Source organism: Rhinopithecus roxellana, chromosome 6 (assembly GCF_007565055.1).
Source record: "Rhinopithecus roxellana isolate Shanxi Qingling chromosome 6, ASM756505v1, whole genome shotgun sequence".
NCBI classification, from domain to species: Eukaryota; Metazoa; Chordata; class Mammalia; order Primates; family Cercopithecidae; genus Rhinopithecus; species Rhinopithecus roxellana.
The window spans coordinates 53017787-53161965 of record NC_044554.1 but is presented as its reverse complement, the minus strand read 5'-3'; the positions used below and the strand labels follow the sequence as shown (position 1 = coordinate 53161965).

At 46.2% G+C, this 144179-nt stretch overlaps 2 protein-coding genes across 3 annotated transcripts in view; one reads left to right on the top strand and one right to left on the bottom strand.

Annotated features, from left to right (window-relative positions):
• TBXAS1 (thromboxane A synthase 1) overlaps positions 1-77593 on the top strand; it is a 194142-nt gene extending 116549 nt beyond the window's left edge. Inside the window, exons 6-14 of one of the 2 annotated variants that reach the window (XM_030932329.1) lie at positions 8739-8827; positions 10850-10998; positions 13025-13155; positions 17259-17573; positions 27423-27509; positions 64451-64542; positions 73389-73526; positions 74992-75154; positions 77325-77593. In XM_030932329.1, coding sequence (XP_030788189.1) covers positions 8739-8827; positions 10850-10998; positions 13025-13155; positions 17259-17573; positions 27423-27509; positions 64451-64542; positions 73389-73526; positions 74992-75154; positions 77325-77399 — 1239 coding nt within the window. In that variant the 3' untranslated portion in view covers positions 77400-77593. The remainder of the gene's footprint in view (positions 1-8738; positions 8828-10849; positions 10999-13024; positions 13156-17258; positions 17574-27422; positions 27510-64450; positions 64543-73388; positions 73527-74991; positions 75155-77324) is intronic. The other variant, XM_010356280.2, reaches the window with a different exon arrangement.
• Positions 77594-81019: 3426 nt separating this feature from the next.
• Positions 81020-120985, bottom strand: PARP12 (poly(ADP-ribose) polymerase family member 12). Its single transcript, XM_010356278.2, has 12 exons — positions 119814-120985; positions 115304-115439; positions 114254-114551; positions 112060-112161; positions 104291-104414; positions 98821-99016; positions 94925-95066; positions 91555-91651; positions 85936-86011; positions 84558-84688; positions 83484-83635; positions 81020-82160 (listed from the first exon to the last, which is right to left on the bottom strand). Exons 1-12 carry the CDS (start codon positions 120137-120139, stop codon positions 81835-81837), a joined length of 2106 nt encoding a protein of 701 aa, XP_010354580.1. The 5' UTR covers positions 120140-120985; the 3' UTR covers positions 81020-81834.
• Positions 120986-144179: the final 23194 nt, after the last annotated feature.

Here is a 144179-nt window from a genome sequence, read left to right as displayed (position 1 = left end):
AACACAGAGTACATGTAAGGGATTAGTGAGAGAGAAAGCTGAAAAAGTAGGTTGAGGCACGTAGAGTTCACTGTCCTGTGCCGAGGGAGTGTTTGGTGCGCACTTCACTAGAGCTCGAGGAGCTATTAAATACTTGAAAGTGAGGGAGTAACCTGCTCAGAACTCTGTGTTAGGAAAAAGGGTTCCATTTCAGCTGTTTAGCCCCCAAGCCAGCCATTTCCCAGACCCATGGGGCAAATCTTTCTGGTGCAGATGAGGGGAACTGCGAATTGTCTGGAGGAGTCTCCTCTTTGCAGTAGTCCCAAGTAGGGGCAGGCTCCCAGGGGCCATGTTATGACATCAAGGCAGCAGTGCCCCCTGTGGCTCTTCTGAGTCCTTCTTCGTGTGTGGATCAACAAGTCACCCAAGCTACACACCATCAATATTTGGGGATCATCTCTGTTTAGATGAACAGGGTTATGCAAAAGAGACCCTCTCCTTCCCGATCTCTGTGTAGGAAATATATTTTCCCTAACGCTCAGCATTGTCCAAACTTTCAGGAACTCCAAAGGCTTAAAGATGGTGGGTTTTCTCTTTCTCAAGTTTATGACATAAGATCTGCATAGACTGACCTAGAAGTGAATAAACTAAGGGGCAAAGGAAATGTGGATTCTGATTTTGGTGGGACAGCAACAAGCCAGCAGTCAGGAGATCTGGGCACAATTTGAGCACAAAAATAACCAGATTCTGCCCTTTAGGTCCCTATGTGTTCTGAAGTTGATGTGCCAAAGAGATGACAAAAGGTTTTCTTAGGAATGGGATGTGTTGCTGAAAGTACATGGACCAATGATCTGACACTTTCCTGCGCTGAGCTAGGAATTTGGCTGCTGTCTCCACGGCCTCAAGCAACTGTCTCAACCTGATGCTTTGTGACCTCCTTGGAATCCAGTGGAAAGGGACATTATGGCTCATTACGATCAGTCTTTCATTTAGGGGTGAGGACCCACGTTCAGAGAGATTCAAATGCCAGGCCCAGAGTAACACATAGGACCAGCATGAGTCTCAGCTTTCTCCTTCAGAGCCAGTTTTCAGCAAACCACATGGTGTTCATGCTAAGAGACAGTGCCTCAATCTGTTATGTTTCTTGGATACCTTCTATGTCAAGGCTCTCTAGGAACATTTGGTCAATCAGTCATCACACAGTTATTTCTAGAAAATCAACAGAATGGGGTGCACTATGCTCATTCCTGATATAACAAATACCAAAAACTTCATTAATCCGTGACAACATACAATAGTTACCACAAAAGAGTAATATTGAGAGTGTATTAGTTATCTATTGCTGTGTAACAAAATTACCCCAAAACTTAGTGGCTTAAAACAAACCTTTGTTAGCTCATTGTTTCTGTGGGTCAGGAATCCTGGCATGGCTTAGCTGAGTGCAGAGGCTGAGTCCAGAGGGACTGAGAGCTGAGTCCAGAGGGATCAAGGTGTCTTGGAGTAGTAGTCAAACTGCTGGCCTGATCTGTGGTCTCATCTGAGTGGGGGAAGATCTGCTTCTAAGCCTTGTCACATGGTTATTAGCAGAATTCAATTCTTAATGGACTTTGGAAGATAAGATAAGAATCTTGTACTGTGTCCTTCAGTCAGTGGGGATCTATGAAGGTTTCAGCAAAGCATCACTGAAATAACAAGTATTTTTGGAAGATCTGACCAGGCATGATGGCTCATGCCTGTAATTCCAGAACTTCAAGAGGCCAGGGTGAGAGGATAGCTTGATTCCAGGAGTTCAAGACTGACTTGAGCACCACAGGGAGACCCCATTTCTACAAAACATTTAAAAAATTAGCCAGCTGTGGTTGTGTGTGTCTGTAGTCCCAGCTATTAATACTTGAGGGCCTGAGATGGGAGGATAGCTTGAGCCCAGGAGGGCAAGGATGCAGTGAGATGTTATCATGCCACTGCACTCCAGCCTGGTTGACAGAGTGAGACTCTGTCTCAGAAGAAAAGAAAAGAGGCCAGGAGGCTCTTTCAAAAAACTTTCTTTAGTACACCTGGGTGTCAGGCACTGTCGAAGTCCTAAGACTACAAAGATGCTTAAGCTATAGTCTTTTTTCTCAAGAAGCAAGATGACAACCATATTCCAGGTGACAGGTAGCAACACCTGAACTAGGAGGTGACTGAGGAGATAAAGATGAAGGAACAGATGCAAGAAAAGAAGCAATGTTAACATGATGAGGTGAGAACAGACGGCTCCAATGAGGAGTTGTCCCTGAGGAACAAGAAAAGAGGAGAGAATGATTCTAGTAGTCCAAACCAGTCTGGGAGGATGAATCCCTCCAGAGGACAACTACCATGTTTGCACCACTCCCTGTCTTCTTTGCCAAGTGTTTTACATATTTTGTTTCTAATCTTTGTCACAACTCTGCAAGGGAGGTATTATTTTCATTTTTGCAGATGAGGAACTAGACTCGGTGAGGTTAGGCAACGTACCCAAGATCAGAAAGTGTCAGAGGGAGGAAACCTACTGATTTGCAGTGCCTTTGAGTATTTGCTGTGCTTGGGGCAAGTATTCTCCAACAAGGTCAAAATCTTACACTCAAGGAAGGAAACTCAGTGATGAGATTCTGGGGGTTACCCAAAATGAGAGGAGAAGAAGACCTTTGAGCAGAAGCTCTCAGCCCTTCTTGGTCATTACTCTCTTTGCCCACTCATCAGGCCCTCCCTCCTTTTAGAATTCACTCTATTGCCCTCTGTCTGCACCTTGACTCAAAATTTCACAGACACAGTTGATAGAAAATCCATTAAAAAAAAAACAAAAACTGGTGCCCATCAATGACAGACTGGATAAAGAAAATGTGGTACATATATGGCATGGAATACTATGCAGCCATATAAAGGGACTAGATTATGTCCTTTGCAGGGACATGGATGGAGGTGGAGGCCATTATCCTCAGCAAACTAACACAGAACAGAAAACCGAACACCACATATTCTCACTTACGAGTGGGAGCTGAACAATGAGAACACATGGACATAGGGAGGAGAACAACACACACTGAGGCCTGTTGGGGGGTGGGGGGAGGAAGAGCATCAGGATAAATAGCTAATGCATGTGGGGCTTAATACCCAGGTGATGGGTTGATAGGTGCAGCAAACCACCATGGCACACATTTACCTATGTAACAAACCTGCATGTCCTACACATGTATCCCAGAACTCAAAATAAAATTTTTAAAAACTGAGTACTTTAATTACATAATAATCTCCAGGTTATACAGAACTTTCCTTCCTTCCTTGGGGAATTTACTTCTCAGGATGGGGATGGTGATTTCCCCTGAAAGGATGGTTACCACTGGTTACCAGAGAGCTGCTTGGCCTCACACTGGGCACCACATCTACAGGGACAACCAATGTGAGAGGTGAGAGGAACTAAATGGGAAACTTTCTCCCCTAGCTTGACCGCTGCACTGTGACCCCTGTCTTAGTCAGCTTGGGCTGTCATCACCAAATACCATTGAGTGGGTGGCTTAAACAACAGACTTTTTTTTTTTTTTTTTTTTTTTTTGAGATAGAGTCTTGCTCTGTCACCCAGGCTGGAGTGCAGTGGCGCGATCTTGGCTCACTGCAACCTCCACCTCCCAAGTTCAAGTGATTCTCCTGCCTCAGCCTCCCGAGTAGCTGGGATCACTGGCACGTGCCACCACGTCTGGCTAGTTTTTGTATTTTTAGTAGAGACAGGGTTTCACCATGTTGGCCAGGCTAGTCTTGAACTCCTGACATCAAGTGATCCACCTGCCTTGGCCTCTCAAAGTGCTGGGATTACAGGTGTGTGCCACTGTGCCCAGTCCAGACATGTATTTTCTCACAATTTTGGAGGCTGGGTGCCAGCATTGTTGGTTTCCAGTGAGGCCTCTCTTTCTGGTTTGTAGGTAGCCGCCAGCTTGCTGTGTGCTCACAAGACCTGTTCTTTGTGCATGAGAGAGACAGAGACAGAGGGAGAGAGAACAAGCATGAGTGCTCTGGTGTCTCTTCTTATAAGGACACCAATCCTATTGGATCAGGGCCCCATCCTTATGACTTTATTCAATCTTAATTACTTCCTTAGAAGCCCTAACTCCAAATACAGCTACACTGGGAGTTGGGTCTTCAATGGATGAATTTTGAGGTGACCAAAACATTCATAAATCCCTTTTTAAAAACCTGATAACATTAGTATTTTATCTGATTATAAGGGTAATGCATGTGCATTGTGAAAAATTTGGAATAAAACAAAAAATAAAAATCACTCATTATCCCATGAAGAAGATGAAATGTAACAACCAAATGAGTCTTTTAGTAAGATCTGAGTGATAATAGCATCGTGTATTCATCTGTGCATGTGTGTGTGCACATGCCACGTTTGCCTGCTTGTTCAAAAATCTAGGAGAAGAACTGCAGGGTTTGTGGATTGTATAAAGATTATGCAAGCCCATCAAAGAGAGCTTTTGTTTGTATGCAACTCATGTAAAAGTAAATATTCCGTAACTGCTGTGTAAAATGCAAGGAAGAAAACCTGAAATAATGGCTATTGGCCAACATACAGATTATGCTCCGCTGTCTTATAATATTTTCTCTGCATTGCTTTTTAAAACATTTTTCATATTACATGCCCCATCTCATATCACATTAACCCAAATAAAAATGTCATTATCCATTCAGTTCAACAGACAGCAGGCAGAGCATAGCAGAAAATTACAGTCACGTCAGGCAGCAACAAAGGATTCTAGTCAAAGACACGTAGAAGACCCGATGGTGGGCAGCTGGCCTGGGCTCCCTTTTGCACTGTCCAGGAATATGTTTGGATTCAGAATGGGTGGCCCCCTCTTTATACACAGGGCATGCCTCTGAAGAGTTGTGTGTAAATCACATTTTATGTTCCCTCTCTTTTGTTATGTTAAGAAAGCTTCAAGCTTGATATCTAAAAAGACTTCCTTTCAAACAGTACATATATATATATATATATATATATATATATATTTTTTTTTTTTTTTTTTTACCATGTTACTATTCCTCTGAAATAAATCTAAAAGGTATTTAGGTTTATGGGATTTTATTAAACTAGGGTTCACTTGTACCACTAAACTCATTAAGATAATTGAAGGAAGATAACCAGTAAAGCTAGTCATAAAAATGTGGCTTAGACTGTACTGACTTCTCCAACATTAAGGGTAGACTGAGACTTCTTGGAAGTTGGAGCCCAGAGGCCATTTTAAGTGACCCATTTACACACCCTTTTGTACTGATGGATTATTAAATCGATGGTTTGTGAGAATTTAGAAAAGCATGCAGTAGTCATGAAGCATCAACACAGAGATACTAAGAATAAATCAGGATAGTCATACTTATTTTTCTCTTTTGAGTGGACTTCCAGGTAGGTAGATGAGGTAAATCACATTTGTGTTTCTGCAAATCATTTGACAAAGTCTTCCCCAGCTGACTCATCCGTAAAGTGGTGCCTGGCTGAGTATTTACTTAGGTGCATGCACAGGTAGCCCAAGAGCCAAAAACAGAGATGATGAATGATTCTGTGGCTACCTATAATAGCTGTCCAGTGGAGGGCCACAAGGGTCTGCACCGGGGCCTGTCTACAGACTGACCAACTGAAGAAAGGCTTAGAAGGCACACCTACTAAATTTCAGATAGAATGAAGAAAGAATAGCCAGTGTTGCAGGTGATGGGATTTTTCTTTTCTTTTCTTTTCTTTCTTTCTTTCTTTTTTTTTTTTTTTTTTGAGACGGAGTCTTTCTCTGTCACCCAGGCTGGAATGTAATGATGCAATCTTGGCTCACTGCAACCTCCACCTCCCAGGTTCAAGCGATCCTCCGAGTAACTGGGATTACAGGCACCTGCCACCACACCCAGCTAATTTTTATATTTTTAGTAGAGAGGAGTTTCACTCTGTTGGCCAGGCTGGTTTCGAACTCCTGAATTCAAGTGATCCGCCTGCCTTGGCCTCCGAAAGCGCTGAGATTACAGACATGAGCCACCACGCCTGGCCAGGTAATGGGATTTTAATGAGTGAACACATATTTTGCTCCCCAACAGTGTTCAAACACCCCAGCGCTCCAAGCCTTGTGGCTTTATGAACAGCAACTCCATTTTCCCAAGATGGCCCTCCCTCCATGAACCTTGGCAACAGGGGACTCATGCGTCTCTGATGCTCTGCCGTCTCTCTACTTGGGTGTGTTATGCTCTGAACGTTCTGCTCCTTGAGCTGTTGTTCAGCCGTCTGTAGCACTGTCCAGGCCATTGCCTCTGCCTTAGTTACCGCCTCCATGTGGCAGCCTTAATGCAGCCATTGCAGCTCTGACCTACAGGACCCCCTCACCCGCCATCTACAGGACCCACTCCTTCAACAGAAGAGTTGGGCCCCTGGTGACACAATTCTTTCCTTACACCCAGAGCCTGTGGGACTGACTCGGAGGAAACTACAGAGGAGAGGGGTCCTATAAAATTGCATGTCCTCCCAACATCCCGTCAATAGCTGCCCAGCTCTCCCACTCTACCAGGTGTCTCCAAGAATCTGAATATTCCAGAGAAGTTAAGAGATCGTTCTGCTCAGAACACAAGGCAGGACAACTAATGCCTTTCTAATGAATGGGCCCTAAAAAATCGAAGTAGCAATTGTACATGGTTATCATCCATGGAAAAAGATCTTGTGGTTTTCATTAACCTAAAACTCAATATTTGCCTGCATTGTTTGTCTTCTTAAAAAGTCAACATAAACCTGGCTTTGCAATTGATGTGTAGGGTACAGATCTCAGGAAGTGATTCATTTACCATACACCAGTCCACACTTGAAATACTGTGTTCCACTTATGAGGCCACCTTTAGGAGTGACCCTGATAAAGATGAGAGCAATAAGGTAGGAGAGGTGTGTGCAAGCCATATGGTTCAGCCCCCCATTGAAAGGATGGGGGCAGCCAGGCACAGTGGCTCACGCCTGTAATCCCAGCACTTTGGGAGGCTTAAGTGGGCGGATCACAAGGTCAGGAGGTCGAGATCAGCCCGACCAACATGGTGAAATCCCATCTCTACCAAAAAAAAAAAAAGAAAGAAATACAATTAGCCAGGCGTGGTGGCACACGCCTATAATCCCAGTTACTTGGGAGGCTGAAGCAGGAGAATCGTTTGAACCCAGGAGGCAGAGGTTGCAGTGAGCCGAGGTTACGCCACTGCTCTCCAGCCTGGGCAGCAGAGCAAGAGTCTGTCTGAAGAAAAAAAGAAAGAAAGAAAGAAAGAAAGAAGGAAGGAAGGAAAGAAGGAAGGAAGGAAGGAAGGAAGGAAGGAAGGAAGGAAGGAAGGAAGGAAGGAAGGAAGGAAGGAAGGAAGGAAGGAAGGAAGGAAAGGAAAGAAAGAGTAAGAAAGAAAAGAAAGAAAGGATGGGAACAGTTGTCTAGGAGAAGATGGGGAACAGATAAGACAGGTACCTGCTGTCTGAGCGTTGAGAGCACTGTCACGAAGAAGACAACAGAAACGAAACCAGCAAAAGATTGTTAGACGAAGTCAGATTTTGCCTCAGTACAACAACATACCTTCTGACGAGCAGATTAACTTTATAACTTTTCCCAGTGCCTCAAGACTTTAAGACGAAGGAGTGAGTATTACATAATCAGTATGATTCAATGATTCGTTCATTCACTTAACAAATAATTACTATGTGCCAGGCGCTGTTCTAGGTGCTAGGATGATAAAAATGAAGAAACAGACTAAAATCTCCCTGACCTTGAGAACTTAATATTCTAGTGTCAAAATTATCAAATCTAAACATAGATCACATTTTATGTCTTTCGTGAGAAATGCTCAGAACGATGTATTAGAGCACGTTGCTTTAGCTATGATGCTATTCTACAATGGGCACCGAATAAAATGATGCTGCTTGGTATTTTCAGCTTGGCCTTTTAATCATGCAAGAGAGAATAAAAGGTCACATGGGTGGCCAGCAGGCTCCACAAAGAACTCCACCCACCTGTTTGTTGAAGCTGAGTGGTATCTGTGTGAATCTTCATTATGCCATTCCACCTTTCTGTGTAGGTTAGGAATTTTCTAGCATAAAAGCATTTTCCTATTAAAAAAAAAAAAAAAAAGAAACCTAACAATTGCCCTGTGTGGGCATAGGAGGCATCTTGAAGTCAAGGTTTTCCCAGTATTTGAAAGCTTAGTGGCTCAAGCACAAATGAATAACCGTCCATCAGGAATGCGCTATAAATAATTTCTGTGTTAAATAAGAAGTTGAAATGGATGACCTTAGGTTCCTTTGGATGCTAAGATTCAGTATTCTAGTGAAAGATCTAAAACACAATTGGAACACACAAGCGTAGACTCGGGTAATTCCAGAGATAGTGCATATGGATTAGGCTTTCTTTGCTCGTTAATGCGAACCCAATGTCATGAAACTGAGCACTGATTCTCAGTTTTGTCTAAGCACTTAATAATCGTACTCAAAATTATTTCACCGTATTCACTGTAAATCTGTTCTTCTTTTTTGCTTCCAAAGATAAAAAATGCTTAAGCTAAAATAGACATTTAGAGCTATTGTATTTCATGAATATTTGCAAATTTTAGGATCTTCCTCTTGAATCTTAGTTGTGTGAAAAATATCTTCCAAACAGTGTTCATTTTCCCTGAAAGCACCACATATAACCTCTTCATCTGCAGCCAACTTAGGTGTACTCCCGGCATGGTGCCCTAATTACACCTTTGTTATCCATTATCAGATGACTCCCCTCATCAGCCAAGCCTGCGACCTTCTCCTGGCTCATTTAAAACGCTATGCAGAATCTGGGGACGCATTTGACATCCAGAGGTAAGGCTGCTGCATTACAGATGAGAAATCGAGTTTTTGAATCACTGCTTCTTGTAACTGTCCATAATTGCTGGACAATTACCTTGGGACCAGCAAACTGTGGAAACGCTAGAAGCTCTTAAAAGCATGGATGGACTGATTAATAAAAAGAAAAGAAACTCATTTAACATGGGAAAGAAATGTGAGCAGAGCCAGGGGACGTGCGTCCTGTTGAACCTGTGGATGGATCCACCCTCTGACCTCCACAGACCCAGGAACAGGCAGGACAGGCCTGTGCCAAAGGACAGGGACGCGGGGGTGGGGGAAAGTTCAAGCATTTTCACTTCAAGAAAAACTGTGATGCACCTCAGCCCAGAAGCCATGACTTAGTGGTGGACACCAAATTTAAATAACTGATTATCTGGCTTTTCATCATTTTGTAACTAAAAGATTTTTATTTCAAAAAAACACTTTTAGTCTAAGTTTGTCCAACCCACAGCCCGCGGACCACAAGCAGCCCAGGATGGCACTGAATGTGGCCCAACACAAATTTATAAACTTTCTTAAAATATTGTGAGATTTTTTTGCAGTTTTTTTTTCTCATCAGCTATCGTTAGTGTTACGGTATTTTATGTGTGGCCCAAGACAATTCTCCTTCTTCCAATGTAGCCCAGGCAAGCCAAAAGATTTGGTCACCTTTGCTTTAGTCATTTTATGCCAAATCATGGCTTACAGCAGATAAAGAATAAAGTGGGATGGTGAATCATCCAGAAATTGACTCATTATTATCATTGCTAATCAAATAATAACATAATCATCACCAACACTGGTATTGCACCAGTTTACACGGTCTTTTCATCCACATTCTCTCTGATTATTATAGGATGCATGAGTTGGCTAAAGATAAGGTGGCCTCATCAGCTATAAAAGCAAAGTAAATAACCCTTAAGACCCTTAAATCTTCACCCATCAAGATCAGATGAAATCACATTCAGCAGTCGCATTCTTGTTTTCACTCTAGCAGGGAAACGTATAATCAATTGTAGAAATGTTTTCAATAAAAACAGTGCAAATTTTAAAAGTCATTTGAAAATGTCATGTATTCCTTAATGATAAGTTAGTGGTTATAGAACTTATGTACAAGAGGAGTTAAGTGTGTGCCTACACTGAGAACAAAAATTGGCCTTTTAATTGTAAAAAGATATTAATAACCCAGTTTTTAGCTTTTTGGAGAACTTAATCTGACTACTCCTATAAGATAACAAAAAAGGAATCGTTCGAGTTTAAAATGGCCTTTTAAGGGGGCAGCTTTCCCATAGCCTAAGAGGTTAAATTTTCTGGAGCTCCTGCCAGACACTTTTCCTTCTGTTTGTTTCTAAAGTGCAATGTATGTTTTATGTAATAATATACAGATGTTCATGAAGCCTGCCTTAAAGTTTGCCTTGTATTTATTTGAGTGCTAAGAGCCCTTGCTTTTTGTTTGTTGCTATTAAGAAAACTATAAAATCATTACAAGGAAGAGGGAGACAAAGTTAATAAAGCTAGATAATTAGGTTGTTAATTCATCAATGACAATTGGATGTCTATCAATTAATCATTAGATTCTGGCCTGAGCTGGGCTGTGCAGAGCTTTGAGTACAGCATATAGGCGTTCGGTTACCTGTCTGCTCTCCTTCCTAGGGAGGAAAATGTAAAGTGTCCTTCTTAGTACTTGGCTGTGTTCTGGTTGACCGCGGCTGCCTGAAGCTCAAAGGTGGAAGAGGCGGTGCCCTCCTCCCCTCCTAGGTCTTTGTTTAGATGAGCTGGCTGCCAGGTCTTCCTGTCTCCTCCCGCGCTCTGCTGTCACTGCTCAGAGTGCCCCATCCAGGAGCCCCTCTCCCTCCACCTCACCACAGATCTGCAGAAGCTCCTCTTCCTTCCAGGCACATCTGCAGGGCTGGGCGAGCCAGTGTAGGCAATTCAGGCCCTCCTCCCCTGGAGTGGGGCATTGCAGGTAGCCCCTGTCAGAGTCCTTTCAGATCCCTGTGTTCCCATCTCCCGTAGGTGCTACTGCAATTACACCACAGATGTGGTTGCCAGCGTCGCCTTCGGCACCCCGGTGGACTCCCAGCAGGCCCCTGAGGATCCCTTTGTGAAACACTGCAAGCGTTTCTTCGAATTCTGCATCCCCAGACCTATCCTGGTTTTACTCTGTAAGTGCAGCTGCAGCCCGGGATGCTGCGATGACTCCAGCAAGTTGGGCAGACCCTATGACAGCTGGGGCGGCTTTTGGGGCTCTGTCCTTGCCACTGGGAAAGGGCACTAGGGGTGTTCCCCTGCAGAGGCTTTGTCTTATGGAGCCACCGGGTTCCTCTTGCCACCCGCCCAGAGACACTTATTCCCAATGCCATAGCCCTGGCATTGGTGGTAAGTGGTCCACCGCCATGGTGAGAACAGTGGGGACGCACCGTGTTAGGCACTGGGTGTGCATTGCCTCACTTAGTCCTAATAATCACCCTATGAGAAAAATCTTCTTGTCCCTATTTCTCAGGTGAGAAACAGGCCTAGAAAGGCCGAGCTGAGACTGGAACCCAAAGCCTTTCATTTCCTAGGGCATCTTTCTTTCCTCCAGCAAAATCCTCTTCACAAGACTTCTCCACTTGAAGTCCAACACACAGAAATCCTGCATGGTAGATGAGGAGTAGGTTACCCAATGCACGGGGACTGGTCTATTTATTTTATTTTATTTTTCACTTTTTTTTTTTTTTTTTTAGATGGAGTTTCGCTCTTGTTATCCAGGCTGGAGTGCAGTGGCACGATCTTGGCTCACTGCAACCTCCGCCTCCTGGGTTCAAGCAATTCTCCTGCCTCAGCCTCCTGAGTAGCTAGGATTACAGGCATGCAGCATCACGACTAGCTAATTTTATATTTTTAGTAGAGACGAGGTTTCTCCATGTTGGTCAGGCTGGTCTCAAACTCCCGACCTCAGGTGATCCGTCCACCTTGGCCTCCCAAAGTGCTGGGATTACAAGCGTGAGCCATCGCACTGGGCCTTATTTTATTTTTATTGTAGAAGTGAGATTTTTGCCCTCTGGCCAATTCTAGCGTCTTCTTGCCTTTATAGGAGCATTGACGTGTTATGATTGGTATTGATTATTGCCATGATTTCTAACCATTCTGCTGGGCTGGTAAATTCCGTTCATTTCTTAACCAGTTTCATTCCCATTTCTGAGCCAATGTCCACTGGAGTCCCTGTCATCCCACTGGCTCCACCCTGAAATTGTGGGCAGAGTCACTCTGAGTGTCCAGCAGTCTCTTCCTTCACCCTTTCCACCGCTCCTGGAGGCAGCCCAGGCTGCATCTGCCCCTTGTCCCTCAACCATGGCCCAGGCCCATGGGGCAGATGGCTCGGTTGTGCCATCCTTTCTATTCCTCCTCTCTGCCTCTGCAGGGCCCCCCTGCTGCTGTGTCGCATTGGTTTGGACTCTGGCTCTTGAAAACAGGCCCGTGCATTCTGAGAGCATGTGTGTCTGGAGATGTTCTCCCCAGCCCAGCTCCCATAGAACCCGGTGCAGGGTGAATCCACCATGGAAACTGAGAAGCTGAACCCAGCCAGTTCCCCTCTCCAGGGGAGATGAAGCGTCCCTGACCCTGGCAGCCCAGTCCCCAGCACATGGCAGCAAGGGGGCCCACGCTGCACCCAGGGGCCGGCAAGGGAGGGACCCACCGCAGCAACAGCCAGTATCCTTGTCAGCAGCTGCAGTGGCAGCTCTTGGGAACAGTTCAGGAGGTCGTTCTGAGGACAATTATCCACAAGAAAAAAATTCAAATGACCAGAAAGTTTGTAAAAAGTAAATCAGCTTCTACCACTTGCTAAGGCTTGAAACAGCCTGTAATCCTTTCTCTCTTGATGAAGTACGAAGACTTTAAGCTCCATCCCCGGGACCTGAAACATTAATTTGTAAGGGTGAGCTTGACCGCTTGAGGGCCAGATGGAAGTGCAGACTCGATTAATTGCACAGATGTTTATTGAGTGCTTACTATGTGCCAGGAATGGTGAGGAGTACCGAGAGGGAGTGAGACATCACCCTGCTCTCAGAAGCAGCAGTGTGACGGGGAGGCAGGACTCTAAAACGGCTCCAATTCCAGGCCCGCTTTCTCTTCCCAGGAACAGGCGTCTAATGGCCCTGGTTTATTATCACCCCCTTTTCAATGCCACTTTTGTTTTTCTCTTTCAAGTATCATTTCCATCCATAATGGTCCCACTGGCCCGGATTTTGCCCAATAAGAACCGAGATGAACTGAATGGCTTTTTTAACAAACTCATTAGGAATGTGATTGCCTTGCGGGACCAGCAAGCTGCCGAAGAGGTAACGTATTTTAATAGGACACAGCCTTGAAATGGAATGGAGCTGACTTTGGCATCACTGTCTCTGTTCTTTCCCTTCCCTCTCAGCCCCACACATCACACCGTGCTGTCCTTCAGCAATCCACCACTTACAACTTCCAGGGACAGTGGAGAGAACAGAGGAAGGCTGAGGAAGGTCAGACAAGAAAGGGAGGATGGGACGGCAGAGAGGAGCCTAGAGCAATGTGTACGTCCTTTGACACGGACGGGTAGAATTAAAGCCGCCCCCAAAACTGTCTCTCTAGTGCAAGCATCACCCTAAGCACAGGTTAGAGCAGCCCAGAAGAATTTTCTGGGTAAATGTGCCCACATGCAATTTTCATGAGCACATTCTTTATATTGAAAACCCAGCAAGATGGGTTTTCATGTTCCAGCATGAACAGCATGCTTATTAGAGAGTTCGGCAACTGTCAATCAACCCCACACGATTCATGTGAGACCTAGCATTTTCTTTCCTCCTTGCAGATTTACACTATGCATGGCACATAGTAGGAATCAAGTAAATATTTGTTGATTGAACTTGGTTAAAATAGAAAGAGGAGTTTTCAGTGGGAAGAAAGGCATTTCAATACTGGATATGCGTATGCATGTGTAAATCTGGGCTTTAAAGCCCTTGTCACATTAAAGAAAGTTACTAAAAAGGAAAAACAGGGCTGAAATGGCTTTTCCTTAGCTGACTCGTGCAAGATGCAACTTTAAAAGGGTTGTCTCAAAGACTGGATGGCTCAGAGGAATTGGCGAGGTCCAACTGTGAAGGCATTGGCCTGGAATGAAATCACGGGTCAATTAGTGGCTTGATACACTGGGCAGCCTTGGGCAGCAACCGTGCCCTGTGCAGCTTCACACCCTGAGAACTGTGCAGCAAACGTGTCTAGATCCAGAAGGCATGGGAAGGTAGAGGCAAGCTTGCAGCCCCCTCGGCCCGCACCACTGTGAACTCAACTCACATGTCCTTGGAGGTGTGGGAAGAAGCAGCTTAACTGGTATCCCTGGCCCGGCTCTGAGGCCTAAAAGGACAGAACATTCTGATCCAGGTTCATGCGTCTCCGCAGAGTGAGGTTGAAGCCGGGGGAGGAGGGATAAACAAATAACCATTTTCAACCTTCAACATCACTATGAAGGGCCACCTTTTGAGAGTGTTCACACACACACACACACACACACACACACACGCATCCCTAGCCTGGCTGTGGAATCAGGCTAAAAAATTTAAAACTGTTGCACTGAATGACTTACTAAGAGGTGAGAGGTTATTAAAGATCCAATTACTGGGATTGCCTAGAGCTTTTCCTTTTATAAACTCTAGTGCCATTTGTTTCAAACAATGAGCTGATCTGAGAAAAGCCTCCCAACCACAAATCCAGGACAGCCATGTCAAGACAGAGCTATACGGTTACTAAGAAAACTTGCTTTAAAACCATCTAAAGTCTGTATACATTCCATCAAGCAGATGTGTGTTTGCGCAGTGAAAATGCGGCACAGATGTTAAAAGGTAAATATTTTTCTAAGCTCTAGCCGATGGGTGGATTAGACACCTACATCTATCAGGGTGCGTATTTTCCTTGGATAGGACCATAAACCAGCACCGTTTCAGTCCTCAGTGGGCAGCGTTCAGATAGCCTCCCTGATGCAGTGTGAAGAAAAGAAACTCATCTATACTAATGTTCCTCTCCAGCACACGGGCCCTGGAGAGTGGCCTTTCCTCTGGCCTCTGTAGCTGGAAGTTAAGACAGATTTCTGCAAGACTCTGACAGCCCTTTAGCAGCCTGTCTGGGCTGGGATAAGAGGAAAGGATGCTGGCTGCAGTTTTGCCCATGGAAAAATACCCAGTGCAGAGGTGGCTGTGCCCTCCCTCCCATCATTCCTCCTATACCACCTCAGCAAAGCCACAGCCAACCCTCAGGGACCACAACGGTATCACACCCCGAGGAGTTTCAGAGGGACTGACTAAGAGGTCTGGGGGTCTTTGGGGTCCTGTGCTGGTATCCCAGAGCTAAGGGAGCAGAGGATGCTCACTTCCCCTGCGTGCCATCTTACCTGACCCTGCCCCAGCTCTGCTCCATAGAAGCAGGGCCAGTAGTGGGACCATACCAGCAACCAGACATTGACTAAGCAGCAGAAAGCAAGCTGGAGAAAGCCAGCGCTTGAGGAAGCCGTTTGAAAATCAGAACGAGCAGGGCCAGGGTGGAATGAAGCCACCAACTACCCCTGACCCTTCACCATTTTCTTAGCTACTGCAACCCAGCAAGCTGATGGGAAGCTGAGGCCTTGCTTCCTTAGACTCAAGGTCTGTGGTGCCTGTAGTCTTAACCTTGAACACTGCTAGGATCCCAGTAGGCACCTTCCAAAGTCACAAGGCTGGGGCACAGTAGAGCTGCAAAAGTGTCAGCATCCAAGATCCCTGCTCTAAAGAGCATGCACTTGTCATCAAACTCAACACACCCATCCTCCAAATGCATGTACTGCATTACGTTTTTATCTGTTGAGTCATGGACTGCACATCTAACATGTGCTCAGCACAAAACTAGGCACAGTGTCAGGGGCTGAGGGTGGGGACCTGCCCTGGAATTGCTTATAATCTTATGGAGGAGAAAAAGCAAACACATATGAAACAACAACAATCTTAAAAGATGGAATCATCATGAGGCCAAGGCCAAGATCACCTGAGGTCAGGAGTTCGAGACCAGCCTGACCAACATGGTGAAACCCCGCCTCTACTAAAAATACAAAAATTAGCCGGGGGTGGTGGTGCACGCCTGTAATCCCTGCTATTCGGGAGGCTGAGGCAGGAAGGTCACTTGAACCTGGGAGGCAGAGGTTGCAGTGAGCCAAGATTATCATTGCACTCCAGCCTGGGCGACACAGCAAGACTCAAAAAAAAAAAAAAAAAAAAAAGATGGAATCAGACACTCATGTGTGTGGCATAGATTATTAATGCAATCGAAATTCAGAGGCCAATGAATTGAGAAAATGCTGCAACTAGCACAGTACTTTGAATGAAATTCTAATATTTTTCTGTTGGTGATTCTGATGCTCTCCTTTTGCCATTTTAGTCCCATAAACTTTAGAAAACGGAAATGTGTTGGCTGTCCTTCATGACATTAAAGAGAATTTCAAAGAAGGGATGTTCTAGGAATAGGCTCTGTTAACACAGAGGCAATATAGAAACACTCCTATTGTTACAATGAGTAATAGTGAAAACATGAAGAATATGCAAATGACTGATAAAGAAGGTAGGGAAAATGGAAAGAAAGTTCTAACTACTTAAATGGGGGTAGGGGATAACTGAGAAAAAGAGGGAACCAATGTGAAGATCTGATATGAAGGCTAGGGGATGAAGAAGGCAAAGCCTGGAGACCTTGAAGACAGGCACCGCCAAACTAGTCCCCTCCCCTTGCCCCCACTTCTGTTAACTTTTTACTGTGTGAGTAAAACTGGTGGCTGCCCATCTAAGTTCTAAGCTGCACATAAGTGAGCAGTACAGCACAAGCTTGGTTTTAAATCTATGTGATGTTTTCATTGTTTTATTGTTGGAAAACCAACCACCAACCAACAGTACAAAAATGCATAAAGCAAAAAATAAAAGCCCCCCTCCTGGTTTTCCCACCTCCTCCAGCTCATTATGAACTGTTGGGTGGGGACATTGCTAAAATTCTCTATGCATAGACAGATATAGGTGATGATACATTTAGTACATTTGCTGTTCTTGCAGAAATGAGAGCCACTGTGCATACTGTTCTATGACCTGCTTTGTTTTACTTACCAGAGTGGTTCAATGACTTTCAAATTAGCCCAGATAGAATGGCCTCTGCCTTGCTCAGGGCAGCAGCCCAGGCTGCTCTTCAGTGCCCCAGAACCTGCCTGACCAGTGCTATACTAAGGGACATTCAGGTGGCTTCCAGGTTCTCACCGTCCCAGATAACCCAGCAATGAGGAACCTTGTTCCTACTGAGCTCTTCAAAAGCTACGCCCATGCCCATGTATCTTCCTCCTTTGTTCTCCAAGAAGCCTCACTTTGCATGACTGTAAGGTCAAAATGTGCATTTTCTTCCCTTCGTCCCTTAGAGGCGCAGGGACTTCCTCCAAATGGTCCTGGATGCCCGACATTCTGCAAGTCCCGTGGGCGTGCAAGACTTCGACATCGTCAGAGACGTCTTCTCCTCTACCGGGTGCAAGCCGAACCCTTCCCGGCAACACCGGCCCAGGCCCATGGCCAGGCCTTTGACTGTGGATGAGATTGTGGGCCAGGCCTTCATCTTCCTCATCGCTGGCTATGAAATCGTCACCAACACACTTTCTTTTGCCACCTACCTACTGGCCACCAACCCTGCCTGCCAAGAGAAGCTTCTGAGAGAGGTGGACCTTTTTAAGGAGAAACACGTGAGTACAAGTTGGGTCCAGTTACCCATGGGATATCCATAGGACGATTGATTTTGTGTTTGTGGAAGTGAAACTTACTTTTAATAACTTGCTAATATCACATTCTAAGCCGATAAGATGAAATAGGGTCATTGTTCGGCTTCTCCCGCTCTCCGGGTTAGCAAGTGAAATGGAATGTTGAGAACAACAGTCACAACAAAAAGACAAAGTGTGTGTGCACCTTCGCTGCCTGGGGTAGTCCATGAAGCCAGGCCTGGCTGGAAGAAGCTGTGGAAGCTCAGGAAGGAGTCAGGCCCAAAGGGCAGGGTTCGGGAAGGAGTTATGGCTTCCCAATATCTGACTTGGAGCTGCCAAACAGAGGGAGGCAGGTGTGAGCCAGAAAAGAGAGCTAAGCTGGAAGGCAGGAGTGGACAAAAGGACAGGCCAAGCTGAAGCTGGACTGAAGACTGGAAGCTGAGGAGGAGGCTCACAAATGGAATAAGGGAAGATGGGGCCCATCAGCGCCCAGGCCAGATTCTGGGCATTTCTTCTAGATGAGGCCCCTCTTGATCTCTTGTAGCAGATCTAATGAGGGCGCTGGGCAAGACTACTTTATCACCTCATTTTTTCCTCTGGATGCTTGTGTGTGTATAACTTTGGCTTGTGAGTTGTTAAAGAGATTCATTTTTTAAATCTGTGCTTTAAAAGGAAGACCACCACAATGGAATCCTTTCTATTACATTCTGATATGATTGCTATTACATTCTGATATAACTGCTATTACATTCATAGTTTTGGAAGGTGGTCTGTTCTGTTACTGGAACCATTAAAAAACGTTTCATACAATGAACTGAAAACCACTTCCCAGGAAATTCTACTTTTTTCTTCTACTGGGGAAGTAAAGGCAAAGTCAGTGTCTCTTCTTCACAGCAGTTTTTTAATATTTGAAAACTGCATTCACTGTGTTACTAATTAATTGTCTTAACTTTAGGCTCAACATGAGCTTATGGTCAACTTCAAGTTCTAAGTAGTTATGACAACTGCCACGCTGTGCCTTTCCAAACCCTGCTTACACAATTGATTTATTGAGCCTAGACGTAAGAGTTTGTATTTATCCTTATTACTGTTCAAGTCAGTCAAAATAATTTTGAATCTTGATTCTGCCATCTGTTGTATTAGCAATTCCTCCAGCCTCGTGTCATCTGAGACTTACTAAGCATGTCTCCTATTTCATCCAAGTCATTGATTAAAATGTTGAACAGGACAGGACTTCCCTCCAGATTGACATTGATCCATTAATCAATATACTTTGGGCATGGAATCTCAACAAGCCATGAATTCAAATAACCCTGTAACCCATCTTATTCTGTTTTATGTGCAGTGGTTTGTGTATTTGTTCTTAAATTGAGGAAAGGGGAGAGGGAGGGACCAACGGTGACTGAGGGACATTAGTGCAAAAGAAGTAAAAGGAGCTCAAAGGGAGGCAATCTATTAGGATGCATTTAGTTGCAGATAACAGAACCCCAACCCAACTGATTTAAGCAAAACAAAAACAAAAGTAAAAACAAACAAAAAGACTCATAAATGTGTATTTCTGAGTACATTTAATTGAGCAGCTCAGGAATAGATATGGTTCCAGGCAAATCTCTGTCTAGGTCTCAAACTGGTGCACAGGTCCGTTTCTCTCTCCCCAGTTCTTGGCTGTGCTCTCTTATATTGGCCCCATACTCCATCATGCTGTCCTCTCAAAGCCCCAAGAAGCCTGTCAAGAGTGTCTGGGACTACACACTTCCTTGCTTGTAACCAATGGAGAAGAGAAGGTCTGTGGCTTAAAATTCCCAGACAGAGTCACCCTGATGAGAATGCTTAGGTCACTGCACTTTTTTTTTTTTTCTTGAGATGAAGTTTCACTCTTATTGCCGAGGCTGGAGGGCAATGGCACAATCCGGGCTCACTGTAACCCCCACCTCCCAGGGTTCAAGCAATTCTGCCTCAGCCTCCCGAGTAGCTGGCATTACAGATATGCACCACCGCAACTGGTTAATTTTGTATTTTTAGTAGAGACAGGGTTTCACCATGTTAGTCAGGCTGGTCTCGAACTCCTGACCTCAGGTGATCTGCCTGCCTCGGCCTCCCAAAGTGCTGGGATTACAGGCATGAGCCACCACACCCGGCCCGCTGCCCATTCTTGAATCAACTCCTTTGCAGCAAGGGGAATGGGGTCCCTGATAGGCTTACACCAATCAGACTCCAGCCCTAGGTCAATCATGCTCAAGTCTCATGACTGAGAACTCAGGAAGGTGACTTCTCAAAGGAAGCTTAGCATGCTGTCCCAGGAAGGCATTGGAGGGAAGCCCAGCACTCTGGTCTCAGTAAACCAGAAAACACTTCAAATTAAGGGCTTTGAAGCATCTAATGGGTGTCCAGCAGTGTAGTAGACATGGCAGAGGCTACGAGAGGGGGCAGAAGCTCTAAGAGACAGAAGTCAGATCCTCATCTTGCAGGAATTCAATCACCAATTGAGAAGCAATGTTATGTCTATGAAATAATATCTTCCTTCCAAACACAGGCCTGCAGGGCAGTAGAAGGCAGCAGATAATCAGGTCTAGAATGTGTGGTGTCATTTAGAGAGCCACGGGACCACAGGAGTCGGTCCCACCAGCTATAACCATAGTCACATCCAGTTATGTCAATCTGCCAGGAGGACACAGCAAGTGTTTCCATTCAAAAGCCCTCACGCATGTGCCCTTTACCTCTGGCATGGCCTTCACTGGCCATGACCTCAAGGAGGGTGTTGTCTCACCACACCCTGGCCTCCTTCAATGCCCCCAGCCTAGGAGCAGGGCTTCTCCTCCCAGAGGACCACATGTTAGGCCAGGCGCAGTGGCTCAAGGCTATAATCCCAGCACTTTGGGAGGCCAAGGTGGGTGGATCACCTGAGGTCAGGAATTCGAGACCAGCCTGACCAACATAGTAAAACCCCATCTCTACTAAAAATACAAAATTAGCTGGGCATGGTGGCACATGCCTGTAATCCCAGCTACTCAGGAGGCTGAGGCAGGAGAATCATGTGAACCAAGGAGGCAGAGGTTGCAGTGAGTGAAGATTGTGCCATTGCACTCCAGCCTGGGCAATAAGAAAGAAACTCCGTCTCAAAAAAAAAAAAAAAAAAAAAAAAAGAACCACATGTTATTATGGGGTTGTACAGAATGTTGCAAGGCACTGAGACCCCTTGGTCAAATAAACAGATTACAGCAGGTCAAATTTTTGAGTTTAGTGTGCATAAAACCATAAGGGAAGACTGCTTAGAATGGACGTTCCAGGGTCCTGACCTCGGGGGTTCTAATTCCATAAGTCTGGGCTGGGGCCCAGGAACCCGCATTTTATTTTTATTTTTTTGAGATGGAGTCTCGCTCTCTTGTCCAGGCTGGAGTGCAGTGGTGCAATCCTGGCTCACAGCAACCTCCGCCTCCTGAGGAACCCACGTTTTAAGTAAATGTTTCCAGTGATTCTGATACAGGTGGTCCCTGGTTCCACTTTGAGAAGACAGCCTTAGATTCTCAAGGGCTCAGATCCCTCTTCCAAGAAAAGAAGCAGGGTTCAAAGCCCTCCTAAGCCATGCAAGCCCCAATGTGATTTTCTTCCTGTATGTAATAGCTGGTTGTTGGAGGGGAGTCTCTGAAAAATGGGAATATCTACAGCTGTCTTTTTCAAAACATACATTTGGTAGTCACAATAATGTTGCTTTGCATAGCCTTGCACATGGCACCCACTCAATGAATATTGGTAGGTTTTCTTTTTTTCTTTTCTTTCTTTCCTTCTTTTATTTTTTTAATTTTTTTTTTTTTTTTTTTTTTTTTTTTTTTTTTTTTTTACTATAATCAGAGCTCTGTCAATATGGGCCATCTGTCAGGACATGGAAATGCAGATTAGATGTTCACACATTAGATATTTTCCTGAAAATATTCCTGAACATTTGCATGTAAAGTATGACTTGTTATAATTTTCCTGCTGGTTTCCATTCAACAAATATTTCTTGAGTGCCAGTTAATGCCAGACTCTGGGGCTCCAGCCCTACGCACGAGGGTGTTCTGGTCTAGCTCTTCTGTGACATCCCTGTAGAGCATCCCCATGCCTCATTAGATGGCCTTCCCTTGTATTTGTCAATGAGATTGCTTAATTTGACCTCTAGAGTTTCTTCTCCCCAAGCAATTTCTTTCATAGCAATGCACCATGGGAATCTGATGAGAGCTACATCCCTTCCTCCAAGAAAGAGCAGATATGTGCATGGCATCAGTTCAGACTCTTCTGTGGACAGTGATAAAAAACTCAGCCCTGATTGTCTCAGGGAGCTTATTGACCCCTATAACTGAAAACTCCAGAGGGCAGAGCTGCCTTCAGGTATGGCTTGATTCAGGGGCTCAAGCCCTGTCCCGGTTGTTCTCTCTCCCCATCTCTCAGCTCCAATTTCTCTGGGCATACTCCCTTCTCAGGCAGATCTCCCCTAGGGGTCTCAAGACAGCTGTGTGACCAGTGTTCTGAACAGTCTGAACTCAGTGAGGTACCAACTTAAAACCATTTGGTGTTCTTTTTGTTTTGTTTTGTTTTTTTCATTTTTTTCCTTTAAATGTGCTCTGATGAATCTCCTTTCCCTGTCCATGATGATACCTTGGACAGATCTCAATGATTTCTGGTCATTTTGGGGGGCATTAAAAAGTCCAGGCCAGTCTGGCCCAGATGAAAACTTCAGTCTCAAATCCAACCAGTGCTCTTCTGTTCTCTTAGCTCCAGCTGACCTGTGGCCTGAGGACACCGCCCTGGGGAGGAGTGGTCTGTTTTTTTTTCCCCTTCCTTCTACTCCTCCCCCACCCCTGCTGGTTCTCTTTCTCCTACAGGAGTGGGGCCTGTGAATGGATCCCCAAATCCTGTCTACCTGGGGCTGCCCTCAGTGCCTTCCCCAGGGGACTTCTAATGTGGGGTAGATGGAAGACGTATTCAGAGGGCTCCTAGGTCTGACGTCCTCACTGCATAATTCCCTGCCAGGAAGACAGGCTCCAGCTCCTACCACCAGCTCCTGCCCCAAGGCTGCTTGGTGGGGAATCTTGGGCAGGTTACCAGCTGGATGGCTCCAGCTTCCATGCCTTCCCCAGTGTCCACTCAGCTCATGGGAAACACACAACTGGGCCACACCCACAGTGGCCACCTTCTGCCCTTCTCTTCCTCCCTCCGCCCTGCCATGTCTCTCCAAGTACTTATCCTTTGCTCTAAGAGGTAAAGAGGGCACATCAGCAATTCTGCTGCATGAGCAGATGGCCAAGGAGAATGCCCCACCTCTATGAGTGGCTCTGCTGAAGACCCCCTTCCTTGGCTTGGGAGTGGGGAGGACCCTCTTCCCTAGGCCAATGACTCCTTGCTCTAAGTTTTCTTTGAATCCCTCTAATGTCTTTATAGGCTGAGGATGGGGGTAGGAGAGAGCAGGTTCAAGTTCAACAGGAAGAAGCAAGAGTCTCTTTCCTGGAAGTCTCAGCAAAAGCCTCCTGACATCTCAGTGACCTCAAGAGGGTCATGCACCCACCCCTCAACCAATCCCTGGACCCCAAGGGAATATGATCCCCTGATTGGCTTAGACCTGGGTCATGTGCCCCATCCCTGGAGTTGGTGTCTAGGTGAGGCCTTACCCGAACCACTGAGCTCTAGAGTGGAGGAGAGGTGGGTCCCCAAATCGCTCTTGCTAAAAGTGGGGTAAATGGCTTCTGGGTAGCCAGGAAACAGTGTGTTTGCCCACCCATGTACATAGAATCCGTGGCCCCTAGATTAGAAGCTCTCACTTCTCAATTTCCTGTTACGTGATCATGCTCACTTTCCCTCTGAACTTTTAAAATCCAGTTTGCCAAATTAGAAGGTATAAGTCCGGCAGTGCCTGGAACAGCCTGCTCTTGCCTATTTCTTGCAAATCATGTGGCCACCTCATCCCAAGTTTCCTGTGATTTCTGCAGGGCCAGTCGGTCCATCTCAGCAGTTTTGCCTTATTGCATCCTTCACCATTTGAGAAGTGAAAATGTCAGGCATGAGAGTCAATAATTCAGATTCTCTACTGTTAGCAGTTCTAAACCCCTGGCGCATATAAGGATACTCAAAGGTCTTCTTCACTATTGGGGATTTGCCTCTGCGTATGCTGTCTGGCAACATCCCATCTCTCATCCCATAGAGCCTTGATTGCATTTCTCCTTTCAGGATATAGATTTTGCTTTCAGCTTCTAAAACAGTTACAATCCACTTTTTTGTTTGTTTTTGTTTGGTTTCATCTCTTTTTGTTTTTGAGACAGTCTCGTTCTGTTGCCAGGCTGGAGTACAATGGCACAATCCTGGCTCATTGCAACCTCCACTTCCCGGGTTCAAGTGATTCTCCTGCCTCAGCCTCCTGAGTAGCTGGAATTACAGGTGCGTGCCACCACACCCAGCTAATTTTTGTGTTTTTAGTAGAGATGGGATTTTGCCATGTTGGTCAGTCCGGTCTGGAACTCCTGGTCTTAAGTGATCCACCTGCCTCAGCCTCCCAAAGTGCTGGAATTACAGGCGTGAGCCACCACGCCTGGCTTCAATCCACTTTTTAATTCATGCCCCCAGACTAATTCTTTCTGGGCCACATGTGTTTTCTTTCAAATCATCTTGTTTGGGAATTTTATCTGGCCTCCCCTTCTCTTGTCCCACCATCAAAATTCAGTTTAAAATCTTCTTTCTCAAGTCCCCCAATCTCTTGGAGAAGTCTCTCTTTTCCCATGTTGCCTTGGTCTATGGAAAAGGAGGTGCGTTCAGTAAATTCAACAGTGGAAGAGTGGGAAGAGGTTTGTACCATTTGTACCACTCGTAAAACTGAAAAAACCACACCATTTATTTAAAGAGACCTTTGTTATATGGATGCTTCATTGTGTTCTCATGTAATTTTGGAAAGGATGAGAGAGGAAAAAATGCAACTTCTTTTCATATAAATTGTGTCTTCTATAGCTTTAGTGTTCTATGTTGAAATTACTGACTTTTGATCTGGCCAAACCATTCTCTTTTCTTCTCTTTGGTGCCGGACTGTGCCAGCCAAAATTTATGACCCATTTTCCTTCTGCTTAATTGTTGTTATAAATCTGCTGTGCAGAACCCAGTTGTAAATTTATCACAAACTGGATTGGATTGATATACAGCCTCTCTTTAGGATAATTTGAGCACAGTTACGCCTTAGAAGGAAGGCCAAATTCTTAAAACTTCTCTTGAAGAGCTGCTTTGTAACCATGATAAATATCTAATGAAAATACAACTTACTCTTTCTTTTTCTCTTAAGGATAAAAGAACATTCTGTGCTGGTTATTTCAGCTGATTGGCTCACGCTGCTATGTGAGCAAGGTTGAGGATTGTTTCCTTGAAGCAGTCAGAGGATCTCCAAGAAGAAAAGCATATCATGTGCTTACAAAAAAAAAAAAAAAAAAAATAGCCATTTTACCCCCAACTAGCTTTTTCATGAGTACACATCCTTTGTCACAGAGGAAAGGTTGGACAGGGAAAAAAGTGAATAGCTTAACACAAATGCATCCTCACTATGGAAAAAAAAAAAAAGTCTCCTCATGTGGATCTCACCCAGGGAGTAGGGCATGGTTGACTTTGAGATCAAGTAAAAAACTGGAAATGGGATTTTCCCCATGAGGAAGGTTTCCTCCCCTTTGCCCAAGTCTGTTGGGGTTGGGTTACCCACAGTTGTCGAGGAGTAAGTTCAGGAGTTCCCTATCAATTCAGTCCTCCAGCCACACAGAGGTCAGAGGTGCTGCTGAGTCTCTGCCTTCTGACAGACCCCGTAACAGCACAACAGGACAAGAGAGCACGAAGCCACAGGGACAAGGGAAGAGGCAAAACAGAGAACGCCTTACAGCCCTAATGTTGAAATCTAAAACAAAGAACAGCGACACTTGCAGCGTCAGAAAAATGGCAATGGGCTGCGGCAACGGCCCTTGGTTAGAGCATCACAAAGTTTAACGTGCATGGGAACCACCCGGGAGTCGTTAAATCTGCAGATTTTGATTTAGCAGATCTGGGACGAGCCTGAGGGTCTGCATTTCTTTTTTGTGATTATTATATTTTATTTTTGAGACGGAGTCTCACTGTCTCCCAGGCTGGAGTGCAGTGGCACGATCTTGGCTCACTGCAGCCTCCACCTCCCAGGATTAAGTGATTCTCCTGCCTCAGCCTCCTGAGTAGCTGGGATTACAGGCTCACGCCACCCTGCCCAGCTAATTTTTGTATTTTTAGTAGAGACAGGGTTTCGTCATGTTGGCCAGGCTGGTCTCGAACTCCTGACCTCAGGTTATCTGCCCACCTGGGCCTTCCAAAGTGCTAGGATTACAGGTATAAGCCACAGTGCCCGGCCAAGGGTCTGCATTTCTAACCGGCTCCCAGGTGATGCTGATACCACCAGTCCATGGCCCACACTATGTACAAGGAGCCAGGTTCTGAACCATAAGTACTGTGTCTCTGTCACGGGTGCCGGACGTGGCAAGAATGTATTCCTCATGACACTTAACATGCTCATGTTCTGCAGTGGTTTACCTTCTGCTAATAAATCTCATGGTTTCACGATTATTCCATAATCGTGATGGCACTCACTTTACTGAGTGGGAGATGAAGTGATGCAGGAATGAGCCAATCCTAATACATTTTAGAAGTGTATTAATCCTAAATAAAGCCTAAAATCATCTATTTCCTTCAATAATTGTTTCCATGGTGGGAGGCTAGGGGGAGCTTTTGAGTTGATTTAAAGTCATTTTCAAAGCAGATGAAGGTGGCAACCTGAGCTTTCTGTCAGGACATATGTGTAGACTGGAGACCTATCACATCCAATGGGACCCATCAGGCCAGCCCTTTGAAGCAGGGAGCTCTACCTGCCCCCTTCACTCCCCTACTCCCCTACGCCCCTTGGTTGTAGACAGTAGCTTCCGGTGCCATGTGGGAGGCCATGCCAAAGTACTGTAGCTAAAGAGAATATCCCCTGATGCCATTTCTTTGGTGGCCTAGAACAGAATCTGTGCGATTTTCACTAGAGGAATAGGAGCTTCAGCAGGGGGCCTTGGAAACGTATCCTAGGTACCCACCTCCTGTCCTTTCTGGAAGCATCTGGCCCTGGGAAGTAGCATCCCAACCACTAATATCAGGGTACTAATATCAGGCAAAGGGAGGAAAAGTAGCACGGGCTGGGAAGAGGGGCCTCTCTGGGTGTGTAGCTAGGACTCTATCTTGGAAGTTAAGATTTGTGGTCACTGCTACCAACGCACCAACTCCCAAGACACAGGATACTAGGGACTTCTGTGCCCCATCAGTGGACAACTCAGGAGTTCCCAAAGCAGGGTGACCAGTCAATCTGGATCAGGTGGCAGGGCCTTGGATCTTAGCTATCCATTTCATTATTATGCACACAAAATTATCTTAGAGATTCGGGCCATCTGCCCATTCTTATCCTGGGGATACGTGTGGGGAGGCAGGCTGTGCCTCCCAGGAGTCATCTGGGCCGCGAATGGGTGCCAAGACCTTCCTCTGCCACTACTCAGGACTCCGGACTCCTCCACATTCCCTGGAGATACTCAAAGCCCATGCCCACAGTAACCCGTAGGGAAACTGATCCACTCTGCTTGGGAAGCTGCTCCCAGGAGCCTCAGCGGTGGCAGCCAGGAGCTTAGAGACCTGCTGCGCCTCTCCCTCCCGCTCTCTCCTCCTTCTGCCTCTCATCCCGCCCCATTTCTCTGTTTTCTTTCCCCTTTCCTCTCTTCATTGTTCACAGCACTATTTAGTCTCCTTCCCCTCTTTCTCCCCTTATTCTTGTTCTGACTCTATTCCCAGGTCCAGAGAGGCCCAGAATCTTCCCTGCTTCTGCTCCACCTCCTGACCCACTGCCCCCCTGGGAGCCCCTGGTCATCCCTGAAGCCTGTAAGTGCATGCAGCAGCCAAGACCCACATGCCTGCAATGGGGGTGGCACGATGGCACGGGGGAGGTAGGGTGGAGAGCAGGACGGACTTGCAAGTGTTTTATCTGGGCTGCCTAGCTTAATCAAGTGCAGCACTCCAGAACTTTGAATTTTTAGCAATTAATGCCCCAAGTGCCCCTCCCACTGAGTCCCTGCAGAGCAGAGGGCGGGGCACCTGCAAAGAGAAGTCTCTCCCGGGAATGGGCCGCACCAATCGGCACGTATGTTGTGTCTTTCATGTAGCGAATCAGAGTCTTTCATATTCAATAGCTGGGCCTCTAGAGGGGCCAAGCTTTGCTAAGCAAATAAGCTCGTGGGGTTGGTTCACATCCATCCAGAAAAGCAAAAATGAAAAATAAACTTGGGAAAGTCAGCTCCACAGGTGAAGCTCAACCTTCTGTGCATCCGCTTGGCGTGGAGCTAGATTTGCAACTGAATGGCTCATTTATTTAACTGTTGAGCACATTATGGGCTCTTAAAACATCAAAAGAATGGGTTTGATTCCCAACAATTAGCTCTTGAAATAAAAGAACAAACATACTTTTTTTTAACTTCCCCAGACTCTGTTGACCAAAGTCACTTTGACACCAGTGGAGTGGAAGCTTCAAAATGGTGTCATCTGGTGGGAATTTAAAGACTTCCTGTCCCCCAAAAAACTTTCTCATCACTGGGCTTAAAATTTTCCACTGGGAGGCCCTGGCTTTGTTTTGACACATGATCCGTTATTAACACATCACTTGTCTTGGGAGGGGAATATCATCAAGTCCCAGCTAGGATGTAAGCCGCACGACCAGGAAGCCTCATCTGCTGGGGACCTTGGTAGGTCCTAGGGCCGAGCACACTGCCTGGCATGTGAGAAATAGGGGTTGAGAAAAGTTTGTTCACTCTTTCTTTTCTAGAGACTAACTCCAAGCACAGATTTGAGGGGGGACGAGCAGAGAGTCACAGTAGATAAAGCTTGTGGGTTACTGTGCCCAGCGAGAAAGGGGTCGGTGGAGTCAAGGAGAGAAGGCACTGTGGGGGGAGATGGAGGTAGGTTGAAGGCAACACTTGGAGCCTCTATAGTCCTACAATTGCAGTGCAATTGCCCAGAATATATCATGCCAAGAAAAGGAGGGAGCCTCAGCCCTTGGCCTCCGAGGGGCCCTCTGGGGACATCTAGGGCAGCTTCCCATCCAGGACAGATATCTGAAAGATCATGAGGTTGGGCTTGAATGCTGCTGACAACAAGAAACTTACTACCTATGTGCCCTGCCGCTGCTATGGTCCACCCCCTCCTTCAGCTCATGGTATTTGAGCACCTACTAAATCAGCAAATTAATAGCTTCTGCCTGGGGCTACTTCCACACTCCACTAATAGCCAATCACTGGGCATCTCAGAGCCGAGAGAGGAAAGACAATTGCAAAATCAGTCTAGAATAAGGGACCTTTCCAAAATGTGTGCTTATGCCCAGGCACTCCTTTCACCCTAGGTTTTCTGGAAAGTCTGTTTTGCCCCAGGACTGTGGACAGCGTTAGGTTTTGTTTGGTGAGCTTTCTTTTTTTTTTTTTTTTTTTAGGTTATGTTTTATAACTGAATATGGCATGTGTGAAAATCTCAGCTACCAGACTCTGTTAGTCCAGGCATATGAATATTCCAGATCAGAAGGGATGTTTGACTCCCCCTGTGAATTGCAATGCGGAAGGTTGATAAAGTTAAGCATTTAGAAATCTGTCTTTAAAATTTAAATATTTAGATTGGGTCTCTAGGACACAAAAGGCAATTCCTGTTTCTCACTCACTTAATTTGATTTTTTTTTTCTTTTGGTCGCACAAGTTGTTTTTCAAAGCCTCATTCCTTGAATGTTCCCTATAGGAGGAATGTAATTAAACTCCACTGGCCTCCCCCTGCTGGGACCAAACAGGGGCCAGAGCTGTAGGGAGCATAAAACAGATACCCTGCAAAAGAATCCTTATTATAAAGATGAGAAGAGAATCAGCTTCCCTCTGGTTATGAACAAGAAGCTTTAGAAAGCCACCCAGGCTCTTTTTGCAAGGGGCTTAGTATCCAAGCCATTTTAATTAGTAATTTAAGACTGGAAGGAAGGGGATAAACTCCTCACCTCCCTAGCTATAGGCAAGAACTTCAACTGGGTGAGTAACCAGTTTAAGTGGCTGAGAAAGAGGGAGGTCTGGAGGGAGGGTGATTCCTTAAAATGAATCAACTTTTTCACGAAAATGGCACAGCTAGATATCCTGGCGCCCAATTAGTCACTGTTTTTGCGGTCCCACTTCTTAAGGCAGTTCTCACCCCTCACCAGAGGCAGGCACTGCCTCTCTCTGGGACACTCAGCTGGCACCAGAGAAAGAAGCTTGTGCTGAGGGATGGCTCCCTCACACCTGGCCAACCTAGATTTCTCTCCGACCAAAGAGCGTGCCTCCCACCGAGCGAGAAAGTGGAAAGATCCTGCCAGGGAACCCCGAGACCTGGGTGCTAGCATCACCCCCGCCATGAGAGCCCACGGGGGCCTTGAGCTGACACCCACTGGCAACGTGACGTGAATCACTGACATAATCCCTTCCTTAGTTTTTCCGTCTGTAAAATGGGAATAGTAACATTATGTAGCTCATAAGGTTGTCACCAAGATTAAATGAGTTAAGAATACACGCTTGGCTGGGCGCGGTGGCTCACGCCTGTAATCCCAGCACTTTGGGAGGCCGAGGCGGGCAGATCATGAGGTCAGGAGATTGAGACCATTCTGCCTAACATGGTGAAACCCTGTCTCTACTAAAAATACAAAAAATTAGCCAGGCGTGGTGGCGGACACCTGTAGTCCCAGCTACTTGGGAGGCTGAGGCAGGAGAATGGCATGAACCTGGGAGGCAGAGCTTGCAGTGAGCTGAGATGGTGCCACTGCACTCCAGCTGGGTGACAGAGCAAGACACTATCTCAAAAAAAAAAAAAGAAAGAATACACATGCAATGTTTGAACAGCGCCAGCATTATGTACATGTAGCTACTCTCATTCCCCTCTCTGTGACTCAATTTCCTTATCTGTAAAAGAAAAAGATTGGACTAGACCTCTTCTCTACTATTGTTGATTATGATGATGATAAATGAATGTTTCTACACCAGATCCTAAACTAAACAAATGTTAACTTGATCCTCACAAAGCCTGTGTGAAGTGATAGTTATCACCATCCCCATTTCATCAGTGGGGAAAGAGAGGCTGGATTAGTCAGGGATCTCCAGAGGAACCAAACCAATAGGACAGAGAGAGAATGACATTCATTTTCAGGAATTGGCTCATGTAATTTATGGAGTTTGGCAAGTGTGAAGTCTGCAGGGCAGGCTGGCAGTTTGGATCCCCAGGCAGGAGTCAATGCAACAGTCTAGACACAGAATTCTTTCTTCACCGGAAAACCACAGTTTTTGCTCTTACAGCCTTCAATCGATTGGATGAGGCATGCCCATATTATTGAGGGTAATCTCCTTAAAGTCAGCTGATTTTAAGTGTTAACCATGTCTACAGAAGACCTTCCCAGCAACTCTGGGATTCATGTTTTATTAAATAACTGCACACTATAGCCTAGCCAAGTTGAAACGAAAGACTAACCATGCTAAATAACTTGAGAACATAAGGAAATACCCTAGGACGGGGCCTAAGTCGGATTGGCACTCACGTCTTCCGACTGCTTAGTCTGTGTTCTTTTCAACCTTGTCTCTAATATTCCTGGATTCTGTGGTTCTGATGTCATTCCTCAGCACTCTGCTGTTCTTGCCTGACCACGTGGGTCAATGGTGGCGCTGGCATTTCTATAAAGGGGATTTCAGGGCTGCCTGCTGGGGAGGGAGGCTTGAAGCTGTGCCTGCACTGCACCTTCACAGCACTGAGAAAACGCCTGTCATCCAGGACAGGGCAGCCCTGTCTTCGCCACAGTGCCCGCACCCTCATTGGTCACCTGTGCAGTCATCATCTGTGACCTGTCGTCCAGGCTCTGAGCCCTGAGGAAAATAAGTTTCCCTGGAAGGTCCTTGGTTTGCTAGGGCTTTTTCTCCCTCTTGCCATGTCTTTTTCACGGTCCATCCTCTGAGTTTGTGAATCGTCTTTCTTCGTGGCCCATGTGGCACAAGATGAAGAGTGCATGGGCAGCTTCTCCCCTGACGTCCCTACCTCCCTGACGCTTAACCCACATAGGGAAGAACATTCTTGAAACAGAGACATCACCTCCAGGGTTGCTTTCTACCACAGCAGTCACCCTGCTTGGTGCCTTTCTCACTTCCATTTGTAAGTGATCTTGTCTCCTTCCTTGTAGAAAGTGTTTCAGCCATTCCAGGCTTTCTCCTGGGGTTCCACCCATCCGGGATTTTCCACGAATTGTATTTCCTCGTAGTTCGTTTTCATTGTGTTCCTTGTTAGGGAACATTCAACATCCACCTGACATTGGCGGGCAGCCTGATTGCCCCCGGCCTCCCCTCTGCTCATTGCCAGAGCTACCTCTGCATAGAGGAGTCACTCTGCTCCCACTCTGGGGCCTCTGTCAGGGGCCAGGCTTGATGCTGTCGCCAGCCAGCCCTTCACTGCTACCCAGTGCCATATTCATCTCCATTGAGAAAAGTCCCTGGGAAATGGTTGGGAGCAGGGGGACAGCCCTGCATCCTGAGATCCTAAGATTGGGGAGGCGCTCCCTGCACTCCCAGCTGGAAGGAGACCAGATCAGCCACCCTCACCAAATTCCCAGATTCTCTGACAGAAGCAAGCCAGTCCTTGGTTTGAACGGGGAATCAACTCAGGGTGATAAAATAGATGCCAACTTTCCTATAGGTAGAATCTGACTTCAGACAGCAAAAGAGTCTAAAACAGCTTAAATGCCTGTATATGCCTTCTCCTATGCATGCCGCCAGTCAGACCAAAGGCCGTATGCCAATCAAAGCCCAAGAGCAGCCAGGGGTATTTTCATGTCCTCAAGAACTTTTACAAACTGTAGTTGCTTGGGTTCCACCCCTGGAGATTCTGATTTAGTGGGTCTGGAGTAAGGCCTGGGCTTCTTAAAAGCCCCAGCAGATTCTAAGATGCAGCCAGGAGGAAGAACGGTTGCCAGAATCCCATGAGGCACAGATGCAAATGTGCATAGTGACATTGGGTTGCATTATCAATGGCAGGACTGACTTTAAAACACTCTGCATCCTTACTGGAGCTGCTGTTTGCTTTTCAGAAAAGCCCCTCATCAGATTATCAGGAAGTTGTGGGTTTTCCGTGATCATGCTGTGGTCAGATCCAGCCCAACCAGAGAGCCAAAAACAAAACAAACATACAAAAGAAACAAACAAACAAACCCCAAATCCCTGGCAAGCCCCATGAGATGACTGCTCTGATAACATTCAGCAGACAAGCCTGTTTGAAATCATCTCAGAATCATACCAGACCCAAACCCAAGAGGTCATCTGGTCTGTACATTGACTCTAGGAGGGTGTATTAGTCAGTTTCATGCTGCTGATAAAGACACACCTGAGACTGGGCAATTTACAAAAGAAAGAGATTTAATGGACTTACAGTTCCACATGGTTGGGGAGGCCTCACAATCATGGCGGAAGGCAAAGAGGAGCAAGTCACATCTTACGTGGATGGCGGCAGGCAAAGAGACAGCTTGTGCAGGGAAACTCCCTTTTTTAAAACCATCAGATCTCGTGAGACTTATTCACCATCACGAGAATAGCACGGGAAAGACTTGCCCCCATGATTCAACTACCGCTTACCAGTTTCCTCCCACAACACATGGGAATTGTGGGAGTTAAAATTCAAGATGAGATTTGGGTGGGGACACAGCCAAACCATATCAGAGGGTGAGGGGCTACTTCTCCATGTTATAGACAAGGCAACTGACTAGGGACGCTCCATCACAGGCCCACACCTTATCTCAGAATTAAGAGAAAATGCCTCTGGCTGCCAGGGGTGGGGTGGGGTGGTGTGGGGTGCAGAGTCTCTCCCCCTACCACGACCTCCATCTTTTCCCTTTCTCTGAAAATCTCATTTGATGATTCCCCAGCCTGGCTGCAAATTAAAGATTTATAGACCTGAAAGATGCTAATGATGGGTATCACCACCACCACCACCATCGTATAACAGTAAACATTTATGGAGTGCCATAATTATTCATAATAATTTTTATGTGTTAAATAAATCTGACCTAGCTCTATAAAGAAATAGGCCCTGTTAACCAAAAATATTGGATAAATTAAAAGTCTCCTAGAAGCGTCTGATGAAAGGATCTCAAGTTCCATAACACACGGCCCATTCACTGGTGGTGTTTCTGGGCTTGATTCGCTGTGGGTCACTTAACAATGTTGGGGGTACTTTCCGCCTCCCAGTGCTCAGTCTGCAGCTTGTGGTCAGCTGTTCCTCCGTGGTGTCTGTGTTGGCCGTGTTAAGGCCTGCTGCAGAAACAGCTCATTTCCAACCTGTTTTTCTCAAGCAGTGATCCCGTGGGGTCAAGTTTTCAATATCAAATAATATCGATAATAATTATGATAGAAATAGTAAGAGGCCAGGCACAGTGGCTCATGTCTATAATCCCAGCACTTTAGGAGGCAGAGTTCAGGTGGATCGTTTGAGCCCAGGAGTTCGAGATCAGCCTGGTCAACATGGTGAAACCCTGTCTCTACTAAAAATACAAAAATTAGCCGGGGCGTGGTGGCGCACGCCTGTAATTCCAGCTACTCGGGAGGCTGAGGCAGGAGAATTGCTTGAATCCAGGAGGCAGAGGATGCAGTTAGATGAGATCACACCACTGCACCCCAGCCTGGGTGACAGAGTGAGACTCTGTCTCAAAAAAAAAAAAAAAAAGAAAAGAAAAAAGAAAGAAAGAATAATAAGAAGAATTACCATTCATCGAACACGTGCTCTGTTCTTGGTGCTCTTGGTGCTATTCCAGGAAATTCTAACACCAATTAGATATTTTCCCCCATTTTAAAGATTAAAGCAGCCTGCGCAGTGGGTCACACCTGCAGTCTCAGCACTTTGGGAGGCCAAAGTGCAAGGATCACTTGAGGCAGGGAGTTCAATACCAACTTGGGCAACATAATGAGACCCCTGTCTCTACAAAAAAAAAAAAAAAAATCAAAAAATTAGCTGAGCCTGGTGGTGTGTGCTCGTACTCCCAGCTACTCAGGAGGCTGAGATGGGAGGATCACCTGAGGCCGAGAGTTGGAGGCTGCAGAGAGCTATGATGGTGCTACTGTGCTCTAGCACGGGCAACAAAACAATAGCCTTGTCTCAAAAAAAAAAAAAAAAAAAAAAAGGCTAAAGTGAAATTGAAACTCAGAGAGTAAGTGACTTCAAGGTAGAGGCAGAAACACAGGCTGGATTTGAATTCGATCCTCTGGCTCCAGAGTTCCTGGGAGTTATCTTGGGAATGACTGCAAGGTCCGAGGTAGATTGTTCTAGGAGCAGGTGCTTATCTAAAGTGGAATGGCACACACTGACATACCATTAGGAATTCTATTTTCTTACCACCATGGGAGCCAGGTCTCTGTCAGGGTGATGAGAAGTTCCCAAAGTCATTTCTTTCTCCTCTCTGGGGTGCCCCCTCTCTGTCTGCTTCACTAAATCCCTAACGACATTACAGCAGAATAAGTGGCATTTTTAACTTCAGCTTTAAGCAACAAAGAAACACTAATAAGTTAAGATGTGTCCATCTTTACCATAAAAAAACAAAAAAAAATTGCTTCAATAACCAATAAATAGATCAGGCACCACAAAAATAAATAGCAAAAGACTGCAGGGCTCGATGCCTCATGCCTGTAATCCCAGCACTTTGGGAGGCCGAGGTGGGTGGATCACCTGAGGTCAGGAGTTTGAGACCAGCCTGACCAATACAGTGAAACCCCCCTCTACTAAAAATACAAAAATTAGCTGGGCGTGGTGGCAGGTGCCTGTAATCCCAGCTACTCGGGAGGCTGAGACAGGAGAATTGCTTGAACCCGGGAGGCGGAGGTTGCAGTGAGCCGAGATCACACCACTGCACTCCAGTCTGGGCAAGAGAGCAAGATTCCATCTCAATAATAATAAATAAATAAATAGCAAAAGAAAGAAAAAACCCTCAGCTAAGAAGTATATTGTTGTGTTTTTTGGGTTTTTTTATGTAACATTTGACAAGTTTACATTTTCCTTGTCTGCCCTTGGGTGCCTTAAAATAAAACTCTATCAGTATTTGCATGTAACATTGGGTTTTTTTTTTCCCCCCATGTAAAATCCACATATCAGGAATTTCTCTATTCATTCTGTCCTCTGGGTTTCTTCCCTTGGGAATAATTCATATGTCAAACCTGTCATTTATTGATTTATTGCTGTACCTAGTAGCATTTTTCTCACTGCCCTCAAAATTTAGCTTAAAGACCACTTAATAAGGCATGTGCGGGTCCTCAGACTCCATGAGATTTCTGCTGATACGAGCCATAATTTAGCAAAACAAGTCCTGCTCATTGCGGGCATCTAAATGGCGTCCTGTTCAATTTCCATATGCGCTTTTCTTTTCTAAAGTTACGGCCTACAACTAGAAGAAGGGATGAAACATCACCCACACCTCCACATCTTATTTCCCGTATCACATTTCAAAGCCCTTGGAGATGCAAGGCAGGTTTTTCTGATGAGTTGCGAATCAATGCAAATCGTCTGAAATGAGAGGTGGCCCGTGGGTGTAATCCATCCCTGCTGGTGCCCCATCTTGGCTACACATTTCCAAAAACCAGCACCTCCCTGTTGTCCATGTCTGGTCATCAGAGGCCCCTCTCCTCAGGTGGGAGAACCAGAGACCAAGAAAGAAACAGGTTTCTCTCTCTTGGAATTTCTCTTCCTTAGTCATTTTCAGAAAGTTGGGAGTCAGCAACCTTAAGGAGGAGTTTCATATCATCTCTCCTCCACTTCCTCCCCTCATTTCCTCCGCATCCTCTCCTTGGAGTCTTTCATCAATGTCTCTATTTTCTGTTCGAGATAAACAGAGTCCCTCTTACCTGTCGGGGCCTCACCTGCCTTCCCCACCCCTCTTACCCCCCAACCCGCATCATTTCTGCAGCCAGCCTGTCTCCTGATCCTGGCCTGGCATTCTTCAAAGACTCCTTAAGGCCACCTGTCTTCCAGTCCGCCTCTAGGCTTCACTGTCTGCACCACAGTGGAAGCTGTCATGTGCCTTCAGCAACATTTTACCCCTCCCAGAACAGACACGGGCATTTCTTCCACAAGCAGTATTCCATGGTTAAAAAAAAAAAAAATTATAAAAATGAAACCAAAAATACTGGTAGTGTATTTTTATCCCTTCAAGACAGTGATAATCGTCAGTAAAAACAACAACAACAACTAAGCAAAGCAGCTTGAAGATAGGCTGAAAGCGCGTATCTACGGATGGCTTCTCGTTGTTATTTTGTTTTTGTTTTTGTTATTTTTGAGACACAGTCTTGCTCTGTCACCCAGGCTGGAGTGCAGTGGCACAATCTCGGCTCACTGCAACCCCCGCCTCCTGGGTTCAAGTGATTCTCCTGCCTCAGCCTCCTGAGTAGCTGGGATTACAGGCATGCACCACCATGCCCCATGCCCGGCTAATTTTTGTATTTTTAGTAGAGACTGAGTTTCACCATGTTAGCCAGGCTGGTCTTGAACTCCTGACCTCAGGTGACCCAGCTGCCTCGGCCTCTCAGAGTGCTGGGATTACAGGCATGAGCCACCGTGCCCGGCCAGGATGTTCTGAATATTAAACTAGCTGACTGGTGGACATTAGCTGTGCTGTGGAAAAGTGAGGCAGAATGGTTTTTTCTCCCTTGTGTGTGATTACCAAGACATGGACGGCACAGAGATTCAAAATACAATGCATTCCCCTTGCTTGTCTGGTTAAGCTCACCTTCCTATTGCACAGGGTTGATTGGTTGGAGGCCGCCAACCTCTAGCTGAAAGGCAGAGACAGTCTTCCCTGTTATTTCGGTACCAAGCTGTGTTTCTTAGGCATTAAAATGGAGGGAAAGCAACCACTGGCCCCTCGCTGGGATTGTTCTTGAGGATTCCAGACAGGCCATAAGTAATTCAATGAGTCGCTCACAAAGGACCTGGCCCTGAAGGTTTGTGGCTGCAGCATCCAGGCGAGCCAAAGGTGTCAGTGCCACCAAAATGCAGAGAAAACTCTTATCAGAAAGATGTCATTTTTTTCCCTAAATGTCATATATACAATTTTTATTGGAGCATGATGACAGATAATGAATAACTTAACATAAATTTGCATAATACAATACAGTTGTTAATTTATGATCATATTAAAACACAAAATTTTGTAGTTTGAAGCAGTAAAAAGTCTTAATCTTCTGAAACTTTCCCTCTTGTTTGTTATTTGCTTATGAGTTGCCTAGGGTTGTTAGATAAAATGCAGGTGTCCAGTTAAATTTGAATTTCAGATAAACTGTAAATAATTTTTTAGTGTATCTGGTGCAATATTTGGGACATACTCATACTAAAAAGTTAGTCATTGTATATCTGAAATTCACATTTAACTGAATGGTTATATTAATATTTTTATTTGATAAACCAGGCAACTCTGTACTTCATAAGCAGCTTAACCTCTCTCTACTGGCTCTTCTCTGTCAGGGCAAAGGGAGGCTGTTTTATGGGGAAAGGCACTTACTGCAGAGACCTTGATATCTTTAGACTGTGGGGAAGGCTGGCTGTCCTAGGAACACTAACAGAGTCAAAGAGATCAGACCAGAGAGGTGCCAGTGCAAAGGGGGAAACTGAGGCAGGCAGTACGCCTGGGCTTTCTTGACAGCACTGGGGTATTACAGCCCTGTTTTTCAGATTTTTTGGACTACAACCTCATCATAAGAAATATAATTTATAATTCAACCCAGAACACACACCCCTTGTAAATGGAGCAAAAAGTTTTATGAAACATGTCACCTTCTATGTACAATCTGCTCAACATCCTGTTCTAGTCAATTTCATTTCTTTAAATGCCACTCTTAACCCCCGAAATTGAATTCATGGATTGAATTCATGGTCTCCTAAAGGATCACAGCCCACATGTTGAAAAACACTGGGTTAGAGGGTCACGGTTCAGGAAAATGAATGAGGAGGTTTTTTAAAATCTACTTTACAAATGAGGAAATGTATCAGATCCTTTAAGAGCCTTTCCAGGTCAATTTTTGCTCATTTGTGGCCAAGCTCGAAATAAAACTTAGGTCCCACAACTCCCAAGCCTGCGTTTTCTGGTTTCCTTCCACCACTCTTTCTAGCATCCATTTTCCCGGTCCCACGTTGTAATACACATTCTGGGATCCACATCTACTTGTTTTATTTTACATAATTATATTACTTGTATACTATTTCCTTATCACTTCATAGTCTTCTCAAATTTCCACGTTTTATGTCATTTCTGATCCAAACTGATTACGTCATTGCTTATGGCACATACTTGACCGATATCAACATTTAAACTAAATCATCTTGGTACGCACCCTCCGATCTTCGGCATCTTACTGCCCTGCCCCACCCCCAACCTCGGCTCCCTATTTTGGTGCCTCAGGAAATCTCAGCCGTGAACCTTCCATGTGCTCTCTCTGGGATCGATGCCATCCGTGACATAAGGAAAACATAGAAACATAAAAGCATACGAAAAACTATTATTTGTTGTCATATGTTCTCCCTAATCTGTGAAGTAGGTAGGGTATCTGTTATAAAGATTCCCTTCTAGAGTCGAGAAAACAGAGGCTCAGAGAGGTTAAGTGTTTTTCTCAGGGTCACACAGCAAACACAGAACTCCAGTCTTCTTGCTGTGTCTCTTACCCTCTGTCATCAGGATGCAGGGGCTGCTAAGCTGAGATGCCTGCAGGTGAATAAACTGGCGAGCAGAAAGACATCAACCCAAGAGATCTCCACGTATTTTGTACATTTTTCTCACCTGCTTAGTCTAGATTTTCAAACAACGTACAGAACTTTCTGGGATCTCGTCATCATTCAGTGTACTGTCCTCTGGATCCTCTCCAGGAGCCACCCACTCCACACACATTTTTTTTTCTAGTTGTCATAAACGAATTTCAAAGAAAGCCATTTTCTCCAGAGCCGTTTCTTTTGACTCTACCACAGTTCATCCTAGTTTGCAGAATCCAAACTCAGGGATTCCTTCAATATTTTTATTAGTTTAGCAGTTGATCAGTTTACACAGAGAAGTGGATTGGAGCTCCCCCTTCCTCCTGGGGAACCACATTCCTTTTGTCTATCCTGGTCCTTCAGCTGCAGCCTGAGCTGCCAGTGGAGAAAGTCTTCTCCAACTCTTAGGTTCAGCAGCCCTCAGGGCCAGTGAGATGCATAAACAGCATCTTGCAGGTCCCACAGCGCCTTCATCACTTGTATCTTCCCCCACCCTGTGATGAAGTAGGATGAAGATGGCTGAGGGTATGGACTTTGGGGCCCACCTGCCTGGCTTAAAGCCGCTGGACCCCTTACCCAGCCATGGGGCCCTGGGGTGTGACACAGTTCCCCCAAGCCTCGCTTCTTCACTGTTTAATGGGGATAATAATAGCTTCTGCTCTGTTGGATTGAGGGCTGGTTAAATGGAATAACATACTTAGCACATAGCCTGGTACCCACTTATTTTTTTATTTTGCTACTTTGTTTCAAATCTTCCAATCTTCCTATTATTCCTTTTTTACAGAGCCATCTCAGAAACGTTAGGTTCGTGTCCCTTCCATGTGACCCTTCCACATATCCCTCCGTGCCCTGCCACAGTGCCTCTCCTCCACCATGCAGGAGCCTCAGCCCCTGCCTTCTGCCCCCTCAGTAACCAGGGTCCCTCACCTGCCACTCCTGGGTTGCTCTTTCCTTTTGAACTTAGCAGTTTTTCTACCCTCCTGCCCCTCCAGCCAAAGTTACCTTTTTGACATCCCATTTCCCCAGGACACTATTTTCTCCTAAGGATCAAAAATCAAAAAAGAAAGAAAAGAAAAGAACAGAGAAAAGAAAAGAAAGAAGAAGAAAGAAAGAGAAAGAAGGAAGGAAGGAAAGAAGGAAGGAAGGGAGGGAGGGAAGGAGGGAGGGAGCGAGGGAAAGAAAGAAGAAAAGAGCAAATTACCAGGATCTGAGGAAATTGCTGGTCAGTCCCAGCAACTAAGGCTCAAATGCCCTCCCCGGGGTTCCGCTGGAAATCATCCTGCCAGTCACTCCAGGAGCGAGGGGCTCACCTCTTCCTAAGGCAGGACTTTCCACGAGGCTAGACCAGACCGATGCTGTCCCGTTAATTCATTTCCTTATGGCTTCCATCCATGGTTTCAAACTCTGGGACCCCCAAAGCACAGTAGCCCTTTACAAAGTTGAAGGCTATGTCCCTCTGGCTTCTGCAGCTTTTCCTGGTGTGGCAGGGTTTCAGGTCCCCTGCCCATCCACCCCCGACCCCTCTAATCTGACTGACTGTGTCCCTCTAGAGGGTGACATGCCCTGAATGGCAGCAAACCCTGGTGTGGGCTGATGGTGTGGAGTACAGAGCGGTAGCCGCTGCCCTGTTATCAGCTGCTTCCAAAGGCCAGGGTGGTCGTTAGTGCATCACTAATAACCCATTATCGGGTTGTCATCTCCGAGTTTATCTAAATTTATCTCTATTATTGTAACCCTGTAGACTGATAAGCCCTATAAGTATAAAATACACTGGATGAAAAAGCTACTTCCTATTGTTTGTTCTAAAAAAATTAACTCCTTCAAGTAATCTAGAGTTTGGTGACTAATTTCCTATTTTACCCTCCTCACATCTTCAAAACTCAGCACTGGTAATTTCACGTGTGTTGATGGGATTCATCTGTCCCCCTCCACTAGACTGGAAGCTCCCTGTAGGGTGGGGCTCACCATAGCATCCCCCAATGTCCAGCACGGAACCAGCGCATCACAGGTGCCCTGAGGAATGAATGGCTGGACTGCTCTTACAGACTCAGGTGCCACTTCCTCTTGTCCAGCTCCATGCCCTCCCCCATAGTGTGTGGACCATCAGGGGTCTTAGAACTGAGGTCCCGGTTGGTAGCACCCAGGAGCCTGTTCCCAACATGGCTCCATGGCAGGGCCTGGTCTCCAGGTGTGGCATGAGGTGCTACATGAGCCTTCTGTGAGCATCTTCAGGGAGAAACCAAATCCAAGTGCTGGCCAGGCCCACCGGAGCAGCGGCCCACCTAAACAGGCTGGCGGGCGGAGGAGTGCCACAGAATGGACATGGGGAGGCCTTACAAGGTCTGTAGTAGCAGAGGTAGTGAACGTTCGTTGAGTTCCCTCTATGCGCCACTGTTATTCTAAGTGCGGTCCACGGGCCATGCTTTTTGCTGACTACAACTCTGTGGAGTAGGAGGAGGATCATCCCCATTTTCCTGGGTGAGAAGCTGAGGCTGCCAGAGTTAAGTTGACTAGGGCCACACAGCTGAGAAGTGGTGAAACACAAATTCAAACTTGGGCAGTCTGACTCCCATATGCTTTTTTTAAAAAAAATTGTATTTCCATAGATGATTGGGGAACAGGTGGTATTTGGTTACATGAGTATGTTCTTTAGGGGTGATTTGTGAGATTTTGGTGCACCCATCACCCGAGCAGTATACAATGAACCCAATTTAGTAGTATTTTATCCCTTACCCCCTTCCCACCTTTCCCCCCCAAGTCTCCAAAGTCCATTGTGTCATTCTTATGCCTTTGCATCCTCATAGCTTAGCTCCCACTTATGAGTGAGAACATACCATGTTTGATTTTCCATTCCTGAGTGACTTCACTTAGTATAATCATCTCCAGTTCCATCCAGGTTGCTGCAAATGCCATTAACTCATTCCTTTTTATGGCTGAGTAGTATTCCATCATATATATATACACACCATAGTTTCTTTATCCACTAGTTGATGGGCATTTGGGCTGGTTCCACATTTTTGCAATTGTGAATTTGTGTGCAAGTGTGCTTCTAACCACTATGCGATTTTGGCTCTCAAGGTGGAAGTTTGATGTGGAAAGTGGAGTCAGGCCTTGGAAGAAGCCCCCAGGCTGTCTGTAAGAGCTAAAATCAGTATGATGTTCTAGAAGCCATCGGCCTGGGCAGTGCCCTGAGAGCTTAGCGGCGCAGTCATGAGCCAGCACTCTGCCTGTGTCTCTCACAGGGTTTCTCGTGCGTGGCTGCCGCCTAGAGCCACCTTGGGGTGCTTGATGCCTGGGGCTCCCCACGGATTCCAGTGTCATCAGCCTGGGCATTTGGGATATTCACAAGCTCCTCGGTAACTCCAGGGTGCAGCCGAGGTTGAGAACCATTGGGAATAGAAAAGCAAGAGGAAGCTGTTCTCAACTGCTCTTTCCACACCAGAGCCCCAGAGTCCCCGGGGAGACTAAAGCTGGGGTCTATTTCTACTCCCCCAACCAAGACAGGAGCTTTACATCCCCACACACTGACAGGCCAGAATGGGTCAGACCAGAGTGAGTGTGCTCTGGCTAAGACTGGCCAACAGCTCCGTTCCCCTGGGGCGGGGACTGGACTTGGCCCTTTGGTTTGACTGCATTTTACTCTTTCCAGCCTGTCTGGCCATTATTCTTGCAGGAGCACTCAGGACCAAAGGCCCCCTCCTCAGCACCACGCATGTCCCATCTCACCCTGTGTCTTCCAGGTTTGCTTGCCATAAATCAGTTGTCAGGACCCCCGACCCTAAAACAGTCACCTAATGATAAATCATGTTTGATTCTAATGGAACCCTCCTGCCAAGACTACTCATCAGAGAGGAAGCTAATTCGCAGGGATATGAAGAGCTTTCTGAAATTAGTTCCAGATTTTTTTTGTCTTAAATCTGTATGATGGCTGCCCTATTTTTAATTTACTTTTTTAAAAACTACATTGGGACACTAAGTAATCTGGGGGCCCAAAAGACTTTGGGGGCTATGGGAACCTCCCAGGCCCTGGGGGTCAGTGACACCACCATGCAGGTCACCAGTGCCACAAAATGACGGAACTCCACCACTACCTAGTGCTATTAGTGTAGGTTTTGTGAAAGGTCCTTCTTTTCTTAGCTCATTAGAAAAACAATCACCGCATCCTATGGACTGGGCCAAAGTGGGCAGACATCAGAATAATATTGCAGGGGGCTGTCCAGCCCAAAGAGGCCCGTCCCAGCAGGACTCCAGGGGACAGGGTCAGAAAGAGGCAGCCCACAGGCTGAGCACAGCTGCAGAGGTTTTAGCTCGCTCGCTACATTTGAATTAATTGCCAAAATTTTAAACTCAGGGGAATTCCACAAAAATCTAGGTACCAGCTTTTCTTGAAGACATCGGAAGCTCAGGCCACCCTGAGGCCATCCCCTCTGGTAGTCACCTGCCAAGCACGTGGCTCCAGCTTAGCCCAAGCGCCTCCACCCGCCCTGTCAAGGCCCAGATGCAGTGGCCCTTACCCATCACACTTGCACTCCTGGCCTCACGGGCATTTGGGTTCGTATCGTCATCTAACAACACAGTGAAGCTCCTTGGCCTACCGGTTCCCTTCATGTTTACCTTGACCAGCCCCCAGCTCCTTGCTTCTGCATCTTAACTTCTGCCATGGTCCCACCCAGACCCCCGAGGGCTGTTTCTCTTCGCTACTCCCCGCCCACTTCTCCTTCCTACGTTTCCGTGCTGCAGGATGGGGTACCTCTGCTTGCCTCAGCTGCCTGGCCCCTCCAACGCTTCCTTTGACCCTCAGCCCAGCTTGCATGGATGCCTGGGACACATACAGCACTTTCTTGGTCCTGGTTTATAAAGCAGTCTGCCCCAGTGGTCCCATCACACCTCCAATCAACTCCAGACCCCAGCCCACCACTTGAAAATCTGTAGTCCAGGCCAGAGGGCAAAAGGCACAGTCGAGGGCCGAGCAGGCATTCTGTGTGGCGGGAGCAGGAATGCTCTCGCTCAGGTGCTGTGCGGTGGGCCATTGGTAGGTAGTCTCTGCTGGTCTGGTGCGTGAGGGGAGAGGCAGGTTCACCCAGTGGTCTGTGCCTGGGCAGGGCAACTCCTGAAGTGGGCTGAGGGAGAGCTCTCAGTGATCTCTAAGGAAGGAGGCGGCGCCTTGCAGCGTTAGCAAACCTTTAGAAGATCTTCCTGGTGTTCTTCCTCCTGTCCTAATTTAGGCCCATTTCCTCCTGCCCTACCCTTAACAGAAATGAACAACAGCTGGGCACTGTGCTGTTTTCTAGAAACTTTCCAAAGAGACCTATGGGCCTGCCCAAGACCCTCAGGCGTTGCCGCCATTGGCCTGGGGACAGTCTTTGAGCGATTGCTCTTCGAGAAGAAGTCAGCATCAGTGGGAGTCAGAGAAGAGGGGTAAGCAAACTAGGTTGGGGAACTGCTACCCCCAAATCAGACTGCAAAGACAGGCAGGGGTCATGGCCACCTCTGTGGGCCCAGCGCCAGATAGCTCCACAGAGGCCCAGAGAGGGCTGAAGGACCAAGGCCAAGGAAAATAATGAGGCTAAAACTCCTCATGTCTGATGACATCACGAGCGCGACTGCAGAGCTCCCACACACCCTTCTGAGCCTCAGTGTTCCTGTCTGTAAAATAAAACTCAATGAAATGACACAAGTGAAACCCACCTGGTGCCTGTCCTCTTCTCATAAATGGCCCATTGCTTCTGTTCTCCGCTCCTCCCCAGGCCAGGCCTCCCGTCCCTAGTCCCCATCTTATACCCACACCTCCCTGCTCCTCACTCAGGGCCTTGGCTCTGAAGGGAGACCCTGAGGCCATCTGTAAGGGTGAGCATAGCTGGCGGTGGCAGCTGGCATCCAGGGGGCATGAGGGTGCATTCGCCCCAGCACAGCATTCCTCCTTCCTAAGCTTGCACAGGGCCTGGTACTGAAGGGCAGCAGATTCACGCCAGCATGACTGCTGCAGCCACCTATGTCTCCCGGTGGAAGGGGCAGCCTCAGGAGTGCGGAGTTCGGGGATCCAGCTTTGGCTTGGCCACGCCCAGAGCCAGCCAGCCTTGAGCACCTGTTTCCTGTCTGGGGTCACTGGGAACCCTCTTGTCCTCCAGGGACCCCAGCCTCCTCATCTCTGCTGGGCAGTCATCTACTACCCCTGGTCCTGAGACCTCTTGTCCTGGAGCCTGCAGGGTCCAGTTCAGCTGCGCCCCCTCTCAGGGCCGCTCTGGTGGCTTCTTTGCTGCCACCCTCCCCACCCCCGGCACTGTGCTCTCCCTGCCCCCACTACCACCCCCATCTGGTTGCCTAGTCCATGACTGTGAACTTGACCTCTACCCCGGCTGCCTGGGCCTACAATCCTGCAAAAATCCCTCCAGCCAGCTGACCCCACCCCTCAGGACTTCCCTGGTGTGGCAGAGTCACCTGTGACACCTGGAGGGACTCCAGTCCAGTGTGTCCCCACCTTCAGGCTAACCCCCTTGGAGAAGCCTCCCTATGGTGCAGGCAGAGGGGCACAGAGGCAGCAGGACATTGCAGGGAGCAGAGACACAAAGACAAAAGAAACAAATGATTCCTTAAGATCCACGGCCAAAACAAATTGCCGCAATTAACACGTGCCACTGCCACGATCTATGGGCTGAAACGTGGCTGGAACGACGCAGAAGCAGAAACCACAGAGAGCGTGTGCTCCAATAAAATGGCAATAAATGGCACGGCTGTGATGGAACTCGTTTCGATTTTGTTCCAAAACCTTGTTTAAGTGCTTTTATTGTTTCTGTGTGAAAGAACACAAATGCTTTTTGAAAATTACTTCAGCATAAGTCTCACCTTCTCCAGAAAGTCTTTCTGATCCCTCCCATCCCTACTCCATGCAGGTCTGTGACCCCCACGATGCCCCCTATGTTGCCCCCCATGTTGCCATGGTGCCCACACATCCCTGTCACCACCAGTGTCCACCCGGCTTCTTCACCCCCAGGGACTGTGCATCGCCTGTCTCCACCCCACCCCAGAACAATGCTCTGTACACAGCAGGCAGTAGGTGACATGGGCCCAATGGAATGACTGTCAAGGTTAAGGGAGAGGCCATTTATGAACATCAAGGGAGGCATGCAGGCTGCTGAGGGGACCCTTGCCGAACAGATGAAATTCTTATTAGAAAGAGTCAGTGTTGATTTCTCAAAAAATCTATCAATCAATAAAATAAAAGCATAAAGACATAGAAACACAAAACAGAAAATTGTTTTACATGGGAGATGGGGAGTGGTGACTTGGCCTCATAGAGCCATAATCACCCTTTTGGGGTTTTGTCCCACATTAGAAAAGCAGCCCCATAGCAGAGATACGAAAACCAAAAAAGGGTAACAGAAGTTGGGCACAGAATCAGGACTGGACTGAAGCCCCGGACAGCGCGGGCAGCTCTGTAGCAGGTGGGGCAGGAGGGACTTTAGCTGGGAGCACTTGGCCCCCAGCCTAGGCACCAGAGGTCGAGGGGAGACCTTTCCCATTCCCTGAGAGATGGAGTGTGGGTCTCACTTGCAGGGGAGCCTCCTGGGAACCCCTCACATGGGAAGAAGGATGGCATGGAATGGCCTTTCTCTCCCCCAGTGACCAGCCAAGGGCGGCGAGCCCTCCTTGTCCGCTCTGGCAATATGGCACAAGGGGGGATGATCTGCCAGTTCTCTCTTGAGAGGCTTGGTGGGGAGCAGCTGCAGGCCAGCTGGCAGCCCCCCTTCACCTTCTCACAACTAGCAGGCCAGGGGTGAGGCACGGACCAGCGTCTCCGCTGCTTTGAGCGATCATGCGGACTCCAGGTCCACGAAAGGTAAGAAATTGGCTATCAAGGCTCTGAGGCAGGTGCTATCTGCGATTTAGTAAATCTCTTCCCACCCCCAAATTTAATTTTTTTAAAAACCTCCCTCCTCAGGAACTCCATTCTCATGTATCCGAATCCACTCCTCCAGCTCCCGCAGAGGGGAGGGCCGCTCTTTTGTGTACAAAGGCCCACACTAGCGGGGAAGCTCGCGAAGTCATGTCTCTGGGGGCCGTTTTTACTTTGTTTTGCCACTGTAGAGGCCACTCTTGGCAAGAAGCCCTTTTCAGTAAAAGCCATCAGCTGCAGAAGAAGGCCAAGGGCTGAAATAGCATCAGGTGGAGGAGGCGGCCCTGGAGAGAGGCCTGGTTTCCATCCCAGTTCTCCCACCACCTGCCTGTGGCCTCTGCAAGCCCTGGGGGCTCCATTTCCTCCCTGCAAAGGCAGCTGCCCTCAGAAGCACTCAGCTTGGTTCTTGGCACGGGGAGGGATTAGCTCTGCACAAACCTGCTAGTTTCACGAGAAGCCATGTAAGGTAGAGAAGTTGCTGAAGGCATCTCCCTCTAAGAGTCAAAAGGAAACAGAAAGACAGGATCTTGTGTCTCTTCCTCTTTTAAAAAAGGGAATTAGGCCTGGTGCAGTGGCTCATGCCTATAATCCCAGCACTTTGGGAGGCCGAGGTGGGTGGATCACCTGAGATCAGGAGTTTGAGACCAGCCTGGCTAACATGGGAAAAACCCCATCTCTACTAAAAATAAAAAAATTAAAAACAAACAACACCAAAACACACACACACACACACACACACATTAGCTGGACATGACAGTGCACGCCTGTAGTCCCAGCTACTTGGGAGGCTGAGACAAGAGAATTGCTTGAACCCAGGAGGCAGAGGTGGCAGTGAGCCGATCCAGCCTGGGAGAGAGTGAGACTCGGTCTCGATGAATAAATCAGTGGGAAGTCATATCATCACAAGGTCCCCACTTACCCTCATGACCTCATCTAACCCTAATAACCTTCCAGAGGCCCCATCTCCAAGTATGATCATGTTGGGGAACAGGGTTTCAACACAAAAACCTGGGGGAGGCCGAACTCACGCATTCAGTCCATTGCACAATGTACCAAAAATTCAAATCGTATTGGGCAAGCCTATACTGCCCGATTGTAAGCAAAGTCTCTGAGGCTGGAGAAATCAAGGTACCCATCAGTGAATACAGGGTATTAAGAAATGCCAAAGCTCACTGCTCAAGTTCATCTCCTGCTGGCCCTGTGGCCCTGCTGCCCGGGCCTAGAACAAACCCACGTCTCCGCAAGGCCTTGTCTTCCTTGAGATTCTCACAGTGTGATCCGAGAAGCATGCTCCACAATTTCTTTTCTTTTTTTTTTTTTTTTTTTGAGACAGAGTCTCGCTCTGTCACCCAGGCTGGAGTGCAGTGGCCTGATCTCAGCTCACTGCAAGCTCCGCCTCCTGGGTTGCCCGCCATTCTCCTGCCTCAGCCTCCCGGGTAGCTGGGACTACAGGCGCCGCCACGTCGCCCGGCTAGTTTTTTGTATTTTTTAGTAGAGACGGGGTTTCACTGTGTTAGCCGGGATGGTCTCGATCTCCTGACCTCGTGATCCACCTGTCTCGGCCTCCCAAAGTGCTAGGATTACAGGCTTGAGCCACCGCGCCCGGCCGACACAATTTCTTATCAATTGAACACTAAAACCCCCATCTGGCTACGGGATTCCTAGTTTCTCCTCCTGGATTTTGTGGTTAAACCTTTCTGTCTCCAATGCAATGTAGCAGTGAGCACAGCTCTGGACGCATGTCCCAAGGCCTGAGGTCTAACGCAGCCTCTGCCCCCTCATTTGCTGTGCAGCTTAGGCAAGTCACTTTACCTCTCTGGGCTGGGCTCACCTCATCCATCCAATGGGAGGGTTGAACTGCTTTTTTCTTTTCTTTTTGAGACACAGTCTCACTCTGCCCCCAGGCTGGAGTGCAGTGGCTCACTGCAGCCTTCGCCTCCCAGGTTCAAGTCATTCTCCTGCCTCAGCCTCCCAAGTAGCTGGGATTACAGGTGTGTGCAACCACACCCAGCTAATTTTTTTTTTGTTTTGTTTTTTTCTGAGATGAAGTTTTGCTCTTGTTGCCCAGGCTGGAGTGCAATGGTGTGATCTCAGCTCATTGCAACCTCTGCCTCCCAAGTTCAGGTGATTATCCTGCCTCAGCCTCCCCAGTAGCTGAGATTACAGGCACCCACCACCACCACACTTGGCTAATTTTTTGTATTTTTAGTAGAGACAGGTTTTCACCATGTTGGCCAGGCTGGCCTCAAACTCTGACCTCAAGTGATCTGCCCGCCTTGGCCTCCCAAAGTGCTGGGATTACAGGAGTGAGCCATCGTCCCCAGCTGCTCTTCCCTTTTTACTGTCCTATGACTGGTCTCCCAGTTCCAGCTGAGAGTGTTGGTCCGATCTCTTTTCTTCTAAGCTGGCCACACAAATGCACCTCAGTTACTCAGCAGCCATTAAAATCTGGTACCAGCCACCATTTAGGCCTCTGGACATCATCCTTGGGCAAAGGAGGTTTTCTTTGTTAGCTTGGGCCTAGCCCTCCCCACTTATATCCTGGACTGTGAAAATGGACTGAGCGGGCGTTAGGGAATTCAGGATGAGCTGGAAAAAAAGAAAAAAAAATCCTGCTGCAATAAATTGCATCACAGTGGAGATCTCTTTCTACCCAGAAAATTCTGAGCCCAGACAATGGCTCATTTGTTTCAGACAATATTCAATACAACAGAATTCCAGGTCAATAGAAGGATTTCTGCAGGTTCTTAGAGTTGGTAGCAAAAGGATTTAACCCACAGAGAAAAGAGAGCTGTTCAATTATAGATTCCCAGGCGTGAGGGAGGCGTTATTAATAAGGTGTCTGCTGAAAATGTTGCTCCCTCCGTTGGGAGTATCCCACCTAATGAGAGTGGGGGACTGATGCACCCAGGGCCCTGACCAGGGAGGACATTTGAGTAAATATTTCAGCAGAGATGGCTGCTGCTAGAATGGTAAGCAGAGCCGGGGAGCAGAGGAAACGGCCCCTTTCTCCCAGGCCCTCAGATGATACATTTTTATAAACATCCAGGCAGGCAGCCTCCGAAGACTCCTGGGCTTTACAAACACATCTCGTATTCCATAGTCAGCTGAGACCGTGCTTTGAGCATGGGCGGTAAGAGGAGCAGGAAGCAGGAGGGGCGGGGAGGGGTCTGGCACCAGCTTTCTAAATTTAACATGCAGTTGCTTTTAGGCCAGTGGATAAAAAATAAATTCCAGTGCTTAAAGCTCTTATCTTTGTTTACCATTTCCCCAAACAGCTAGTGACCTGCACTCTGACTCTTCCAGCGAATCAACGAGATGCATACGAAGATGAGGGATGGGAAATGCAGGAGGGGGTGTGGGGAGGGCAAGGTGATGGCTCTCCACCTTCCCGTGATGTTTATTTGGCCTGGCAGAGTGACCAGGATCTGCTAAGGTCATGAGGCTGTCCCTGCGTGGATGGGGGCATGGTCATGCTGCATCAGACCAGCCCAGAGGTGGAGGGCACCTTGGGGTCCCTCGTGTCACTCTCCTGTTGATGAGGGACCTATGGATATCCTACAGCGACCTTTTCAGATGCTCCATAACCTCGTGTGAAAAGCTCCAGTGAACCTGGGCTTACTTATTGCGTTGTGAAGTTGTAGTCATTTGAAAATCCTGCCCCACATGGAGTCAGAATCTTCCTTTCTGGGACTGATGCCATGGGGCCTGGCTCAACCCCCACAACTGCATGGCACAGCACTGCCTTCTTCTTGGCCATGGGCTCGCCCTGCAGACGGCTGACGATGCTCTCCTGCCTCCCTTCAGTTTGCTCCGTTCTCCCAAATTCTTTCAGTGTGCCTGGTAGAAGCAGTCTGCCAGTCTCCCCTCGCTCCCTCTCACTCATCCCCTCTCTAACTGCTCATCCTGCGATCCCACTGACTTGGTTTTGGCCTTGTCTGTGCCCCAGTTGACAAATAGAGTGGCGTGTCTTCTTTTTCTTCTCTATTATTTTCATTATTATTATTGGCAATCATAGTTCACGCTGCCTCAAACTCCTGGGCTCAAGTGATCCTTCCACCTCGGCCTCCCGAGTAGCTGGGATTACAGGTGCATACCACCGTGTCTGGCAATTTTTTTTTTAAAGATTGGGGTTTCACGATGTTGTCCAGGCCGGTCTCGATCTCCTGACCTCAAGCAATCCTGCCACTTCAGCCTTCCAAAGTGCTGGGATTACAGGCATGAGCCACCGTGCCAGCCATCAATGGTCTCTCTTAATCTTGAATCTCCCAGGCACTGTCCAGGACATCTGAGAAGTTGTCCAGGGTCCCTGACTTCCCTGTTGCCCTGCCACCTTCCCCTGGGCAGTAGTTAAGGTTTAATGCTTGGCTCTGTGCTTGTTTTCCTTACCCCCATCCCAGAGGACTCATCCCCCTCTGTGCTGACACCATCTCCCCACTTCTAGGCCAAGCTGCTGACGGTCTCACCCGGGTGAGGTGGTGGTGGGGGCCTCCAACAAAATCCTGCAAAAGCTGATCTCCTTCCCCTGGAATATGCTGCCCCACCCATGTGGTCCTCTTTCTTTCTCTCAGCCCCCCAGGAGTGAAACCAGGGCATCCCTTTCATCTCTCTTCAATCCCTGACCCATAAAATCCCAAGACCCTCACCTCCCCTGGTAGAGCTTTCTTATGACAGTGATTCTGAAATCCAGGCTGCATGTAATAATCCTTTGGGGGACTTTTAAAATAATACCAATTCCTGCACCCCAATCCAGACCAATTAAGTGGACATGTTTTGGGATGGGCCCCAGCATCAATAGGGAACAGCCAAGATAGAGAGTCACTGCTGATACGGCTTCTCTCTTTCAGCCCCTTTTCCTGTTCTGACTACTGGCCTTGTGATTGGAGCGCCTCACTTTTGCCTGGACTGTTGCGAGAACCTCCTGTCTTATTGACCTATTTCCCAACTCTTTCTACCCCAACCATCCTACATGTCATTGTCAGATCACACAAAGCCATTTTCAGTATGTTACCTTGACTCATCAAAAACCTTCAGTGGCTCCCTATTACCATAAAAATAAATCTGGGAATGAACAAATAAATGGTTTCCCAAATACAGAGTAAGTTCTATATGGCATGGAACCGTATCTTATCCCCTATCTTTCCCTGCCCTCACCCCACACACTCTGCTAAGCAGAGTAAATAGAGGGAGCCAGGATCTGTGGGGTGAGCGAACAAAAGCATTTTCTCTGCAAATTAAATGCAGTCCACTCACTTCCCAGCGCAGAGAAAGTGGGCTAGGTGATTTAACTGTCACTTACTTAGGGGCTTCTTTCTTTCAACATCATATACAATCAGCTGTGAATGTTCCAAACTAATGGAAAAAACAGAATCCTAAATGTTACCAAACAGGAGCTAATTCAAAGACTCGAATCTAGTTGATGTTGGAATGCGTTTTTGCTTACGAGTGCTGAGTGCTTGTGTCTGATAATTGGGGCAATTTTTAAAAATTAGGTAATTAGATGTGTTTTATTTGTTCCTATTTCCCCTCCCCCCATTACACACACACACACACACACACACACACACATACTATATGAATAAATAACTCAGCTCCCAAAACAATGCCCTATTTCTTTCTCTCAGTCCTTTCCTGGAATAGAGATAGTGGTTAGATTTCAGAATATTAGCAAGGGAGGGAGAAGAAATTGGGGAGGAGCCTGCAGTTAGAGTAAATAGAAGAAACTAGGATATCAACAGGCTGCTTTTCAACTGATGCACTGTTAAAATTTTAGGCAGTGTGAACAATGTATCTGTCAAACTGTTCGCAATCTCTACTAAAGCTGAACATACACCTCCCTCAGGACCCGGCAGTCCCCCTCGCAGATGTACACCCAACAGAAACTGGTACTCTGTTCACCAAAAGCTATAAACAAGAATGTTCATAAGGCTTTATTCCTAATGGCCCCCAACCTGGGAACAACGCAAATGTCCATTGACAAGGAAAAGGATGGATAACCCGGGCAGCTCACCCAGTGGAGCACTAAATCATGAGGATGAACATACCACAACCACACAACACAGGTGATTGTCACAGACAAGCAACTGAGCAAAAGAAGGCAGACCAAAGAGCCTGCCTGGAAATATTTCATTTATAGGAAGTTCAAGACAAAGAGGCAAAAGTAATCTCCCGTGTTGGAAGTCAAGACAGTGGTTATTCTTGAGGGGCATGTGACTTGAGGGGCATGTGCTTCCAAGTGCTGGAAGGTTCTACCTTGATCTAGGTGCTGGTCACACAGGAATGCTTATGGTATGAAAATTCACTGAGCTCTACTTTTGTGTTTGTGTCATATTTTTCCATATGCATGTTATTCTTCCATAAAATGTACAAGAGGAAAGGAAGGGAGGGAAGGCTGGAGGGAGGGAAGGTAAGCCCAGGTAGGCCCAGGTAATGGAAAAGGCTTGGAATTTGAAGACCTGGATTCAGTTCCAACTCTACCATTAACTGGCCGCGCGATCTGGGACAAGTCACCTCGCCTCTCCAAATCTCTGGGGTTTTTTTTTCATCTATAAAATAGACAATAAAAGCTGCCCTACCTACCTCACAGTGGACCAAATGGTATAATGGATGTAAAAATCCATTGCTGAGCAATAAAGTGCTTCACAAGGCAAAACACTATTATTATTCTAGATCTCTGCAGACAGCAATTTCTGCAGCGGGTCAGCACTGTCAGTGAAGCTAGGCCCAGAGCCATCATGGAGAGGACTGACACCCCGTAGGGTGTGTGTTTTTGCGTGCACGCAGCCTGGTTTATGTTTTTCATTACATCTCTGCACCTAATCCCTTAATGGCCTGGGCCTCAGAATACAAAGACACCTGGAATAATCCCTGTGTTTTTACGAGATGGGTTCTGTCTCCTTCTAAAGCAGGTATAAAGAGATGCCATGTACACTCTCCTAATTACTTTTTCTCGAGTATGGATGAATTTCAACATCTAAATCTGCCAAATTATTGAAGCTAGCACGGAGGACTTTCTGGGCATGACCAGGGAAGCCAGCAATGTGGTTGGAAAGATTTATCACCCCCTCTCGTAACCAAAACTCCATCGTATCTCCCTGCAAGCCTTGAAACTGCTCACTGGACCCACTGAACTCAGACAACAGAGCTATGGGATCTAGAAGGTGAAATGTCAGAGCTCAGAGAATCTTAGCACCCTCCCAGCCTTGCCGTAAGAACTCAGGGCTGGCTGGGCGCCATGGCTCACGCCTATAATCCCAGCACTTTGGGAGGCCAAGGTGGGTGAATCACCTGAGGTCAGGAGTTCAAGACCAGCCTGGCCAACACTGGTAAAACCCTGTCTCTACTAAAAATTAGCTGGGCATGGTGGTAGGCGCCTGTAATCGCAACTACTTGGGAGGCTCAGGCATGAGACTCGCTTGAACCCGGGAGGTGGAGGTTGCAGTGAGCCAAGATCGCACCACTGCACTCCAGCCTGGGGGATAAAGCAAGACTGCCTCAAAAAAAAACAAAAACAAAAACAAAAACAAAAAACTCAGGGCTTCTCTTGGAAACCAGTTGCAAAGGTGAGGGGCTTTGCCTCTGGTTTATGGTCAGAAGGGCAAAGCGAAGGTCACCCCATTTTCCACGGCTTGGTTTCATATTAGAATCCCACAGTGCCTGGAGAATCAGCGAATGGAAATTTTCATTCTTCTTTTAGCTGTATTGCCCCAAGTTGTCCCTGTGCTTAAGGGATTTCCACCTCCCACTTCTAGAGGGCAAGGGCCAGCATCACTTGGCCCACTTCTTAGCATAAGACCATGTCTAGTGACGGCTGGGTAGGTATAACCACTACAGATGCTGCTGTTCCTATCGCTCTGAAGAACAAAACTAAAGCCACCTTCTCTCCTGTTTCCTTTAACAAAATAGAAAAATGGTAATTTTTCTATTAGGTCCGTGAATCTCCAGGAAAAATCTTTGTGAAGCAATGACATTTTTATTTTCTTTTTCTCATTTATACTGCAGATGACATCTGCACACACACCCGGTGTGTGCAGTATGTGTAGGTGTGTGACTGTGTGTGTGTCTAGCTTTCAGAGAAAATGATATACAAAATGATAAATATAGAAAAGAGATTAATAGGAGAGGGCAATACTAAATGTTATTTCCTACATAAAAGGATTTATCAATAGATTTCCCATAGAGTTAGTTTCCTAAACCACCAGGTTAATCTACTGTATTTAAATGTATTTAAATATTGGGCCAGGCACAGTGGCTCATCATGCCTGTGATCCCAGTACTTTAGGAGGCTGAGGCTGGAGGATCACTGGAGTCCAGGAACTAAAGACCAGCCTGGGTAACATAGTGAGACGTCCCCGCATCTCTACAAACAAACAAACAACAATTAGACAGGCATGGTGGCTTGCACCTGTAGTCCCAGCTACTCTGGAGGCTGAGGCAGAAGGATCGCTTGAGCCCAGGAGTTCAAGGGTGCAGTGAGCTATGACGGCACCACTGCACTGTAGCCTGGGCCACAGAGCAAGAAAATAAATAAACACATATTGGTTTCCAGATCCTAAACTATATGATGGAAAGACTAAGAGACCAAGAATCTTAGAAATAAAATTACAAGTTACTGCCCATTGAAAATCAAATATATATGAAAAAGTCTCCCCCAAAATGAAGAAACACTGGTTGGAGAATGTAAACCACTAGGTAAATATTCTATTTATTTGCTTCATTTCCATGTTTCCCAATATTTAGTTTTCAATCTTCTAAGAGCGGTTATTTTATAAAATAAGTCCCAGCTGAAATGAATTTGACAGGATTTTAGAATTTCTTTCTCCCTTAACACCTCCTATCAGCGTAGTTCAGTACAGAGAGCAGAGCGCCTCATGTTGGAACGAGCTTTTCCACCACGGAATGTCTTCAAACAGAAATATCACCTGCTTATGAGGTACCTTCCAGTTGCCAAAGACCTTTGTCTTCTTGTTCACCCTACTCTGCAAGATGGCTGGGACAGCATTACAGAGGAGGGGGCCTGTTGATAGTGCCCTGATGACTGGCCCAAGGCTATGGCTAAGGGTTACAGACCTGGAACAGAACCCTGCCGTTTGCCTCCCTTGTGGGACCCAAGGCCAGGCTAAGGTCAGGGGGAGCGGCTGTGGGGTGGGGGGCTTCCTCGTTGGGTGTGGACAGCACAGGTTGATTTTGAGATCTCCCCCCAACTTATTCTCAGTAGTTTGGCCTTTGAAACAGGAAGCAGAGAGAACCCTGGGGGACGGCTTTTCATGTTATCTTTTGGAAACACAGAAGCTTCAGGTGCGTCCTGGCTTGAAATAAGAGAATATTCTGCTCAGTCCCCCACATTTTCGCGACACCCCAGGCCCAGCAGACCCACTGCGCCCTCACCAGCTGTCGGTAATGTTGGTGCCTGGAGGTGCTGACAGAGGACCGGGTATGTCAAGCACCTGTCCCCCAGGCTGGAGTGCAGTGGCGCTAATTCAACTCACCGCAAGCTCCACCTCCCAGGTTCAAGCCATTCTCCTGCCTCAGCCTCCCAAGTAGCTGGGATTACAGGCATCTGCCACCACACCTGGCTATTTTTCTGTTTTGAGTAGAGATGGGATTTCACCATGTTGCCCAGGCTGGTCTTGAACTCCAGGCCTCAAGTGACATACTTACCTTGGCCTCCCAAAGTGCTGAGATGACAGGCGTGAGTCACTGTGCCTGGCCGATAAGAACTCTTTTCTAAACGTGACCACAATACCATTATCAACTAAGACCAAAATGAACGTTCATTCCTTGAGAGGATCAAATATCCTGCTGGATTCACAGTTCCCTGATTGATTCATATTTGTTTCAGGTTGGTTGCAGCAGCCTCTGAACAAGCCCATCCACTTTTCACTGGTTTATTCTCACTCATACTAAAAATGTCAGCCTGGACGTTGTCACTTGCCCCTGGCAGAGTCCCTGATCCCAGATGTTGGCGATGTGTGTCCCTCGTCTGTTCTCTCATCTCACCCTTATCCACTTGTTTGCATCCTGATAGACTGGAAGCTCCAAGAGGCTGGGACATGTCCATGCATTTTAAAGTTACGTCTCCTGGGCCTAGCACAGTGCCCGGTGAATCATGCTCGCCAATTCCATACGTATTCCCTAAGTATGTAAATGAAGGATCTCATAAACAGAACTGGTTTTCCACTCCTCATAAGCCCATTCGATAACACTTTACACATCCATGTAATGATTTGTTTAGGAATCTGTTTCCTCAATGGGCAGGGCCTTCTTGGAACTCCGGCACCTGGTCCCACACCTGACCCATCCAAGGTGCCCATTGAGGGACTGCGGAATGAACGAGGACACTTAGAGTAAGTTCTATGTTGAGACGTTGGGTTCACAGGCCTTCCTCTCTGGGCCTCATTTTTCTAGTCTCTGTCATGACGGATGGCTGCGAGGATTTCCAAGATCCTTTCCCGGGACGGGGAGTCCTCATTTAGCGTGCGCTTGCTGCCCTCTGCTGGCAGAATTTGCTCAGGACCGCTCTGTCCCTGCTATTCCTGAAAGCTCCAGGCAAAGCCAGCAACTATGGGTGGACCAGCCAGTGAGACGGATAGGGACCTGAGTTTTGTTGTCTCGCTGGTTCGACTAAGACACGGAGGTGTGTGCGTCCCTCCGCCTCATCCGTTCGCTCCTCAGGTGTGGAGAAGCGCTAGGGCAGGTCTCAGACAGACAGAAAGACCTATGCCCCTGCGTGCACATCAGGACAGCCAGGGGCTATAAAAGGAGAGCTGGTGCCCAGGCCCCACCTCAGACCAACACTGGGGAGTAGGGCCCAAGCATCCATCTATGATAAAAATATATAAAAATCTGGCTGTTTCTGGCCGGGCGCTGTGGCTCACGCCTGTAATCCCAGCACTTTGGAAGGCTGAGGCAGGCAGATTGCCTGAGGTCAGGAGTTCAAGACCAGCCTGACCAACATGGTGAAACCTCATCTCTACTAAAAATACAAAAACTAGCCAGGCATGGCGGTGGGCACCTGTAATCCCAGCTACTTGGGAGGCTGAGGCAGGAGAATTGCTTGAATCCAGGAGGTGGAGGTTGCGGTGAGCCAAGACCTGGCCATTCCACTCCAGCCTGGGCAACACGAGCGAAACTCCGTCTCAAAAAAAAAAATCTGGCTGTTTCTTTTTTATTATTATTATTACACTTTAAGTTCTAGGGTACATGTGCACAATGTGCAGGTTTGTTACATATGAATACATGTTCCATGTTGGTGTGCTGCACCCATTAACTCGTCATTTACATTAGGTATATCTCCTAATACTATCCCTTCCCCCTTCCCCCTTCCCCACCCCATGACAGGCCCCGGTGTGAGATGTTCCCCATCCTGTGTCCAAGTGTTCTCATTGTTCAATTCCCACCTATGAGAACATGCAGCGTTTGGTTTTCTGTCCTTGCGATAGTTTGCTGAGAATGATGGTTTCCAGCTTCATCCATGTCCCTACAAAGGACCTAACTCATCCCTTTTTATGGCTGCATAGTATTCCGTGGTGTATATGTGCCACATTTTCTTAATCCGGTCTATCATTGATGGACATTTGGGTTGGTTCCAAGTCTTTGCTATTGTGAATAGTGCCACAATAAACATATGTGTGCATGTGTCTTTATAGCAGCATGATTTATAATCCTTTATGTATATACCCAGTAATGGGATGGCTGGGTCAAATAGTATTTCTAGTTCTGGATCCTTGAGGAATCGCCACACTGTCTTCCACAATGGTTGAACTAGTTTACGGTCCCACCAACAGTGTAAAGCGTTCCTATTTCTCCACATCCTCTCCAGCACCTGTTGTTTCCTGACTTTTTAATGATTGCCATTCTAACTGGTGTGAGATGGTATCTCATTGTGGTTTTGATTTGCATTTCTCTGATGGCCAGTGATGATGAGCATTTTTTCATGTGTCTGTTGGCTGCATAAATGTCTTCTTTTGAAAAGTGTCTGTTCATATACTTCGCGCACTTTTTGATGGGGTTGTTTGATTTTTTCTTGTAAATTTGTTTGAGTTCTTTGTAGATTCTGGTTTTTAGCCCTTTGTCATATGGGTAGATTGCAAAAATTTTCTCCCATTCTGTAGGTTGCCTGTTCCCTCTGATGGTAGTTTCTTTTGCTGTGCAGAAGCTCTTTAGTTCAATTAGATCCCATTTGTCAATTTTGGCTTTTGTTGCCATTGCTTTTGGTGTTTTAGACATGAAGTCCTTGCCCATGCCTATGTCCTGAATGGTATTGCCTAGGTCTGCTTCTAGGGTTTTTATGGTTTTAGATCTAACATTTAAGTCTTTAATCTATCTTGAATTAATTTTAGTATATGTAAGGAAGGGATCCAGTTTCAGTTTTCTACATATGGCTAGCCAGTTTTCCCAGCACCATTTATGAAATAGGGAATCCCTTCCCCATTTCTTGTTTTTGTCAGGTTTGTCAAAGATCAGATGGTTGTAGATGTGTGGTATTATTTTTGAGGGCTCTGTTCTGTTCCGTTGGTCTATATATCTGTTTTGGTACCAGTACCATGCTGTTTTGGTTACTGTAGCCTTGTAGTATAGTTTGAAGTCAGGTAGGGTGATGCCTCCAGCTTTGTTCTTTTGGCTTAGGAATGTCTTGGCAATGCAGGCTCTTTTTTGGTACCATATGAACTTTAAAGTAGTTTTTTCCAATTCTGTGAAGAAAGTCATTTGTAGCTTGATGGGGATGGCATTGAATCTATAAATTACCTTGGGCAGTATGGCCATTTTCACGATATTGATTCTTCCTATCCGTGAGCATAGAATGTTCTTCCATTTGTTTGTGTCCTTCATTTTGTTGAGCAGTGGTTTGTAGTTCTCCTAGAAGAGGTCCTTCACATCCCTTGTAAGTTGGGTTCCTAGATATTTTATTATTTTTGAGGCAATTGTGAATGGGAGTTCACTCATGATTTGGCTCTCTGTTTGTCTGTTATTGGTATATAGGAATGCTTGTAATTTTTGCACATTGATTTTGTATCCTGAGACTTTGCTGAAGTTGCTTATTAGCTTAAGGAGATTTGGGCTGAGACGATGGGGTTTTCCAAATATACAATCATGTCATCTGCAAACAGGGACAATTTGACTTCCTCTTTTCCTAATTGAATATCCTTTATTTCTTTCTCCTGATTGCCCTGACCAGAACTTCCAACACTATGTTGAATAGGAGTGGTGAGAGAGGGCATCTCAGCCGGGCGCGGTGGCTCAAGCCTGTAATCCCAGCACTTTGGGAGGCCGAGTCGGGCGGATCACGAGGTCAGGAGATCGAGACCATCCTGGCTAACACGGTGAAACCCCGTCTCTACTAAAAACTACAAAAAACTAGCCGGGCGACGTGGCGGCGCCTGTAGTCCCAGCTACCCGGGAGGCTGAGACAGGAGAATGGCGTGAACCCAGGAGGCGGAGCTTGCAGTGAGCTGAGATCCGGCCACAGCACTCCAGCCTGGGTGACAGAGCGAGACTCCGTCTCAAAAAAAAAAAAAAAAAAAAAAAAGAGAGAGGGCATCTCTGTCTTGTGCCAGTTTTCAAAGGATATGCTTCCAGTTTTTGCTCATTCAGTATGATATTGGCTGTGGGTTTGTCATAAATAGCTCTTATTATTTTGAGATACATCCCATCAATACCTAATTTATTGAGAGTTTTTAGCATGAAGGGCTGTTGAATTTTGTGAAAGGCCTTTTCTGCATCTATTGAGATAATCATGTGGTTTTTGTCTTTGGTTCTGTTTATATGATGGATTACATTTATTGATTTGTGTATGTTGAACCAAAGCTGGCTGTTTCTAACATGCAGCCACACGGAGAACTGCTGAACTAAGACGATCTTTACATATGTATCTTTTTTTTTTTTTTTTTTTGAGATGGAGTTTTCTCTTGTTGCCTAGGCTGTGATCTCAGCTCACTGCAACCTCCACCTCCTGATTCAAGCGATTCTCCTGCCTCAGTCTCCAGGGTGGCTGGGATTACAGGCACTCACCACCATGCCCAGCTAATTTTTTGCACTTTTAGTAGAGACGGGGTTTCACCATGTTGGCCAGGCTGATCTTGAACTCCTCACCTCGGGTGATCCACCCACCTCGGCCTCCCAAAGTGCTGGGATTACAGGCATGAGCCACCGCACGTGGCGTATATGTATATCTTGATCTAAAAGCCTAGAAGCACAGTAAAAAAAAAAAAAAAAAAAAAAAAAAAAAAGCCCATCTGGGGAAAGAGTAAAGAGTAAATAAAGACTTTGATTTTCTTTTTTTTATTTATTTTATTTTTTTATTATTATACTTTAAGTTCTAGGGTACATGTGCATAACGTGCAGGTTTGTTACATATGTATACTTGTGCCATGTTGGTGTGCTGCACCCATCAACTCGTCAGTACCCATCAATTCATCATTTATATCGGGTATAACTCCCAGTGCAATCCCTTCCCCCTCACCCCTCCCCATGATAGGCCCCATTTTGTGATGTTCCCCTTCCCGAGTCCAAGTGATCTCATTGTTCAGTTCCCACCTATGAGTGAGAATATGCGGTGTTTGGTTTTCTGTTCTTGTGATAGTTTGCTAAGAATGATGGTTTCCAGCTGCATCCATGTCCCTACAAAGGACGCAAACTCATCCTTTTTTATGGCAATTACAAAATTCCCTTAGCCTATCTTAAAAAGTTTTCTTTCTTTGACAAACCATGACAGCTTACAAACCATATAGTTTTCTTTGGGAAACCAACACCGTTTACCCATTAGGGATGCTCCTCCCAGATCCAGTTTTTCTTTTTGAGATATAGTCCCTATTTTTGTGTACTGCACCTCTGTTTCTTGTTTGATGCATGTATATTCCTGCATTTGTTAAGATTCATTTGGTTGCAGACAATGGAATTCAGAATGTCGCTAACTTTAGCCACAAGTGAGAACTTGTTGGAAGGTACCAAGATGCCACCCACAGGACTACCTGCCAGGAGGAGCAGATGGCAAACAGGAACTGGAACTCTATGGGGCACCAAGAAATGGTCTCTCCGTCCTTTGCTTCTGCTTTGTTGTGTATATCTGATTCATTTCTTCTTTCCTGAGGCCAACTGCTGTTTTCTGCTCATTAATCCACGAGGCCAAATGTGGCCAACAATGGGTCTCCACTTCCCTGTGTTCAATTGCCACCTGCTGGAGAAAAACTTTTTTTTTTTGTCCCAGATCCAAATTTCCAGACTGGTCCCTTTGGGCCAGTCAGTCTTGGCCTGCAGGGCTGGTTACAGGATCTGTGAGGCCCAATGAGAAATAAAAGTGTGGTAGCCTTTATTCCCAGAGCGGGGGGAAGTGTCCATCGTAGTACTCAGCGAGCTTCTTCATTTCTTCTGTAGTCTCTTTTTCAACTTGTCATGGTGCTTTTTATTTTCCATTTACTGTCGTTCTAAGTAAAAAAAACTCTAAATTTTAAATTATTAGCAAGCATTTTACCATTCATCTTTATACCAAGCAATGCCAGTTTTAAATGTAAATTTCAGAGCATTTAACTCATATGCAGAACCACTGAAATTACACAATTGGTGTTTTGTGACTTGTTGGCCAGAAGAGACAAACACAAACCAAACTCAGGAAGACTGAAAGCAGGAAGAGAGGATGCCTCCAGGTTTGCCCAAGGGGGATGCTCTTTCAGGCCTGGACATACTGGATGAGCTGGGGGAGTCCAGACCCTTCCAGGCATCCAAGAGCCCTATCAGTCACCAGCCACATGCACTGAGACCCAGTCAGGGAGGCAGGGTCTAGGGAAATTAGTCCAGATGTCTCCCCTTTCCACAGTCTTCCCCAGCCAGCCACAGCAGACTAACCTCCAACGATCTCTAAACCTCTGTGCTATGACACACTCAGCACCTGGGCTGGGGGTGGGCAGAGGTTTGCCCCCATCAAGACAGTTCTAACAGGTTCCCCGGTGATGCTGCTGCTGCTGACCCTTGCCCATCCTGGAACTCACTTTGAGAGCTGGCTGAGATCCCAGGCAGGGCAGCCAGTGGCTGCTCCAGGGCTGTGAAGGGCTCCCTCTGCAGATGGAGGAACTAGGCCTCCCAGCGCCTGTCCCTGGAACGTTGGCGGCTTCAGAATGGACTTGCCCTGGAGGCCGGCCTCCTGCTGCTCTGGGAAAAAGAGGGAACAGAAGAAAGCAATCCCTCACCTCGGGGACTCCTCCTGGATTAGCATTATCTAGGTGAGGAAAGTGAGACCATCACCTACCAACCAGATAACTCACTCCACCTCTGTGGGGAAACTGGCAGAGCAGCAAATAAGCTTCTTTAACCCCGGTGCGCCCTCACCCTGCTCGAGAGCTCATGGGCACATGTGTTCATCTTCAGGCCAAAGAGGGGGAGCCAGGGAGTGACAAGAGTGTCACTCCAAGAGAGTCACCCACAGGGTGTTAGATCCCCACATCTGCACCCCCTGAAATATAATCAATATTTTCCAACTGGTCCTAATCTGACCTGTGCAAATGGAATCTCATTCGAACTTGCATTTCTCGTCATAGTAACTCATATTGCTTCTGTGTTTTGCCTTTTCATATCCTTTGACCGTTTTTCTAGCTAGTTGTCTTTCCTACTGATTGACAGTAGCTCTTTGGTTTTTTGTTACTTCTAATCCCTTATACATGTTGCAAAATTTTTTATTTGCTATTTCACTATTTGTCTTTTAACTTCATAATGTGCCATGACTACCCATGTGACAGGCTCTTTGAGCCTGTTTTCTCATCTGAAAGATGGGGAAGTAGCCGCCACACTGGCTTAGTGGAGGATCCAATGAGGGAACATCTATGCTGCACTTGGTCGGCCACATCATCAGCTCCCAATAAATGCTGGCAGCTGTGGCTGCCGCTGCAGTTTTATAACCAAACTTCTCTGTATTACAAAGACCCCTGAGCCCCAGGCTAGCACCGTGAAATATAAGCACAACAGAACACACTGAATGCCAATCAGATGCAATTTGGGTCATATCGACTTTTCATTTTGTGGGGTTGCTGTTTAAATGTTTGCCAAAGTTGGAAACAAGATTGAAATTTAAGGAAAAGACAAAATGCCATGAGAGTCGGGCTAACACGAACTTCTCCCTTTGTCACAACCCCTCCATCAGGTGGTCCCTGAGTTCTGCAGCCTCGAGGAAGGCCTGCCCTATCTGGACATGGTGATTGCAGAGACGCTGAGGATGTACCCACCGGCTTTCAGGTGTGTAGCAGCCCCCTCCCCTGCCCCAATCCCTATCCCCTAACCCTACTCCATGCCCCATCCTGCAGGTCAGGGCCCTCCTCCATCAGTTACCACATGTGTTTCTGGAGGGCAACGCCTGAGTCCTGGGTTCCTTTGTATCCCCCAGGACACCTCAGATATCTGGCCCACTTTCCTATAGCTTAACAACCTTCTCAAAGCTTCACTGGCCTTTTCTTAACACTGCCTTCCTCCCCACCCCAAGCCAGCCCTTTGGTCTCCTAGCCTTTGTTGGCTTTTGCCATTTCCCCTGCCTGTTCATTCATTATTCATTCATTCAGCAATTGTTTACTGAGCATCTACTCTGTGCCAAGCACTGGGAAATCAGCTGTATATAAAACAGATAAAAGTCCCTGACCAGTCTTGGAGCTGGCATTCCAGTAGGGGACTGTCTGAGTCCTGGGAGCTCCTTCCTGCCATCCAACACCCCCAGCTGTTCAATCCTGGAGCTCCAACATGACTCACCCTCCAAAACGTCTCACCACCCCTCAGGACGTCTGTGTTGGGCTTGCCTCACCTGGTCCTCCCTGCCCTTCCTCCCCAGCACTTTGAGCTGTAACTATACTTCATGTTATATTCTTGGAAGCATGTCTGCCACTGCATGGCATTTCACTAATGTACACACCAACCAGCCGATCACACCAAGCTGTGGGTATCTTGTGAGTAAAACCAACTATTGTGCTTCGTTCAAACTCTCCCAAACAAGGCACTCCATAGAGAAAGGCATCTTAATTCATGTCCCCAGATCCTTACAGAGAGTGAAATAACAGCCAGATTTCAAGCTCTAGAAACAAAAGCAGCACAAAGCATTGTGCTAAATTCCACTCAACACTCTTATGAATTACTAGATCACATAAACCATATGGAGATACCTTTCACCATTTTTAAAGAGAATGTGTGGATGATTTGAGGGTATCTCAAAATGATATTTCAACACAAAAGCATTACAAATAATGCAATTGTAGATATTGTCCAAATACGCAAGTCCAGAAGCAAATACAGAAAATTCCAGTGGTGTGATTGGAATTGCATTGTCCTCAAGCACGCAGGGTTTTGGGTTTTGGTGCAGAAGCAGGCCAGTCACTCAGGGGCTCTGTGCACCCTCTCCCCATGCCAGCATTAAGACCTGATGTGCAGCCCTTCCCTGATCTCCTTGAGAGTCTCTTGCAAACTGTCATCCAATTCTTTTATTTATTTATTTATTTATTTATTTATTTATTTATTTATTTTTGAGATGGAGTCTTGCCCTGTCCCCCAGGCTGGAGTGCAATGGTGTGATCTTGGCTCACTGAAACTTCCGTCTCCTGAGTTCAAGCAATCCTCGTGTCTCAGCCTCCCAAGTAACTGGGATTACAGGTGTCCACCACCGTGCCTGGCTAATTTTTTGTATATTTAGTAGAGATGGGTTTTACCATGTTGGCCAGGCTGGTCTCAAACTCCTAACCTCAGCTGATCTGCCGGTCTTGGCCTCCCAAAGTGCTGGGATTACAGGCCTGAGCCACCATTCCCAGCCTTATTTTTTTCATAATTGATATCCAGCTTTCTTCCAAGGGGATTGTGGGCAGCTGGTGTACATGTTAAAATAAAGTTGAAGATAAAGCATTCAGTGATCAAACAGAACAAAGGCCGTTTAAAGGAAAGAAGGCCTTACAGGGCCCCGGCTGATAGGTGGGGTCCAGCTTTGGCTTGGTGACTGGGGCTCCTGGCCAAGAGGGAGAGTAGCCAAGCCAAACAGGTGTGTTCTCCAGCAAGAGGACAGCACAGAAACTGATCAATGGATGCAGTACTTCCTGGACCTAAACTCAGCCATGAATCCATCAGACAAGACCTTGTATAGATGTCATGTTGAATAACAAAGGGGTTAGGCTCTTCAACACGAAAATGCGGTGGCCAATTCTCCACTGACCCGTTATAAACAGCAGAGCAGGAAAGGAAGTTGGCACAGGTGGACTAGGAAGCCGGTGATCTCACCTGAAGACCAGACAGAAACTAGAGGACCTGGATGAAGTAGTTAGAATTCATCCAACAGGTCTAGAGGGTGTGTCAGAAGACCATCTCAGCCCTGGCCTTGGTTTACTGTGTGATTGTGAGGCCCATGCTGCTCCATGCCTCTCCTTCCTACAGGTTAAATGGGGACATATGCCTGTTTCATTGGCCCTGCAGAGGTGGGAGAGAGGCAGTGGGTGGCACAGGTGGAACTGCAGTGCCCGCTCAGCTGCATGCAGCATGAGGTGTGCAGGGAGGAGCGCCAGCACTGGTAAGACAGGAGAATGGCCAGCTTCCATCCAGCCTCACTCTCCTGAGCCACCCCTTCCCCACACCTGCCCCAAACCTGCCCTGCACCTGCACACCTGCCCCACACCTTCTCCACACCTGTCCCACACCTCCACACCTGCCCCACACCTCCACACCCACCTCACACCTGTCCCACACCTGCCCCACACCTGCCTCACACCTCCATGCCCGCCCCACACCTGCCTCACACCTCCACACCCACCCACCTGCCCCACACCTCCACACCTGCCCCACACTTGCCCCACACCTCCACACCCACCCCACACCTGCCCCACACCTCCATACCCCCCCCACACCTGCCCCACACCTTCTCCACACCTGCCCCATACCTCCACACCTGCCCCACACCTCCACACCTGCCCCATACCTGCCCCACACCCACTCCACACCCGCCCCACACCTGCCCCACACCTCCACACCTGCCCCACACCTGCCTCACACCCACTCTACACCTGCCCCACACCTCCATGCCAGTCCCATACCTGCTCCACACCTGCCCCACCCCTGCCCCACGCCCACTCCACACCTGTCCCACACCTGCCTCACACCCACCCACACCAGCTCCACACCCACCCCACACCAGCTCCACACCCACCCCACACCTGCTTCACACCTGCCTCATACCTGCCCCACACCCGCCCCACGCTTGCTCCACACCTGCCTCATACCCACTCCACACCCGCCCCACATCTCCACGCCAGCCCCATACCTGCTCCACACCTGCCCCATACCCGACCCACACCTGCCCCACACCTGCCTCACATCCACCCCACACCTGCCTCATGCCCGCCCCACACCTGCCCCACACCCGCTCCACACCTGCCTCACACCTGTTCCACAACCACCCCACACCCCTCACACCCGCCCCACACCCGCGCCACACCCACCCCACACCTGCCCCACACCCACGCCACACCCGCCTCACACCTGCCCCACACCCACCCCACACCTGCCCCACACCCACGCCACACCCGCCTCACACCTGCCCCACACCCACCCCACACCTGCCTCACACCTGCCTCGCAGCTGCTCCACACCTGCTACATTAGCATTTTTCACCCTATCAGCTCTGCTGGCTTTTCTTGTCAATCACCAGATATGAGACAGACAAGGTGTCACAATTCTCACCCAGACCAGAGGACAATCTGCTTCTGCTCAAAGGATTTGGGGGTGAATGTAGGGAGAGTGAGCATTATTATTATTTCATCTCAAAAAGCGTGTTGACCTTTCCCACGTGCTGACACAACTTGAACTTATTCATAAAAGAAAATCAGAATGGCCCTTGTGGGAAAACACAGCAGCCCTGTCTGAGTGCCACTGAGGTGACTGAGTTGCTGTGCGGTGCAGTTCTGAAGCTTCTGCGGGTCTCTTACGTGGCTCAGTCTGCGGGGAAAGGAAGGCTCTCTATTCAGATTCCAGGGTGTCTGCCTCCAGGTCCAGGCTGTTTCCAGAAAAGATGAAAAAGCAGGGTGCCAGAGAACAGCCTCGTCTGACCCCTTTGGAACTGAGGGTACAGACATCACAACCCCCAGCTGCCTGCCCTGGTTTCAGCACTGGTGTTTGCTATTGGCTCCAAGCACATATAATTGTATTAGCAGCTTAGGATCTCAATGGGTTCTCCCAGCCCTGGCCTTTTTCTGTTCCTCTCTGTTACATGAAAGGCTCATAACAGAGAGAGGGAGCGGCAAGAAGCCACAGGCTGCTCTTAATGTCTTATGGGCAGCAACAGGGCATAACAGTAATTACTGTAATCATTGCATTTCCTCTAGGGTATTTAGGGAAGTCTAATCCTACAGCTTGAAGTAAAATCCAGCATAGAATTATTTTTAATTTTTAATTATTTATATTACCAAACTAGCATGCTTATACTTAAAACACACACACACACACACACACACACACACACACACACAGTCCCAGCCGGGTGTGGTGGCTCACACCTGTAATCCCAGCACTTTGGGAGGCAAGGAGGGAGGATCACTTGAGGTCAGGAGTTCAAGACCAGCCTGGCCAACATGGTGAAACTTTGTCTTTATTAAAAATACAAAAATTAGCCGGGCATGGTGGCAGTAATCTGTAATCCCAGCTATTCGGGAGGCTAAGGCAGGAGAATTGCTTGAACCTGGGAGGCAGAGGTTGCAGTGAGCCAAGATAGTGCCACTGCACTCCACCCTGGGCAACAGAGCGAGACTCTGTCTCAAAAAAAAAAAAAAAAAAAAAAACAACCACAGTCCCCTAAACAATGGAGAAGAATAAAAAAAAAAAAAGGCCCCCCCCCCGCCATTCTCCATCCCAGTCCCATCCCCTAGAGAAGAGAAAGAAATTTAAGTATTCTTCTAGAAATGTTATGTTCATATATAAGCATATATAGTCTACCCTTTAAAAGTAAAGCATAAATGAGATTGTGCCATTGCCCTTGGGTAAAATGAACAATCTGATCAAATATTTTCCTCTCTGGGAGAAGCAGCTATCAGTAGAGACATAGACAACAGGGACTCACCAGGACTCACTCAGAGAGGCCAAATTCACAAAGACAGAAAGTAGAACGCTGTCTGCCAGGGACCAGGGAGAGGGGAGGGGAGGGAGTCAGTGTTTAAGGGATCCAGAATTTCAGAGGAGGAAGAGGAAAAAGTTCTGGAGATGGATGGCGGTGCTGGTTGCACAATGAATGTACTAAAACCACACAACTGCACACTGGAAAATGGTTCAAATGGTCCATTTTATGTTCATATATATATATATATATATATATATATATATAGCCACAATGAAATAACAAACAGATAGGTGAGCAGATAAATAACTAAATAAACCCAGCCTCACCAGGACCAATTCTGGTGTTCCAATATTCCAGAATTATCACGGCAGCTGATGGACGGTTTGAGACTGTCCTCATTAGATGTTCTCATGTCCTGTGTTAAGGACTTAAGACTCAGAATCACGGATTCCAGGCGTGTGGGAGTGGTACGGACAGGAGCAGGAGTGGGAGCCTGTGTACAGGATGCGTTAGGGAAACAGAACTTTGCTATGTAGGGAGGGTATCGCGAGGCCAAGCCTTGACAGAGGCTATGACCAGTGTCTCCTCCCAACCCCGTGTTACCTGGGATAGGAAGTGGCCTGAAGTTTGGAAGCTAGGAGGCAGGAAGCGGGGCTTGGTTTTCTTGGGCTTGGTTTTCTTGCTGTGAGCCAGATCTGTTGGAGTGGGATAATGCTGAAGTCAGAGAGAGACTTCTCAATCGAACCCTATAGTCACAGAAGTAGTTGGGGAGGGGGTGGGCTGAGAGGTGCAGGGAGGTGAGGAAGAGAAGCTGGGGCTGTAACTCTGCCCTTGTCCTAAAAGGCTCTATCTCATCCTTTAAAATCCCAAATCAACTGTAACCAGAACTTTTTTTTTTTTTTTGAGATGGAGTCTCGCTCTGTTGCTCAGGTGTGCAGTGGTGCAATCTCAGCTCACTGCAACCTCCGCCTCCTGGGTTCAAGTGATTATCCTGCCTCAGCCTCCCGAGTAGCTGGGACTACAGGCGCATGACACCATGCCTGTATTTTTAGTAGAGATGGGGTTTCACCATGTTGGCCAGGCTGGTCTCCAACTCCTGACCTCAGGTGATCCACCCACCTCCACCTCCCAAAGTGCTGGAATTACAGGCATGAGCCACCGCACCTGGCCATGACCAGAACTCTTCAGAGCATGTGCTGTCAACACTCAAAGTCCAAAAGTCTACCCAAGTTCAGGAAGAGAGTGGTTCTTCAGCTCTCCACCTCAAATTTTGTTTCTAGAAGGTTGCATGTAGGTCTGAAGAGTGACAGCATGTTTGTTTAACAGGCACTCAAAGCCAGCAGATCAGGAAAGGATACTTAAAAGGTTTGGAGTTTGGGCTACAGAGGTTTAAGGTAGGTCTTTCATGGCAAGGAATGTTTGAAATTGGGCAAAATGTATGACATAACAATTTAGGAATGAGTGGATACAGGTAGGCAAGCTGAAGGGAGTTCTGACAGGTAAGACTGTTGTCTGGTAAGTGAACTGTTTGCTCAAGTCAGCAAACCATTGTCCTGATAGGAAAGTGATTTGCTCAGACAAATTAACTTGCATTAATTTCCTGAAGCCAACAGTGAAGTTATTTATTGGTTCAGAGGTTTATTTTCCTTAGCAAGAATTTTCTGGAGCAGAGAGGAAGTCACTGACACAGGTGGTCTCAATGCTCAGTCCAAGAGTTGAGTTGTGTAGCTCCAAGTAGACTCATTTCCCAGGGTCACCTTCTGGGCCATAATCAACAAGGTACAAGCTTAAGAGAGCCATGCCGGGTTTTCAAGTTGCAAGGAAGACAGATTCACTGGTGTTTTCTTGAGTCACGGGTGTTGGTTTTAAGAAACTGATGAAGTAAGGAAGCTAGAACTCTCCCAGGAACCAGGAACAGCTCTCACTGGCAGGCCTCAAGGAGGAGACCCGAGCTGGGGGACTGGAAAGTGGTTCAGATGTTTCAGAAGCTACAGTAGCTCCAGCAGTCAGACTGGGGTGTGATCTCACAGCATCAGGAGCCCTGAACACTGGCCCAAGGCTCAGCTTTGAACACAGCTTGACCAGGTAAACCTGGAGACTGCATCAACACCAGCAGCCTCCAACACCCCTGACCAGCTCATGGCCTTAATTCCAAACCCAGGTCCTAAACTACCTTTCACTGTGCATCACGAGTCACTGCCTGTCTTCCTGGCTTCCGATCTGCTGCCTTCTCCGATTCATGGTCTCACTTCATCCATTGATTGCCCTTGACTTTGAGCTACAGGTTTCACCAGCTAACTGTGACTCTAGCCTCAGCTCTGGGGCCACACAGCCTCAAGCACCTGGGTCTTGCCCCAGCTCCAGATGCCTGTCCTAGGTAGCCCATCCTTGGGAAGAAGCAGACAAAACTGCCTATCAGAGACATAGCTCTGGTTGTCATGAGAAGACTGTATTGGAAAGAGGTCAAGGAGAGACAAGAATCTAAACTAAGGAGATGGCAGTAAAACTGGAGAGATGGCAATGTAAGAAAGACCAGTGATGAATCTGCAGATGGGGAGGGACGAGTCAAGGATGGCTTCCAGTTTCTGGCTTGCTTAAGCCTGTGTGGGAAACAGGAGGAGGAGAAGATTCTGACGATCTGCTGCAGCTCAAGTCGACTTCGAGGATTCTGTGGATCACCCAGGGGAGAGGCTGGGTCTGTGGGTAGAAATAGAAACCTGGGGTTCAGGCTGGGGCTGGGGTAGGAGGCTTAGGAGATAATAGAAATTGAGTCTGGGAGTGCGGATGAAATCCCTGGGAAGCGCCAGGATTTAAGAGGCTGGTGGATGCAGAAGAGCCTGCCAATGAGAAGGAGAAGGAGCGCCAGCGATGGAGGAGGAAACCCACACAAATAATGTCTGAGAGAAACACACACACACACATAATGGTAAAGATGATGGACGATGGACACAGGCAGGGCACGGTGGCTCACGCCTATAATCCCAGCACTTTGGGAGGCCGAGGTGGGCGGATCACTTGAGCTCAGGAGTTCAAGACCAGCCTGACCAACATGGTGAAACTGCCCCCCATCTCTACTAAAAATACAAAAATTAGCCAGGCCTGGTGACACACACCTGTAGTCCCAGCTACTCGGGAGGCTGAGGCAGGAGAATCGCTTGAACCTGGAAGGTGGAGGTTGCAGTGAGCAGAGATCGTGCCACTGCACTCCAGCCTGGGTGACAGAGCGAGACTCTGTCTCTCAAAAAAAAAAAAAAGGAAGAAGAAGAAGAAGAAGAAGATGGACACAGCATGAACAGCAGGTGAATCTGGGTAAGGGATAAGCAGGTATCTTATGTACTACAACTTTTCTGTAAGTTCAGAATTATTTCCAAATGAAAATTAAAACAGAAAAACAAAACAAGGAAATGTACAAGAGGAAGACAGTCAATTACATAGACAGACCAAGTCAGATGAAGACTGAGGAGTATTCATCAGACGTACCCACAAATGTTCTTTGGGGATCTTGGCATGGGTACCATCCATGGGAAGGAGGGGACAGATGCCAGGCAGCAGGGTTAGTCAGTGAAATGGGAGGAGAGGAAGCAAGAAGGTGAGGTAAGAGGCTTGGCTGTGAATGGGAAGATAGGATAGGCTGTGGCCCAGGAATGACCCTCCAAGCCCCCACTATGGAAGCAATCCTTCCAAAGCACTTTGCACCCCAACATGGGGCACAAGAGGGGCCCTTCAGTGCTTGACAAATGGATGCATGAAAAGATGGATGAGTACATTTTCAACAAGGAGCAAGCGAGCCTAGCCTCGGGGCTGCAGGCTCCCGGGCAGTGAGTGTTAATGGGGTGGGGGCTTGGTCACCCTGGGAAGGGGGCTGAGCAGGGAATCCTGTGTCCCCCAGCCTCATTCCACACACCGTGCTGCCTGCCTCTGATCCCCTTCACACTCAGACTCTGCTTGCCCAGGCCGCCCCAAGCTCTGCTCATCTCTACTCTGCACCCACCCCCCAACCTGGTGTTTCCCTCAGGTTCACACGCGAGGCGGCTCAGGACTGCGAGGTGCTGGGGCAGCGCATCCCCGCAGGTGCTGTGCTAGAGATGGCCGTGGGTGCCCTGCACCATGACCCTGAGCACTGGCCAAGCCCGGAGACCTTCAACCCTGAAAGGTGAGTGCTGCCCCTTTTAAAAAGCTCTGAAGGCATGTGTGTGGGATATAAATTTACCAGTGGAGGCAGCAGCCAGGAGGCAGAGACTTAGCAAAAGTGTCCCCAAATAGTCAAAACTTACGGCAATTCAGATAGATGTTTGCAAGGCATAATTTCCAAAGGAAATAATTATACCATTTTTTCAAGGTCCAAACTGAATCCAGACATTTAGCATTTCAGCAGCCCTGCATGCAAGAAACAAGGCAATTTCAAATGATTGTCTTCCATTCATTCAAGCCAGGACATGGGATACAGGATTGTATTTCAGGTCTGCACTGGAAAGTAACAGAACATCATTTCCTTTTTTAAAAACGGGCGTCTATGCCAAAACAACAGCTTCAGCTAATGTCTCCATGACTCTAAATTCATGGGATCTGCTGGTTGACCTGGGTCCCCTCCTTCCACCACCTGGCTTTGGTTCATTGTCTCATTTCTGGACTCTGTGATTGGAAACATCTGAGCAGGCGGCCACACCCTGGTCCTCATCAGAACCACTCAATACCCTCTCTGTGTGCATGGTCTGGCAAGGGAAGGGCTGGCCCGGCACCAGTTGTGTTTTCACCTTTCATGGCTCCAACTGAATTCAGCCCAAGTCTACAACCCAGTCACTGGGAAAGCGTGAGCAATGGGATCTACACAAATATTATTCCACAGACATCAGCTCCTAAACATGCTGCAGCCACAGGGCTTACAACCTCACAATAAAGCCCGGGGTAGTAAAAAGTGAGCTCGCTGTTACAGAAGAGTGCCACCTAGCTTCACTGTCATGGGCTGCACGCTGCAGGCAAATGCACTACTTGGTAGGAGATTCAGCAGTTCTGAGGAAGGGCCTCCAGCTCTCCAGGTACTGCAGCTCCCAATGGTTCAGGTGTCCAGTGCAGGGGCCTGCAAAGCAAGCATGGGCAGGAGAGGTGCTGCCAGTGTGGTTCAAGAGACCTGCAGGGCAAGCCAGTAGGACACACCCCCAGGATGGGCCCAGGAAGTGCTGAGGTGCCTGGTACCCTGCCAAGGAAGTAAGCAGGTGGTGGCTGGGTCATCCTGTGTGAGGGGAGGTGGTGCCATGGGCCCAGGTGAGGACTAGGATCGCCAAGCCCTGGGGTTCAGGGATGCCGTGTTTAGACTCTGATTGTGGGTGGCGGTGAGTCTGTGGGCTTATTAGCCACACACCAAATTCCTAAGGAGAGGCAGGGAGGGCGCTGTGGACATTCCAGGTGATTCTGCGGATTCAGCTCTGCCTCTGGGACTGTGCAGGAAAACAGGAGGCCAGGAGCAGAGAGGGACTGAGGCTCAGGAATGAGCAGCCATAAGCTCCCAGAGCCTTAGGGACATCCTTGTCTCAGATGTAGGGGTGGCTCAGCTGGAGTACAGGGCTGCAGAGGGGAGGGAGAGGGTGTTCTGAGCCAGCCCTGACCACACGGACCTGCAGGTTCACCGCTGAGGCCAAGCAGCAGCACCGGCCCTTCACATACCTGCCCTTCGGGGCCGGCCCACGGAGCTGCCTCGGGGTGCGGCTAGGGCTGCTGGAGGTCAAGATGACACTGCTCCACGTGCTGCACAAGTTCCAGTTCCAAGCCTGCCCTGAGACCCAGGTGAGGCCCCACTGCTCAGAGGCAGGGGCAAGGGCGGGGGTGGGGGGGCCACCTCAGTTCTCTGCATGACAGCGGGCCAGCCTGGGGGCAGCATCAGGCTCTGCCTCCGTGAGCCTGGGCGAGCTCCTTAACCTCTCTTGGCCTCAGTTTCTTGATCCGTAAAGTGGAGATGATAATAACAACACCCTCTACCTCTTAACGTCCTGTGAGGATTCAGTGAGTTCACACAGCACTCAGACAAGCCCTAGCACACTAACCCGAGTACATGTTAAATCATTGTTATTAGTATTGTTCTCTGCACATCAGGGCTGGACCTCACCTTGCTGTAGCTCTTCCCACTTCCACAAAGGGCACAGAGACAATGGCATTTGCAGTTGTGACATGCGCCTGCCTTTGTGGGGTGGGGAGGTGCATGGCTCGTCCTACAGAAGCTGGAGACACTTCCTCTGGCTCCTCCTGACAGAGCAAGGTGCTGTCTGCTTGAAGGGGAAGCTGAGGGGTTTCAACTCCTTGAAGGGTACCCCCAGCTTTGCCTTCCCCTCTTGTGCAGACACTCACATGTCCCCAGGGCCACAGCCTGGTCCCTCTCACAAGTGGTGACTCAGACTCTTCCCAACAACATAGGCCTTCATTCCTGAGGTCCCAGACTGGTGCACAGACCCCGTCCTCACCCAGAGAGCTGGGCTCCCCTGAAATGGGGCCCTACCCACTTTTGCAGCCCTGTTTCCCCCGCACATCACACACTCCAGTTCCAGCAGACCAATTCCTCAACAGGTCAGGGAGCCTATATCACCCCCTTTCACACTCACAGCAATCCCGCAGAGTAGGAGTGACTATTCCCATTCTTTAGATGAGGAACTAAAGCTCAGAGAGGTTAAATAACTTGCCTAAGGCCACACAGTTGGACTGCAGGCTTCGTGATGGCAGGGATCCAGCCTGTCATATTCACTGTTGGACTCTGCAGCATCTAGCTTATTATGTCAGGTGCATGACAGGTACTCACTCATTCATTCAACACGAATGAGCAAATGGATAAACAGCCAGAGATGCAAGAAACGGGGGTCCTCACCCAGATCCTGCTCACTCTCAAGCTCTCCCTCCTTCCTGACATCCGACTGCATCTCTGCACAGCATTGGCTATTCCCTGTCCATTCCGACCACTGCTGTCCCCTGCACCTATCCTCATGCTGGTCCTGCCACCCGGAACCCTCTGTTCAGCTGCAGACCTGGACAGGCAGGCACAGGAAGGCTTAAGGACACAGTGACAGACAGTGACAATTCTAGATTGAAACAGGCAGTGCCTCTGACAGAGAACATGGGACCAGCTGCTGGTCCTGGAGGAATAATGAGCTTGGGTGGGGGACACAGTCTGAGGTACTGAAATTCAGCGCGTCCACACACTCTAGGCTGGAGAGAGGGAGGGGCAGATCGACAGCGCAGAGCCAAACCAAGCGAGGTCAAGTGGCAGACAGAGGAGCAGCCCCACTGCGTCAGGGCTTCCACGTGTGTGGGGCTTGCCTCACTTCCCCATGATCTCTATGTAACAGCCAGACCAGTCTCCCAAACGCTGCTTATGCCTGGCACTCCCCCAGCTTAAGAACCAGCATGAGTCAAGGGCTCCCCATTCTTCCTTGTCTGCTGACAAGTGCTGGGGCCTGCAGCTTTTTCAGATGTCTTTGAGGGCTGTGGTTCCTACAGGAGACATGTGCAGCCCCAAGCACTAAGACCCTGGTGACTCTTTGCTGTCACATTAGCCACTGGGTTATCATTTTGCCCATAGCTCCAGAGGAAACCCAACTCCTTGAGTAATTCTTTGGCTTTTCTTCAGAGCCCCAAGTCCACCACTGGCTCTGCCTTTTGGACATAGGAAAGCTTTCTGGATGTCAGTGAGGCCAGACCACAGCACATATGAGCAGGAACAGCATGAAGCTGCTCTCCCCAGAGGCCCTCAGCCAGAGGGCATTGCTGTTACTGGCCAGGACTGGGGAGTGAGATGGGGAGGATCGGCAGGGATGGCTGCAGTCACTGAAAGATAGGTTTGGGCCTTTGCTCTCTGCTTTCTTGTGTGACCTTGGACAAGGGACTTGGCCTTCTTGAACCTCCAAGTCTTCCTTTGTACAGTGAGATGCTACTATCTCTTTGACAAATATTTTAATTTTCTCTACTTTAGGTACCGCTGCAGCTAGAATCCAAATCTGCCCTAGGTCCAAAAAACGGTGTCTATATCAAGATTGTATCCCGCTGACACAGAAGGCTGCCGGGTGGAGGGAGGGTACCCCCAAATTCAAAGAAAATCCTGAGTGTGGATATTCAGAATTTTGGAAAAACGTCACTGAAAGGATTGAAAGAGTGCCTGGCATGCAAGGATAAGAGGTTCTTTACATAACATTTCCTAAATGCTTAATAAACGTTTGTTGCACTTTGTTTTGACATTGCCAATGGGGTTTGAACCAGTGCTCTAACTCCCTAAATGAAGGGATTGCTGATAAATAAGCGAAAATGTAGTTTTGACAAAACAACTGAGAATGTGGGGTTTTAAAGGAAGTCCCAGGCTTGTGCTGAAAGGAATCCATGGTGCAGGACACACGAGGACACCCAGGTAAGCCTGTTCTGATGGCACCAGCTCATGGCTCTTTCGGCTTCTCGTGCATTGTGGAGTTGTAGAGAATGACATTTATCAGAAGTTCAACCTCAACAGTGGTTCCAAAGCTTTTTATAATGCTTTGATTTTCCCAGGTAGGGTAGTACCAACTTTATAGTCAAGTTTTAATCGACAGAAAAGTGAGAGTCTGAAAAATGACATACTTCTTCTTTTAAAGAACACTGTATTGGCTGGGCGCAGTGGCTCACGCCTGTAATCCCAGCACTTTGGGAGGCCGAGGCGGGTGGATTGCCTGAGGTCAGGCATTCCAGACCAGTCTGGCCAACATGGTGAAACCTGTATCTATTAAAAATACAAAAAAATTAGCCAGGCGTGGTGGCGGGCACCTGTAATCCCAGCTACTTGGGAGGCTGAGGCAGGGGAATTGCTTGAACCAGGGAGGTGGAGGTTGCAGTGAGCCGAGATCACGCCACTGCACGCCAGCCTGAGTGACAGAGCGAGACTCCATCTCAAAAAAAAACAAAAAAACAAAACAAAAAACCACTATATTAATTTTGATCAAAGAATCAAAACACAGAGGTGATTTTTTTTGTAAAAGTAATTATTGTGCTGCTAAGCAGTTCACATTCAACCAAGCACTTGCAAGGTCAGTCTCAAGGTCAGCCACCAGCAGCTGTGCACTCGTGGCTGCTGGTGAAGAGCAGCATCACCTCCGTGACTCAAGGGCCTCTTCTGTAAAATATGGAGGCTGGCCTCGATCAAAGATCTCTTCCTCCTCTAGTTGACACCTGAGCAGCTTTAAGGGGCTGAATGTTGTACAGAGAACGATCTTGCAGAAATCTGGAGGCCCCTTATGTGACACCCAGATGCTGATGACCCACCTTTAGAAACTTCAGGCCGTTTTGCGAGTGTTGGCAGAACGGGTTTCCACATATTCACTGCTGGAACTGCTGCCTCCAATGTTTGATGGTCCCCCATCCCCTTCAGCCCAGAGCACCCACTGTGTCCCTCAAAGTCCCCCTTGGGGGGGCCCTTTCTCTCACTCTCTGGCCCTCCAGGCAGGAAGAGGACACCCCAGCTGCCCAGCACTGGGCCAGGCCTGTGAGTGACTGTTGCCTCAAGGTGCAGGGCTGTCCTGTGGCCCTCCCCACACCCTTGTTGCCACCACCTGCCCTTCTCCATTACCTGGCCCCTCTGCAATGCCCAGCCTGGGACTCAGACTCACTGAAGAAAACCATTGGCCTCCCTGCCTGTCCCACAATCCCTGACCTCCCCATGGCCACCACCCCATAGAACCTCAGCCTGCAGACAGGCCCAATGGCGCACTCAGCTCCCTGCCTGGAACACAGCCCCACAACCTGAGCCCTCCCTTGGGACCTCTGGACCCCACCCCCCGGCCCGTCAGCTCCATCCAGCTTCTTCACCTTCCCAGTTCAGGTGGTCATCACCTTCAGACACAGTGGTAGAGGCCTCCTCATGTGCTGGGGTCACTGGACTCCAGTCCTTCTACTGTGTGAACCCACCAACCCCACCTCTGCTTAAATCCCACTGTTCACATCCAATACCAGCTATCACAGGGCAGGGAACTGTACCGCCTGGTCCTCCAAAAAACCCTCTTGCTAGATTCCCAACTGGGTCCTCACAAAGATTCTGGCCAATCCCACACACACACCCCCATGTCCCAGATCCTACCACCTCTTGGCACCAAACATCTTGAGAGTCACAGTCATTTCGACCCCTTCCCATCACAATGTCCACCCTTTCTGCACCGGCAGGAACAGCTCCCTCCCCGTCATCAGGCAATCTGGCCACATGGCTCCCACCCTCCCTAGCATTGCTGGTCCAAGGAGTTGCTCTTCCTAACCTGCTTTCTCCCAGGTCACCCAGTCATGGCTGCCGCAGTCTTCACAGCTCAGTGGACTTTTCCGGAGCATTTGAGCACCTCCCACCAGATTCCTCTGGCCGCTCTCCCCATCTACACCCTCAATGAACCAGTTCTGCTCCCCGAATCTCCCCAGCTCCCAGATGATTCAGAAGCATAGGATCAGTTCACTTACTTGTGAGCAACAGACGTGCATCTGATTTAATGGTTTTCTCTGACACCTCTTTGCCCCCTGCCCAACTACACCATAGCAGGACCAATGACTTAATGAAAAAGCAATGAGTGAAATGGCAGGATCAGTCAGGCTGTGAGGGAAATTTGGAGGGGGTTCTGAAAATCATACCACGGATAACCACATGGCTGACCCAGCTGCTGGGTGAAGCTGTGTTGTTCTTGCTGTTTCTCTGGTCATTTACCCTGGCTCTCCTCCAGCTTGATTGTACTTGCCTGTGTTAAGGTTTCAGATCACTCCAAAGATGGAAAAACGGGTTCGTACTCACCTTGGACCTGAGAAATACAGGCAAGACAACTGAAGCCCAAGCAGCAAGTTGCCAGAAGACACATGTCCTCAGGAAGGTGAAGGCTGGGCAAAAAGCAGATAGTGAGGACCGAGCAGGGAGAGCTGACAGCCTGGTGACACCAGTGGCCCTGCCAGCCCCTCTGCCAACAGGACCAGAACCAGCCAATGCCCAGAAGGGAGGCTCCTGTAAACTGCCACATGTCGGGGACACACACAACACACTCTCCACATGCACAGCACATTGCTCAATGGTGAACCTGGGTCTTATGGGGCCTGAAACTTACCTATGAATTGGAGGAAAGAAAAAAAATACGTAACGTTTGCAAATTTCATCAAAACCTATGACCACGTGAGCATATTGCTAGGGCCCTCCTAGGGCCTGGGGAGGGCTCCAGCAAGTGAGGGGCCCTGAACCTTCAGCTTCATTGTCTTCATAATAAATCCACACACAGCTCACCAAGCCATGACATCAGCTCTGTCACAGCCCCGATATGGTCTGAATGTTATGACCCCTAAAATTCCAATGTTGAAATCCTCACCCCTGAGGTGATGGTATTTAAAGTAGAGGTGATTAGACCACCAGGGCGGAGCCCTCATGAATGAGATTCAGTGCCTTATAAAAGAGGCGCTTACACCGTGTGGGGTTACAGTGAGAAGACCGAATCTATGAGGAAGCAGGAGGTTGGACTTTCCAGACTCCAAACCTGGGAAATAAACGTCTGCTGTTTATGAGCCGCTCAGTCGATGGTGTTTCGTTACAGCAGCCCAAATGAACAAAGGCAAACCCTGACTCTCAGAAAAACGCCTGGCACCCAGCAGGTGCTCAATCCATAGACGCAGACAAATGAGCTTCAGTCTTCATCCGCTTCAGATAAATTTTCTTTTATTTCCATACTCTTTTGTGACATGTGTGGCACAGGTATTCAATCTCATGGGGATGTTAAAACCCACATTCGGAGGGTGTCCAGTGTGCTTAGGAAATGTGGGTTTGGGCACTCACAGGCCAAGCCTGGGGTCCTCGGGGAAGCTACTCCTCCAGGTCACCTGCCAAGTGGATGTGCTTCCTTGGGCAATGGGTGACCCTACCAGGACAAGGGGAACCAGCAGGGACTCGATGGCACCACACAGCAGCCACCTGTTCTGACAATGTGACACAGACCAACTAATGCCAGAGCCCAGCAGAAGCCACAGCAGAGCTGCCTGGGTTGGTGTCAGAGCAACAGGTGGAAGTGACTATGCCACCCCTGGGCTGTCCTCCACCAGTGGCTACTGTGTCCTTCTGGTAAAACTATGGTGCCATGAGACTGAGAAACCGAATCACTGCAGAGACAAACTCATAAAAATTAAAACCAATCCATAAAATTGTATCTAGAAACTCTGTCCCTGGTGCCAATAAGCAGCAAAGTCAACAAAGAGTAAAAACTAAAACTTCAACACATTATTAAAAAGCAAAAACTGGACTCAACTACAACCACTTCTGGTTAGTCCACTAGTGAGCCCAAAAGTGACTTAAAAGTAAAAATCATTATTAGCAATAGATTAATAATATAACTTCATTGAGAGGTCAACATTAAATGAATAGTTCATTAAAAGTTTTCTGTTTAAAAAGAAAAGGAAAGGCCCAAATAGCCATTTCAAGGCAGAGCAGGTGAAAGGCCTGGAACACTCCGGTGCACTCACTGTCGGCTGCTGAACAGGGAGCCCAAGGCCAGCAGGATGGAGGGCGTGACCGAGGACTTGGAGGAGGTGGTGTACTGGATGAGATACTCCGGGTAGACCTGGTGTTTCTCAAAGATCACAAAGATGGATGGGTCAGACATGCTGTTCACACAGCTATCATAGAAGGCGTTGTTCCGGCCCTCCTTGGCTGGGGGGCGGACAAAGGAGGCATTGCCCCTGACGAACTCGCCCACCAGCACCCGGGCCAGGAACATTGTGTGGGTCTGCGTGTCAGATTTGCTGTAGTGGTGGGAATACGCAGCATCTCGGGCAAAGTAGCTCCCTGAAATGACACACAAGGGCTCAGTTGGGTGCCCGGTGGAGGGGCCCGCAGCCAGGGTGGGTCAGCCCATTCCGGACAGCGTCCTGGTGATGTGCATAACCAGGGGCCTCCACTCTTCCACCCTGCATCTCCCTCCCTCCCTCCCTCTGTGCCATGTCTCCACTCTCCCTCATGAAGTCATATGCATCAGTGACACCAACACCCTTCTGAGTGGCAGCATCTGAGGAGTTACCAAACTGAGAGAGCAAACTCCTTTCAAGTTCCAGATCTGCCCCACAAAACCTAAAGGCCTCTGGACACATCATTACTTAATCCCCAAAACCTCAGATTCCTCAGGCATAAAATGGGGCTGTTCAGCCCAACCTTACAGGGTTGTCATGGAAAATGAATGAGATCCCATATATGGAAGCAGTCTGAAGACTCCGGCAGCCCAATGCATAGAATTATGAGCCTTGTCAAATGGAAACCTGAGTTGGAAGCTGTCACCTATACATTTTAATTCACAAGTCTACCACTGGCTGCTGTCCATCTTGACCCCATGCCATTGCTACCTCAGACGGGAACTGACTGATGGACCTGGAACATGGACTGCTGGGCAGAAAATGTTCTCAACTTGGTAAGCATACTGTGGTTACAGAAGATAATGTCCTGTTCTTGGGATGTGTTAAAGGGTGAAAGGAGACAATATATGCCACCTACCTGAAAATGGTTCAGAAAGAGAGAGCGGGAGAGAGAAAGAGAGAAGTGGCAACATGTTAAAACCAATGAATCCAGGTAAAATGTACCCAAAGAGTTTTTCTTTACTATTATTATTCTAATTTTCTTGAATTTGGAATTATTTCCAAAGAAATAACATTTTAAAACTTTCTTTGGCAAGTTTAAAAATAACTAAGACGACAAGAAAACACTCAGATAACTCACAGGATAGCTAGAATACATGTTTACGTGAGTATCTCTGAGGGTTTCTGGTATCTGTTCTAAGGAAATCAATAGTACAGGCACAGTCAGGGACTTGATCAGGGCTGGGAAGGTATCCCCTCTCCTCTCCCATCTCTGTCACCATCTTCCAGGGCCTCTGCTCCACAGGGAAGCAACACACCAGCCCAGGCAGGCCACCCTGCCCACAGCTGGGGTCAAATTCCTGGTCATGCCCAGAGAAGCAAGAGCAAGGAGGTGGCTGGTAGCCATGCCCAGGTACCACCACACACAGAGTTTGAACCTGCTCATTGGCTCAGGCTGGTCCCCTCATGCCCTCTCGCAGTCTGTTCCTACGCAGGGGCGAAGCAACACGGGTTCTGCTGGTGGAGACCAGTCATGCCTTACCCTTGCCATAGGAAGTGCCGTGAACACCACAGACCCGCCAGTCAAAGTTCTGCTGGCAGATGGCATCCACGAAAATGGCGCTGGTGCCATGGAACAGCTGCCGCTCGTCCACGGCCTTCCCTCCATTCTGCTTCTGCATCTGTCCTTTTTGCCTAGAATCACAGAAGAACGTGTGCTGGGGCAAGAGTGTGCCGGCCACCAAATACAGCCGGCCTGATACAAAACAACACATTTTTCCAAAATTCCAAAAGTGTCCTGAGACCAGGAGATGCAGGTCACAGGCTACCCAGACTAGGCCTGTGAGGCTCCAGCCACAAGTCAGGGTGTGGGAAAGAAGGGGGATCGTGGGAGCTGGGTGAAAACCCTCCCTCCGCAGCCCCAGACTGCAGCGGCTCCCTGGACTCCAAAAGCAGAGCAGCCCTTGGAAAATGGGTACCATTTTCCCCAACCCCGCCCCCACCTTGCCCCTGGATGGAGTTGAGCCCTGGGATGCTGTAGGAGAGTTTTGAGGCTGCCAGTCAGTGGGTGCCCATCCTTCTCCTCTCTGTTCCCAGACTTCATCATTGTGCACAGAGTACAGATGACACTGCCCCAACCCCATGTGGGGACAGGTCAGCAAGACCCAGGCTGCTATGGTGACCTGTTGTAGGATTCCTCCCCACATAGACAAGTGAGTGGGTGTCCAAGGACAAGCCAGTCCTCATGCATGAACCTAAGACCCCTGCTCTCCAGCCACAGCCTTGTGTTCCTGGGGCTAAGGGTGTGGTGGGCTGTACCGACCCATCCCACTGGTCTCCCGGAAGGCAGAATGGAGAAGTGAGAGTGCTGGCTTTGCCAGTGCTCATGAACAGGATCAGGTGGTATGCTCCGGGAGGCCTCGGTGCCCTCATCTCTACAATGGGATGTGCTACCACACTGCCCTGGGGGAGTGGATGAAGGACAGCAGACACACAGCTCCCAGCACACGGCAGCCCTGTCGCTCTGCTTATCCTGGAAACCCGGGCCACATGCGGCAATCAGCCCGCAGTGTGAAGGGACAAAGCCGCCAGCCACCAACAGCGAGCCCCAACGCACCACTGGTAGACTTCCCAGAGGGCCAGGTTCTGTACTCGCTCAATCTTCTGAACAAAGTAGAAAGGCAGCGTGCGGTTAAAGAGGTTCCAGACCTTCTGATACTCTTCCGAGGAAGAACTAAGGGTGATCTTCTGCAAGGGGTAAATGTTTTTAATGCATTATCGTCAACGTGCAGAATATAAATCAGTCCCTTCCCAAGGCTTCTTGTAAACATTAGAACTGCAGAAGCACAAATGCCCAGACAGCAGCAACCACATTCCCACCTCCCCTGATGACATGATCTCTCCAGGCACAGGAGACAATCAGTCCTCATGAAACTTCATTGATAGGTTCTTGGAAACTGCAATTTTAAAGTAAAACAACAAACTGCATGCCATAGGAACTTAACTCTTATGTCAGTCAGCATAGGGGAAATCGGTTTCATCAGACGGTATGTTGTTTCACTTTGAGTCAGTTTCCAAGAACCTATTGATGATGTTGAGGATTTACTATGTTTGCAAATTGTAGTCACTTTGCTCCTCATCACTGTGAAACCAATCTAAAGGACAGATATGTAATGCTTAAGCCACCATCCTGGGTATCCCCTGGATGTCCCTGCTCTTTTATTTTTTGTCCCACACAGGCCAAAGACACAGGTTGGACTACATGGTCCAAGGACCACAGAGTTGTTGTCTAGACAAATGTGTTGAACCCCTTCAGGTTCTCAGCACTTCCTGCCTGCACTGTTGGCATCTGTATGTGCCTTGTACAAGCTCAGTAAGTCCTCCCAGGACAGGGACCATCATGTTGTAAAGCTGAGTTGCACAGTGCTCCGCAGTCAGCCAGCCGGCAGACGTCACCCCAGGTGCCTCACGCAGACGGGCACCATCAGATGTGAGTCTGCGTACTCTCCTGCACTCAGCACAGCTCCCACTGGTCAGAGCCCCTCAACAAGCTGCCGAACTCACTGTCCATTCTCCTGTCTGCTAGTCGTGAATGTCTTCCCTCCTGACAGTAACCCCCCTCCAAATGTCCATCAGACTCAGGTCCTCCCCAGGCTTCTTTTCCTTTTCTCGCTTAGTAAAATTGGTATTTATTGGTTAAGCCCAGCCCAAAAGCTCCTTATTTCTGCCCTTTCTAGCAAGTTTCACAGCTCATCCTCCTCCTTCCATAAGGCAACCGCTCCCCTCAGAGCCACAACCATCTCTTGGGCAGTGAAAAAACAAAACCCTCTGCAAAAAAAACAAAAACAAAAAGCCCACATCTGTCACTGCCCTCCTGCCCCAATTAGCCCCAGCCTTACAGCTTCTTCAGTGCTGAGGAATAGCAGAGTCTGTTCACACATACCCACCTCTACAGAACACGTTCCTGTTCAACCCCAGGAACATGCGTCCCCTACCTGAAAGCCTGGGTCTGGCAGGGCAGAGGAGTCCCAATAGTCTGGGATGCTCTTCGGGCCTGGAAACTTGGTATTGCTACAAAAATGTAAACAAAAACACGTAGACATTTTATTCTTACACAACACAAATCTACCATAGGTGGTCTCTGCTAGCCAATATCACCAGTCTGGAGTCTCAGCGTATCATATTTTAAGAGCAGGTAGAAGGCAAGGAAGAATGTTAACATAATACTCACAACATGAGAGTACTTTTATCTTTGCCTATGTAGCCAAACAGTCCTGAGAGATCTATTTCTCACCTGTGTCCCAACTACCACACAAAAGGGACAAAAGGGATGGAGTACACCGGTTAAAAGAGTACACACAGGGCCATAAACCTTTATCCACAATTCTGAAATTCTAAGAGCTCTAAAGACATTATTTTAAGCCCTCAATGAGGTATAATTGACATTTTAAAACTTTTTTTATACAGCTCAGGAAAAGCAGGAGAAAAAATGAAATAAAACATTTTTTTAAAAACCTAAGTGACATCAAAACTCATTTGGCAGTAGAAATTTGACTGAAGTTAGTAAGAGGCCATTGTGGTCTGTATCTATCCTTCTTAAACTGACTATGCATATTCTTTACTGCAGAAATACTAATGTGCTAAAATATAAAGTGTCACGTGATACAAGCATCACATTATCTTTCTAAAAATAAATAAATAAAAGCGGTTCAAAAGACATATGGCTCAAGGGTTCAGGAACAAGGACTGTGAAACTATAATTACAAATCATTCCTATTAAATTTCAGAATACACTGTTCTTTCTAAATAGATCTACCTTCTGTTTCTGCTGGCATGAAACATATACCTTCATCCTGAGCCTCAAAGCACTCCCACAAATAACTTTCCTTGGAAAATGGCACAGTTCAAAAATAACTAAGCAAGGTCCTACCAGCAGCAAGAATCAGCCAAAAACAGACCCACAAAGACTTATGATGCTGAAATTATCAGACAGATTACAAAACAATTATTCCTCCTATGTTTAAAGAAAAAAAAAAGACAAACTTTAAAAACATATGTAAGGAACAGGAAACTATAAAAAGACCTGGAAGATCTTAAAAAGAACCAAATAGAACTTACAGAAATGATAAGTACAATCCTTAATAATAAAAGTGCAGTGGACAGGCTTAACAGCAGATTAGACCAGCTGGAGGCAGAATCAGTAAGCTGAAAGATACGTGAAATGCAATTGTCCAGAATGCGACCCACAGCAACAAGGAAATGGAAAATGCAGGAAGGAAGTTAAGACATGGAGAAGAGTGAGAACTGGAATATGATCAGAACCTAAGTGAAGCTCTAGGAGAGGAGAGAGAACACAGTGGAGGTAATTTTCAAAGAGAACTGACGAGACGCACCAATCCGCAGCTTAAGAAGTGCGAAGAATCTCAGCCATGATAAATAAAAAGCACATACCTAGACACACTTTAGTGAGGATGCATAACTCCAAGACAAGCAGAAGTTCTTAAAGGTAGCCAAAGGAAAAAAGAGTGATTACTGCCAAAGCAGCACCTGTTAGATCAACAGGCAATTTCTCAAAAGCAACAATGGAAGCCAGAATACAGCAGAGTGGTCATCACCAATGATCCAAGAGAAAATCCCTACAACCTGAAATTCTATACCCAGTGAAAATTTCCTTCAAGAATGAGAGCAAAATAAATACATACTGGCTGGCCACGGTGGCCCACACCTGTAATCCTAGCACTTTGGGAGGCCAAGGTGGGCACATCACTTGAGATCAGGAGTTCAAGACCAGCCTGACCAACATAATGAAACCCCATCTCCACAAAAAATATAAAAATTAGCCAGGCATGGTGGCGCACACCAGTAGTCCAAGCTACTCAGGAGGCTGAGACAGGAGAATCACTTGAACTCAAGAGGCGGAGGTTGCAGTGAGCCAAGATCATGCCACTGCACTCTGGCCTGGGCGACAGAGTGTAACTCCATCTCAAAATAAATAAATATATACATACATATTCAGACAAACCAAAAACAGAGTTTTCAACAAATCTTCATCGAAGGCAGGCTTGTCCATCTGCAGCCCGCAGGCTGCATGTGACCCAGGACAGCCTTGAATGCGGCCCAACACAAATCTGTAAACTTTCTGAAAATATTATGAGACTTTTTTGTGATTTTTTTTTTTTTTTAGCTCAGCTATCGTTCGTGTTAGTGTATTTTATGTGTGGCCCAATTCTTTTTCTTCTAATGTGGCCCGGGGAAGCCAAAAGATTGGACATCCCTGATCTAAAGTAATCTGAAATCTGAATAATCTAAGGTAAAAATGTGAATACATTTAATGAAACTTTCAGAGTACAAAATAACAGTGCCTCTTGAGGTTTAAAAAAAGTTGAGAGGAAGGCAAAAGGAAGAAAAGACAGGAGGACAAAGACAATGATTTACTTGTATGTAAGTGAAGAACATGTAGTTTCTACCACAGCCTTTAAAATACATATATACACAAAAAAAGGTAAGAAAAGAAAAAATAAGACCCAATCACATGAATGAAACATTTTCATGGAGGACGGGCAACATGGTGAGACCCTGTCTCTACAAAAAATAAAAAACATTAGCTGGGCATGGTGGGGCATGCCTGTGGTCCCAGCTACTTGGGAGGCTGAGGTGGGAGGACTGCTTGAGCCCGGGAGGTGGAAGGTGCAGTGAGCCATGATCACACCACTGCATTCCATCCTGGGTGACAGAGTGAGATCCTGTCTTGTAAGTAAATAAATAAATAAATAAATTTTACATGACATTCCTGTATTATAACTTCCGAATATGGGCATTATGTTTTATGACTCCATTAATTGTGTACATAGAAAAGTTGTTTCTGAAAATGATCTACCCTCAGATTCCCAGTTGGCCATGCAGGCCCAAGCAGACTTGCTGCTGCAGTTAATGACAACCAGCTGCTGGCACATGGGTCAGAGAGAAGAACTGAACTCTTCATCTGTGTGAACAGTGTGTGACACTCCGCTTACAGGAGACCCCAAATCACTCAGATCTTAGTCTGAATCACTTTTAGTTTGGACATTTGGCATCTTCTTCTTCTTGTGGCCCCCTGAAAACTAAATTAGAATGACAACAAGAGAGATCTACTCTCAGAAAGCAGAGAGACTTTTCCAAACCTTGTCTAAAGTAGGCTTTGTATAGGAAAAGAATAAAAAATGACTTCCAGAAACAGAAGGGTCATAATCAACCAAAACTCTAAATCCAGAATCAGAGACTGATACATTTAACTAAAATAGTAAGAAATATATCTTTATGGTAAAATACTTCATAGGCAAAGTCAAAAGGCAAACAACAAACTAAGAGAAAGTATTTGCCATTTATATAACAAAACGAGGGCAAATCTCCCTAATGGATAAAAGGCTCTTGATATTTAAGAAAAATATCAGAAAGTTGATAGAAAAATGAATAAAAGACCAACAGTCCACAGAAAAAGAAGCAAAAATGGCACTTACATGTTAGAAATAATATTCAACCTCACTCCTAAGAGAAAGCAAACTCAAGTCCACTGACCCATCTTTTACCCCTGAGAACTGCAGAAGCTCAAGAGCCTGACAATTCACTCTGAGGCATCTCATGCATCCTAGTGGGTGTGCATAATGATTCAAGCCCATGGAAAGGAACTTGGCTGACTTTCTAGGACTCTGATCTAATAGGATACCTCCAAAATGTGTGGGTTTTTTTAATTAAAAAAAAAAAAAAGAGACAGAGTCTCACTATGTTGCCCAGGTTGGTCTCAAACTCCTGGGCTCAAGTGATCCTTCCATCTTGGCCTCCCAAAGTGCTGGGATAATAGGTGTGCACCACTGCACCAGGCCATACCTCCAAAATTCGAAACAGCACATACATCAAATGGTTCCTCACGGCATTATACTTTGTAATAGCAAAAGACTGAAAACAACACAAACATCCATGAAAAGGGGACATATTAAGTAAACTATGGTACATACATATTAAGGAGAACCAGGAAAGAAGAAACAGATTGAGGAAGTTAATGAACTGAAACAAAGTGATTATCAGGATCTATTTTTAAGTGGAAAAAAAAAGGGTATAGAACGTGGATAGCATGTTCCCTTTCATGCAAGAAGAGAAGAAAATACTTTCATATGTGTGTATGCAAATGCTTATTTTTGCAAAGAGAAACATAAAAAAGAAAAACCAGAAACTAATGTTACCCACAGTGGGAACAGGGCAGAGATAACAGGGAGGACGTTACAGACTACAGAGAATACCATTTTATATAGGTTTGACTTTTAATCACGTAAAAGTTTTTTACACAGTCAAAAACAATAATAATAATTATTTTTGAGACAGGGTCTCACTCTTGTCACCCAGGCTGGAGTGCAGTGGTGGGATCTCGGCACACTACAGCCTCGACCTCCCCGGGCTCAGACGTCCCTCCCATCTCAGCCTCCTGAGTAGCTGGGACTACAGGAGCATAGGCTGGTCTCAAACTCGTGGGCTCAAGCAATCTACCTGCCTCAGCCTCTCGAAGTGTTGGGATTACAGGTGTGAGTCACTGCACCCAACACAAAAATAAATTTTAATTTAAAAAGGAAAAAGTAAGGCACATTCCCAGGAAATTATTTTGTTAGGTCTGACTCACAAGGCAGTTTCGTGGACTGATAATACCTTTCTCCTCTATCTTGTACCAAACTCTTTTAAAAATGACCTTTGCATGCTTCACAAAACAAAAGAACCAAAAGAGACATTGTCAGTTCTCCATGAAATAGACATGAGCCAGACCTCTCCGGCCAACAGCAGGTGCAGCCAGCTACCAGCAACACTGCCTAAAATCCCAGCACTGGCTGTGGCAAGCCCAAACTGTATGGGCACTGTGGTCCCTCTCCACCATGGAGGCCACCTTCCTCCAGTATGTGGCTGTGTGGTTTGGAGAACACTGACCCCTTCCTCTCAGTTCCACTCCCATCCCACCTCCCCAAGCCTAAAATAACACCAGTGGTTGAGATGGGGTCTGATCAGTGCAAAGCACAAGAATTTCCCCTCATCTGGTATAAGAGGTTTCTCTCCTTCCTTCTAGGGGTTCAAAGGCCATAGGCTAACCTGGTGGCTCCTGGTAGCCATCTTGGGACTGAAAGAAACTCACCCTGATGAAGCTCGCCCATTAGTGACTGCAATATCTGTCTTTAGAGTTTTGGTATTCTGTGATATTCAAATACTGAAATACATAGGTTTTTACTGGTGTAATTCCATCATTATTTCATCATTTCAACATTAAAAAAATTCAAGTCTATGACTCAATGATTCCATGGAAAAGACCAACGGATGGGTTGGCTTCAAGTCTAGACTCGCCTTCAGAGTCCGTCTTTTCCAGGGAATCATCACAGATCACAACAGGCAGCCTTCTAATTATGCATCACAAAGCTTCGACCCACAGGATAATTCCCACTCTGGTCCAACTAGTAGAAGACAAACGGTAAGAGTGCGAGAGCACCTCGCTGAACAAGCCAATGAGTGCCCGCATGCTGTCTGAGGCAGGTTTTCTGTCGCTGCGGCAGAGCACACCCCAGCTGATTACATCCTAAGTACCAAGCCCCCCCACTGCAACCTACCAGGTTTGCATGGTCGTCACATCCTGGGGAGACACATATTTGGGTCTGCGGCAAACCTTTTTAGTTGTGCCATAGACCAGGTTTTTCTGAATGAATGCTGGAAAAAAACATAACCAGTGAAAAAATATATATATACATATACATACACACAGGATGGCAATGTTTTATAAACACAAATTAGACAGATTTGAAAGCTTACCCAAATGTGTAAAGCCCAGAATCAGTCTGTTAAAAATAAGGCAATTTTACACATTTCAAATATTCATAAAGAAAACAGGTATCCTTAGGAGACTGGGTTTAATGAATAGAGGAATGATTAGTAATTGACATATCAATTATACATGAGTGCTTTTAAATTGTTCCTTCCAATCTTGTTTAAACCATTATTTTGCTTGGCAATTTTTCCCAGCTTGGATATTAAAAAAAGGCCTCAGCCCAGCCTGAGACCAAACTACCACATCTTGAGTTAGTGGGACTGAGAGTTAATGTAACTTTTATGACTTTGTTTTAGTTAAACTATGGCAGTATTCATCAACCTTTCTAAACCAATAATATCTTTAATAAGCACATTTCTTGCTTCCCCACCCTCAAGAATCCCATATTCATCCTGAGGATTTGGGGTGGGGGAACTGGCCCCTCAAGTGGAAAAATAAATACCTAGAAGGATTTGTCATGTCTCTGCCTGCCAAGAAAACCCTCTCAAGTCTTACTTCCTTTCTTTCTTATTTATTTATTTTATTTTTTTAAGAGATGGGGTCTTGTGCTTTGTTGCCCAAGTAGACCTTGAACTCACCGGCTCAAGTAATCCTCCCACCTCAGCCTCCCAAGTAGCTGGAACTACAGGTGTGTGACACCATGCCCAGCTAATTTTATTTTCACTTACAAAACATTTTAATATTAAAAATTATAGATGTCCAAAATTAGCCTTACTGCACTTGAGCATAAACTGTATGGTTATCCAAGTGTGTGTCTCTTAGGTTGCAGCTGAGATGGTCACCATTCCTGGAGGTCCACCCACATTCTCATTCAGAGCCCAGGATCCAGATGCAGCAACCATGACCCCTTCTGTTACCCACCACTCAGCCGCCCAACAAGACCATTCTCACTGGCATATTTAAATGGGTGTTACTGGCCTACCGGCCCTCTGTGATGAATCTTAAATGGCTTTCACTGGTGAAATTAAAAGTGAGCCAAGATATGTGGACTGGCTAAATGTGTCAGACACATTCCCTACCCTTCTATGGACAGAGTAAAGTGAGGCCTTTTCCCTAACTTACCCTTCCAGAGGATACCCTAGGCTACAGCCTGTCTTTGGGGGATTCTGCCCCGTCTGACACCACCTAACAGGATGCTAGAATTCTGCCTCTGGAATACTGCCATTTGCCTTGAGTGAATCATTTACGACAAGAATCCCTAAAAGGGCAGAACTGAATCATCCCTAAACCTTCAAAACAACTCATTTGGGCTATTTTGTGTGTGTTTTAAGTGCACTTGCTTCCTAATGTGTGTGGCAGTCTGCTTTGAGACTTGCTTTATACTCAGTAGTGAAGTTGTGGGGGAAGAAGCCAATTCATCTCAAGCTTCTTTTGTGGATACTGTTAGAAGAAGAGAGGGGAGGAGAAGAGGAGAAAGGAGGAGAAGGAAGAGGAGGGGGAGAAGGGGAAGGAGGGGGAGAAAGGGGAGGAGAAAGAGGAGGAGGAAGAAGAAGAGGAAGACGATGAATTGTCCCCACTCGAAAGAAGAATTATCCCCACTCAAATGGGCTTCGGTCAGTCTGCAGGAACTATCAACTGCACGTGTGTGCTCTTTCCCATCCCTATCATGAGGTTTTGTTATGTCCCCAGGGTGTGGCCTAGGTTGGGAATGATAAAGGTGGTATCTGACATTTCTGATCTATCTGTTTTGATATTTTCCAGATATTTAAAAGAAATATTCCAGACTGCTGTCAGCAGCAGTTAGATGCGTGCTTTCCACACAGTCCCAACCTCTAGGGCAGTCCTGATTTGATTAACTTCTATGCTCTCACTGTCCCCTTTCATGCACTGGTGTGCGTCAGGCTATGGAAAGCAAACCAGACCACATGTGGCTGGCGCTATGCAGCAGAGCAGAGGCAGTTCGCACTCTAGAGGAGAACTTCTCTGTAAGGGCATGTTAAGGGGGCAGTGATGTACCCTAAGCAAAACCACAAGTGCCACAAAACCAGAAGCAAAACCAAGGCCAGAAACAAACAGCCAAAGTGGTTTCAGGATAATTCACCAGATACTTTGCTATACTCCACATAGAATAAAGGTCTACAAAAATAAACAAAACCATAACCCGTGTTTAAAGGAAGGCCCACTTACTCCCTTATAAAACGCTGAACATTCAGAAGGACTCAGAGTTTAAAATGTGAAATACAGGCAAAACGGAACTGAAAAAAGCGAGACCGATACACTCACATGGAAATGGCTTAAGAGAAACTACAGCAAAATTAAAACTAAAAAAAATTCTCACAAATCAGCTGCTTGGAGGAACTGGCCAAAGGGTGGCCTATTTCTGTCTGTAAGGCAACCAGGAAGAAACATTTCAGCCCCAGCCTCAGGACACCATGAGTGCATGAAAATCTGCTTCCCAGGGACTTTTAATTACTCTGTGTCCTATCATCCATTAAACCCATCAACTCCAAAGTTGCCTACAGAAAAGATGGCAGCAGGCTGGGCGCAGTGGCTCACACCTGAAATCCCAGCACATTGGGAGGCTGAGAGGGGTAGATCAATTGAGGACAGGAATTCAAGACCAGCCTGGCCAACATGATGAAACCCTGTCTCTACTAAAAATACAAAAAATTAGCCAGGTGTGGTGGCTCATGCCTGTAAGTACTCGGGAGGCTGAAGCACGAGAATCACTTGAACCCAGGAGGCAGAGGTTGTAGTAAGCTGAGATCGTGCTATTGCACTCCAGCCTGGGTGACAGAACGAGACTCTGTCTCAAAAAAAAAGATGACAGCAGCACTGCTGCAGCAGGGAGTGAAAAGGCAGACACTGCATGACGGAGCTCCTCGGACACCTGTCAGGGACTCAAGCTAGTCCGTGGGCACAGCAGGACAACCACCCTGCATGCATGCTGACCCTGCTTGTCCTCCACACTTGGGGCTCCTGCCCCTCCTGGGGTCCATTCTCCTCACACTCTCGATGCAGCTCTTCTTCCACTGCACAGGGCCAGTGTCATCTGTCTCCAGGTCTGTCTCCCCTTCTACACAGGCATACCTTGCTTTTCTTTCCTGTACCTACCCGGGCCCTCAGTGTGTGCACATGGCTCCTCCAGGGTTAAGGTGTAGGGACAGAGCCAACACAGGTAGGCTCTGCTGGGCGAGGGCAGGGGCACAGGATACCTTTGAAATCTAACTCGTAGTTGTGCTTTCCGGCCTGGAACTTCAAGGTGGCTGCCTGGCCGTCAGACCCCGGTGTGCAGTAGGCCAAGTAGGCCTTCTCCACGTCGCTACTGCTGACAGTGGTCACAGGGTGCGCTGTGCCCTGCGATGGAAAGCCAGACACTTTATGAAGGCAAGAAACCACGTGATGAGGAAAGACGCTGGTGGCACCCAAGCCACATTTCAGAGATGCTCACGGCGGACAGTCCTGTGGTGGGGAAGAGGGAGACCAGGGAGCATGGTATGGCAGGAGAGGGAGGCACAGAACAGAGGCAACATGACTCTCTCCTGAAGCCGCCCTAGCAAAAACAAGGCAGTAAATATGGGTCCTGCTGGGCAGGATGACAGGGATGGGTGCAACGGAGAGGAGGGCACTCAAGTCACCTAGGACAGAGGACACGACAGTCACTCAAATGCCAGCAGAACAGCAACAGTGACTTCTCAAGTGCTGGTTGACTGGACAGCCCAAGCCAGGCTGCTCTTAGCCGTCTATTCACGTTCCAACCATCCTTTAATCAGAGCTCGGTCCTCTTCCTAGAGGTTTTGTTCTTCTGGTCCCTGGGAGCATTCATCTATTTTTTTAATTATCCATTTCAATCCCTATTCTTCCACAATTACCTACAGGAAATCTCATAGCTTAGGATGGACTGAGTTTGAATTCTGGCTCCCAAACCTGCTGGCTCTATAACTTTGGCCAGTTACTTTAACCTCCCTGAGCCTCCGTTATCTCAAGCTTATAACATGAATAATAGTACTTAGGCCACATTCATCCCTTTACACAACAGGACTATATCATCCTCACAGGGCTGCAGAAACCATTTAAATAAGACATGCAGAGCACTTAGCACAGTGTCCAGAACAAAACATAACAAATGTTACTATTATCCTCACTGTTCTTACTAAATTTGACATTACATTGACAACTAAAATTAAAGTTATTGAACCTATAACCAACTAACTCCCTCTGTCCCTATCAATTTTCCTGCTCCCGCTACTGCTACCATCCTAGTCCTCCTAGGTCACAAGCTTCAGGTGTTACTAACAGAACAATGAGTGAGACAAGATTCATCCATGCCTCTGGGCAACTGAGTCCAGCAATGGAGTAGGGTAACAAAAAGTACGCAGATGTTTCAAAGCCTCAAGCACAAGGTCCCACACAGGTCTCACGGGTGCTCTAGATGCTGACAGGGTTAACGAAGAATGACCAAGGAAGGGTGAGACCCAGCAAAGGTTTCTTGGAAGAAAAAGACACCTGAGTCAGGGCCCAAGCCCGAGGGATGACAATGAGTTGGCCCATGAGAACCACGTGGGGTGGGTGTTACAAGGTATAATGGTTTGCAAAGCAGCCTCCTAGTTTACGGTCTCATAGTGGTGCCTAAGTTTCTCTCTCTGAACTCTGTCCTCCTTCAAAACCAAGCCACTAAGCTAGAGTCAGGGAGGAAGAGGACATGGTATAAAAATCCCTTTCTGACAACAAGGGGAAAGGAAAAGAAAACAATCCCTTCCCTTTGGGCCTGAGAAAATGAAGCTCTGAATCAGGGAAACAGAGAGGAGAAGCAGCAGTCAGATGCAGGCGTCCTGCCCCCACCCCAGGCCTCCAGTCAAAATCCCTGCAGATGGGTGGTCACAGCGGGAGGGAAGATGCAGGTGGATGCGCATAAAGCAAAAAGTAAAGAGTTATTTTGCCCTCAGTGGGAGGTTTGGAAGAAGAAACCAACAATGGCAGCCATATTATGTGTTAAGCTGAAAGGTCTGGGTTTAGCACCTGGAGGCACCAGTGAGATGTGGAACGAATGACAGATTCCCACATGTCCTGTGGCAGGACCAGCAGGTGTCTGATTTTGACATGAAATGTTGGAGTACTTCTTGAGCTCAGACAGAAAAAACTTAGCTTTTCTGGGAATCAAGAGAAAACTGTTTTGAAGTGGCAATTAGCAGAAAACTAAAAAAGAAACCTAAATGTGGGGTTACATCAGAAACGTGTAGGAAAGGGAGGATGAGAAAAACCAGATCATCCTAGGCTGTCCAGCCTGAAGCCACCAAGCCTACACGTGTTTCTACACCCCCACTAGCACGTGGCATAACAATAACATCCACACGGTTCGTCCCCAGAGATTCTCAAACTGCTCGCCATGAGTTTCTGCACTGCCACAAAGGAGGAGGAGCACAGGAGAGAATGGGGCATGCTCTGTGTTGGCTGACTGGAGAACGGCCCCAACCCCCAAAGCTGTGATGAGACACCACCAGGGAACCTTACTTTTGCATAGGTTGCCCATGTGTCATCTCATTCAGCAACCAGGGGTCTCCCCAAGAAGCCGGACAGATCGCCAAACAAAATGAAAGTGATGGTCACATCTGCTAAGTGTGTTGCACCTGCCATCTGTCCCTCCAACTCAAGGAGCCGGGATTCCTGGAGCGTGACTGGGCAGTCATCCTCTCCCCCTCCTCGTCATGCCACCGCCTCTTCCCCTCACACTCCTGACCAAACCTAGAGAGCTTATCTGGATGAGGCCCACAGGGCAGGTCAGAGAGAGTCCCAGGCCGCTCATCATGGGAGGGAGACAGGTGGGAAAGGCAGGCAGGGCAGAGCAGCAAGCAAGGAGAGGCTGGTGCCGGCAAGAGGGGAGGAGGTGAGCAGAGGGGAAGGGAAGGAATGCAAGGCAGCAAGGCCATCGCTGAGAGTGACCATCTCCAGTTGAACAATGAGACACTGTCAGCAACACCCTCCTCCTTCCATCAGCCAATGTCTATTTCCTGAGGACCGGCTATGCATCATTCCACACACAGGACACAAAGGGGCAAAAGAAAGACTAAAGTCCCTGCCCTCATGGAGCTGATATTAGAGGATGACCAGAGGAAAAGGGCATTCTGAGTGCAGTTAAGAATAAGAAATTAAAGCTTCAATATAGCCTCTTAAAACCCAGAAGAGTGCAAAATACCTATCAATTTTCACTTTGGAGGGGATGTTCTTTATCAATGGTGCCTTCCCTAAACTTGTACTTCTTTTGAGATGGAATCTCGCTTTCGCCCGGGCTGGAGTACAGTGGTGCGATCTCTGCTCACTGCAACCTCTGCCTCCCAGGTTCAAGTGATTCTCATTCATATCTCAGTTTCCCAAGTAGCTGGGACCACAGGCGTGTGTCACCACACCTGGCCAATTTTTGTATTTTTAGTAGAGACGGGGTTTTGTCATGTTGGCCAGGTTGGCCAGATCACCACAAGTGATCTGCCCGCCTTGGCCTCCCAAAGTGCTGGGATTATAGGCATGAGCCACCATGCCCGGCCTAAACTTGTACTTCTATAAGTGACCAGGGGACTCCCTTTAATCTGACCCATCAACAGACACCTGCAAATAATTGACAGCAGCTATTTTTTGTTATTTGGCTTGGATTCCAAATCTACACATGGTGTAAATCAATTTTCTTATATTTGCCTACCTTCTGTAAAGTTGCAGAAATGGCAGACAACCGGTTTGAAAAGCCTTTACTTCTATACCACAGCTACACAAACACACTTGCACACATAGGCAGCAGCTCTGGGGTTAAGTTACCTGTTCAACAAGAGAAGCATCTTTCTATCCCATTTAATAAAACCAATGAAGAAACTTGATCTCACTACAAATTTGTCATTCAGTTCTCATGAGCCAACAGATGGAAGCTCTTCAAAGATGAAAGCTCATACAAATAAATTTCAACTTATCTAGTTTTGCCATAACTCTCTCAAAGCAAGTGAGTCACACTGGGACCTGGGGATCCTCAGCTCTCTCAAGAATGCACCTGGCAACAATATGGGGGCTTTTACTTGGCTCCTCTCTTACGGATCCTCAGGACAAAACACCCTCTTTCCATCACACTTACCTGTCTTCCATATTCCTGCCAAGAACCAAACTCATCACTCCAGTACCAAATCCAGTCAGTGGTGAGGATAAAGTGTGGAGGTTTGGTGACAGAGGAGGCTGTGGAGAGGCGGCGAGCCTGGGTAGCACCGTAAGTCATGGCGTTAAAGTTCAGACAATCAGAGTGAAAGGTATTGGCTGACTCAGAGCACAGGATCCTACAAAAGAAAACAGCAGCAGACTGAAAATCCCACCAGCCAAGCAGACACAGGTCCCTCAGCTTGAGAACATACAGCTGGGAGATGCGAATAGTAAATGTGACATGCATATTTTTTAAAAAGTTTCCAGAGGTAGGGGAAACTGCTTTTTCAGATCAGTTTTGAGGAATAAAAATATCAAAATCAAGATAATATGTGAGACTAGTTACGATGAAAACTTCCTCTCAGTACAAAATGCAGAAGATGCTGGTGAAAACATTATTTTTTAAAATGCACTGCTGAGCTGGCAAGAAAGGGAAGTGCTTAGAAGCCAAAAATAACAATAGCTAACACATACTGTTTACTGTGTGAGCCAGACCCTGCATTAAGCACTTTACATGTATTAGGCGATGACATTTTCACAACCCTATGAGGTTGAGTGAGACTATTATCTCCACTTCACAAACGGGAAAACAGAAGCTCAGGAAGGTGAAGAAACCCATTCAAGGACAAATAGCTAGTCAGCAGGTGAGCTGGGCTTTTACGTGGGCTGCACAGCCTGCACCTGAGCCACCAAGACGCGCTCCCTTTCTAAATGCAGTACTGCCTAAAGACCAAAGGAAGGTACGAAACAGGAGAGCGGAGGGGAGGGCAAGAGCCAGCAGCTATCCCAGGGCAGTGTCGATGAGTAATGACAGAGAGCCTAGGCTTTGGCCGCAAAGGGGAAACAGGAAAAAAATGTAGGATCTGAGTAAGGGCTGAATCTCAAGAGATACCTCTGCATAAAACCAGGAACCTAAAAGATGACCCACCTTAGTAAAGGGGGACTGGAGAGGGGACTTGCCTTGCAAAGACATCTGGCAAGGAAACCTGCCTGTATTAATGTTGGTTATAGATAAAGGAGGAAAAAACTCCTCTGAGAACTCATAAACCACTCAAGCCTCACAGAAGTTTTAGGCTGATTCATATTTTGTGAGAATTAGCTGCAAAGAAGATCCAGAGTAGCAGTTCTCAGAGAAGCAAACACAAATCCCCTGTGGAGGAATTCACCTTCAACTCAGGCCTCAAAAGAATTTCCAGGCTGGGCGCGGTGGCTCACGCCTGTAATCCCAGCACTTTGGGAGGCCAAGGTGGGTGGATCACGAGGTCAGGAGATCGAGATCATCCTGGCTAACATGATGAAACTCTCTCTATTAAAAATGCAAAAAATTAGCCTGAGGTGGTGGCACGTGCCTCTAGTCCCAGCTACTCGGGAGGCTGAGGCAGGAAAATGGCATGAACCCAGGAGGCGGAGCCTGCAGTGAGCCAAGACCACACCACTGCGCTCCAGCGTGGGCAACAGAGCGAGACTCCATCTCAAAAAAAAAAAAAAAAAAAAAAATTTTCCAAAGAAATTTCCATCAAACATGAGCTCAAAATCAATCACAAAACATGGAAACAAACACACTTAGCAAAAACAAAATCAGACCACCTTGAACTAAAAACATTAGTATTCTCAGATGCAGATATACATGATGTGTTTTTTAAAAAGGAATTGGGCATCAAAAGTATGAGTTGAGAATCAAGAGACTATAAAAATTGACTGGGTAAATTTAAGAAAAAAAACAGAACTTTCACTATTCATTATTTTTTTCTTTCTCCTCCACTCCCTCCAAAATGTTTTTCTTTTCCTTTTTTATTATTATTTATTTATTTGTCACCCAGGCTGGAGTGCAGTGGCATGATCTCAGCTCACCGTGATCTCTACCTCCCAGATTCAAGCGATTCTCCTGCCTCACCCTCCCAAGGAGTAGCTGGGATTACAGGCATGCACCACCACACTCAGCTAATTTTTGTATTTTTTTAATGCAGGCAGAGTTTCACCATGTTGGCCAGGCTGGTCTCAAACTCCTGGCCTCAAGCCATCCACCCTCCTCAGCCTCCCAAAGTGCTGGGATTACAGGCGTTAGCCACTGCTCCCAGCCTTAGAAATTTTAAACGTAAGTAAATTAATTGAAATTTAAAAATCATACTTCGATGGGACACACTGCATCTCAGAAGAGGCTGAACTAATGAACTGACAGCCTGAGGGGAAGAAATGTGGCAGAATTTAGAAAGAGCATAAAAGAGAAGTTAGAAGACATAAAAGATGAAGTGAGAAGACCTCACCATATATCTAATGAGAATTCCAGAGAAGGAATACTTCAGGAGATCGCGGCTGAAGAAATCAGAAAGCACAGCAAAATATGAGTAGCATAAATTTTTTTAAATCCACATACAGATCTTAGTGAAACTGCACAGCAACAAAGAATGACAAGATATTAAAAGCAGCCAGAAAGAAAAAATAGACTATCTACTATACGGGATTGAATTGTGTCCCCAACAAGGTATGGTAAAGGTCTAACCCCTGGTATCTGTGAATGTGATCGTATTTGGAAATACAGTCTTGGTAGATATAATCAAGTTAAGATGAGGTCATTGCCGGGCGCGGTGGCTCAAGCCTGTAATCCCAGCACTTTGGGAGGCCGAGACGGGCGGATCACAAGGTCAGGAGATCGAGACCATCCTGCCTAACACGGTGAAACCCCGTCTCTACTAAAAAATACAAAAAAACTAGCCAGGCGAGCTGGCGGGCGCCTGTAGTCCCAGCTACTCGGGAGGCTGAGGCAGGAGAACGGCGTAAACCCGGGAGGTGGAGCTTGCAGTGAACTGAGATCCGGCCACTGTACTCCAGCCTGGGCGACAAAGCGAGACTCTGTCTCAAAAAAAAAAAAAAAGATGAGGTCATACTGGATTCGGGTGGGCCCTAATCCAAAACTGACGTCCTTTTAAGACAAGGGAAATTTGAACACAGACACGTGGGAAAAATGCCTGTGACAATGGAGGCCAAGATCAGAGTGATGCGTCTACAAGCCAAGGCATGCCAAGGATTTCTAAGCATCAGAATCCTGGAGGAGGCAAGAAAGGATCCTCCTGTAAAGCCTTCAGACAGAGCAAGGCCCTGCTAACACCTTCAGTTTGGACTTTCAGCTTCCAAAACTGTGAGAAAATAAATTTCTGTTGTTTGAAGACATCAAGTTCATGATAATTTGTTACAGCAGCCCTAAGAAGTGAACTAATACCACCGCGATTTAGGCTGATAGCTAACTTCTATCTAAGTAGAAGCAATGGAATCCAGACAACAATGAAATTGTCTTTGAAGAGCTGAGGGAAAATACCCAGTAAAACTATCTTTCAAAAACGAGAAGGGAATAAAAACTCTTTCAGACTAACAAAATACACAATTACCTCCAGACTCTCACTAAAGCAACCTCCAACAGAAGAACTTAAAGAAGGAAAATGATAAACAAGGAAAAGTGTGAGCAAAGGAATATTGAGTAATAAACAAAATGATCATTGTGTAAACTTAAACAAATACTGACTGCCTAAAACAATATGAATTTCTAACCTCTGGGATTAAAAATATTATAGCAGCAACACATACAGTGCATTTTTTTTTTTTTAAATAGAGACAAGATCTAGCTCTGTCACCCAGACTGCAGTGTTGTGATGCAATCATAGCTCACTGCAGCCTCAAACTCCTGGGCTCAAATGGTGCTCCCTCTGTAGCTTCCTGAGTAGCTGGAACTACAGGCATGCGCCACCAGGCTCAGTCAATTTTTTTAAAAAAATTTTGTAGAGACAGGGTCTCTTTATGTTGCCCAACCTAGTCGTATATTCCTAGCCTCTAGCAATCCTCCCACTTCAGCCTCCCAAAGCACTGGGATAACAGGTGTGAGCTGCTGTGCTCGACCCACAACTTATGTGCCTGACACTGTTCTGAGTGTTTTATGTATATTAACTCATTTAATTCTCAAAATAACCTTACGATGTAGAAACTATTATTTTGTCTACTTAACATATAGTAAAACTAAGGTAAAATGAGATTAAGTAATCTGGCCAAATTTACATAATTAGTAAATAAGTTTGAATGAAACTAGTCAGAATTTCATTCCAAGGTTCTTTCATTGTTTGACAGAATGATAAAAGGCACTGATTGGCTTAAGCTCAGCTAAAAGTCTGTTAACATAAAGAGTCTGTTTAGAGTTCCAGGGCAGCCACTGAAAAAATAAAAATTCAGTCTATAACGTCCAAACTAGTAAAGGTAGAAAACCAAATGAGGAAAACAAATCTAAGAGAAGATCAGAAAGAGAAAAGAAATATACAAAAAGCAGGTCACAGTGACAATTATAATGAGTGGCAGAAATAAATCCAGATCCACATGTAATTGGCCATTTGTGCTTCCTCTGCCAGGAAGTGTCTGACTTTGCAGTCTGCCCATTTGGAGGGTAGAGAATTTGAGTGAAAAAGGCCAGACACAACAGTACATACTGTGCGGTTCTATTTATATGAGGTTCAAGAACAGGCAAGACAGAGATCTGTGGTGACAGAGGTCAGAACAGTGGTGAATGATGGGAGTGGGCACTGACTAGAAGGAGATGGGGTGAGGAAAACGATCCGTATCTCAATCAGAATGCTGGCTACACAAGCGTATGCATTTGTCAAAACTCAATGAACTTTATGCTTAATATCTGGGCTCTTCACTGTGTGTAAACTTTGCCTCAAAAAGAAAGCCTGCGGTGGTACGTGAGCCGTTTAATCCTCCTAACAGGAATAATTGGTTTCACATACTTTCCCAATAGCAATTTGCACATAATTGCACTCTAAGTGGAAATTTATTTTATACACTCAAAAAGTAGGCTCAAATTCTCTTCTTGGCAACATATTTCAGCAAGTTCAATGCAAAATATGTTAAGTATTTGAAAAGAAGCCTATCCAGGAATCCCCTGTTTACTCTGAATTGACTGAGGGAAAATACTAGGACATGCTTGGGGGAAAAAAAGTTAAAGATTAAACCATAAACAGCAGTTCAGCAGTATGGCTGTATAGGCCAAAGGTTAAAATTTCACAAACAGAAATAATCACCTCTCGCTTTTCTGTAATAATGAGTATAGACGTACATGATCAATCCCAGCACCAAATAATTGAGAACTTAATACTTGTCTTGGTAGCATCTCCTTTCCCCACTGCTCCTGTCTGAAAGGAGAGGGAGGTGGGAGAACAAAGCCACTAAACTGCCAGTACGAACGCTGACTTCCAATTCCAGCCCAGCTTCTACCTCCAGACTAGGCTGCTCAGAGAGAGGGAGAGAGTGTGTTTGACAGCCACACATGCGCGCAAGGGTTATCAAAACTAAACACTGCTGTTTAAGCTAAACTTCCTTCACCGCACACAGAAGCCCAGGCACAAAACAGAGATAAGAGACATATTTCCTACCTTTCTATTTTGGGATTGCAATATGCCTCTTCGATATGTTCCATTTTGTCCAAATCCTTCCATTTGCCTCTATCCAAGAATTGCCATCGATACGGCAAATGGAAATGAACTCTATGGCACTTATCTGAAATAAAAACATAAAGGAGTAAGATAGCTTGGCGATACGCAGCATGCCCCAGCCTTGTGGTTGTCAACAGGTGTGATGCTGCCCGCTGAGCTGGGAACATTCTGAAAATGTGTGGTGGAGTCTGTTTTTTCAGTGCAGGCGTGTCTGAGCATTTAGATATGGAAACACTTTTTGTATTTTATTATATACATTATATACATTACTATGATGTATGTAATAGTAATGTCCCTTCTAAAACTCACGTTACAACTTAATCGCCAATGTGATAGTATTGAGCAGTAAGGCCTTTAAGAGGTGACTGGGTCATAGATGAATGGATTAATGGGTGTATGGGTTATCATGAGAGTGGAACTGCTGGCTTTATAAGAGGAAGCGAGACCTGAGCTAGCATGGTCAGCCCCCTTGCCATGTGATGCCCTGCAGCACCTCAGGACTCTGCAGTCCCCACTAGCAAGAAGGCACTCCTCAGATACAGGCCCTTGACCCTGGATTTCTCAGCCTCCATAAAGGTAAGACATAAATTCCTTTTCTTTATAAACTATCCAGTTTCAGGTATTCTGTTATAAGCAACAGAAAATGGACTAAGACATACATCTTCCTTCTTTATGCCTCACTTTTTAACAGGACCTTACTATATTTTTATTTTTGAGACAGGGTCTCACTCTGTCACCCAGGCTGGGGTGCAGTAGCACAATCACAGCTCACTGCAGCCGCAACCTCCCAGGCTCAGGTGATCCTCCCATCTCAGCCTCCTGAGTAACTGAGATTACAGGTGTGTACCACCACACAGCTAATTTTTGTATTTTTTGTAGAGACAAGGTTTCACCATGTTGGCCAGGCTAGTCTCGAACTTCTGGCCTCAAGTGATCCACCCATCTTGGCCTCCCTAAGTATTGGGATTACAAGCGTGAGCCACCACACCTAGCAATTTTTTAGAAATATGTATGTTGATGGTTTATATCATCTATGAATTTTATTTAATGAGAGTAAGAAGCTGATCATGGGAAAGTCAAAGGTCTCATCACTGCAGGGGGCAGTCTGACTCCTCAATATCACTCTCCACGTGGCTTTGGATGGGCAGAGATCACAGCAAAGATGGAGCCAGATTCATCTCTACCAGAAATCCATCCCAACCCAATACGTGCAACTGAAGGGAGGTCAGCAGCATGGTTACAGGCTTCTTGCTTCTTCTGGCTAACAACATGCTCACTCCTTCCTTGACACACTCCCACCAACATCCACACAATGGCCCAGACCTATGGGTTCCAGTGAGCTACTCCCCTCACCAACCTCATGTTTCTCCTGGGCAGCCAGATACTCACTTCTCTCATCACTCCAAGCACACGCTGCCTGTCCTGCCTTTGCTGGTGCCTGCCACCACCTGGAACGCCACCCACACCCCCTCCCTACCTGTCAACAGCCTATGTGAGGTTCAGCTACATCCACCCAGAGGAGCGTCAGGAGAGGAGAGGGAGAAAGGAGAGAAAAAGAATGAGATGCTCTTTGTACTGTGACATGCAGTTGGCTACCTCCAAGATATCTGCTCTAAGGCAGAAAGATAGAGAACAAGGTACAGAATGCCTCTATTTGGGTAAAAAATAGAAAAAAATATGATTAGGGATATTCTCACTAAACACACACATGCACAAATTATTTCTTGCAAAGGGAAGTTGGTAGCTAGAGACAAAGTTATGAGCAAAGACTTCTGTCATTTTATTCCAAAAATTACACATCTAATTAAGTGAAAAAGGTAGAAAGCCATGCTAGTGTGCATGTGTAATAAGGAAACTGAACAGACACATACCCTTGTACATGTATAAAGTCTCGATGGGAGGATATTCAAGGAATGGATAATTACAGCAGTTTCTTGGAGGGGACTTGAGTTCTGGAGAAAACTGGTGTGAGGGGGACTTATTTCTTACTGAGTGTCCTTTGTACATTTTTAATTTGTATTTCAAAATAATAATGAAACTAGCTAATTTGATACTTGAAAAAAATTAAAATTTTCTAAAATCGTGTGCATTCTTTCAGGCACATCTCAATGCCACTTCTTTCCCAGGCTCTGCAAAAGCACCATGGTGGGGGAAGTACCACAGAGGAGGGTGGGAGGGTGCCTGGGCTTGTCACAGACCAGGTATTGGGCGGAGCAGACAGGGCAGAAGAGAGTGCCAGGCTGAGAGGACAGAGGGAACAAGGTAGAGACACCTAAGCAAGGAAACTCTCTAAGTTCAACAAGGCTGGACATAGCCACACCAGTGACTAACTTGTCCAGTTTGAACATGGACAGCTCACTAGGTCAGGGAACCTCTTGGACTCTCTCAACCAGGTGTGTATACAACAGGTAATTAAGGGGCTGGGCCAGGAGAGACAAAAATAGATATGGTCCAAGGTCATGACCAACGAGTTCCTGTCCCCTCCCTGAAAGGCACTAGAGGAAATGATCAGCGATGAGAGCAGAAGGTCTCCCCAGGGCATCCCAGTATTCAAATGCTTTAACTACAAACCCCAGGCACAGGTGTACTATGGACAGCCTGAGACAGGCTCTCCCTGCAAGCAGGCACATTCTGGGGAAGGTGCGCTCCATAGGGCCCTCCAGGCTGATGCTTCCTCGGGAAGGACTTGGGGGCCAGGGGAAGGCACTACAATCAAACAGCAGGCCTGAGACTTCCGTTCTGAATCAAAGTTGAGCTACAGACCACACTGTTCACAGCTGGAAGGTGCCCAGGACAGGAGGCACCACGTAAGGCACTGCAGCCACAGCAGCTGGTGAGAGCCTAGTCCCAACACAGCGGTAGAGACATAAGGTCCCTTCCCTTGTCCTGGTCTTCCTGTCCCCTTTCTCAACTTCTTTTCCCTACTTCTAAAGTTCCCTACCTCACTTTGGCATTCCAGGGGCTTTCTAGGAGGTGAGTCATAGAAATCAAATCAATTTGGCAGACAAAATACCATATCCACCCCAGCAATTCCTCCCTATAGTCCTTGAAATAACAGGCCAGAGAGAAGAATAAATCCAAAAGCACTGGAAAACAATAAAAAATACCATCAAAAGATCAGAATTATTCAAGAATTGCTAGAACTATGGAGCAATGAGAATCAAATAGATAGAAAAAGAAGAGAGAAAAATGCAGACAAAATATGCAGAACACACCACAGAAGTAGAAAATATCTGGGGTCATCACAGATTCAGTCTGATGAAGCCAGGAGCAAGAAAGATACCCAGGCCAATCATAATGAGAACAATGGGAGCCCCTGGCACAGGCACTCCCTTGCCCTAACTTGCTTGCATGAAGGAAGCTTGCTGTGCGCTTCCTAGTTAAACTAAGTGTGAATGTAAGAGTTACAGTGAGAGAAAAGCAAATGAGATGGCCACCAAAGCCCCCATCCCAGTCCTAGGCTGCATGCCAGCCTCCCATTTCACCAAGCAGAACCTTCTGCCTCTTCCCAACCATCACTAGAATGAGGGCCTGGAATGCAAATCAGCCCCATGGAAATCAACCAACAGGCATACGGGATTCTCAAGCACCAACGTGACAAGACAACCAAGAATCACTCAACACATGAAGGAAAATAATTCGAAGAGAGGCAGCAACTCACACAGAAGCAGCGATACCTAAGGAGAATGATCAGAGTTAAAAGAACAAGCATTCACAGCTAGACTTCAACCTAAAAGCCCAGCCTCTGAAACTTCTAGGAAAAAACCATAAAAGAAAACATTTTGTAGGCTTAGAATAGGCAAATATTTTTAGGACACAAAAAACACAAACCATGAAAGAAAAAAATATATTATCTGGACATCACTATTAAAATACCTGTTCTTCAAAATACACTATAAAGGAAGTAAACATGAAAGACTGGGAGGATATACCTTCAGTATAAATCACATACAAAACACAACTCAATAATAAGAGATCAAACAACCCAATAAAAATGGGTATAACAGTCACAAAAGACCAATACTGTATGATTCCATTTATATGAAATATTCAAGCAAATCTATAGAGACGGAACCTTCATCTGTAGTCATTAGGAGCTGGAGGGAGGGAAGAATGGTGGCTGACTGCTAATGAAAACAGGGTTACTTTGAGGGTGTTGAAAATGTTTTCATATTGCCTATGATGATGGCTGCCCAATTCTGTGTTAATATTACATATATAAGTGGACTTCAAAAAGTTCATGGAAAATGGAATTAAAAGATAAAAAATATAAACTTTATTTCTCAAGATAAGTTCCATCAAGTTCAGGACACTTTTGTAAAAGATACCAGCCATTTCATCCACCCATAAAGAACTGAGGGTCCCAGGAATTTAACCATGTCAATCCAGTCTTTTTTTTTACATTATTAACTGAAAAAAAAAAAAATGGGTGCCCTTTAAAGATTTTTTTTTTTTTTTTAGACAGAGTTTCGCTCTTGTTGCCCAGGCTAGAGTGCAATGGCATGGTCTCGGCTCACTACAATCTCCACCTCCCGGGTTCAAGTAACTCTCCTGTCTCATCCTCCCAAGTAGCTGGGATTACAGGTATGTGACACCACGCCCGGCTAATTTTTGTATTTTTAGAAGAGATGGGGTTTCACCATTTTGGCCAGGCTGGTCTCGAACTCCTGATATCAAGTGATCCACCTGCCTCGGCCTCTTGAAGTGCTGAGATTACAGGCATGAGCCACCATGTCCGGCCTAAAGATTTTTTAAGATTAGAAAACAAAAAAGTCCGAAACAGCCAAATCAGGACTGTAAGGTGGATGCCTATAGATTTCCCATTGAAACTCTTGCAAAATTGCCCTTGATTGATGAGGAATGAACAGGAGTCTTGTGGTGGTGGAGAAGGACCCTCTGGTGAAGCTTTCCGGACATTTTTCTGCTAAAGCTTTGGCTTTCTCAAAACACTCTCATAATAAGCAGATGGTATTGCTCTTTGGCCCTCTAGAAAGCCAACAAGCAAAATGTCTTGAGCCACCCAAAAAACTGTTGCTGTGACTTCTGCTCCTGACCACTTCTGCTGTGACTGGGCCACTTTTCCCTTTTAGGATCCATTGCTTTGTCTTCAGGATCCTACTGGTAAAGCCATGTTCCAATCTCCTGTTACAACTCTTCAAAGAAATGCTTCAGGATCTTGATCCCACTTGTTTAAAATTTCCATTCAAAAAAGTTCTGCTCCTGTCTGTAGCTGATCCAGGCAGAATGGTTTTCGCACCCATAGAGTGGAAAGTTTGCTCAAATTTAATTTTTAATTTTTCTGGCAGATTGTATACACTGAACTAATCAAGATGTCTGGTGTCAGCTACTATTTGTGCTGTTAATCACTGGTCTTCAATTAAGGAACAAACAACATTAATTTTTTCCTCACAAATTGATGTGGATAGCTCCATCTTTAACATTCTCTCATCCCTTCTTAAAGTGACTTACTCATTTATAAACTGATTTCTTTGGGACATTGTCCTCATAAACTTTTTTGCAAAGCATCAATGATTTCGTCATTCTGCCACCCAAGAGTCACCATAAATTTGATATTTGTTCTTGCTTCAACTGCAGCAAAACTGATGTTGCTTTGATAGGGGCTCTTTCCAAATTGATGTCTTATCCTTCTTAGTGCCTCAAACTAGATCCTGTTCAGATATGTTATTACAAGTTAGTATGAATTTATTTTGGTGCAAAAGTTTTGAACTCCATCCTTAATTTTTTCATAATATGCATTTTCCATGAACTTTCTGAAGACCGTGTGTGTGTGTGTGTGTGTGTGTGTGTGTGTGTGTGTGTGTAAAGCTGTTATATAAAAAACAGGCAAAAGATTTGAGTAGATACTTCACAGAAAATATACAAATGCCCCAAAAGTACATGTAAATAAAAGTTAAACATCATTAATGATCAGGCAAATGCAAATTAAAACCATGAAACATCATCACTCACTGATTAGAATGGCTAAAATTTAGAAGACAATGCCAAGTGTTAGCAAGAATATACAATAACTGAAACTCTCATACGTTGCTGGTGGGAACATAAAATATCATTATCTATTTTGGAAGACAGTTTGGCAGTTTCTTACAAAGTCAATCACATGACATAACCCAGTAACTATGTCTAGGTCTTTATCCAAGAGAAATGGAAAGATATATCCACATGAAAACGTATACATAAATATTTATAGAAGTTGTATTTGTAAAAGCCAAAAACTGGCAACAACCCAAATGTTCATCAACATATGAACAGATAAACAAATTGTATTCAATCATGCAATGGAATACTACTGCGCAACAAAAAGAAACAAATGATCCATACGCCAGCATGACTGAATCTCAAAAACATGCTAATGAGAGAAGCGAGGCACAAGATAATACACTGTATGATTCCATTTATGTGAAATTCTAGAAAAGGCAAACCTAATCTATAGTGACAAAAAGTAGATCAGGGATTTCCTGGGGGTGACAAACTAGGGGGTGAGGATTCATTATAAAGGGGAACAAAACAATGTTTTTGGAGGGGGTTCTATATCTTGATGGTAGAGATGGTTATATGAGCATATATACTTAGCAAAACTCAGAAGTATACATTTAAAATGGGTACACTTTATCTTGTGAAAACTACAGCTCAATAATATTGCTTTCAGAATACACATATATATGTATATATAGAGCTCATGTTCTTTGACCTATCATTCCATTCCCCAGAATCTATCTATGGAAATACTCACATATATGTACTTGAATGCTCAATGGAACATCATTATAATCAAATACTACACATTTGTTTTTAAAATGAGGTGGACTTTCACATACTGGCATGGAAAAAAATCTCCAAAATACAATGTTCAGATGCAGGTTGAATAATAACATTATCATATGCTCCTATCTGCTTAAAAATAGGTAAAACAAATATCACAACCACACAGGAAGTGTTTACCTTTTGGCAAAGATGATGGAGAACTTCAGGCTTCACTCTGTATTACTGAACTGTTTTACAGAGTGATCTATTCATGAATTGCTTAGCTAGTTTTTAAAAACTGAAAATGAACCAAGAAGTTTTGGTGGTTGTCAAGGGGAGTCACCAAATTTGAGAACAAACCTTTCTTCAGTCAAAGCCCAGGACAGCATTTAAGAAGAAAACAAAGGTTTAGTGAAAATACAGACACACACATGCACACCAGAATTGCTGCTTCTGATAAAAGAGAGATCACTGGATTGCTCACTGGATCAATACAGAAGAAACCCCCAATTTAAACAACTACTCATCCTCCAAGAGCTAACACAAGTGTTTCCTTCACAGTGAAGTCCTTTCCAGTTTCGAAGGGAGCTCTCAGCCTATCATTACCCTTATCTTTGTTCCCACCAGGCTGAGCAGTTCCCTGTCCTGTGCAGGTCTGTGACTTCATGCTAAGCTGACCAAGTCTCAATACTTGACACTCATTTGGTGCATGAACCAGTTATGTTCCCAAAAATGATCCACATTTAATTTCTAAAAACTCAAAGAATTGCTACCATCTTCAACTCCCCAACAAAATACCTTCAGAATTGGTTTGGCCAAAGTGCCAAGCCCTGATCCTCTCTGGATGGGGTAGAGGTTTGGTAGGGGGTGACTTCAGAGCACAGCTCTGGGAATAACAAGCAGTTACCCCTCCCACAAGGGGGATGAAGGAGCCTCCTCCAACTTACCTTGAAAGCTACAACTTTTCCGGATATGGTACAGACAGATCTGATCACCCTCCTCCTGGCTAAGAGTGTTTGGGGACACAGAACCTGAACTGTCTTTTCTTTCTGCAAAGAAACACCACAAACATATGTCAGCTTCTGACATGGGGTACAAAGGAGAGTTAAAGAGGATTCATTCAGCTCTCTGCACAAAAGTGGGCAAGGCAAGCTCACAAAGCCCTATCATGTTTGGGGTGAAAGTGCTCCTACACAGGTGGGTCCTCTACTTTTTAGTGACAGGCTGGCAGCCTGAGGCCACACAGCTAGCTGCTTGCCAGATCCAGGACTCCAGGAAGGGACTCCTTTCTCAACTCTCGCTGTCCACCCAATTCACTAGAAGACCCATTTAAAAACACAAGTGCCTGATTCTGCAATAGACTGACTTCACCCCAGACTTAATCAGAACCTCCAGGGGTGGGGCTTGGGACACTTTTGTAATAAGGGGAGAACCACCGTCTTACATGTTGAGGCATCTTACAATTCCTTCTATGCCTAAAGTTGATGACCCCTGAGGGCAAACAGAGGGCTACTTTTTATAAACTAGATTTGAGGCTATATAGCAAATATTCATTAATGAACTATCAGAACTGGGTACTAATACCAAAAAAAAGAGTAATAAATACAAAGTCCACATTTCAAAATGAAGCCCCTTTAATAAATTTTAGGTTAATTATCAGGATCTTAATATAAAAAGGGCACATAAATCCTTTCTAGTTTATCTCTACTAGCACTATGCCAATGAGTCTTTACCTACGACATTTACTCTCACCCAGCTACCCCCAAATGAACACATAAAATTAATTTGCAATCCCTATTTAGTGTCACCTGTCATTTTGTTATTCATCTTCCCTTTTCTTTTTATAAGCCCCTGAGATACTTCACTCGAAATCCAGGTCTATGGGACCCCGGAGGTCATCTCCCTCTCTCCCCACGATGGTGACTGCCCTTGAAGCTGGTATCACTGGGCAGTGGATCCCTCCTCCCTCTCTGACAAGGCTGTAATCCAACTGTATTCAAGGCTTTAAGATACTCTTAAAGATCTATTTAATACAAAACCTGTCTACTTCTAGGCTTCCTACAACTGAAAGAAATCAACAAAACATAACTGAAGACAATGTAAAGAAAAAACAAATACAATGGACAACTTTTAAATATAAAAGTCAAGTACAATTAGAGTGGTGCATTTGTTTGCAGGCAGTCCTGGCATGCAACTGACATTCTAGGAAGTGCTCTGTTAAAACTGTAGCCACCACTACAGCTAACTGAGCGGGTTGGATTCTGCTCTGAGGGGAGGCATGTCTCAGCTTCGCCAAGGAATAACCAGCACCCAAGACAGTGCCCAGCATGTGGCAAGCACACAAAGGTGCTGAATGAAAGAGTGGATAACAGAACGGCCAGCCAACAGCTGATACTGTGAAATCCAACGGATGCCAGTGTATCATAATCTCCATGACAGACCACATTATTCATCTGCCCAACAACAGGTACTCAAGAAATGCTTATTAAATAAAAATTTCTGCTTGAAATTTGCCTGTCACTAAACCTGACAGTGTTTTTAAAAAAATAAGCATCCTAGCACACTCATTCATTCAACAAACACCAGAGTACCGACTGTGGGCCAGGCACTGTCTAGGTGCTGGAGATGAGCAGGGAACAAAGCAGACGAATTTACAATGACTCAAAAACTCTACTTATTCATGGCAGGAATACAGCCAATGCCATAATTAAGGTATGCTTCTTTCACTCATTTTGTAAAATCAGAATACAACACAAGGGACGCTCCCCAGAGCTGTCAGCACAGCATTCCTAACTCTGGGTTCCTTCCTGAAGGACATGCTCTCGTGGGGGTGAAGAGAGGGGTGACTGCACAGGGGGAGGAGCCAAGTCTCCCATTTCAGTGCAGACTAGGCCTATTCAGAATTCACTCACCATCAATACCAATTCACATTTGTCTAGGATGGCTTGCTTGATCATGTCTATGATTTCACCCCTGCACCCCCTGCCTTGTTAGGAAAGTATCATCAACTCCATTTTACTAAAAGCAGCACCAGACTTGCCCAAAGTCACACACTCCGTGTAATGGCTAGCTGGAATCCGGGAGCCCCCAGTCCAGGACCTCCCATGCTCCCCACCAGCCTTACCTTCCCACCAGCCTTACCAGAAGTCCCCTGTGGGACAAAAGGAGGAGGCACTCTGCTGGGAGCAGAGCTCTGATTCTTGATGTCATGTGCATTTCTATAAATGGAAGGCAGCCTGCTCACCAGGTCTGAGCTCATACCCAACTTCTCCAATTTTTCCAGATTCTCAGAATTAGAGAAATCATGGGATCTCTTACAGCTTGTGCCAAACTTGCATTCCCCCTGTAAAAAATACTGGCAGATATGGAGCTTGATGCACTGTTGTTGAAAGGCACAAGAGCCATGGGGTCCATCTCCTTTGTTGTAATGTTGGCAAATCTGTTGACAGACAGGAAAAAAACCACCAGTTCAGGAAGGTCTCACACGACACCACCTCCCCAGTGGCCAGTCCACTGGAGAGAAAGGGGCTTCACAAGCTGTGATTCCATCATCCACACAGAACACAGCTATAACATCCCTCACTCTAGATGATGGCTGCTAACAAATGCCCTTGGCTAAAATGGGAACCAAGTGGAAAGGAGACTGCACAGAAGCAGCCCCTCCACTGGGAAAATCTAAGAACTTCAAAGTGACTATAGCTGCTCCTTTCACATGAGACGATGCAAATCAAATGGCTACATCCTAAGGACTGCTACAATCTACCTATACTCTTCCCCCACTGACTCATCAATTCTCCCTTCCCCAGGCCCCAGTTTTCTCTGAGTTCTCTATTCTACAATTCAAAGTCAAAGAGGCTCTGAGGGCTTAAAGCATCTTAGAGAAGGCCAAATACCACCCTTTCATTTCTCAATGGAGCACACTGAGAGGCTCAGAGAAGTTAAAGAATCAGCCCTAGTCACACAGCTATCCATGGCATCTGGCACATATGTTTGTGGAACTGGGTTGTTGGTAAAACTGACCCTTGAACTTCAATCAACTGCTCCTTCTGCTCCACATCCCAAATTTCTGCATGTGGGAACCAGACCAGAGACCACTAAGGGCCCACCCATTCCACTCACAGTCATTACATTTCCCAAGATACAGGAACATCCCCAGGGAGCTGTGAAACCCAGACTTCCCCTGGCACTCACTTCTGGCAAAAGCCAGGGGTCGTTCTGAAACAACAGTTGGCATAGCTCGTTATAGCTCAGGTGGTCAACGCCATGAGTTCTCAGCACACTCAGGTTGTGTTCAGTTGTCAAGCTGTGACTATTCCTACAGTTCTTCCTGCAAAGAAGCAGAGCTGGTGTTATATGTTGAATGAGTCTCCTCAAAATTCCTATGTTGGCGTCCTAACTCCCAGGACCTCAGGATATGGCTCTATTTGGAAAGCAGGTATTTAAAGAGGTAATTAAGTTAAAAAGAGGTCAATAGGGTGAGCCCCAATCCCACATAACTACTGTCCTTATAATAAGAGATTGGGGCACAGACACACACAGAGAGAAGACCATGTGAGGACATGGTGAGAAGGTGGCCATCTACAAGCCAAGGAGAGGGGCCTCAGAAGAAATCAACCCTGCCACCTTGATCTCAGACTTCTAGCCTCAAGAACTGTGAGAAAATCGATTTCTGTTGTTTAAGCCTCCTAGGACTTTGTTATGGCAGTGCTGGCAAACTGAAAGCTGCTAAAATCAGTCTTCATGACAATTTTTCAGAAACACTTCCTGATAGTGTTTATAAGCACCAGACCAGCATGTAGGCTGGACACGGTAGCTCACACCTCTAATCCCAGAGCTCTGGGAGGCTGAGGTGGGCATATCACTTGAGGTCAGGAGTTCAAGACGACCAGCCTGACCAATATGGAGAAACCCTGTCTCTACTAAAAATATAAAATTAGCTGGGCGAGGTGGTGCATGCCTGTAATCCCAGCTACTCAGGAGGCTAAGGCAGGAGAATCGCTTGAACCCAGGAGGTGGAGGCTGTGGTGATCCAAGATCACGCCATTGCACTCCAGCCTGGGCAACAAGAGCGAGACTCTGTGAAAGAAAGAAGAAAGAAAAGAAAGAAAGAGAAAGGAAAGGAAAGGAAAGGGAAAGGGAAAGGGAAAGGGAAAGGGAAAGGGAAAGGGAAAGGGAAAGGAAGAAAGGAAGGAAAGAAAGAAGGAAGGAAGGAAGGAAGGAAGGAAGGAAGGAAGGAAGGAAGGAAGGAAGAAGAAAAGAAAAGAAAAGAAAAAGAAAAAAGAGAAAAGAAAAACCAGCATGTCTATACAACAATTTACCAAGGAGGAGATGGGGCCTTGCAAGGTCTAAGGCCCAGGACAGCACCTCTGAGCAAGCATCTGATGAGAATGACAAAGAGGAGTTACTGCACAGCAGTCAGTTGGTAAACAGTTAACCACAGGCTGAATCAACAAGCACGGCATCTTATCATTACAGGTTACATACGTGCATGCATGCAGGCGTATAAACACACACACACACACACACACACACACACACACACACACACACACAGCCCTGAACCCAGTTCTTTTTTTTTGCTCTCTTCCTCCATTCTTTCCATCCACAAGTATCTGATAAGCACCAGGGTGAGCCAGATACTGGCACCATGCCCTGAGAACCCAAAGATAAACCTTTAAATGACTGTCTGAGTCACCAGGACCCAGAAGAGTCAGGCCAAAAGCATTTGTTTGACTCTGGCACTGCCATGCCACCTATGTCACATCTCAGGAGGATGCTAAACCCCAATCCACCCCACACCTGCACCTTTTACGGAATCCCCCAGCTCAGTAAAAGGCAACTTTCCTCTCCCACTGCACAGACCAAAAACCCGGAAGTCATCCTTGCCTGCTCTCTTTCCCTCATCTAGTGGAGATGATAGACATAGAGGGGACTCTGATATGGAGTGGCAAGTGCAATGTCAGCTGTGGTCAGAATCCGTCAGCGCAGAGCGGAAGGGCACCTGAGCCAGTCTGGGCTGGGAGAGAACTGGGGAAGAAATCAGGGGAGCACGCTGGATGGCATAAAGTCTGAGTGGAATACTTAAAGGGTGAGGAGACAGCAAGAGGAGAAAGGAAGAACATTCCAGAAGAGAGGCAAACAATTTGGTGCTGCCAGAGCCAAATATATCTAATAAGTGTAATGATGACTGATGGTGACAATGATAACGACTACTAAAATTTATTGAGCAACTGCCAAGTATCGGGGATTGCCAAAATGTTTTATGAGTTAACTCATTCAGTCCTCAACCAGCCTGTGAGGGGAGTAATATCATTAACTCCACTTTGCAGATGAGGGAACTGAGACCTGGAGGTAAAGTCACTTGCCCAAAGCCACCAGCTAGCAAGGAGCAGTGCCCAGATTGAAACAAGGTGGGCTCGATCTTGGGACTGTGCCCTAGACCACCAAGCTCACTGCCCCCTGAGCTGAGGACCAAGAGCCAGGGACCCAGGACTCCGTACCAGCTCTGCAGCAGGACTGATGACCTTTTTCTAAAAGAACTGACCCTGCAGTTCAGGAAGACAAGCAGAGTCACAGGGGAAGCAGAGAAGTGCAGCCAACCACACCTACTCTCCCTAAAGTGAGTCAGAAATGGAAGGTTCAAGAAATTCACCTGTGTAAACCACAAAGAAAAGAAAAAACTGAAGAATGAAGAAAACTCAAGGTCATCTGAGCCAGTAAATATCACACTCCAGATTTCTGAGACAAGTCAGACCTGAAGCCACATTTTGGTAACTAGCTTAAGAACAGGGCTGCCATCTTTATTTTACCAAATATGAACTTTAAACAGATCCAGCAGTTACCCCTAAGAGTGGCTCCATCCAGCCACTATTTGCTGTGTGCCTTCTTCCTCGTGGGCTGTTGTTCCCTGCCCTCCCCTGGACTGCCTCATCCCTGAAGGCTGATTTCCCCAGAGTTCCACCTTCAGCCTCTTTTCGGGCCTCAGACTCTACCTCAGATCTAATCCACTCCTGGGGCTGCAGCCACAACACACACCACCCAGTATTTCCCAAACCAGCCCAGCGCACTGGAGCCCTGACCTTCCTACCAAGCTTCTGACCTGAACAGCTGCCTCCTGCGCATGCTTCCAAACTAAAACCCTCTCTTGCTCTCTCAGTGAACAACACCCATGCCACAGTAGGAATAGAGACTGAAGAGTCATCACCTCTGTGATATCCTCTCACCACACCGTCACCAACTCACCTCTCCCAAATTTCTCACACACACAGCCCTTGCAAAGTTCTAATCTGGATACTTCCAGACAGCTGCTTCCTAGAGACTACATTTCCCAGCCACCCTGCATCTAGACAGGGTCATGAGACAGCTTCTGGTCAACGGGATGTGGGTGAAAGGAAATCCACCACTTCTAGACCTGGCCCACAAAAACCTCCCATGCAACTCTCTTTTCAATCAGCCCCCTAGAACTGGATACCTAGGCTGACCTCAAGAGCCATGCGCTGAGGGGCACCGAGCGGAGGTCAGTCAGCCTGGATCCCTGAATGACTGTATGGATCAAGGCCCCCCACCCCATGCTCACTGCTGGGCCTGACATGAGCAAGAAATATCTACTCTATTAAGACAGACAGACAGACACACACACACACACACACCAGGGAGCAAGCAAGAAAGGAGGGAGCAGGGGAGGAAGGAATTATCCTACATGACTAGCTTCCCAGTGGTTCCCCACAACATCCTCCCTTAAATTGGCACCCACACCACTACCTAAGACTTCCTAAAATGTAAACCTGATGGTTGCTCTCTCCTGCCATTTTACCTGCCCCATCACCTTCAGGGTGAGGCCCAAATTCTTAGACATAAACCTCAGCAATCCCTTCCACACATCCCACTGACCACGTGTTATGCACAGAACATGGACGCTAAGTGCTGGGGAGACAGCTAGGGCCTCTGCCCTCAGGGAGTTTCCATTCTATTGGCAGGTGGGTGCCATGAGGAAAACAAACAGTTCCCTGTGACCAAGAGTAAGGTGAGGAAAAGTCCTCAAATGGGATGTGATCTTTAGATTCAGGCCTGAAGGATTAACAAACAGGGCCAACCAAGAGCAGGAAGGGCACTCCAGGCAAAGGCTCCCAGAAATGCTCAGGCTCCCAGAAATACGCAGGCTGGGGGGGGGGGGAGGTGTTTCAGGCACAGAAGGGTACCGAGTGGGCAGGGACCAGTGCCCCAGGACATGTGGGCGATGGCAGGGAGCTTGCATTTTCCAGTTTGTAAGCAGATAAATAGGGTTGAACGGGGTTTAAAGATCTCTTCCAGCTGCTGGGCAGAGAAAACCTTCATTGTCTGCTCTCAAAGCTGGCAAGGGGGGACCCGCAGCGTCGTGGACTCCCCTAGGCCACCGCCTCCCTACCTCCCTACCCCACACGGCCACACCCGGGTGGGGAACACCCGGCACTACCGCGCTCTATGTAAATCACTCTCTCTCCCTAGGCGTCTAGAGGACCCCACTCGACCCCGAGTCCCTCGCACTGTGCCAGGTACTCAGCAGGTGCTCAATAAACGCTCCCTTTAGTGTATGACGGGGCGAGGCCAGGGCAGAGCCACCGAATTGTATGCTCAGACTTCAAGTAGGACTCCCAAACGGGCTGGAAGTGCTTGTGGGCGCGAAGGGCCTCCGCCCGCCGTCACTCCCGGCGCGGCGCCTTACCCGGCTCTCAGAAACTTGCAGGCGCCATAGACCATGAACTTGCAGAGGTGCAGCTGCGCGCAGAGCCCCACGCAGCCCGGCTTCGAGCCCTGGTGCGCGCGGCACAGGCGCAGCGGCGACGCGGCCAGCACCACGCGCTCCTGGGCCGCGGCGGCGCTGCCCGCCCGCACCGCCACCACGAAGCGGCCACGCTGCCGCAGCAGCCGCTCCAGCGCGTCGGCACTCAAGCCCATCCGCAAGCGGCGCCGCAGCTCGGGCAGCTCCAGGGCGCCCCCGGCCGCGCACAGCACCTGGGTCACCTCACCGACGACGCCGGCCTGGGCCATGGCCGCTGTGCCTGCGCCCGTCGGACCGCGGGTGGCGCGACGCGGACGGCGGCGGACGCTGGCTGGCGGACGGCTCTCGCAGGGTGGAGGCGCCGGCGGGAAACGAAACCGAAAGCGGCCCCGGGCCGGCGAAAAACAGAACCTGTGCGCCCTCGCCACGCCCCCGGCCCGCAGCTGAGCGGCTGCGCCTTCCGCCTCAGGGCCCCCAGCTGTGAGGCCGCCGCCCGACGGGAGCTCGGCAGCTCGTGAGTTCGGGCGTTCGGCCCGGCTCGCGGCGGCCAGTCCCTAGGCCCTGAAAATGGCTTCCTTGGATGTTTGAGGGACCGACCAGGAGCCCCTAATTCCGCGATGCTCCGAGCGCCTTCAGTCAGAGGGAGCCTCGAGGGCGGCGGCAGCGCTGGCGGAGCCAGCTGGACGCCGCCGGTTAAAGCTGCTCAGCGGTTAAAGCCAAGCCAGGGCTTCGGTAGACGGCCCACAGAAACAGGGACAACTGACGGGAGCCCTCACCCCTCGAACAAGTGACAAAAGCGATCACTCCGCAATGGAAGACGGCCTTAATTAAATGTTCCTTTCGCCTCGGTGCATCAATGAGTTCCTTCGTTTAAATATAAAAGGGTATGTTCTTTAAAAGAACAAATCCGTGAGCCGAGATCGCGCCACTGCACTCCAGCCTGGGCGACAGAGCTAGACTCCCTCTCAAAAAAGAAAAAGAAAAAAATCCGTTACTCCCAGCCCCTGATAAGTAACGATTGAACAAGTATTTTAGAAGACCCGTCAGAGCAAAGGACCCTCTCACACGTGTTGAGAGCAATGCGAGTTGTTAGAACCCTTTGGGGAAGTAATCCAGGAATAGCTATTAAAATTGAAAACGCACGTGACCTTTGACCCAGCGACATTTCCTCTCGGAATCTTCCAGAAGTAAAAGGAACAGTAAATAAGTTATGTGTGAAAGTGTTACTGGGGGAGCCCTACCTGGGAGGTAGGGTTAAGTGGGAACCGTGTGGCTAATCTTTAAAGACTATTATGAAGCCTGTTTAACAAGCATGTGTTAAATCTCCCTGTGCGGATCTAGAGGGACAGACAGCCATGATGTGGTGTTAAATGAGAAAAGATGTCTGTACAGAAATGTCTAAATAATCAAGTTGAATGATCAAGAATTAATTTTTTTAAAAGTCTAATAAAAAGAGAAGCCTGTGTGTGACAGGACATTTTTGAATAAGCACGGGGAAAGATGAAGAAACACACAAGGGTGGTTGAGAGGAGGCAATAAGAGGTACTAGGAAAATGGAAAAGGAAAGATGAGAGGCAGAAGGATTATGGGGGGAGAGTACTTATGGTATAACATTCACTAAAAATGAATATAAAAATCTTAACTATAGGCCAGCCGCAGTGGCTCACGCCTGTAATCCCAGCACTTTGGGAGGTCAAGGCAGGCGGATCACTTGAGGTCAGTAGTTTGGCCTGGCCAACGTGGTGAAACCCCGTCTCTACTAAAAATGTAAAAATTAGCCGGGTGTGGTGGCGGGCGCCTGTAATCCCAGCTATCTGGGAGGCCGAGGCAGAAGAATCGCGTGAATCCGGGAGGCGGAGGTTGCAGTGAGCCGAGATCATGCCACTGCACTCCAGCCTGGGCGACAGAGCGAGACTCTATCTTAAAAAAAAAAAAAAAGGAAATCTTACCTGTAGTATTACTACAAAAATGTAAATAAAAAAAAAGTGTATGGATAAAGACTAGATAGTAACATGGACGAATGAAAATGAATTTAATTAGAAATGGAATGAGGGGTTTTCTCTTTGATTTTAATTGTGATTTTAATGTTTTCATTGTATAAAACGTTAATTTTGTTTTTGTTGTTACTGTTTTAGAGACAGGGTCTTGGTCTGTCACCCAGGCTGTAGTATAACTGTATAATCATAGCTCACTACAACCTGGAACTTCTGGGCTCAAGTGAACCTCCCACCTTAGCCTCCCAAGTAGCTGGGCCTAGAGGCACGTGCCACCATGCCCAGATAATTTTTATATTTGTTTGTAGAGACACTGTCTCATATGTTGCCCAGGCTGGTCTTGAACTCCTGGCCTCAAGCAGTCCTCCCACCTCAGATTCCTAAAGTGCTGGGATTACAGTGAGCCACCACACCAGCCTAATGTTAATTTTTAATTTAAAATATTAGGCCGAGTGCGGTGGCTCACACTTGTAATACCAGCACTTTGGGAGGCCAAGGTGGGTGGATCACTTGAGGTCAGGAGTTCGAGACCAGCATGGCCAACATGGTGAACCCCATCTCTACTAAAAATACAAAAATTAGCCAGGTGTGATGGCGTGTGCCTGTAATCCCAGCTACCCGGGAGGCTGAGGCAGGTGAGTTGTTTGAACCAGGGAGGTGGAGGTCACAGTGAGCCAAGATCGCACCATTGCACTCCAGCCTGGGCAACAGAGCAAGACTCTGTCTCAAAAAAAAGTTAATTTAGTTGTAGTTTCCATATTGTTTTGCAATAAAATAACATTTTTAAAAAAGGAAGAGTGATATCAGTGAAAATGGTGGATTAAGGACCCCAGCAAGTTTGCCTTTCCATAAAGGAAGCAATGAAAGAACTGACAAAAATTGTCAGAATCAACTTTCTTATAGCCCTGGAAATTAGTCAAAGGCTTGCAGCAACCCATCTAGCATTTAGTCAAGAAAAACAGCAAACTCTCAGTAAGAACAGCAATCTTTATAGTATTTTAATTTACCCTAGTCCTATAGCCCGCCCCCGCCACCGCTCCACCATCTCTAGTTCCATGGCAGCCTTGAAAACTTACAGCCCACGTTCCTAGTACCTGTACCAGAGGGAGGAGACAGGAATGGAACTACTTCAAAGTCTCATTCCCAAAGAAGAGTCATTATTTGACCTATCTAGTGGGTCCCTGGAAAAAAACCCAGAAAGGCTTGTCTTTATTAAACCTCATTGGAGCTAGCTCAGTCCTAAAGGTTTTTCCACCTGAAGAGGGAGTTATTTGTCAAATATTTTAACATCGTGACTGGCTGAGGCAATAGGTAACAGTAGGGGCAAACAATAGACTAACCAAGAAATGTAAAATGAAACGTTGAAGGATGAGATGTCCATAAGGGCTTTGAAAAGCTCCAGTATATTTTTAGGAATTTAGAAGGCCATGTGAATGCATAGGTCTGTGCACATGCTCTGTTAACACCTGAGAAGATCCTTACCTCTGACTACTAGCTGACATTGAGGCTCTGTGCTAGCAGGAAATAAAAGCTATGCAGAGTTGAAAACTGCCTAATGAAAATTGGAGACATGCCCCAAAGTGCATACAGAGCCCCTTGGCAAAGACTAGGAGACATATTGGTTCCAGGTGTTTAAGGAAATCTCCATCTAATCATTAGTTGACCAAGTAGAGACTTCAATAGTCACAAACAATGAAGATACACACTTTACAAAATCAGTTCAAAAAAGTTACTAAACAGCAACTATTAGGTTGGTGCAAACCGCAATTACTTTTGCACCAACCTAATACTAAAATAAGCACAATCAAACCCTGAGGAGAGAGAAGTATCTGACTTAGAGAGTTGGCACATTGTTTGAAATGTCCAATTTTCAACTAAAAATTATGTAACTTGCAAAGAAACTAGAAAGTAAGACCCATGCAAAGGAAATAAGAGCAATCAATAAAAACTGTTCCTAAGAAAACCCAGATGTTGAACTTTTTAGACAAAGAGTGTAAATCAGCTATTTTTGATAGGTTCAAAGAGCTAAAGGAAACCATCTCTAAAAACGTAAAAGAAAGCGTGAGAACGATGCCTCGCCAAACAGAATATTAATGAAGACAGAGAAATTATAATAAGGAACCAATAAAGGTTCTGGAGCCAAAAAGTACAATAACTGAAATGCAAAATTCACTAGAAGGGTTCAGCAGCAGATTTGAGCATGCAAAACAAAAAAATCAGTGAACTTGAAGATAGATCAATTGAGATTATTTGGTCTGTGGAACAGAAAGGAAAAAGAAGAATGAAAAGAGCCTCAGAGAACTGTGGGACACCATCAGATATACCAACAACACATAATGGAAGTTTTAGAAGGAGAAGACAGAGAGAGAAAGGAAAGAAAGAATATTTGAAAAATTTTTGGCTAAAATTTCTCAAATTTGATGAAAAAGATTGATCTATACATCCAAGAAGCTTAATGAATTCCAAGTAGGAAAACCTGAAATAGATCTACAACTAGATACATCGTAATCAAACTTTTGAAAGACAAAGAGAATCTTGAAAGCAGCAAGAAAGTAGCAACTCATCATGTGCAAGGAATCATCAATAAAATTAACAGTTAACTTCTCATCAAAAACCATACATGCCTGTAGAAGGTAGTGTGATGATGTATTCAAAATGTGAAAAGAATCAACCAAGAATTTTATACCCAGCAAAACTGTCTTTCAGAAATGAAGGAGAAGGCCAGGCGCAGTGGCTCACACCTGTAGTCCCAGCACTTTGGGAGGCTGAGGTGGGTGGATCACGAGGTCAGGAGTTTGAGATCAGCCTGGCCAACATGGTGAAACCCGTGTCTACCAAAAATACAAAAATTAGCTGGGCCTGGTGGCAGGCACCTGTAATCCCAGCTACTCAGGAGGACAAGAGTGAGACTTCATCTCAAAAAAAAAAAAAAAAAGAAAGTAAAGAAAAGAAATGAAGGAGAAATTAGTTCAACATCTGGGTTTTCTTAGGAACAGTTTTTATTGATTGCTCTTATTTCCTTTGTATGGGTCTTACTTTCTAGTTTCTTTCCAAGTTACATAATTTTTAATTGAAAATTGGACATTTCAAATAATGTGCCAGATAAACAAAAGCTGAGGCTGTCAGTTGCTAGCAAGGAGAAACACCAAAGAGAGTCTTTAGGGCTGAAAGTAAAAGACACTAAAGAGTAACTGGAATTCTCATGAAGAAAGAAAAGCACCAGTAAAGGTAACTACATAGGTAAATGAAAAAGACAGTATAAATGTATTTTTTGTTTGTAACCACCCTCATCTGATTTAAGACAAATACATAATGCAGTAATTACAAATGTAAGTTGATGGACAATGTTTTGAAGATGTAATTTGTGACAATAACGGCAGAAGGAAATGGGGAAGGAAAGTGAAGCCACAGAGAAGCAGTTTTTATATACTGTGGAAATTAAATTGGTATTAATGAAAACTGGATTTTTATAAATTAAGATGTTGCTGGTAATTCCTAGTGCAACCAATAACCAATAAAATAAGTTAGGCCAGGCACGGTGGCTCACGCCTGTAATCCCTGCATTTTGGGAGGCCGAGGCAGATGGATCACCTGAGGTCAGGAGTTCGAGAACAGCCTGTCCAACATGGTGAAATCCATCTCTACTAAAAATACAAAACAATTAGCCAGGTGTGGTGGCAGGCACCTGTAATCCCTACTACTCAGGAGGCTGAGGCAGGAGAATTGCTTGAACCCAGGAGGTGGAGGTTACAGTGAGCCAAGATCGTGTCACTGCACTCCTGCCTGGGCAACAGAGTTAGACTCCATCTCAATAAAAAAAAAAAAAGAAAAGAAAAAAAGAAATGATAAGATAATTTAAATGGCACACTGGCAAATATCTATTTAATACAAAAGAAGGCAGTACTAGAGGAGTTGAAAAACAAAAAAAGACAAAAGACATAGAAAAAATAGAAAAATGGCAGACAAATCCTACCTTATTAGTAATTACATTAAATGTAAATGGATTAAGCTTTCCAATTAAAAAATAGAGATGGGCATAATGGACCAAAACAAACAACAAAAATAGAAAACATGACCTAACTATATGCTGCATTCAAAAGATACATTTTGGATTCAAAGACAAATAGATTGAAAGTAAGAGGTAGTGTGAGGCGGTTCCAAGATGGCCAAATAGGAACAGCTCCAGGCTACAGCTCCCAGTGTGAGCAACACAGAAGACGAGTGATTTCTGCATTTCTAACTAAGGTACTGGGTTCATCTCACTGGTGTATGTCGGACAGTGAGTGCAGCCCACCGAGCAAGAGCTGAGGCAGAGCAAGGCATCGCCTCACCTGGGAAGCACAAGAGGTAAGGGAATTCCTTTTCCTAGCCAAGGGAAACCATGACACAAGCACCTGAAAAATCAGGTCACTCCCACCCTAATACTGCACTTTTCCAAGGGTCTTAGCAAACAGCACACCAGGAGATTATATCCTGTGCCTGGCTCAGAGGGTCCCATGCCCATGGGGCCTCCCTCATTGCTAGCACAGCAGCCTGAGATCTAACTGCAAGGTGGCAGCAAGGCTGGGGGAGGGACACCCACCATTGCTGAGGCTTGAGAAGGTAAACAAAGCGGCTAGGAAGCTCGAACAGAGTGGAGCCTACCGCAGCTCAAGGAGGCCTGCCTGCCTCCATAGACTCCACCTCTGGGGACAGGGCATAGCTAAACGAAAGGTAACAGAAACCTCTGCAGATTTAAATGTTCCTGTCTGACAGCTTTGAAGAGAGTAGTGGTTCTCCCAGCACGGAGTTTGAGATCTGAGAACGGACAGACTGCCTCCTCAAGTGGGTCCCTGACCCCCAAGTAGCCTAACTGGGAGGCACCCCCCAGTAGGGGCAGACTGACACCTCACACGGCCGGGTACCCCTCTGAGACAAAGATTCCAGAGGAACGATCAGGCAGCAACATTTGCTGTTCTGCAGTATTCACTCTTCTGCAGCCTCCACTGCTGATACCCAGGCAAACAGCATCTGGAGTGGACCTCCAGCAAACTCCAACAGACCTGCAGCTGAGGAACCTGACTCTTAGAAGGAAAACTAACAAACAGAAAGGACATCCACACCAAAACACCATCTGTACGTCACCATCATCAAAGACCAAAGGTAGGTAAAACCACAAAGGTGGGGAAAAAACAGAGCAGAAAAGCTGAAAATTCTAAAGATCAAAGCACCTCTCCCCCTCCAAAGGAATGCAGCTTCTCGCCATCAACAGAAGAAAGCTGGACGGAGAATGACTCTCTGACAAGTTGAGAGAAGAAGGCTTCAGACGATCAAACTTCTCCAAGCTAAAGGAGGATGTTCAAACCCATTGCAAAGAAGCTAAAAACCTTGAAAAAAGATTAGATGAATGGCTAACTAGAATAACCAATGTAGAGAAGTCCTTAAATGACCTGATAGAGCTGAAAACCATGGCACAAGAACTACGTGACAAATGCACAAGCTTCAGTAACCAATGTGATCAACTGGAAGAAAGGGTATCAGCGATTGAAGATCAAATGAAGGAAATAAAGTGAAAAGAGAAGTTTAGAGAAAAAAGAGTAAAAAGAAACTAACAAAGCCTCCAAAAAATATGGGACTATGTGAAAAGACTAAATCTACATCTGATTGGTGTACCTGAAAGTGATGGGGAGAATGGAACAAAGTTGGAAAACACTCTTCAGGATATTATCCAGGAGAACTTCCCCAACCTAGCAAGGCAGACCAACATTCAAACTCAGGAAATACAGAGAATGTCACAAAGATACTTCTTGAGAGGAACAACTCCAAGACCATAATTGTCAGATTCTCCAAAGTTGAAATGAAGTAAAAAAGTTAAGAGCAGCTAGAGAGAAAGGTCAGATTAACCACAAAGGGAAGCCCATCAGACTAACAGCAGATCTCTTGGAAGAAACTCTATAAGCCAGAAGAGAGTGGGGGCCAATATTCAACATTCTTAAAGAAAAGATTTTTCAACCCAGAATTTCATATCCAACCAGACTAAGTTTCATAAGTGAAGGAGAAATAAAATCCTTTACAGACAAGCAAATGCTGAGAGATTTTGTCACTACCAGGCCTGCCCTATAAGAGCTCCTGAAGGAAGCACTAAACATGGAAAGGAACAACCAGTACCAGCCATTGCAAAAACATGCCAAAATGTAAAGACCATTGATGCTAGGAAGAAACTGCATCAACTAATGAGCAAAATAACCAGCTAACATCATAATGACAGGATCAAATTCACACATAACAATATTAACCTTAAATATTGTTTAAGCCTAATATTGTAAATAGCCTAAATGCTCCAATTAAAAGACACAGACTGGCAAATTGGATAGAGTCAAGACCCATCAGTGTGCTATATTCAGGAGACCCATCTCACATGCAGAGACACACATAGGCTCAAAATAAAGGGATGGAGGCAGATCTACCAAGCAAATGGAAAACAAAAAAAAAAAAGGCAGGGGTTGCAATCCTACTCTCCAATAAAACAGACTTTAAACCAACAAAGATCAAAAGAGACAAAGAAGGCCATTACATAATGGTAAAGGGATAAATTCAACAAGAAGAGCTAAGTATCCTAAATATATATGCACCCAATACAGGAGCACCCAGATTCATAAAGCAAGTCCTTAGAGACTTACAAAGAGACTTAGACTCCCACACAATAATAATGGGAGACTTTAACACCCCCACTTCAACATTCGATCAACAAGACAGAAAGTTAACAAGGATAACCAGGACTTGAACTCAACTCTGCACCAAGCAGACGTAATAGACATCTACAGAACTCTCTACCCCAAATCAATAGAATATACATTCTTCTCAGCACCACATCACACTTATTCCAATATTGACCACATAGTTGGAAGCAAAGCACTCCCCAGCAAATGTAAAAGAACATAAATTATAACAAACTGTCTCTCAGACAGCAAGTGCAATCAAACTAGAACTCAGGACTAAGAAACTCACTCAGAACCACTCAACTACATGGAAACTGAACAACCTGCTCCTGAATGACTACTGGGTACATAACAAAATGAAGGCAGAAATGTTCTTTGAAACTGATGAGAACAAAGATAATAACATACCAGAATCTCTGGGACACATTTAAAGCAGTGTGTAGAGGGAAATTTATAGCACTAAATGCCCACAAGAGAAAGCAGGAAAGATCTAAAATTGACACCCTAACATCACAATTAAAAGAACTAGAGAAGCAAGAGCAAACACATTCAAAACCTAGCAGAAGGCAAGAAATAACTAAGATCAGAGCAGAACTGAAGGAGATAGGGACACAAAAAAACCCTTCAAAAAATCAATGAATCCAGGAGCTGGTTTTTTGAAAAGATCAACAAAATTGATAGACCGCTAGCAAGACTAATAAAGAAAAAAAGAGAGAAGAATCAAATAGACGCAATAAAAAATGATAAAGGGGATATCACCACAGACCCCACAGAAATACAAACTACCATCAGAGAATACTATAAACACATCTATGCAAATAAACTAGAAAACCTAGAAGAAATGGATAAATTCCTGGACACATACACTCTCCCAAGACTAAATTGGAAGAAGTTGAATCCCTGAATAGACCAATAGCAGGCTCTGAAATTGAGGCAACAATTAATAACCGACCAACCAAAAAAAGTCCAGGACCAGATGGATTCACAGCCGAATTCTACCAGAGGTACGAAGAGGAGCTGCTACTATTCCTTGTGAAACTATTCCAATCAATAGAAAAAGAGGGAATCCTCCCCAACTCATTTTATGAGGCCAACATCATCCTGACACCAAAGCCTGACAGAGACACAACAACAAAAAAAGAGAATTTTAGACCAATATCCCTGATGAACATGGATGCAAAAATCCTCAATAAAATCCTGGCAAACCGAATCCAGCGGTACATCAAAAAACTTATCCACCATGATCAAATGGGCTTCATCCATGATCAAATGGGATACAAGGCTGGTTCGACATACGCAAATCAATAAACATAATCCATCATATAAACAGAACCAAAGACAAAAACCACATGACTATCTCAATAGATGCAGAAAAGGCCTTTCACAAAATTCAACAGCCCTTCATACTAAAAACTCTCAATAAATTCGATATTGATGGAACGTATCTCAAAATAATGAGAGCTATTTATGACAGACCCACAGCCAGTATCATACTGAATATGCAAAAACTGGAAGCATTCCCTTTGAAAACTGGCACAAGACAGGGATGCCCTCTCTCACCACTCCTATTCAACATAGTGTTGGAAGTTCTGGCCAGGGCAATCAGGCAAGAGAAAGAAATAAAGGGTATTCAACTAGGAAAAGAGGAAGTCAAATTGTCCCTGTTTGCAGATGACATGACTGTGTATTTAGAAAACCCCATGGTCTCAGCCCAAAATCTCCTTAAGCTGATAAGCACCTTCAGCAAAGTCTCAGGATACAAAATCAATGTGCAAAAATCACAAGCATTCTTATACACCAATAACAGACAAGCACAGAGCCAAATCATGAGTGAACTCCCATTCACAATTGCTTCAAAGAGAATAAAATACCTAGGAATCCAACTTACAAGGAATGTGAAGGACCTCTTCAAGGAGAACTACAAACCACTGCTCAATGAAATAAAAGAAGACACAAACAAATGGAAGAACATTCCATGCTTTTGGATAGGAAGAATCAATATTGTGAAAATGGCCATACTGCCCAAGGTAATTTATAGATTCAATGCCATCCCCATCAAGCTACCAATGACTTTCCTCACAGAATTGTAAATAACTACTTTAAAGTTCACATGGAACCAAAAAAGAGCCCACATTGCCAAGACATTCCTAAGACAAAAGAACAAAACTGGAGGCATCACCCTACCTGACTTCAAACTATACTACAAGGGCTACAGTAACCAAAACAGCATGGTACTGGTACCAAAACAGAGATATAGACCAATGGAACAGAACAGAGCCCTCAGAAATAATACCACACATCTACAACCATCTGATCTTTGACAAACCTGACAAACATAAGAAACGGGGAAAGGATTCCCTATTTAATAAATGGTGCTGGGGAAAATTGGCTAGCCGTATGTAGAAAGCTGAAACTGGATCGCTTCCTTATACCTTGTACAAAAATTAATTCAAGATGGATTAGAGACTTAAATGCTAGACCTAAAACCATAAAAACCCTAGAAGAAAACCTAGGCAATACCGTTCAGGACATAGGCATGGGCAAGGACTTCCTGACTAAAACACCAAAAGCAATGGCAACAAAAGCCGAAATTGATAAATTAAACTAAAGAGCTTCTGCACAGCAAAAGAAACTACTATCAGAGTGAACAGGCAACCTACAGAATGGGAGAAAATTTTTGCAATCTACTCATCTGACAAAGGGCTAATATCCAGAACCCACAAAGAACTCAGACAAATTTACAAAAGAAAAACAAGCAACCCCATGAATAAGTGGGCAAAGGATATGAACAGACATTTCTCAAAATAAGACATTTATGCAGCCAACAGACACATGAAAAAATGCTCATCATCACTGGTCATCAGAGAAATGCAAATCAAAACCACAATGAGATACCATCTCACACCAGTTAGAATGGCAATCACTAAAAAGTCAGGAAACAACAGGTGCTGGAGAGGATGTGGAGAAATAGGAACACTTTTACACTATTGTTGGGACTGCAAACTCTTTCAACCATTGTGAAAGACAGTGTGGTGATTCCTCAAGGATCTAGAACTAGAAATACCATTTGACCCAGCCATCCCATTACTGGGTATATACCCTAAGGATTATAAATCATGCTGCTATAAAGACACATGCACACATATATTTATTGTGGCACTATTCACAATAGCAAAGATTTGGAAGCAACCCAAATGTCCATCAATTACAGACTGGATTAAGAAAACGTGGCACATGGCCGGGCACGTTGGCTCAAGCCTGTAATCCCAGCACTTTGGGAGGCCGAGATGGGCGGATCACAAGGTCAGGAGATCGAGACCATCCTGGCTAACCTGGTGAAACCCCGTCTCTACTAAAAAATACAAAAAACTAGCCGGGCGAGGTGGCAGGTGCCTGTAGTCCCAGCTACTCGGGAGGCTGAGGCAGGAGAATGGCGTAAACCCGGGAGGCGGAGCTTGCAGTGAACTGAGATCCGGCCACTGCACTCCAGCCTGGGCGACAGAGCAAGACTCCGTCTCAAAAAAAAAAAGAAAAGAAAAGAAAACGTGGCACATATACACCATGGAATACTATGCAGCCATAAAAAAGGATGAGTTCGTGTTCATGTCCTTTGTAGGGACATGGATGCAGCTGGAAACCATCATTCTCAGCAAACTATCACAAGAACAGAAAACCAAACGCCACATGTTCTCACTCATAGGTGGGAATTGAACAATGAGAACACTTGGACACAGGAAGGGGAACATCACACACCGGGGCCTGTCATGGAGTGGGGGCAGGGGGGAGGGATAGCATTAGGAGATATACTTAATGTAAATGATGAGTTAATGGGTGCAGCACACCAACATGAAACATGTATTCATATGTAACAAACCTGCACGTTGTGCACATATACCCTAGAACTTAAAGTATAATTAATTAAACGAAAAAAAAAGAAAGAAAGTAAAAGGATAGAAAAAGTATACCATACAAATGGTAACCAAAAGAGGGCCGGAGTGCTTATACTAATATCAGACAAAATAGACATAAGATAAAAATTCTTACTGGAGATAAAGGATATTTTATAATGATCAAATAATCAGTCTACCAAAAATTCATAATAAATATAAATTATATGCACTTAACAACAGAGTCCCAAAATACATGAAGCAAAAACTGACAGAACTGACGGAAGAAATAGACAATTCAACAATAATAGTTGGAGGCTTTAATATCTACTTTCAATAATGAATAAAAAACTAGACAAAAGATCAGCAAGGATATAGAAGGGCAATACTATAATCCAAGTAGACCTGAAAGACATGTATAGAACTCTTCACCCAATAAGAACAGAATACATATTCTTCTCAAGTGTACATGGAAATTCTCCAGGATATAGGCCATAAAACAAGTCTGAAGAATAGTAAAATAAATTATATGAAGTATATTCTCTTGCTGTAGTGCAATAAAATTAGAAGTCAATAACAGAAATTTGGAAAATTCACAAATATGTAAAATTTAAAAATATACTTCTAAATAATAAGTCAAAGAAGAAATCACAAGGGAAATTAGAAAATACTTTGAGATAGATGAAAATGGAAACAAATTTATGAGATGTAGTGAAAGCAGTGTTTCAAGGGAAATGTGTATCTGTGAATGCCTACATGAAAAAAGATCTCAAATCAATATCCTAAGATTCCATCTTAGAAACTAGAAAAATAAGAGCAAACTAAGCCCAAAAGGAAGCAAATAATAAAGATTAGAGTAGAAATAAATATAATAGAGAATTTAAAAAGAATACAAAGAAGCAATAAAAGCAAAAATTGGCTCTTTGATAAGATAAAAAAATGATAATTCTTTACCTAGAGTGACAAAAAAGAAGAAGGAGAAGGAGGGGAAGGAGAAGGGGAAAGGGAAGGAGAAGAGGAAGGGGAAAGAAAAGGGGGGAAGAAGACTAAAATTACTAACATCAGGAATGAAAGAGAAATCATTACTACTGACTTTACAAAAATAGAAAGGATTATCAAGTGTAATGATCACATTTTCTAGTTTCTATATTTGATGCTTTGACATCGTGGGGCCTTCCTGACACTAGAAGGACTACCTGTCCCAGGGCTAGTTAATTCCAAGCTAATAACTTGCCTCTGAGCTTTCCTTTCATATGCAAACCAACCAACCCAGAGTCCATACCTCCAATCACCTCCTTCATCAGCGTTCTCATGGGGCTCTTATACTTTAGGCCAGGATTCTGTTTTCCTAATTGCCCCAGGTCCATGTACCAAACAACTAGGGACAGCCCCTATAACCCCAGAGTCTACTGAACTAATTAAAACTAGCCTATGCTAAGCTTGCTTACCCTGCCTCACCCCAGGAACGACAACAGAAGCTCTCGTCTATGTTTTCTCCTCACTGTCTCCATCTCCTGACATGTATTGGTGCCTCTCCGTGTGGCCCTGTGTGGCATGCTCTGCCTTCCTGTTTCTAGAGATCTGTGAGTATAAAAACTTATTTCATCATAGTCATTTCTGTGTCTGTGTGTCTTGTTATACCTGATTAAAACAAATCCTAGGGTTGGGTGCGGTGGCTCACGCCTGTAATCCCAACACTTTGGGAGGCCGAGGCAGGTGGATCACTTGAGGCCAGGAGTTCGAGACCAGCTTGGCCAACATAGAGAAACCCCATCTTTACTTAAAAGTAAAAAAATGAGTTGGGCAGGATGGCGTGTGTCTGTAATCCCAGCTACTCGGGAGACTAAGGCATGGGAATCATTTGAACCAGGGAGGCAGAGGTTGCAGTGAGTTGAGATGGTGCCACTGCACTCCAGCCTGGGTGACAGAGCTAGACTATCTCAAAACAAAACAAAAAAAATCCTGGATACCCTTTTAAAGCATAGGTTATAAAGGATTTTAAGGCAGAACGATAGTTTAAAGATACCTATAAAAACATATAAGTGGAAAAATACCTAGCAGACACTGGATCTGTGAGTCTGACATTTATAGAAGAGGTCAGTACTAGAGTTATGAACATGTAGATGATATTTAAACCTATGGAACTGGATGAGATCACCCTAGAAGAGAGAGTAAATGAGAACTCCAAGGACCTGCCCCTCTAAAAGAGAAGGAGGAGACTGATAGAGCTAAGGTTTAAAGAAGAAGGCAGTGGGGTAGGAGGAAAACCAGTAGAATATGGACTCATAAATGCCAGATATTTAAGTTTTTCAATAAGAAGGGATGATCAGCTATATTGAGTGCACTATCAAGAGATTGAGTAAAGATAGAGAAATGTTTTGTCTGTGCTGCGTAACAACCACCCTAAAACTTAGTAACTAAAAATAATAATGATTTATTTTTCATGATTCTGCGTGTTAACTGGGCTCAGCTGGGCAGTTCTTCTGTCTCATGTGGTATAGCAAAAGTCACTCCAGTGGCTACCTTCAACTGGCAACTCAGCTGCAGTTAGAACCTTCAAGATGGTCTCTCATCCTACAATCTCTCTCTGTGTGGTTCTCATTATTCAGTATTCCATCCTGAGCTGCTTTATAGGGTGTTAGGTAGCTCCCAAGAGAACAAGCCCCACTGTGCAAGCATTTATCAAGATTCTCCATTTTTCATGTCAGCTCTTGACTCTCAGAGTCATCTTTTCCTACCAGAAATGGCTCATATTGGCAGCTGAGTAGATTTCTCAGCCTGCTTCCTGCCCATAGAAAATTGGGAGCAAATTTTTCTTTATTTTGGAACTGTCTGTATCCCTTCTTTTCCATGTTGGTACAACTTAGAATGCCATTAAGATTCCTAGAAAAGAAAGTCCTTCAGCTGAAAAGTCTATAAAATACCACCTTAAATCTTTCTGATGTCTTCAAGGGTGTGATAGCTGCACCCTTCATGTGATCTTGAATGTCAGGCCACATTTTACTGGCAGGCCCTGGTCTTCATCTTTTCCGAGGTCACTTCTTATACTTTTTTGCCAGCCAGAGGGGTAGGAATAAAAATAGTTTTATTTTCTAACCTAGCAAGCGCTGGAAGTATTTTTTCTAAATTCTGCTTAAAAACCAAACAGTTCTTTCTGTAACATCTCTTTCTTGCAATACCTTGTTTTACACAGCTAACAGAAGGCAATTGTCTTATTCTGCTTTAAGCCTAAAAATCTTTTTAGCCAGATCCACAGGTTTCTCTGCAACATTTCCATCTTCCAGGTTAACAAAGGTGACAGTCTCTGTAAAAAAGCCGCCCTTTCTCAGCTTGCAATAAAAGGTTCATGACTGCTATTCCAGCTTCCACCGGCAGTTCCCTGGCCACCCTTCAGGTTTCTGCCTACAGCCCAGCCTAAAACCAGTGTCACATGTTGTAGGTTTTTGTTACATCAGCACCTGTCTTCCAGTTGCCAACTTCTGCTTCAGTTAGTAGTAAGTTTTTCTGCAAAGGGAAGCAGGGTAAGGTGGTGGGGATAACTGATGAGAGGGGTATGTGAAGTCAAGGATTTGTTTTTATTTATTTATTTATTTATTTATTTATTTATTTATTTATTTTGAGATGGAGTCTCACTCTGTCACTCAGGCTGGAGTGCAGTTTCACAATCTCGGCTCACTGCAACCTCCACCTCCCAGGTTCAAGCGATTTTCCTGCCTCAGTCTCCCGAGTAGCTCGGATTACAGGTGCCCATCACCACGCCCCACTAATTTTTGCATTTTTAGTAGAGATGGAGTTTTGCCATGTTGGTCAGGCTGGTCTCGAGCTCCTGACCTCAGGTAATCCGTCTGCCTCAACCTCCCAAAGTGCTGAGATTACAAGTGTGAGCCATTGTACCCAGCCTATCTTTTGCCTTAATGCATAGTTTCATTCTGCTGGAAATGATCTAGTGGGGACATTGTTGATGTTAGGTGAGGAGGTAACTGCAGCAACAAAGAGGGAACATACTGCCCATAAATTGGGGGATTCATGTTGATAGGGACAAGGACCTGCCCTCCTGTTGGTAAGGACCGTGTTTTTCATAACTCAGGTAAGACAGAAAGGAAGGGTATAGTATTTGTCAGCAGGTTCGTATCTAGCCTTGGTAAGATGAGGGAGGGCCTTTATATTTGGTTAGTGTTCCCCCCAAAATTCCTCCACCCAAAATTCATGTCTATCCAGAATCTATGAATGACCTTATTTGTAAGTAGAGTCTTTGCAGGTGTAATCAAGTTAAGGCGAGGTCATCCTGTATTAGGGTGAACCCTAATCCAATGATGGATGCCTTAGAAGAAGAAGGAAATTTGAGCACAGAGACAGGCACAAAGGATGAAGGCCAGGTGACAATAGAGGCAGAGATTGGAACGATGCATATAAATCAAGGAACATGACTGATCAATGGTAGTCACCAGAAGCTGGCAGAGGCAAGGAAGGATTCTTCCCTGGAGACTTCAGAGGAAGAATGGCCCTGCTGACACCTTGATTTTGGACTTCTAGCCCGCAAAACTGTGAGAGAATCAATGTCTGTTGTTTCATGCCCAGTGTATGGGAATTTGTTACAGTAGCTGTATTGGTCACAGTTCTCTAGAGTTCTAGTCATATATATGTTAATACTTAATAAAAGTATTATATATAAAAGCTAATACTTTTATATTATATATATAAATATTATATATAAAAGTCACAAGGTCCCACAATAGGCTGTCTGCAAGCTTGAGGAGCAAGGACAGCCAGTTTGAGTCCCAAAACTGAAGAACTTGGAGTCCAATGCTTGAGGGCAGGAAGCATCCAGCATCGGAGAAAAATGTAAGCTGGGAGGCTAGGCTAGTCTTGCCTTTTCACGTTTTTCTGCCTGCTTTATATTCCCTGACAGCTGATTAGATTGTGCCCACCAGATTAAGGGTGGGTCTGCCTTTCCCAGCCCACTGACTCAAATGTTAATCTCCTTTGGCAACACCCTCACAGACACACCCAGGATTAATACTTTGCATCCGTCAATCCAGTCAAGCTGACACTCAGTATTAACCATCATAGCAGCCTTAGGTAACTAATTCAGCTTTCTGTTTTCTCAGTGAGATGTGAAGGAAGATCACCAGCCAGGTGGGGTTGCAGTGAGGGGTAGGAAAGGAGAAGATATGATCCAGTTGTCTCCCATGAAAAGACCAACTCTACCAGCAAAACGTAGGATTACCAGACAATGGTAAGTCCTGTTTAAGTTTGAAGATCATACATTAAAGTCAAAGCAGTCAGTCAATTATGTGATTGGTGTTTTTTCCAGAGGTCAATTGCTTCTGAGTTGCAAAGAAGTTAGGTTCAACATGGATTGGGGTTCTGGCTTTTGCATTCAGTGGAGGGAGACCAAGGCATGTTTTTGAGGGCCTTTGCAAAGGGGCAATTGTTTTAGTAGATTATGGAACCAGTCTGGGCATGGAAGGAAAGAGAAGGCAAAGAAAGTATAAGAGACAGTGTGAAAGGTCAGGGATTGGAAATCTGAAATAAATCAAAACGTGGTTGCTGTGGTACAGAAAAGCTAAGGAAGACACAATACATAATAAATTAATACACAATAAAGACAGATTGTTTATTAAGAAAAGTATACAAATAACAATGAAGACATATAAAGTAAAGGAGTTTGGAGATAGAAGATGGTGATCGGAGTTTATTTGAAATGTGGTACAAGTTTGCTTATGAGGAAATTAAATCATGATTTAAGGAGTGAACCTGTTGTTTCAAAAATGTCCCTGTGCTGTTTATGGAAAGACTGCAGTCACCTTGGGCCGGACCTTATTTGTTCTGGGAGGAATCACTGTGGAACCCCTCTTTACTATGTATTATGTGCATTATGTATTAGTGCATATGCTACTCTTCCAATCTCAGAGACAAGTAGATCATATCTTCTCCTGAATGCTGAATTCGTCTCCTCGGGCCGCCATAACAAATGTGGGAGTCTATTGTCTGAAGGATCACAGAGTAAGACCTTGTTATTTTGTAGCTTGACCATGACTGCCCTCCCAGTACCTCACATTGTACAGGGCTGGTCTCTGAGGAAGAGGAGGGGTCAGTTTTAACAGGGGTAAGGAACTTCCGGGAGCAAAGAGAGAAGCACGCTTCCTTTCTGTTTCGGGTCCAGTTCTCTAAAGCTGACTTTGAGATGTCGATTCTTGTGCAAGTTCTCTATTAAGGAAGTGCTCCCAGGAGAAGCTGGTGTAAGAGTGGGAGAAGCCAGGGAGGTAACGGGGAGAAGACAAGCAACGTCCCAGCCTTAGCCTGAAAACAAAGGGGACTTCTGGAATGTATAGTGTACTCCTGTTCTTTGGTAGCTGCTGTGTTCTGTAAAGTTGCTGTGGACACTTAGTGAAAGTGATCCATTGCTCCTAGGGGAAATACAGGGCTAGGTTCCTGTGAGTGTCTGATCACATACTTGTCAACTGATCAATACACAACCTTGTTTCATGTGTTTTTCTATTTAAAGACACTTTCTTTAATAGATAGTGTTAATTCATTAGCATTGACCTCACGGATGACGGCACTATAACTCATGCCTGAAGAAAGCTTACCCAACACATGTGTTTTCTCTGTGAGGTACCTCATAGCCTTCTCAGACTTAGGAACACCACACAGTACTTCAGCACTACTCTGGGGAGCCATTGTAAACAGCAAAAACATCCACAAAAATCACAACAATGCAAGAAATGCAGCACTAAATAGATCTCAGAAAGGACACTCGTCATGACAGCTGAAACAAGACAAGAAGGTTGCCTTGCTCAACCTCAGCTGGAGTTGTGCACTCAATTTTTTTCACTGCTCTGAGTATGTCCAAAAATGACAGTGAAAACACCATGCGTATTGATTTGGGGGTTACAGATAAATTTTAATGCTTATGCAAATTTGCACATACAGAATCTGCACATAATGGGGATCGACTGTAAATCTCCCCAAGTTTGTCCTTCCTCTAGGCTGTCATATCACTGCACTGGTCATCCATCCAGCATTGGCAAAGGCCTGCAGGGGAGTGTGCATGGGGGCAGAAGTAAAGTCCTAGGTCCTTCTGGCTCTCTGCACCTGCATTTGCACCTGGACAAAGTGGATCCAGTAGCCCAAGGGCAGGTCTCTGAAGAGTTTTTTTTTGTTTTTTTTTTTTTTTTTTTTTTTTTTTTGAGACGGAGTCTTGCTCTGTCGCCCAGGCTGGAGTGCAGTGGTGCGATCTCGGCTCACTGCAAGCTCCGCCTCCCGGGTTCACGCCATTCTCCTGCCTCAGCCTCCTGAGTAGCTGGGACTACAGGCGCCCGCCACCTCGCCCGGCTAGTTTTTTGTATTTTTTAGTAGAGACGGGGTTTCACCATGTTAGTCAGGATGGTCTCGATCTCCTGACCTCGTGATCCGCCTGTCTCAGCCTCCCAAAGTGCTGGGATTACAGGCTTGAGCCACCGCGCCCGGCTTCTGAAGAGTTTTGATGTAGGTCTTAGAAGCAAAACTTGCAGACGGGCATACCCGCAAGGCAAAAGGAACCCAAAGGCATCTTGACAGAGCAGATGATGTCCACAGTGTGCTCTGTGGGTCTGGTCACAGGAACATCACTCATGGGTGGAGATAATCCGCACAGACGGAAGGGTAAGTCTGCACTGCTGCCCGAGGCTTGATGCCAGGACTGGGACAGTGTGTGACCCCTGGGACCAGACTTCAGAGTTGTTGCAATGACGACTCTAGCACATTACTTGTTTCCTTTGCTGTAACCTCCACTCTGACAGAAGGGACCCTGCCTTTTTCCCATGGACCCCCACTCCCGGCCTACCTAGTTCAGTACCTGATATTCAGTAAATATTTGAGGAAAGAAAAAGTAACAAACATCACCCATCATCCCACCACCCAGGTGGAGCCCATATTAATCCCTGGGGACTTGCACTGGACTTGAGTGGGGCTAGAAGCCCTGCTTGCAGATTGCATCTAGCCTAAGTTAAAGCGATCGTTTGGAGGTCGTGGGCAGGATGATGGCTCTGTAAGGAACCCTATCTCTCATGCACTGGCCATCACTCCCGTGGCCGGGGGATCTCCACAGATAATGTGGTAGAAAGAAAGATGGCTTCTGTTTTTATCATGGCTTTATCAACTATCCTGAGAGTGTCAGTCTCGGGAATATATATGTATGTACTTGAGCCAGTAGTGTTAGAGATGGAATTGTGTTCCCTGCTCCCCAAATTCCTACGTTGAAGTTCTAATCCCTAGTACCTTGGAATGTAATTGTATTTGAAGGTGGGGGTCTGTAAAGATGTAATTAAATTAAAAATAAGTAATTAGAGTGGGCCCTAATTCAATGACAGGTGTCCTTGTAAGAAGAGGAAATTTAGGCCAGAGTCAGTGGCTCACACCTGTAATCCCAGCACTTTGGGAGGCTGAGACAGGTGGATCACTTAAGGTCAGGAGTTCGAGACCAGCCTGGCCAACAGAGTGAAACCCCATCTCTACTAAAATACAAAAATTATTCAGGCGTGGTGGCACATGCCTGTAATCCCAGCCACTCAGGAGGTTGAGGCAGAAGAATTGCTTGAACTGGGAGGCAGAGGTTGCAGTGAGCCAAGATGGGAAGAAGAGAACAGGCAGATCTTCACCTCCCATTGGCAAGAAGAGCTGAGAAGGAACCAGTCTTTGGAGTGTCAAGGTCCCTCCCCTACCCCACAGATTGGCCAAAGTTCACCTTCCTGCCCTCCACCCTCCAACATTATTCTTCTTGACTGAATAACAGACTTCGGGGAATCACTAGGTGATTGCGGTTGATGATTGAAGGCTGTGTTGTAGAGTGGAATCAGTACTTCTTGGTAGAAGGGGCTGGTTTTCCTAAGAGGTGGGTGTGGAGGTTTTGAGTGGAGGATTTGTGCTGCTTAGTTTCCATCTGCCCCTCTAGGTCCACTTTCCATTCTCCTGTACCCTGCTTGGTGTTCCCAGAGGCTGACCTCGATGGATGGGGTCAGAGGCATCCCCAGCTATTTTCCACGGATACCCACCCATGCCAGGAGGTGGCAGGTGATCAGAGAGGAGAGTGCGGATGGGCGCAGAGATCCCGGGCTTTTCCTTGAGTGGCTGGTCATATCCTTGTGCCAGAGGCCACAGCTCCTGTCCGGAGGCCAGTTCCACACAGCTGTTCCTCAGCATTCTGGTAACTTCTCCCTTCCCCAGACCTTCAGTGGGGGTAAGGGCTCCTCTTTGCTGCTAACCCCAGGATGCTGCCCCATCCCTTTTTGCTTTCTCTAACTCCTGCTCCCTCCATTTCACTCCACTGTAAATAATCTTCTTTTCTTTGAGATGGAGTCTCACTCTGTTGCCCAGGCTGGAGTACAGTGGCGCAACCTCAGCTCACTGCAATCTCTGCCTCCTGGGTTCAAGCGATTCTCCTGCCTCAGCCTCCTGAGTAGCTGGGATTACAGGTGCGTGCCACTGCGCCTGGCTAATTTTTGTATATTTAGTAGAGACAGGGTTTCACCATGTTGGTCAGACTGGTCTCAGACTCCTGACCTGATGATCCACCTGCCTTGGCCTCCCAAAGCGCTGGGATTACAGGCGTGAGCTACCGCACTCAGGCCATTGTAAATAATCTTTTATTTATTATTATTATTATTATTATTATTATTATTATTATTATTTTTAGACAGAGTCTTGCTCTGTCGCCCAGGCTGGAATGCAGTGGTGCAATCTCGGCTCACTGCAAGTTCCACCTCCTGGATTCACGCCATTCTCCTGCCTCAGCCTTCTGAGTAGCTGGGACTACAGGCACCCACCACCACGCCAGGCTAATTTTTTGTATTTTTTTTAATGGAGATGGGGTTTCACCGTGTTAGCCAGGATGATCGCGATCTCTGGACCTCGTGATCCGCCGGCCTCGGCCTCCCAAAGCACTGGGATTACAGGCGTGAGCCACCACGCCCGGCCTGTAAATAACCTTAAACTCCCCAGACAGACAGCTGGAGGTGCCATCTGAGTTTTCTAGGGTATCCTGGCAGAGAACAAACCAAAAGCAGAGAGAAGGTCCTGAAATGGAAGGAAGGCCAGGGCCTGGGCTGTTCTTACGCAGGTTCATTTTCCCTTAGACTGTGAGGAATCATCTGACTGAGTGGACAAATTAAACATTTTCTCACAATTCCTTTCAATGCTCAGACCCTTTGGAGAGGCCTGGCACCCTCACTCTGTGAGAGCACCGTGGGAGCTCGGGGAGGAGCAGGCAGAGCTATGTGGCCTTTCCTACCTCTCACCTGCTCTCACCTGCTCTCACCTGCGGCCAGCGAGGCGGGAGAACCACAGACAGCAGTGTCGCAGAGCCCCGGGAAGAGACCTGATGTAAAGCGTGTGGTGACTCAGAGAGCAACAGGAAGCAGCTGCCAAGGGGCCACCCCACAGCAGACGTCAGGGAGCGTCTCCACTGCAGACAAACCCCGCAGCGGACGGGGGACGGTGTCTCCACCCCAGACAAACCACCGCATCGTGGTGACAAATATCAAATATTCAACACTTGAACCCGGGAAACGGAGGTTGCAGTGAGCTGAGATGGCGCCACTGGACTCCAGCCTGGGCGACAGAGTGAGACTCTGTCCCAAAAAAAAAAAAAAAAAAATCACTACTACATTTATTGCACATGTGCCAGGCACAATGCTCAACTCTGGATTATGTCATCTACTTTTCATAACCACCATGTTTAGTATGAATTACTATTATACCTACATCAGAGCTGAAGAAAGACTCAATTAGGCGGGATGAAGTAACTTGTCAAGGCCAGCCAGACATTAGGTTGCTCGAATCTTGTGACTTCCAAAGTCTAGGCTTTTAAGTCTCTCAAGAATGGAGAAATTAGACAATAAAGTGATTACAGGGTCACCCTTCCTCCCCCTGCAGGCTGCAAGCTACATGCAGCCATCTGGGTTGATGAGGTGAAGCCATGTGCCGGCGACGGCAGGTGAGCAGAGAGATCCTGGCCCTGACTCCCTCCAGAAGTGGTTTCAGTCCTGGAACACCTATCTCCTGCCTTCTATCTTGTTTAAGCCATTTGTGTTCTGGGTTTTCTCTCCCTCACAGCTCAATCTACATCTGACTCATTCACCATATTAAGGATTTTGGTCTTGATCCCAAGAGTTCCAGTGAGAGCTGAAGCAAGGCCAGGAGCAGGCGGACTGAGGCACGTGAGGATGAGCCAGCAGGCCTTTGAGAGTCACTGGTTGTGGTGGGAAGAGGGAGGATCTGAGATCACCCAGACTCCTGGCCTGGGCAACTAAAGATTGCAGAGGCCCATTCACAGGGAAGCACATTTTGGACTGAAGGTGGGGAGTTGGAACCAGATACTGAAGTGCAAGCTGCCTCCATTCAGGTGGACTGCAGGAACCAAGGTGAGAGCTTGCGTTCTGCTCACTCTGCTTTCTGCCAGGCTTCTCTCCCCGACCAGCCCAGACTCACATCTTTGTCCACTCTGGGGCTGCCTGTGGTCTTACAAGGCAAGCCCTCCCGCACCACTGAGCAATGGCTTCCCTAAGCATCACACTTCCCAGAAGTTAAAGCAGAGCCCAGTAACCATGTAGGTCTTCTTCATGAGCTCTGAAAATACTGTTCTGTGTCATCTGCAGGTGGCCAAAGTCCTTTCATAACTTGGTATCACTGTATTGATCTGTTTTACAGTTTTACACATTAACCATGACTATATTTGATATTTTCAAAGCG

Coding starts and splice junctions, on each gene's coding strand:
- PARP12 (XM_010356278.2), bottom strand. CDS start 120,139: ATGGCCCAGGCCGGCGTCGTCGGTGAGGTGACCCAGGTGCTGTGCGCG. Junction 112,162..114,253: donor TGTCCCACAGGGGACTTCTG/GTAAGGCTGGTG, acceptor GTTTCTTTGCAG/AAAGAAAAGACAGTTCAGGT. Junction 84,689..85,935: donor TGCCAGACCCAGGCTTTCAG/GTAGGGGACGCA, acceptor TACCCCTTGCAG/AAGATCACCCTTAGTTCTTC.